We start from the raw sequence: 123,750 nt of genomic DNA, 5'->3' as shown, positions 1-123,750 counted from the left end.
CCCAACTAAACAAGAATTATCTACAAAATTGTCTACATGACAGATAAACAAGCAAAAATCATTTATTTATTTAATTGCCTAATGTAACTTTCTGACATTTAGTATACTGGCACCACATGCATTGGACTTCATGTAACTACTGTGATTCAGTTTATGAAGCTATACAACAGCAATGTCATGCCTAATGCAAGAAATAGATAACAAGAAATAGAAAACTAATTAATGCAAGAAATATATTTTAGACTTAAAGAATCAGATTCAACTAAACTAGTCCCTTTAAATGCAGTCATATCAGGAAAGCCATGCCGTTTGTTAAGGGCAGGAAAGCAAATTTTCCAAATATATGTACTGCAACCTTCCCATTTTGTGTATAAATATTAGATCACAGTGGGTTTAGTGTAAATTTTTGGTAAATGAATATTTTTCTGTGGAAATAATCGCAGGTTATTAAGATTAAACATTGAAATAACAATAGTATGTGAAATGGAAAATCAGTCTACATGGTGAAATTTGCAACAGCTTGCCCAATTTTGTACCTCAAAGATTAGAACCTGACAAAACAGTGAAGCAATGCAAAGTGACTGTCGACGGTGGGAATTGGGGAAGCATTTAGGGTCACTTTAGGACAATACCTCCAAGAAGGCTAACAAGCACAAAAAGAATCAACAGGAACATGCAGAGGGTTGGCTGAGATTGTCATCCAGTAGACTATTTGTAAAAAAATATCCCCTGTCAAGTCATTGTTTGTGAAAGAAATTTGCTTATATGAGCTCACTGAAGGTTCTAAAAGTGTCCACAAAACCATTAATGCAAACAGCATGTTACTTTTCTTAAAGTAATGCTGTTGTTTGGCCATTCTTTCCACCTGTACACAAGTTACACTTAATACCTATTTGAAAACCTTCATTAATGTTAATGCCATTTAACCTTCATGCTGTTTATGGTCTTTATGTCTTGGATCTTGGATAAACACAAAAAAACTTTGTTCTCTAATGTTGATTATTGGCAAAAGTGATCTATGAGATGATGAATTAAAAATCTGTTTTTAATTTAAGCATTCTGTTTGATGGCATGTTGTAATAACCTCATTATTTATTGATGTAGCTTAAACCATGACAGCTGGTTTATGTTATTTTGAATGTAGCAAAGCATTGTAATGGCACCTATGCACAGCTGTTTCACCTTACTGTTTTTCAGTCTATATGCCTGATGACAAAAAATATTTGTGTAATTTTAAAGATGTAGGTAAAAGGATTACTGTCATGTATAATCATTTGATTAAATCTTCTTTCTACAGGCTAGATCCCTTGTGTATATAAGCAGATTTTCATTTCTTGAACCAAATTATTGTGGTATATCAACTTACCATGTCTCATTCACATTTATTTCTGCCTTTATATAACTGTGTGAACCAATGTCGAACTGTTGGTAAAGTGATTTGTTTTACCTGATTTATTATGTTTACTATGATACTAATTACTAATAAGCAATACTGTAATACTGTATACTTTGTTCATATCATCAGGTTTTTGTGGCCACACAATGATTTATTTGGTGGTGAATTAGAGTCATTTTGTATGAGAAGCGCAATCCTCGTATTATGCTTGGGTAACTGAGTGGCTTTATCTTTTTAAATCAATAAAATGTCGTTCTTACCATGTGCATTTGGTGTTTATCGTTGTAATTATTAACTAGTTCTAACAGGCTTTAGATCACAAACGACTTAACGTAAATGCAAAAGATTTTCTCAGGGCAACTAACCTATACCATGTAAGTAGTAAACACAAGCAAAATACCGTTTCAATGTGATCAAAACTTGGAAAATGAGAGGCACACATCATCAGCGAATGCCAGGCATGACCGCTTAAAAGTGGTTTCATGTGCATTTCCTTAAAAATGATTTTATGTGGACACAAGCAGCTTATACAGGCTCCAGATCACAAACGGTTTAAGGCAGGGATGCATGGGCGTTCGCAGGAAAAAATACAGGGGAGGGCAAACTATCGTCACATCGCCGTTCGATAAACGGTATTTGTATTTCAGAACAAAAATACTCATTCTTACCAATCCCAATGTAGCAAAGTAGTGCAATAAAGACAATATCAACTATTACTGAAATATGTGGTAGGTTGGCAAACGATTTTTAACGGAAGTAGGATTTACATACACGAACCTTATCAGATGTAACAACAGATACAGTGAAGGTATCACATAATGGCTTTTTGACACATCCATCAATGACGTAATAATATGCTTGTTACCGGACTATTGTTAAGTAATAATGTTCGATTCATTTAGTTTGTTGTAAAACCTCATCCTATTCTGTTGCAGTTACAGGTGGTATTGGGTGTTAACGGGGTCTTCAGTTTACGTTCCAGGAATAGTTTTTGTATAACACTGTGTGAATGTTTATTGGGTTTTGTTTAAAGATGCGGATTTTGCGACCGTTTGCGTTTTTCTTTTTTCCAGGGGGGGGGGGGGGGGGGGGGGCACGCGCCCCCGCTGCGGACGCCCATGCAGGGATATGCAACATTTTTCGTTGGTGGGTCATATAACCAATTTCGAACATCAAGCGAGGGCCATACAATTTTTGTCATGTACACAATAAATTTAAAATTCTTCTAAAGCAGGGGTGTCCAACACGTGGCACGCAGAGCATTTGAAAATGGCACACAAGTTTTGCACATTTACATGGTAAACATAAGGATTTGTCACGCAATTAAATTTGTTTCTATTGATTTTTCATGGCCTTTATTCTAACTTCAGTAAAGATTATCAGTAGTAAAATTACACAACCCACTAATTTGTTCGTGAAATTGTTCGTTTTTTGACAAAACTTATGCCCCGTTGCAAACCATTTGTATTTTGTGTTGTATAAACAGAATAAAAGGTTTCTGGAGTACCATAAACAAGTTTACTCGCATTTGACGACATAATTTTTTTCTAATCATTTAATAGGGTTCTACATATTGGCCAAATATTCGGATTGAGCCCGTACCGTTAAGACGTTTAAGACATGGTTTGGAAAACGTACCAAACGTTGATACGCGAGTATATTTTAAAGCCAAAATTGGCACGGCGGTGTGTACGCGTTGGACACCCTTGTTCTAAAGCATCAATACATTTGTTTTCTCAAAAATACTGTTTCGCCGCCACACTGGCTTTCACAACAAAGTAATTGTTTACAAGACGAAGGGAATTGTTACGTCACAGTCGGAAGTACCTTCAAGCTGCTGTATGGCCCACCTGATAGTAAACGCTGGTTTAACTTATATTTGCTACGTATAGTATAGCAACTTAAAACATTTATTAAAAACAAGCGGAAAATTTTGCTGAATTCCTATATACAAGACTTGCATTATTTCTCTGAATCAGTGTGTTGGTGAGGGCCACACTAAATAGCTTCACGGGCCGGATTGTGGCCCACGGGCCGCCTGTTGCACACCCCTGGCTTAAGGCAAATGCAAAGGTTCAACGCATTAAGTTCGCTAATGATGTGCGCCTTACATTTTCTAAATTTTGATCACATTGAAACGATATTTTGTTGTGTTTACTACTTACATTTTATAGTAGACCTGTAAAAATAGTTTGCATTTACGTTAAGTCGTTCAATTGTGATTTAGTGCCTGTATAATTTAGCTGTGTCGACAGCACATAAAATCATTTCAAAGCGGTCATACCTGGCGTTGCCTATGTAACGGCAGGAAACGAATTTTTAAAATGGTAACAAATTTTCTTAACGGTGAAATACGAAGTTTGTGGGACGTGCAAATTTGTTCCAAACAACGAAATTTGTTATTGATTGTCCACGTGGATGTGCTACTGGTTTTATTAGTTCAAGATAGCAAACAATATGCACTTTGATTGCTGACGATAAATTGAGTTTTCATTGATTAAAGTTGTCTTTGAACGGGTACCACAACGTCGTCTCTAAAATATGAACAAACAGAGATAAAATTAAACGTTTTTCACAAATCAACTTGGAATTGCAATCAGAAACAGCTTGCAAAGTTCAGTTAAGCGAAACAGAAATGACAAGCGACCATCATACTTATTTTCGTGGGCACAACCGCTAACGAAGTAGGTCGCTTCAGTAGATGCATTGCGCCACAATCATAACAATTGACTGTTACGCCATAGGCGCGGTAACAAACAGCGGTTAGTGAACTAGAAATTGTTGTAGCCAATGGACCTCATAAACCCTGCCTTTTTAGTCCGTCAAGGATTATACGCACTATAAATTTTCGTGAACTTTTACAAAACGTATGCATTGATTCACAACAACCCAATTTTAAGAAGTAATAAAAAAGGTTGGTGCCACTACCTTATTGGCTTTAAAACACGAACGAACACAGATACAGTTAAACGTTTTCCACGATCCAACTTGGAATCTCAGTCAGACGTAGCTTGCAAAGTTTCAGTTTGTTTAGTTTTGCAAAACGGATATAAAAAGCGAAATTCATTCTTATTTTCGAGGGCACGAAGTAGCTCTGAATATACCTTATTGACTCCAAAACGCAAACGAACTGAAACGGTTTTCACGATCCAATTTGGAATTGGAGTCAGACATAGCTTGCAAAGTTCCAGTTTGTTCATGTTAGTGAAACCGAAATGACAAGCGAACATAATAGTTATTTTCGTGGGCACGACCGCTAACGCGATATAAGTAGGTCGCCCTTAGCATACCTTACTGGCTCTAAAACACGAACGAACTGGTTTAAAATTAAACGGTTTTCACGAACCAACTTGGATTTGCAAGCAGAAACATCTGGCAAAGTTCCAGTTTGTTCAGGTTAGCGAAACCGAAGTGACAAGCGAACATGATAGTTATTTTCGTTGGCACGCCCCAAACGCAATAGAATTAGGTCGCCCTTAGCATACCTTACTGGCTCTAAAACACGAACGAACATGTTTAAATTAAACGGTTTTCACGAGCCAACTTGGATTTGCAACCAGAAACAGCATGCAAAGTTTCAGTTTGTTCAGGTTAGCGAAACCGAAGTGACAAGCGAACATGATAGTTATTTTCGTTGGCACGCCCCAAACGCAATAGAATTAGGTCGCCCTTAGCATACCTTACTGGCTCTAAAACACGAACGAACATGTTTAAATTAAACGGTTTTCACGAGCCAACTTGGATTTGCAACCAGAAACAGCATGCAAAATTTCAGTTTGTTCAGGTTAGCGAAACCGAAATGACAAGCGAACATGATAGTTATTTTCGCGGGCACGACCCCTAATGCAATAGAAGTAGGTCGCCCTTAGCATATCTTAGAGAATCTAAAACACGAAGGAACTGGTTTGAAATTAAACGGTTTTCACGAGCCAACTTGGATTTGCAAGCAGAAACAGCATGCAAAGTTTCAGTTTGTTCAGGTTAGCGAAACCGAAATGACAAGCGAACATGATAGTTATTTTCGTTGGCACGCTCCAAACGCAATAGAATTAGGTCGCCCTTAGCATACCTTACTGGCTCTAAAACACGAACAAACTGGTTTAAAATTAAACGGTTTTCACGAGCCAACTTGGATTTGCAAGCAGAAACAGCTGGCCAAGTTTCAGTTTTTTCAGGTTAGCGAAACCGAAATGACAAGCGAACATGATAGTTATTTTCGTGGGCACGCCCCAAACGCAATAGAATTAGGTCGCCCTTAGCATACCTTACTGGCTCTAAAACACGAACGAACATGTTTAAATTAAACGGTTTTCACGAGCCAACTTGGATTTGCAACCAGAAACAGCATGCAAAGTTTCAGTTTGTTCAGGTTAGCGAAACCGAAGTGACAAGCGAACATGATAGTTATTTTCGTTGGCACGCTCCAAACGCAATAGAATTAGGTCGCCCTTAGCATACCTTACTGGCTCTAAAACACGAACAAACTGGTTTAAAATTAAACGGTTTTCACGAGCCAACTTGGATTTGCAAGCAGAAACAGCTGGCCAAGTTTCAGTTTGTTCAGGTTAGCGAAACCGAAGTGACAAGCGAACATGATAGTTATTTTCGTTGGCACGCCCCAAACGCAATAGAATTAGGTCGCCCTTAGCATACCTTACTGGCTCTAAAACACGAACGAACATGTTTAAATTAAACGGTTTTCACGAGCCAACTTGGATTTGCAAGCAGAAACAGCTGGCCAAGTTTCAGTTTTTTCAGGTTAGCGAAACCGAAATGACAAGCGAACATGATAGTTATTTTCGTGGGCACGACCGCTAACGCGATATAAGTAGGTCGCCCTTAGCATACCTTACTGGCTCTAAAACACGAACGAACTGGTTTAAAATTAAACGGTTTTCACGAGCCAACTTGGATTTGCAACCAGAAACAGCATGCAAAGTTTCAGTTTGTTCAGGTTAGCGAAACCGAAGTGACAAGCGAACATGATAGTTATTTTCGTGGGCACGACCGCTAACGCGATATAAGTAGGTCGCCCTTAGTATACTTTACTGGCTCTAAAACACGAAGGAACTGGTTTAAAATTAAACGGTTTTCACGAGCCAACTTGGATTTGCAAGCAGAAACATCTGGCAAAGTTTCAGTTTGTTCAGGTTAGCGAAACCGAAATGACAAGCGAACATGATAGTTATTTTCGTGGGCACGACCGCTAACGCGATATAAGTAGGTCGCCCTTAGCATACCTTACTGGCTCTAAAACACGAACGAACTGGTTTAAAATTAAACGGTTTTCACGAGCCAACTTGGATTTGCAAGCAGAAACAGCTAGCCAAGTTTCAGTTTGTTCAGGTTAGCGAAACCGAAGTGACAAGCGAACATGATAGTTATTTTCGTGGGCACGACCGCTAACGCGATATAAGTAGGTCGCCCTTAGCATACTTTACTGGCTCTAAAACACGAAGGAACTGGTTTAAAATTAAACGGTTTTCACGAGCCAACTTGGATTTGCAAGCAGAAACAGCATGCAAAGTTTCAGTTTGTTCAGGTTAGCGAAACCGAAATGACAAGCGAACATGATAGTTATTTTCGTTGGCACGCCCCTATGCAATAGAAGTAGGTCGCCCTTAGCATATCTTAGTGGCTCTAAAACACGAACGAACTGGTTTAAAATTAAACGGTTTTCACGAGCCAACTTGGATTTGCAAGCAGAAACAGCTGGCCAAGTTTCAGCTTTTTCAGGTTAGCGAAACCGAAGTGACAAGCGAACATGATAGTTATTTTCGTGGGCACGACCGCTAACGCCATAGAAGTAGGTCGCCCTTAGCATACTTTACTGGCTCTAAAACACGAACGAACTGGTTTAAAATAAAACGGTTTTCAAGAGCCAACTTGGATTTGCAACCAGAAACAGCTGAATTTGATTTGCAACACATTAATGTTTCTCTAATAATAGTTTTTTTGAACAAATTTGTTTCCTGTAACAATTTTTGAAACAAATTTGTTTCCTGCAACAATTTTTGAAACAAATTTGTTTCCTGTAACAATTTTTGGAACAAATTTGTTTCCTGTAATAAGTTTTGAAACAAATTTGTTTCCTGTAACAATTTTTGAAACAAATTTGTTTCCTGTTACAATTTTTGTTTTGCAATTATTTTAATAACCTGTCATGTTTTTCCCCTAAGAACTTATAAAATCGGATATTGAAACTAAGATACTGAACTTGACTCACTGCTTCTTTGGTATTTTTTTTTAAAACGGAAATTAATGTGACTTTAATATTAATTTTTTGAAGCAAATTTGTTTCCTGTAACAATTTTTAAAACAAATTTGTTTCCTGTAACAATTTTTGAAACAAATTTGTTTCCTGTAACAATTTTTGAAACAAATTTGTTTCCTGTTACAATTTTTGTTGTGCAATTATTTTAATAACCTGTCATGCTTTTCCCCTAAGAACTTATCAAATCTGATCTTGAAACTAAGATACTGAACTTGACTCACTGCTTGTTTGATATTTTTTTTTCAAACCGGAAATTAATGTGACTTTAATAACAATTTTTTGAAACAAATTTGTTTCCTGTAACAATTTTTGAAACAAATTTGTTTCCTGTAACAATTTTTGAAACAAATTTGTTTCCTGTAACAATTTTTGAAACAAATTTGTTTCCTGTAACAATTTTTGAAACAAATTTGTTTCCTGTAACAATTTTTGAAACAAATTTGTTTCCTGTAACAATTTTTGAAACAAATTTGTTTCCTGTAACAATTTTTGAAACAAATTTGTTTTCTGTTACAATTTTTGTTGTGCACTTATTTTAATAACCTGTCATGCTTTTCCCCTAAGAACTGATCAAATCTGATCTTGAAACTAAGATACTGAACTTGACTCACTGCTTGTTTGATATTTTTTTTCAAACCGGAAATTAATGTGACTTTAATAACAATTTTTTGAAACAAATTTGTTTCCTGTAATAATTTTTGAAACAAATTTGTTTCCTGTAACAATTTTTGAAACAAATTTGTTTCCTGTAACAATTTTTGAAACAAATTTGTTTCCTGTAACAATTTTTGAAACAAATTTGTTTCCTGTAACAATTTTTGAAACAAATTTGTTTCCTGTAACAATTTTTAAAACAAATTTGTTTCCTGTAACAATTTTTGAAACAAATTTGTTTCCTGTTACAATTTTTGTTGTGCAAATATTTTAATAACCTGTCATGCTTTTCCCCTAAGAACTTATCAAATCTGATCTTGAAACTAAGATACTGAACTTGACTCACTGCTTGTTTGGTATTTTTTTTTAAACCGGAAATCAATGTGACTTCAATAATAATTTTTTGAAACAAAATTGTTTCCTGTAACAATTTTTGAAACAAATTTGTTTCCTGTAACAATTTTTGAAACAAATTTGATTCCTGTAACAACTTTTGAAACAAATTTGTTTCCTGTAACAATTTTTGAAACAAATTTGTTTCCTGTAACAATTTTTGAAACAAAATTGTTTCCTGTAACAATTTTTGAAACAAATTTGTTTCTTGAAACATTTTTTTAAACAAATTTGTCTTTCAAGATCAAATTTGATAAGTTTACAGGGAATAGCATGACAGGTTTTTAAAATAGTTGCACAACAAAAATCGTTACAGGAAAAAAATTTGTTTCAAAAAATTATTACAGGAAACAAATTTGTTTCAAAAATTGTTACAGGAAACAAATTTGTTTCAAAAATTGTTACAGGAAACAAATTTGTTTCAAAAATTGTTACAGGAAACAAATTTGTTTCAAAAAATTATTATTGAAGTCATATTAATTTTTGGTTTGATAGAAACATACCAAACAAACAGTGAGTCCAGTTCAGTATTTTAGTTTCATGATCAGACTTGATAAGTTCTTAGGGAAAAGCATGACAGGTTTTTAAAATAGTTGCACAACAAAAATTGTTACAGGAAACAAATTTGCGTCAAAAATTGTTACAGGAAACAAATTTGCGTCAAAAATTGTTACAGGAAACAAATTTGTCTCAAAAATTGTTACAGGAAACAAATTTGTTTCAAAAATTGTTACAGGAAACAAATATGTTTCAAAAATTGTTACAGGAAACAAATTTTAACAAATTACATTTTTTAAAACAAATTTGTTTCCTGTAACATTTTTTGAAACAAATTTGATTCCTGTAACATTTTTTGAAACAAATTTGTTTCCTGTAACAATTTTTGAAACAGATTTGTTTCCTGTATCATTTTTTGAAACAAATTTGTTTCCTGTAACATTTTTTGAAACAAATTTGTTTCCTGTAACAATTTTTGAAACAAATTTGTTTCCTGTAACAATTTTTGAAACAAATTTGTTTCCTGTAACAATTTTTGAAACAAATTTGTTTCTTGAAACATTTTTTGAAACAAATTTGTTTCTTGAAACATTTTTTGAAACAAATTTGTTTCTTGAAACATTTTTTGAAACAAATTTGTTTCCTGTAATTTTTAAAAGGAAATGATTTTTTGAACAAAGCACTCTGTGTCGCCATTTTTATCGATTTTGAAAATAAATGGCTCTTTATCTCCATCTAGTGGACTAAAAAGTTCGAAACAAAATTGTTACAAAATGCAAACAATTTTCTGAAATATTGTTAAAGTTTTTTTTTTCAGTTCGAAACAAATTTTGCTCGGAAACAATTTTTTACGTTGGAAACAAAATTCGTTTTGCCGAAACGAATTTCGTTTTGTCGAAACGATTTCGAAACGTTTTTTGCGTTTCAAGCCAAATTTCCTATCTCCACCGTACCCACAGACGCCATGTATTGCTTGTAAATTTTTATCAGCTCTTCTAATGTTCGACCTGCACGTACAGAGTCTTAATGTATCTTTTTCCTTTTATTTTAGAGGAATAATTGATGCGCCTGATAATAGTTGGGCAAAATTTCATTCCTTGCATTTTTTATTTATTTCATGTTTGTTCGATGAAGTATTATTTGGACCAAATAAATTATTTCGTGACGAACTTTTAATCTTTTTTACCGACTAATTTAAATCAAATTTACTTTACTGTGCAAATTATATTTTCCATTACCAATTATGTATCCTGGCGATTATTTAAGTTTCAACACAGCATCAACATTTTCTAGGACTTCCTTTCAAAGCTCTTTACATTTAATTGTTTATTTTCACACATAGCCATTAGACGGATTCATGACTACATGGTGGTATTGCTTATAAAATGCACAGCGCACTCATCGCTACTATTTCTTAGCAAGTGTGCAGGATAAAACCTTATTGTAGACTATTTACCAAGACCCTGGCATGCCCGAACACAATGGCCGGCCGCTGCGGCAACAGTTGGAATAACTCACAACTTGAGGTTTCTGACCTAATTTTGTCCGTGCCAAACTTAATCATCCATTAAGTTCCTAATGATCCCATGTGATAATCTAAAACCATATTTTTTTCAGAAAACGGTGTACTTTTTCTTAGCAAGCATGCAGAATAAAACCTTATTGTAGGCTTGTTTTCAAAGACCCAGGCATACACAAACAAGAAACAAAATAAATAAAGTAATGCTCCAAGCAAGGTTTGTCCCACATATCCAAATGTTTTCAATACTTTAAATCAAAATGCATTAGTTTTTGTCCTTGTTCTGCAAATCTATCTTAACACTTGCGCTTTATATCGTTTAATATATTTTCAGATTAGTAGTGAAGAATGATAGATCGGTTGGTGTCTCGACCACCGTTTTGTGGAAAGTCATTCACATCAATCCGCTCATTTGGAATTTTACTAAATTAGGTGTAGATGTTGGTACTAATGTAGTTGTAGCGTATGTGTGGAAAAAAGTAGTTGACAATCCGTTGATTAACAAAAAGATTCTACTTTGAATTACAAGTCTCTTTAAGGGTAATAACATAAATATTGAACTAAAAATGATAACCTGCCCATGGAGCCACGTTCGTAGCACGCCAGACCTGCAAAATGCGTTGTACCGAATAAGCGGGTGTTTGAGGCATGCTCATGCGACAAGGCGTAGGTAAAGTTTACTACACATAGCATATCTGGTCGATTCCAAGCACAAAGATGGATATCGCTTATTTCACTGCGCTATGCTGCACAAGCGCCTTGTCGCTCTTAGAATGCCGGAAATACCAGCTTGCGTCGATATAACACTTGTAATAACTCTGACCTACTGTGCTTAATACAAAAGCATATTGAAGCCTGGACTGATCACATGGCAGTTGCCCTAATAACTTTCGTTGCCCAACTAGGGTTGGGGCCCCAGGAAACCACAAAGCCTGGATTATTTTGTTGAAATTTCGGGAATGGAGCCTGGCTATTACGGACATGGCAGTTTAAACAAAACCTTGCAAAACCCAGCAATGTTTCAAACAAAATACCTTGGTAAAATTACTGCATGTCTGCTACTCACGTTTTTTACTTGGCCTTGGATTTTTTTTGCGTATGTATAGTGTTGTATTATACGACAACGTTATAATACAATATTATTCATATATAATTCAACTTTAAGTAGCAGGATAAACTGAAGAGATAATCAAACAATGGTGCTTGCATTGGTGTTTAGTAACATTTGCATTAAATCGCTGGTTCGTTTGTGCACACACTCGAAAATAGAATTATTCGTTTGCGTAGGAAAATAACAGCTTGTTCAAATATGCTTTCACCTTACCAAAATATATAACTTATTTAGTGCAACGCACAGTTGAGGAAACGTCATTATTAAAAAGAAAACACCTATAAAAACTCGTTTGATATGATTCGATAGTAAAGTTACAATTTGCTTCTGCAAAACGATTAATTAACTTAAAAATATTCTGACTGTCCCGAAATTCGATATAGCAATTTAGGGTGGCGATCTATCCTTTAACAAATCAGCCACAATAGCGCCAATCTGATATAACCCTCGGGACTATCTCCTCAGTTCAGCAAACCTCCCATAACACTACATAACACTGCTGTTACGGCTTACCAAAAAAGGCCAAATTCACCTAACACTGGTGTCACCAAAACGGGATAGCGCGTTTTCTAAATTCTGTAATACATACGCAACGTTTTAACGACTTCAATACACCAGGTCTCTCCACATAAAAACATTACACGACACATAAAATCCAAGCAATGGAAAATCGGCCTTTTACAAGACGTCTCTCCGCAGAACACCGTGTCGTTTTACAACAAGTGCCAACCGACTTAGGCTCGCGGGCTGTTGATAAATCATGGGCCAACACAATTTCTAGAAGGCCCATTATATTTAGTATATTCATAACTGATGTGACAAAAGAGGAACGTGCAACTAAAACGAACAGTGAAACAAATCAAATGAAACAACATTAATTGAAAATTATCGTAAAATAACGAAAAGATGCTGGTGACGCAGAAAAGAAAACTTAAGAAAATCACCTTTGAAAGTAAACAGATTCATGAAATATCACTATACATAACACAAGTAAAGCATATGACATAATAAACATACCAAGATACATCAAATCTACTAGATAAAGAAAAACGTGCAGTGTACTGTGCAACTGAACTGTAGTGTAAATAATTTCGCCACAGTGCAAACATGTCATGTACAAAATCTTGTTTTTTTACGTTTAGTCAAAATTCAGGTTTTGCACTTGCAGCATTTGCATTTGCAAACACTTGCAGCATTCAGCATTTGCAAATAAACAGAAGGATACAAATATAAATAACATGTTATATTTATATTTTCAGGAAATCTGCTGACGAGCGAGGTATGGGAAATGTCAATTATTCCATTTGTCGCAAATCGCAAAAAAACGAAAATAAAGAAAAAATAATTTGAAAAGTATAAATATACTGTTAAATGACACAAATTGTCGGTTGAACCAGTTTAGTAAACAAGACAAGTCAGGCTATTTTAATACGTAACATTTAACACAGTTTAGGTTACATCAGTTTTTCGTTCTCTTTTTTTATACAAGTTCAACTAAAATATTAGGACTGTAAGTTAAAAGGTGAGTGACATACTGAACATTGGATCAGCATTATGTAGTCATGTTATGGAAATCGGTGATTTGAGTGACTAGTAAACAGATAACTTGTTCACAACACCTGCTTATGTTTTGTTTTTTTTAGAAATCGCTTCATGATGTTTGTTGTTGCAATACTGATATTGTTGATTGCACCCGCTGCGTGCAGTTATCAGCATCAATGTAAGTTTACATAAAATCAACTTAGTCTGCTGAACAATTTAACTTGATCCGTTCCATCAAATGTTTCATTGGTAACAAATTCATCCAAACATCGTGATAAAGTAAAACCGACGGATCGTAGAGCATTTTTATGGCCAAAGTGTGTTTAATTGCTTTGTTTGCCCTGAGTGTCCAGCCTTTCGCAGGTCTCTCAAAATGCGTATTTCAAAACTTGGCTTGTGTATGGATCAATGCGCATATACTAAGTAAACAATGTGGTAATATTTCATATATTACCATAGAAAACATTATGTATATTGCTCATGCTATTATAGATGCTATCATATAAGCGTTGTTTTTACAGTTACCGCAGTCTGCCAAACACATTCGCCACACCATAAACCACGTCAGCCGAAATCTTGCTAAATACCGATAGGTGGCGGAAAGAGTTGAATTATTACAACAGCCGTTAAATAGGTTTAGTGTCATAAACAAATTTAGTGGGTTTGTATTAAAAAATTAAAAAAATACATTTAATTTTAACTCTTCGATAAAAAAAAACTATCCCAAAGTAAACAGCCATAACCTTCAGTATATTAAATAAAATATCTTTTTAAATATGCTCAAGTGCTCTTTGTGCCACCTAGAATATTAAGGAAATTATCGGCTCACTTCAGGTATGGTGTCAGCGCATTATCCTTGTCACGCACACGATTTATTTACTGTACTGAGATTTTATATGAAAATTTTTTGAACAGTTACTTGGAATTTCAAACTAGTAAATCAAATGCTTACTTACTAGTAACATTTGCACATATTTTGCTAAAAATTAAAAAAATGGTAGCTGCTTTGAATTACGTGATATGATTATCACTGTGATGTAACACAACGTCAACAATCCGCGATATTGTTTGTGTTTGTTACAGGGTTCAACTGCGAAGATGGTCGAAGATCTTTTTCCGCCGAGTTGTTTTGTAATGGATATCTGGGATGCGATGACGGAAGTGATGAGAAACAAGTCACATTTTCCACCTACCCTGAAAACTTAACATCAACCTACATCAGGTAAACGTTACATTTTCTTGTTTTGTTTTAAAAATATTAAAGTGACGAAACAACAAAAGTTTTGTTTCATATTTATAATGTCAATCATGTTCAAATTTTTTGTTATCGTAAAATTTTAAGTTTTTGCTCAATACAATTCGCAAGTGCGACGATAACGTTCACATCATATGTTTTAAATCACTACTCTAAAAAGCTGCGATAACTCATGGAACACCAATCCTGCACAACAGTTATATTTCAAGTGAATAACAAGGATTATATTTGCATTCAATGTTAAAATAATTTTTATTAATGTTGTGGACTTCGTTAATCATCATATTCAATAATTGGATATTTGTTACATTAAATTCATAATATTTCACTTTACAGCTGCGACAACACGCTTAACGGTGTGAGTAAAGTGTGCGCACTACGAAGACAAGAATATTGCAAGGGTGACATTCCATGTCGGAATAAAATCCTTTGTGATGTCGAATGTCCCTCCCATTTCCGATGTCCGAATTCAACTTGTTGGAAGCGTTCGACTGTGTGTGATAGCGATTCCTGCAATGACTGCCCTGCGTTTCAACACTGGGATAACGGATACGGCTTCAAATGTTTCAAGGACAACCGAATGTGCTTAATTCCGCAAATGTTCTTGTGGGACGGAGTAAAAGATTGCGACAATGGCTCTGATTTATGTTTTACTCCCGAAAATGGAGATCCCAGGTAAGGTCAATTGTGTTCTATATTTGTTTTGTTTAGTATCGCTTTCGAATAACATACTGTCTATACGAGGAAGCGTCAAGCGATTAGATTTGTTAAAGTGATAACCATTTACACTTGAGTCAACAGCTCAGCGAATTAGTACAATATAAAGCGTCAAAAACGGAATATGAATGTTTAACTTTCTTTCACAGAAATTTCGTTACAAAATATATACAAGATGCTTATATCGTTTGATTGCAAATTTTACGGTTGGCTTAAACAGACAAATACGAATCGGAGTTCTACCATTGTTATAAGTTGGTGTAAATCCTATACACGCCACTATTCCCTAAGCGCATAGATTCTATAATAAGCAAATTGCGCAGCAAATCTTTTCACAATAATGAAATTTCCTTTTAAGTGAAGCAACTGCGACAATCCAAGGTCATTAAATCAGATGAGGACGCAAAACGAAAAATGCAAACGCGGTTGTAAAAACAAAGCGATTGCAGTCATCGAATTGCCGGAAGAACTATCGCCTGAATATTGATTGTGGCGCCATCAAATTTAGCCATTTATTTTCACAAAGATCCATCCAGTCTGGCGAGGTTTCTCCACAAAAGCCACATTGTAACACTGTGCAATACCTAACTTTTTGCAAAAAATATCGGAAATATTTACTGTGCTAATGCTGATCAAGGACCCCTACACTTATGTCAGACGTCCGCGAACAGCTCAATGTAAGCTCCATCGGTTCGAAAACTATTTTTTTGTTTGACTGGCATATTGCCCTTCACCTTTCAAACACGTGGCAACGTATATGCCGTAGTTTCGACACGTAAGTCGCTGACGTAGGTAAAAAATTCTTCGTTGCTTTCGTAAGTAAGTCACCGGAAAAACCATTCGTTTGGCTTTGCCGTGGTGACAAAAAGTAGCCCAAACAATTCTTTTTTCTTCCTAATCTGTATTTGGAAGTGTGGGGGCGAAAGGTTCCTTTCAAAAGTAAGCTACAGTTTATACGTCGAAGCCACGGTATCTATCTTGCCTCGTGTTTGGAACTAGCAATATGTCGCCCAAACAAAAAAAATGTTTTCGACACGATGAAACTTACATCGAGCTGTTTGGCTGATATAAGCGTAGGGGGTGACAGCACGGCCCTCCTTCTGCATTACCACAGTAAACAATTCCGACATTTTTTAAATAAAGGTATTGCACAGTGTTAGAATGTGGTTTTTATAGAGGAACTTCGCACAGAAAAGTTAGATGTTCTTGAAAATAAATGGCTAAATTTGACGACGTCATGATCAATATTCAAGCTATGGTCCTTCCGTCAGTTGAATCACTGCAATAGCTTTGTTTTTACTAAGGCGTTAGCTTTTTTTGGTTTTGCTTCCTTATCTTACTCGCTCCCTTTTTTCGTGGTTTTGTCAGCGCCATACCTGCCAGTCTGCATTTGCAGTCACGTAAGTCAGAAGAGACTTTTCTTGCGGTTGGCCTGTGCGCATGTGCATTTTTGTATTTCTTGCCTTTATTTAATGATTTTATCCCGTTTTCATATTGTTTTCAGACACTGATTATGCTGATAAAGCGAAATGCATACGTTTTTTCAAAACCAATAAAATACAGCAACCGATTTATTGGGTTTTAATCCGAAACTTCTTGAAACAAATTGCCTTTACATTTATCAGCAAACGTTTAGCAAATTTATAAGCAAACATCTCTCTAATATATATATTGGTCATTTGCTAAAACTATTACTGCGTTTGTAGAGACATTCGGCAATCTTCGTTGGCCACATTCAACAATCAATTGTGCTTTCAATGTAAAAATGACTCAATGATCATTGCAAGATCAAGTGTGTGTAATGGCATCCAAGATTGTCCTGATATGAGCGATGAGTGTAGTTGTGATGAAAAAGTCCCAGAAATATGTAAAAGCCTTAAACTTTTAACAAAGCATAAGAGGTATGTTTGTTGATTTGTTGTTAGAAAATTCCTTTAGCTAAATTACGATTTGTTTAGATGTGATTGTTTCGACAATGATGGAGTATGTCACAATATACTGGGTCCAACCAACACTTCCTGTGCATTGACAAAAAGTGACATATGTGATGCAAATGCAATATGTGATAGAAATTCCCCCTGTGAGCATCTCTGCCCCTCCCACTTTTGGTGTTCGCAATCGGTTTGCTGGAAGCGTTCATCAGTGTGTGATGGCGATCTATGTAACAACTGCCCTTCGTTGCCTCGATCAAACGGACACGGCTTCAAGTGTGTCCGAAACGGCAAAACGTGTACGTTGCCTCAGCAATTGTTGTTTGATGCCATCCAGGATTGCGACGATTCAGCTGATTTCTGCTACAAATCGGTTGATGAGAAACTAAAAGAAGATCCCAGGTATGTTTAAATAATAGCAAAACCAAGTGATTCAACCAGGATTTTTAACTGTTTCCTTTCTTTTGCAGAGATATTCGCGGTTTCCCGTCTGTCACCTTCAATTGCAGTTTGTGCTTCCAGTGCATAAACGACCCCACGATTATTTCAAGGTCAAGTGTGTGTGATGACGTCATCGACTGTCCTGATAAGAGCGATGAGTGTCTTTGCGAAGCGACCCAAGTGATGAAATGTGGAAAGTTGTCAACGTACGTGTGAAAACAGTTTGTTTCTTTGAATACGTTTATTTAATACAATGGTTTTCAACCCGTGGATCGCGAACCCCGTGGCGGTCGTTTGACATTTTACTGGAGCTCGCAAGACCTTTTTGATTGACATTAAAAATTAAATGTTTATCAGAAATAACAAGTTGAAAACATATAAAGCGATAAAGAAGTTAAACCACTTGATTTCAACTCATTTTTTTTTCTTTATGGCGACACAATACAAAACAATAGCTTTATTACGTCACTATATAGAAGATAATTTAACGCAAGTGCCGCCTGGTGGGCAAACGAATGTTAAAACATCCTAATGCTAATAGTCGATGTTGCGTGTCATTGTCTTGTAACAAGATATTTTATGTATAAAACCGAACAGTTTTTAGACCCTTTTTTTTCACAAAGTAAAAGTTGATTATGGTGATTAATAAATAAATATAGAAACATTTGAAAGGGGGTCACAAATTACATTTTTTGTTGCTTAAATCAGTGCTCTTCAACCTTTTTTCTCGTTGTATACCTTTTACAATTTTTAAGCAACTTTGTATACCCTACGCATAGCTATTTTTAATTGTGCACAGAAAGTAACAGTCTACCAATAGGTACTTGCCTGGTCGCGTGAATTATTGTTCTACAAGGCCAGGAGTAGACAACCTACGGCCGTGAACATGTAAACTGAAATATTTGGATTTGCAAAACTTGTTTGAGGGGCTGGAAAAAATATTAAGAGCCCAGAAGCCGCATGTTTAAGACTTTTCGTAAGCCTATTATGGATAAACAATGCGAAAACAGGCATCATTAGCGTCACAACTTAGATCAGTGGTTCTCAAAGTATGGGTCGCGACCATGGGTCGCGCAGGGTCACAAAATGGGTCGCGCTGTGGTGATTCAATTCTGCCCAAACGAACTTTTTCAATTCTCAAACATGACTGAATTATTGTATCATAGGCATTTTATGTTGCTTTATCTTAGTAACCTTGGAGTATTGCAGCATAAGTAAGTGGTTTTCTGAGAGTTTTGATAGCACCGTGGCCAAATACAGCCTCACTCGACAACGCTATACAGCAAAATGAACCAATCATTATAACATACAGACAATAGCCTTCCAATTTTCTATTAGGCACACGGCGATTGTAACACGTTAGCACGGGGAATGATAGGAGGTTAATCATACGAAACTGAACTTGGAAAGTAACAACTATTCATACAAAAATAAAAAATCCATTTTTGAGGCTTGGGTCGCAAGATGTTATAAAGCTCAGATTTGGGTCGCGGTCCAAAAAGTTTGAGAACCACTGATTTAGATGGTGACGCCATAAACAGTCAAGTCGGATCCCTAGACTGTGCAGCTCAATCTACGTAACAAGACAGAAATTAAATTGTCTATCAGGCACTATTAATAAGCATATTTACGATGCGGCCGTCACAGCGGAAAGGTTGTGCCTAATTTTGGTATACCCTAATTTTGGTGCGGTATACACTTGGGTATACAGTATACCCGGTTGAAGAGCACTGGCTTAAATAGATCGCGACATGATAAAGGTTGAAAACCACTGGTTTAATATGTGGACATAGTAAAAGGTTTTGTGGTAAATGATGTGAATATATTTAGTGGTAATGAGAGTGTGGAGGCCGATTGCTCAAAATCAACAACAACCGACACCACTCTTCAAAGCACATGGATTTGTTATGCTACCGTAAGCATATGAGTTGTATTACATGGTTTTATGCTCTGAATGTAGATGTTAATCCATCTACTTGAATTCAGCACATGATTGTTGTAGAATCAGTAGTTATATAGGAGCATGTGTGGATGTAAGTCAAAAACGAAATAAAGTTGTCTAAACATTTTTGCTACCTTTTTTGAGGACATAATTCTGGTATTGAATATTTATCAATGAAAAAAAAACAGTAACATGAACAAAATAGTTGACGACGGAAGAAAAAGTATTTTCGTTTTTGCACTTATTCTCGGCCTTGAATTCAAATCTATCCGCTTTAATGCGACAGACAAACATAATGTGTGGAGACAAGTTAGTTGGTACATGCCACGCAATGTAAATAATCACACTAATATAACATATAACTACCACGATTGATGCTTCAGAGTTTTAATAAATGTAAGAATTTCTCTGCGCCCTTGTAAGTTGTTTCTGGAACCTCATGTTACACGCTTCATTGCGCATTGCACAACAAGCGTTTGATTGTTGCGTCACTCCTGCGCATGCGCGAACTGTAGCGTGGTTGATATCATTTCCAAGTTTGTCTCTTTCTGTTCGTGTCGACTGGTTAGCGATTGAGATTTATGTATAATGCTGTCGTAGTTGTGTAATCTAACCTAGTCTATACATCATTGCAGCTGTGAAATATAGTGGCAAACTGTAAAGTATTATTGGATTGTATTAACTGAAATTCGATTGGCGATCTTGTGATTCTGTGCATTGCTGTCGTGGTAAGCTTTCTTGCATATGTTTCTAACTTAAAGTGTTCGAATTTCATCTAACTTTGAATGTAAATATTACAGTTGTGACATCCGATCGCCTGTAAACTGCACAGTCGCGTTGACTGCAAGTACATATTGCTGGTGAGTGAATCGTATGTGCTGCGACGTCATAATGCTTATTGAAAAAAAATTGTGTCCGCCTTCAAGGGGCTGCAAAATAGTTATTTGCGTGCCGAAAACCTAATGATTAAACCTGAAGGTGCGATTCCACTGAAGGAATTTCTACCTATGCTTGATTCGGATTTCAAAGTCGTCATGGACTTGTGCGACGAAATGTCAGATTCGGATACACTACCCGAAACAGTTTGTCGTAAAGCCGATTGCCGTTGGGAAAAGGAAGAATTTGACGAAAGAATGCAGCAATGGTTTGCAACTCTGGAACGGGGAAAATCTCCAACGCCAGAACCGAGTCACCATGTTCCCGAGGATAGATTGTCTGTACGCTCCAGTCGGAATTCAACTACGAGTTCGATTCGAAGTGAGATTCGCCGAAGTCGCGTGAAGGTAAAAATCGCACGACTCGCTCATGATCAGGAAGTAGCAAACCAGCGACGAGCTTCTGAAGAAGCTTTAAGGTTACGCCGTGAAGCAGAAGACAAGGCGCGTCGCATAAGGGAAGCTGCCCAGCGTGCTGCAGAGGAGGCGCAACGTGCTGCGGAGGAAGAGGTCGCGAAGATGAAAATGGAGGCTGATCGTATTGAAGAGAATGCTCGAAGCTCAAGATAGGCGCTGTCAACTTCAACTAGCTGAGGTTGAAGCTCAAGCTTGGGAGGAATAATCCACGTGTGAGTCTCTTCAAATTTCGCAGTTGCACCTGATGAATTCAGGCAGTACGCAGCGACCAATACCTGCAACAGAGGATAAGCAGTACACGGCGGCGTCGCCACACATATTTTCTAAATTACCACACGACAATAAGCAATCACTGGAACGCGATAAGCCATTTGTAGGCTTTCCCAAACCATCCCACGAGCAGCCCTCACAATTTGTCAGAGAGCTTGCGCTACCGAGGCCTGTTGATCACGATTACCCTGAAGTGGGTGAACGCTTTTTACCCAGACCTGTAATAAAGAAATTTGATGGAGACCCCATGAACTACTGGTCGTTCGTGCGCCAGTTTGACGTGTATATTGCAAAAAAGTCTCGAAGTGACGATATGCGTTTGTTGTTTCTGCAACAGCACTGCGAACCGCTTATCTGTGAAAAATTAGAACGTTTTAATGCCAAGGATCCCTCTGAAGGATATAAATTGGCATGGCAAACTTTACACGAAGAATACAGCCAACCGCATGTTATAGCACAACGATGCGAGCAACATCTAAAAGCGTCTCCGGTCGTTGAGACCCACGATCCAGATGGACTGATGAAACTATCTGTGCTACTAGATAAATGTTGCACTGCCGTACATGATATAAGATATGCGTCTAGTGTAGACTCGATGGAGATTATGCTTACCGTCGCAAGAAAACTTCCCGTGCCACTGCGTGATGAATGGATTGCGAGGGCCACCGATATAGAGAAGAAGACAGGAAAAAGAGCGAACTTTGCTGCGTTGACCGAGTTTATTGGTGAAAAGAGTCAACAAGCGAATTCAATTTTTGGGAAGGCTCTATTTCCCCCAAAGGAAACATCCAAGGCTGCGAATCGACATACAAAGGTTACAGCTCGCAATACCATCGCTTCGGAACCCTCGTCTTCTGTACTATGCGTATTGTGCGCCTATCCACATGAAGTGTACGACTGTCCTGCCTTTAAGGAGAAGACATACTTTGAGCGGCGAAGGTTTGTTCGTACAAAAGGACTGTGTTTTAGATGTCTTAAGGTCGATCACATTGCCATTGATTGCAACGCAACAAGTACCTGCAAAGTTGAGGGCTGTACTGGAACGTCCCATCACCATCTCTTACACGACCCGGCCTTTAGAGCTAAGCCGCATTTTATCGACAACGGAAATCCTGCTTGTACCGCGATTCAGACGCAGGAGTACAGTGCCAGTGTGAATGCTGCGAGCGTATACCTGAATGTGGTTCCAGTTGTGGTGCGACATGGAAACACAGCAATCGCGACATATGCCTTTCTGGACCAGGGGTCCACTACCACATTTTGTGAACGTAAATTAATGGATAAATTAGGAGCCTGTGGCAAACCTAAACAAATACTGTTGAATACTCCAACGACGCCACGTCATTTGAACACTGTTGCTATATCCGTTGCAGTTGAACCGCTGGGTGGCGGAGAAGCAATTGATCTTCCCGAGGTGGTTGTGGTCAACAAAATTCCTGTGGTGCCAAACGTTGTGCCCGACACATAGACGTTAAGGGCGCATCGTTCTTTACAAGACCTGACGTTATGCAACGTGCCAGGGGGATCGGTTGCGTTATTGATTGGAGCCAATATTCCTGTTGCACATCGAGTGAAGTCTGTCCGCCCAGGGGATGATTATTGCCCGGATGCAGTGAGGACGCCTTTGGGTTGGTCTTTGCTTGGACAAACCTTCGAATCAAAAAATCCCTCCGCCCGTGTCCATTTCGCATCTGCTGTTGAAAATGCTCACGCCATGTTCTTGAGCGATGAAGGAGATTTTTTGCCTACTGACGGAGAAGATGGGGACGTGTTGGGTACTCCATTTTCGACTGAAGTTAGAAGAACATATCGTATGATGAAGGTTTCTGTTAAATTTGTTGATGGACACTATGAATTGCCACTTCCCTGGAGACACGACCACCAAATCATGCCCGACAACCTCAAAATGGCGACAAAACGGCTGACGTGATGATGTCGAAATATGGAGAGCAAATGCAAACCACAATTGACAAGGGGTATGCTGAAGAAATTTCCTCAGAGGAATTAAGTGCTAATCAACGCGTTTGGTACATTCCCCATCACGGTGTTCTAAATCCCAACAAGCCAGGTAAACTCCGCGTTGTATTTGATTGCGCTGCTCAATATCGTGGCTTGTCACTCAATCAGGCTCTAATGCAAGGTCCCGACTTTGTAAATAGTTTAGTCGGTGTGCTGTTGCGATTTCGCAAGGAACCTATTGCTCTTGTGGCCGATATTGAAGCCATGTTTTATCAAGTTCGTGTGGCTCCGCGTGACCGCGATTGCCTACGTTTTTTATGGTGGCCAGGAGGCGATCTGTCAAGGGCCCCAACTCCGCACAGAATGAAGGTTCACCTGTTTGGCGCAGCTTCGTCCCCAAGCTGTGCTGCATTTTGTTTGCGACAAGCTGCCAGTGAATTTGAACCGCTTGTCGCGTCTACTGTGGAAAGAAACTTTTATGTGGACGATTGTCTCACGTCGGTTTCGGATGTTAACACTGGTCTGGAACTCGTTGCAGGACTGCGCTCCCTGCTTGCGAAAGGCGGGTTTCGATTGACCAAGTGGCTATCCCACAGCAAGGAAATTCTGGATAGTTTACCGGCTGAGGAACTGTCCAAGTCTCTGTTGACGCACCCTCTAGATGCAGATCTACAGGAGCGGGTACTTGATGTGCATTGGAGCGTTTAAGCCGATGAGTTTAATTTCACGGTTTCTTTGCCAGTCAAACCGCGCACTCGTCGGGGATTGCTGTCAACGATGAATTCGTTGTTCGACCCGCTGGGGTTTGTTGTTCCAGTGGTAGTGGAAGCACGTTTGATCTACCGAAGTTTATGTCAGCAAGAAATCGAGTGGGACGAGGAAATGCCTTCAAAGGACCTACGGAAATGGGAAAGGTGGTTATACAGGTTATCAAGGCTACGCGACATCAGTATCCCGCGTTCGTTTAACTTGCACGCCTACGACAATATACAAGAAAGCCGATTGCATGTATTTTCCGATGCATCGAAGGAGGCATATGACGCAGTGTGTTACCTGCGATCTACAAGAAAGGACTCTGTCACGTGTACTCTCGTCACGAGTAAATCTCGACTGGCCCCTCAAGGAGAAGTTTCCATTCCTCGGCTTGAACTAATGGCTGCTGTTACTGCTGTGAAGATGGAGCAGACAATCAAGGGGGAACTTGGGTTCGTCAATATTTTGGACGGATTCTTCTGTGGTGTTGCAAAGCATACACAACGATCGATGAAGATTTCCGCTTTTTGTATCCCGTCGGCTTGCTTTCATTGAGAAAAATACGTGCACTCGGAACTGGAAGCACGTGCCGACAAAACAGAATCCGGCTGACCTGGCGTCTCGGGGTGCACCAGCTGATACTCTTTGCAAAGTCGGATATGTGTTTTTTTGGTCCAATGTTTCTGAAAGATGAGCCTGCAAAGTGTCCGAATATGTTCGAGAAACAGGACGTCGAGGTCATTGCTAATGTGTTTGAGAAGAAACCTGCTGATGTATTTACGGTTGTGGAGTCTGCTTGCCCAATGGTCCGACTGTTAATGAGGTTTTCTTCTCTGTATAAATTAAAGTCTGCAGTCGCTTGGATGCTGCGCTTTAAATCTTATTTGTTGCAAAGAGTGCGAAGCCAACCTCATCCAGTTTCAAACACGCCTTTGACAGTTCAGGAGTTAAGGCTTGCTGAGAGGGAGTTGGTCAAGTATGTGCAAAGATGTCACTTTGCTCAATGGATGTTTGGCATGTCCGGAGAAGGGAGATTGAAAAAGATGACTAAGTCAAGTCATCACCAATATTTCGATTGGATCCATTTCTTGTTGAGGGAGTTTTATGCGTTGGTGGGCGACTGGAGAAAGCCCCAGTTTCGTACGAGGCACGCCATTCAGCGATTCTCCCTCACAACTCGTGTTTGACCGATCTGATCATTACTGATTTCCACGAGCGCGTTGGTCACTCTGGATTGAATCACACATTGACGACTCTGAATCAACGTTTCTGGATCGTGGGGGGAGCAGTTGCCGTGCGCCGCGCGTTAAGTCGTTGCCTGAAGTGCCGACACCGCGATGCCAAGCCCGCGAAGCAGCTGATGTCTGAACTCCCACCTGCTCGTCTACAAATGAACGTCCATCCATTCGCTTATACTGGTGTTGATTATTTTGGACCTCTTCTAGTAAAACGAGGGCGCAGCGAAGTGAAAAGATATGGATGTCTATTTACTTGCCTCACAACACGTGCAGTCCATTTGGAAGCTGCCTGTGACTTGAGTACCGACGCCTTCGTCAACGCGCTCCGCCGCTTTGTTGCGCGACGAGGTGTGGTTTTGCACATGTACTCGGATAACGGCACCAACCTGGTTGGTGCGGAACGTGTTCTAAAGGATGGAATTCAAAACTGGAACCAGCACCAGATCGAAGAACACTTGAAGCAGAAGGAAATGCACTGGACCTTTAACCCGCCCAGCGCTAGTCATATGGGAGGAGCCTGGGAGCGGATGATCCGTTCGGCAAGACGCATACTTTCAGCCTTGACAAACGAACGGACGCTCACTGATGATCAACTGCAAACTCTGCTGTCGGAAGTTGAATCAATTCTGAATTCTCGTCCTTTGACACCGGTCACCTTGGACGTTGATGATGAAACTCCACTTACCCCGAACCACTTGCTCAGGGTAAACCCTTTTGGTGGCCTTCCGCCGGCCGCTACGAATGACCGTGACTGTTATGCCCGCCAAGGTTGGCGCCACGTCCAATACCTTTCGGATCAGTTCTGGAAGCGCTGGTCGAGAGAATATTTGCGTTCTATTATCTCACGTCAAAAATGGCACGATGAGAAAAATAATCTTCAAGTTAACGACGTTGTCCTGTTGGTAGACAACGCATCCCCGAGATCATCGTGGTTGATAGGAAGAATCGTCGCCGTCCATCCTGATCAGCATGGAGTCGTACGAAACGTCATGGTTCGATCCAAGGGAAACTGTGTTCGAAGGCCTATACACAAGTTGTGTTTAATCGTTCCTGCTGATGAGAAAATTCATGCGCAAGCGCATGACGACCCAGTGGCTGTTGCTTCGCCTGTAAACGAATTGTAAATGACATTTTGCGGTTGTTGTGTCTATTCGACAGCGCGTCAAAATTTTTTTGTGTTGCAAAATTGAACGTGAATGTGAACCACTTGTCAAGTTTGGGGGGGAGTGTAAGAATTTCTCTGCGCTCTTGTAAGTTGTTTCTGGAACCTCATATTACACGCTTCATTGTGCATTACACAACAAGCGTTTGATTGTTGCGTCACTCCTGCGCATGCGCGAACTGTAGCGTGGTTGATATCATTTCCAAATTTGTCTCTTTCTGTTCGTGTCGACTGGTTAGCGATTGAGATTTATGTATAATGCTGTCGTAGTTGTGTAATCTAACCTAGTCTATACATCATTGCAGCTGTGAAATATAGTGGCAAACTGTAAAGTATTATTGGATTGTATTAACTGAAATTCGATTGGCGATCTTGTGATTCTGTGCATTGCTGTCGTGGTAAGCTTTCTTGCATATGTTTCTAACTTAAAGTGTTCGAATTTCATCTAACTTTGAATGTAAATATTACAGTTGTGACATCCGATCGCCTGTTAGCTGCACAGTCGTGTTGACTGCAAGTACATATTGCTGGTGAGTGAATCGTATGTGCTGTGACGTCATAATGCTTATTGACGTGTGATATGTTATTTCAGCTTTGCCACTCACTGAGTTACTTCTGTGGGCCATTTGTCACAGTTAAAAAACTGCATTGATACGTGAATGAGTTTTCTCGTACTCGCCGATTAAAGCATTTCATTTGAGAGTCTGCTGTCGGTGTTTTGGTTACGTACACGGGGAGTAGTTACGTACATGCGGTAATTACGGAGATTGCAGAGGTGACCTGTTACGCCGTCCGAAGAAGCTGGCCACTTTTCCGAAAGGACTGCGTTACAATAAAAGTTAACATTGCTACAAGATAATACATTTTCACGATGCTGATAGAAAAAAGGCAAATGCAAAATTGATTAGTTTGTCCCAATCTGATAAAGATTATTCTTAAAATTTTGTTTATGGTTTAATAATTGCTGAGGCGGACTGATTTCGTACTAAATATTTAAACCAAGCAAACTAGATTTTACACTGGCGACAATGGTTTCAAATTCCACACTGTTACGATGGTAAGAAACTAGCGCGTCAAGAAAATCTCCTTATCACTTAAATGTTGATTTGCGATTGGTTTGTATCTTTATGTTGGCCGATATGCACCACCATTTATACTTGACATGCACTGTATTGCTACAACTTCATTAAACATTTTGATTACTTATTAGATAATTTTTTTTAATATTTTTATTGATGGTTTTGTTGACGAAGTTTTAGTATCATCATTTGCGATTTAACTTAGCATGTCATATTTATATACATTTTATTATTGCACGTTTTATTTTTAATTTCGCGTCACGACAAAGTTGTAAGTCCAGCCGAGCTTTTTCCATTTTATTGAAACGGGTGTGTCAATAACTGGGTGATTTCCCCAACTTAATTCGAGCACGACATCACACTAGGCCACATAGCTGTAGTGATTTTACCTTCGCTGTTATAATTTTTGATACCGCTTCGAGCCTACTTTTAACGAATTTCCTGTTTGTGCAGAAGTTTTGAGACTCCCAACTCTTTTGGATCAAGAACCGACATTTTATAATTAATTCGTTTTTTTTATGTTTCCATTGCGTGGGGTAAATCAAAGTAAAATTGGGGGCAACTGTTTATACAAACTTGTTTGTCACGACATATGTAAGGTAACATGTCTATGCTGTTGTTATCGACAAAATTGTTTTGCATGTTTCGGTTGGAAGGGTTGGATTCCAAACACCAAACTGTGCGATGGGAAAAGAGATTGTCCAACTGAAATTTACAATCCCTACAAGGGCGGTCGACGCTATAATCACGAAGAGGATCCTCTTTTTTGCAAACATCGCAAACATTGTCTCACGACCGACGGGCTTCTTAACATTCCTCAATCTCAAGTTTGCGATGGCGTCATCCAATGTCAGGACGGAAGTGACGAAACTGCATCAGAAATTCCAAATAAACTTCATTCAAAAGTTTGCGATGGTTTAGTCCACTGCAAAGACAAGAGTGACGAACAACCTGAAAATTGTACAAAGCAGGATAGATTCTATTGCTCAGCGTTAAATGGAGCTAAGGTAGGTATTTTTACAAGGTAATAATTTTTGATTGCAACATAACTCTTTGTTTTCAGGTTTCCATTAGCAACGCAGAGGTGTGTGATTTCACTATAAACTGCGACGATGGAAGTGACGAAAAAAACTGCACGAATGACGGAAGGTTCTATTGCGAAAACAAACAACCACTCTTTGTTAAAAAGGAAAAAGTATTACCACAATAAAATACTGCTGGGTATTTTCAGTTACAAACGATTGTTTGAAACCAACAGAAATTTAATGGATTTGGAGATTGTTCTGACTGGAGCGACGAATGTCCATCAAAGTCGACTAGAACAGATGAGAACATTTTCTCCTCGCGATACGAGCTAATTGCTAATCCATTGTTACGAGCTGTTGAGTGGATCATGGGCTTTCTTGCAATTTTTGGAAATTTGGTATGTTTAGACTTGTTTTACTGATATGAAATACAGAATAGTAATAACACATAAAGTATGACGTTTTAATTTTGCAATTGCATCACAGGTCGTCATGGTTACGGAAGCAAAAACTTTAATGACAACAGAATCACCAACAGCTGCATTTCGCACCAACCATCTTCTTGTCCTCAATCTTTCTGTTTCTGACCTGCTCATGGGAGTTTATCTGCTCATGCTGGGCGCAGCTGGTGTTCACTACTCTGGAAAATACTGCGCCAATGACCTTGTTTGGAGGTCAAGTGGAAGTTGCACTACAATGGGAATATTGGTTTTGCTTTCCAGCGAAACATCAGTTTTTACAATGGTTCTATTGACATCATTTCGACTCTATGCTGTAAAATATGTGAGTTATTCAGTTCTGTTCATGCACATCTATGTATTTCAAACAATGAATAAATTTTGCAGCCTTTCAACGCATCTCTACACCCGAAGCTCAAAGTTGTCATCCTTACCATTCTATTGTCGTGGTCAATTTCTTTCACTCTGGCATTTATTCCTCTCACATCCCAATTCCAACATTTGTTTGAAACCAAAGCGTGGATGAAGGAAAACCCGTTTTTCCAAAGTGCTGCAGTGGACTTTTCAAGTAAGATTTTTTTGCGTTTTTTTATACCCATTCAAAACACAGTTACCATTTATTTATTTAATCGGTTGGAAACATCTTTCTATTTTGTGTAGGCATGGAGAATTTCATGGAGCAGTTTGTAGATTTTCAACATAATTTCACACTTAACGATTCCCAGCAGTATGAAACTGCAATTGGAAAGCTAGAAAATGCTTATTCCTGGACAGATTTTGTGGATGTTCTCGAAGATTATAACTACACTGAAATGTTTGACATTGCAGGGTATTTCGGGTATGTGGTTGCAAAATACTGATGGGTTGTAAAGTATTAAGTGCTTTAATACATTAATATGTTTTCATAGATACTACAGCACCAACAGCGTTTGTATCAGCAAACTTTATGTGAAACCAACAGATAAGGCTTGGGCATATTCACTTGGTATCATCATACTCAACTTCTTGGCTTTTCTGTTTGTTGCAGTGACGTACATTTGGATTTACAAAAAGTCAACGGCAAGTGGCAGGAAAGTAAATGAGAGGGCGAGAAACCCAAGAGCGGAAAAACAAAACCAAGGTAAACCCAATTAGATGAGTTTGTCAAACTTTACCACTCTAAGAGCCATTCGGATCCATATAATGTAGTAAAAAAAAACGCTGGGAGCCACAAAGTCGTTTTGCAATCTGAAATGACATGCCACTTTTTGTCGCAAACCTTTCGACTTTTTGTTGTTTGTTAGTTTCTTGCTTATTAGGCACATGCACTTCACCGGTTTCGTCAGCAGTAAAAGCACGTGACACTCCCCTGGTAGCATTGAATGTTTTGTTTTCTTTAGACGCTGATTTTTTTAACGCATATTGTATGCCAGATTAACAAACCGGTTGCAGGTATTGTTGCGCGCGCATACACTGCAAACCGAAACAAAAATCTCACATTTTGTATTAACCGGCGCGCCGCTAGTTTGCCTCTTTCAAAATTTACGTTTCATGATGTAGACGCGGTTAATTGTAGCTACTAGAAGGGGTTCGCTCATTTCATTGCACTAAAATTTTTTATTTTCGACTTTTGTGTTCGGCATAATCTTCACAGAATGTGCAATCAAAACATTTGGTAATTTCAAAAACTGAGCCGCATCAGAGGGATCAAAGAGCACGCGGCTCCGGAGCCGCGGGTTGGCGACTCCTGGTGTAAGGAAAACAGTAAAACTGTTTTGTTCTTCACAGAAATGCAGAAGAAAATAATCCGACTGATCTTCACTGATTTCTTCTGCTGGATTCCAATTTCGATAATGGCTTTCTTGAACTTCGGTGGAACAACTGTACCTCCAGTAATCTACGCAGTTTCGGCAATAATCCTGCTTCCCATCAACAGCTCCCTCAATCCTCTCATCTACTCCAACGCACCAAAAATGCTCTATGATTATATTCGTGAGCGTTTGCGTGAGTTTCGTCCACGTCAACAGCCAGAAGCCGACCGACGAGTGAACGTGATAGTTGTGGACGAAACCCCACTTTAAATGATACATGACGATGTTGTAGGATTGACAAATCGGACTTGTATACCGAAATGCCAATATCTTGTGATCCATGTACATATTTATCTTCGTGTGTTTACTGTTTCAGTTGCTGGAAAATGTTTTAATTCTTTAAAATGATTTTTCCACGTTTTTCGTGTTGATTGTTCTCTTGCATTTCTGTGCAAAATCAACCTGTGGTAAATTGTTTTAACCGTGGCCTTTAATAAAGTGTAAATACGTTTTTGAGTTAATGTGTGAATAATTCGTTTTGTTATTAGTATAAATGCAATGAAATCTCTTTTTCCTACAAGGACCTTGCGCAGGAATTAGACTTGGTTTAAATTACTGGCTAAATTTATTTGCCACAAGGGCACAAGCTCGTTTTATACATAAACAATGTGAATCCAAAGTGTTTTGCTAAACATACTGTAGCATTGATTTCGATGTATAGATACTTTAGACCAGGGGTCGGCCACCATTTAAGCCCTCCGTGCCAATTTACTTGTTATTTCAATGTGTTAATGGCTTCGCCTGCCAATTTTTGTGGGTAACAGTTGATTGTGCCAGATGACCTTGATAGTAGGAATAAAGAGGAGAGTTTTGTACCCGTAGGCTGGATTTTACGACAATGTAATTATGAAAACATTAAACAAGCAGTGTAACAGGTTAAATTAGTTCTTCAATATAAACACGAAAATTGGTTTGCGTGCCAAGAAAAATAACCTCGCATTGTCAGGGGTGTCAGGGGTTGCCGATCCCTGCTTTAGACCGTTATGTAAAAACACCAAGCCCTCAGTATTGTTGCAATTGTAAAAATAGTGACAACAAGAAAATCCTTAGGTCATTTAGGCTTGTCTTGGTATATTTGAAGGCATGTGCACGTTAAAACACATTGCAGTCAGTTCGGACATCGCCATCACACACAGTTGAGCACCGAAATTTGAAATGTCCTAACCATCACAAACTGATTGATCACATACATAAAACCTGTGACAGACACTTCTGTTGATTAAAAGCATAAAAGTTAACATTAGGTCTTCCGTTAATCATAAAGTATTTGAAATATCACAAATGCCTTGATGCTCGATCAAATATTTGTTTCATACTTTAACTTATATTTAGTTTTCATGACTCAGAAGTAATTTCTATATTTCAATTGATAATTTGGGAACACAGTGTTTGTTCCTCAAAAATAATCTCTGCAATATGTCGAATGGCATTATTTTAAAATCGCATATCACGCTATGTGAGAAGGGACGGAATTGATTTTCCAAATACATTTATAATTTGACGACTCCTATAACAGTTAATAAATAGAAAAACAAACATGAAAAATACCACAATTATTATTACAGTCTGCTGCTTGCTCACATTTGTTACTGTCCATGCTGACAAATTCTTTTCACCGATGATAAGTCACTTATGACCAGAAAAAACATTATACAGAGCTAAACTGGTATTCACAGCATCTTAAATCGGCATGTTGCATGTACAGCATAGCGCAGTGGAATAAACGACCGTCATCTTTGTGCTTGGAATTTGTGTGACGTGCTTTGTATAGTACACATTGCTTACGTTGATTCGGCAGAGTTGTAAGTCGGGCCGGGCTTTTCGGGCCGGGTTTGGGTCGGGTTCGGACTTAGTTTTTTTTCGGAAAACCGATTCGGGCCTGACTTTACACTATGTGTCAGTATTTAAAAAAAATTAGCCTATCTAGCTAAATAGTTGCCGGACATGACCTAATATCAAACAGCCCTAAAACGCCAATCTTTATTGTGTTTGTTATATTGGCCTTTTCTGAGGCTTTAATATATTAACCTGTTAATCAAACTTTCGGGCCTAAACAGGCTTCGTAATATTGATTCGGGTTCGGGCCGGGTTTCAGGTATGTCACGCATTTTGCGGCCTAACGTGCCGCGAGTTTGGACCCATTTGAACGCTACTATTTTTATTGCAACCTGCATGCACCCTATTTTAATTTGTGTACACCTATTTTAATTTTGCTACATATGCAATCTATTCCGCAAAATGCATTGAGAAAATTTTAGTAACATGAACAAGGACAAAAATAAATCATTTGATTTGAAGTATTTCAGACATTTGGATATGTTCGACAAACATTGCTAGGAGCATTACGTTGTTGATTTTTTTGTGTGTGTTCTTATTTGTGCATGCCAGGGTCTTGGTAAATAGTCTACCTTAAGGTTTTAGCCTGCACGCTTGCGAAGACAACACGATTGGCAGGTTCTTGCCACAAAAAAGTTTGTTCAAAATGGGCTGGTTTTAAACGGTCAATGGCACCGTATCTTGTAGCCCGTTATTTTCAGGTCAAAAGTACTTAAAGCTTAAAATGGACAGTCATAGGGGCATTGCTAAGTGTTCGGTGTGCGTCATTGCAAACAATAACAAAACTGCAGTCGCGTAATATACTAAGAACCCTGTCATGCGAACGTCGATGTCAGGTTGTCGAAGTCGGTCGCAAATCCCGCATTGCTTCTAGTTCATTTCACAAAAAACGGCGTTGGATTATGTAGTTCGGTTGAGGACGTGCAAAACTCCCCGGGTAACTGAAGTGTAGCATCATACACCAACTCTGCGGTCGAACACGCTGTTACTATATCCCATTGGCTCCAAAACACGAACGAGCACAAACATATTTAAACGGCTTTCGCGAGCGAACTTTGATTTGCAGTCAGAAATCGCTCGCAAAGCTTCAGTTTGTTCAGGTCAGCAAAACGAAAATGAAAAACGACCGTCATACTGATTTTCATGGGCACAATCCTAAACGTGATAAAAGGAAGTCGCATTAGGTATACCTTATTGGCTTTAAAACACGAAAAACCCAAGATAAAAGTAAACGGTTTTCATGAGTCAACTAGAAATAGCAGTCAGATACTGCTCGCAAAGTTTCAGTTTGTTCAGGTTAACAAAACAGAAATAACATCATATTTATGTCCGCAGACACGACCGTCAACTCGATAGAAGCACGTCGCTGTTGCCATACCTTATTATCTCTAAAATACGAACGAACTGAGAATCGGTTTGCTGCAAGAACCTGCCAAATCTTCAAAAACAGCTCGGAAAGTTTTGGTTTGTTGAGGTTAGCAAAACGGAACTAACAAGCGACCACTATACCGTTTTTCGTGGACATGACAATAGTAAATGTCGGTTTCAATATACCTAATAAGTTCTAAACCACGAACGAACTGAGATATAATTAAACGGTTTTCACGAGCCAAGTTGGAATTGCAGCAAAAAACACCTTGAAATTTTCTGCGATTCCTATTAATTTTTGATTGACGCTTCCCAATCCTTGTTCCGCTTCAAATAATTCAAACCTGACGTTTCAGAGTTTAGTAAATAAAAAGGCACATCAACTCATACCACGTAAAGTAAAACGTTAATTTCCACAAATGAAAAACATATGATGGAATAAAAAGCAAGTTTCTTTAAAACAAAAACAACCCACACTTAACCGCATATAGCACTTTTGCATACACTAATTTAAACGCGTTTTTCCAAGCGAGCTTCATGCAATCAGCCATAGCACTTCGTCGTATTGCATTGTATGCCGAAATACGAAAGCGTTGACCAAACAATCGTCGTACAGGCAACCGTTGCTCTCTGGAACAAACAAGGAATTTCGTGCAGTCTGCAAAAGTACTTATTTATATTGCCCTGACTTAATAGTTTTGTCATTAGTTGAGATTGTTACATCCACGACTATGCATGTTCCATGCACACACATTTTTTAAACAATTTTTTGCAATCTAATGACATTATGATGTTGCAATCTCCAAACCATATCTTTAGGGTATGAAAACGTAGTCCATTTCACCAGTTGATGTACCTTTAAATATTTTTGTGCGTTAGAAAACGAGTTACATTGCCAACAAATGTCAGCACAACTGCTTACTATATTTAAATCAAAGTGAGACACTTTTTGTGTCAGCTGAAAAGAAAAAGTAAACAAAAACCAATATTAAACCCAGAAAGATGTTACTGCCGACGGCCACAAGTTATCCATTCTGAAAACGTATGTATTTCTGTGCAAATAGGAATGAGGAAAATTAGCATTTTTTTGCCAGAAACAAATTACATGACTAGACTTGTGATCTTGTTTTGCGAAAATTTTCTTTGCAAAAAAACAATACATCTTTATACGGCAAATACTCGGAAATTGCAGTGGCATTCGAATATTTAAGCATAATACGCAGAAATTTTAAACTGTTAATTTAACCATGAAGGGCTCATTAACGGACGAAATTTACTATCTTGGATCCCCGTTCTTGAGTAACAAGTACTGTACAACTTATATACACAACACAGTATGAGATCCTATTCTATAAGCAACGATCATATGTAATGCATGGCAATGTCGTTTTGAAAGCAATATGGGTTTGCTTTATGCTTTTCCACTAGGTGTCTAAACAGAGCTACTCAAATCAAATTTTGAATGGAAATTGTGTATTGATTCCGTCTTTATTCTATATGACGCTGAAGTTAACACAAGGGTCATATAGTTACCATAGAACATTTATATGCACAAATTTGGACGTATGTTATCCAGGCGAGCATTGTGCATTCAGACAAATCTCTATGTGGCATTGGGTTGTATGCTATATACATAAGCGTTTTGACCGGTCGTATCGCTTAGTCAATAGTTGTACTTGCTACATGCATGACTATAAAGTTTTATTGCTCATTTAAAAAAAATTTGACGATTTTATCGTTTCTAAACAAGTTTATTGTAACAGAATGTTTTCTTAACAAGTGAGTAAATTCAACAACAACTGTTCAATGCATACAACAACTTAAACGTGTTACCAGGTGGGATCAAAGTAAAACACACAAATCATAGCTGAAAGAAATAAAAACGTCCACGCAAAACCGCATACATTGTCAAACAGTGTATTTCTTTGAGGAAGCGAATAATGAAACCATCAAACTCTCATCATACGCAAAATTGCATATTTTATGGGAGTGGGGGTAGGTTGTGATCTTATTTTAGGGAAACTTGCTTTTTATTGCAAATAATATGTTTTCTGTTGTGAAGAATTAACGTCTTGCATTACATGGTGTGATATCTTGTTCTATAATTAAACCCTGAAACGTCAGGCTGGCAATATTTGAAGGCGAACAACGTTTAGGAAGCGTCAAACAAAAAATAATGGGAATCGCGGAAAATTGTGTAGTTCTTGTGCCTAACAGTTCGGCAAAATTTTCATTACTCGTCATCATAAATGAATTTGTTCTAAAACCAAACCGTTATCAATAAATTTGTTCAGAAATCAAACCCTGTAAGATTTGGAATGTTTTATACAGATAAACCATCAGGAAATTTCAATCATACATTTACCATCGAAAAGTTACAGAAACGTTAATCTGTTACAAAGAAAAGAAGTGAAGTGCATTTTTGCATTTAACAGTTTATATTCTGTGACAAACTGTGTAACAGTTTTTGAGAACTGAATAACTTTAAATATCCGTTTTATAATTAATTGTTTACATCTCTACATAACCAACAGATATATACATACCTACGTGGGAGTGTTTCTTGTCAAACGCGCCACTTCGTTTTAAATGTGGAAAAATCGTTGCAACCCAGTTTGATTAAGTTTTAAGTGACTTTAGGATTTTAATAACAAAATGTTTCTAATATACCAACACAGGAATGCTTGAACTATGCTACCAACTACAAGGAAATCGCATTTGCATTCGATATTTGATCATCATTCACAGGTTTTATAAACGAAATATAACGTATTGGATCCCCGTTCTTGAATGACAAGTACAAAATTATGAGACACAGTTATGAGATCACATTTTGTAATGAATGATTATGGCAATAATGCATAGCAATGTCATTTTTGAGGCAATATGAATTTGCGATATGCCTTGTCGCTTGGTGTCTAAACAGAACTACTCAAATCAAATTGTAAATGCAAATTTCTGCTTTGATTCCGTATTCATACATTTTGAAGCCGAACATAACACAAAGGTCATACAGGTTACCACAGCACTTAACTGCAACAAATTTAGACGCTCGTTTTCCAAGCTAGCTTTTGCAATCAGCCATGGCCCTTCATTACATTGTATTGCAATTTCTGCCTAAATACGAAAGCGTTATGCAGTTAACCATTGCTCTACATTACAAGCATAAATGTACACGGCTACAGCGGGTTTCCAATAATCGTGTACTTCAGCATGGTACATATTGACGTTTTAATAATTGTGAAAACCCGATGCAACCAAGTTTTTACAATGACTATTTTTCGTGATTACACGATTCAAACACTATAATGTTTGTGAAAAACAACACAAGAATGCAATAATTATGTTATAAATCCAATCATTTTTGTCCGAAAAACAAGTTGAGCATTAGAAACTTTATAATTTTAAAATTCTATGTTTCTGTGCGAGTAATAATGAAAATCAGCATATTTTCACCTGAAACAGACTGCAGGAATATTAAGTGATGACTAGTTCTTGTTTTGTAGAAAATATTGTCGTACAAAACAATATGTTGTTATGTGGCATATTAAATTCCTGTGTGACATGATATGAGATTCTGTTCCAAAAATAAACTCTGAGCAGTTCGGTTTGAATTTTTGATGCAAACCAACAGACATGAAAAACCGAAATTTCCAGAATCGCAAATATTAATTTCCAAAATATACCAATGTAAGCGGATTTCTATTGCTGCAGACAATTCACATACCTTTGCAACTCAGCATCAACATTTCCGAGTAATGGTCCATTTCAAACATCTGTTCATTTAATTTTTTTCACTTTCTATTTCCGGTTAACTGATCGCCACAAAATTAAAATTGAAACTGAAAACAGATAAAGTTTTATCTATTTTGCAAGTTGTTGCAGACAACAATTATAACTTGACTTGTGAAAATCGTTCATTTCTATTTCTTTTCGCTGATTCAATAAAATCATAAATTTGCAAGCACTTTGGACTATATTTCTAGCTTGTGAAAAACGTTAAATTTTATCTCAGCACCCTAGTGTTCTGAGGGAGTCAGTTATTTATACCAAAGCGACTTAAGCAAACGTTTGCTCCCAACTTTCGTTTAACTGTTGGCAACATCTTGAAATTTTGCCAGCAATTTGTTTCTGTAATTTTAGGTTGACTTGAGAAAACGCTTAACTTTATCTCAATCCGTTCGTGTTTGAAAGATATTTAGTTATGCCAATAGCGAGTTTCTTTTATTGCAGGAGTGGTCTTGCTGCGCGAAAAATGAGAACGTTTGTTTCTGACATTTGTTTCATCCGATGAGTGAAATAAATACCACTTTGCAAGCAATTTGTGACTGCAATTCCTACATGGCTTACACAAAAAGTTTAATCTTATCTTAGTTCGTTCGTGTGTTGGAATCATGAAGGTATATTTAGAGCGACCTGCTTCTATGGCAATGAAAGTCGTGCCTGCAGCGATAAATACCATGTTATTTCTGTTTAGGTAACCTGAACAATCTGAAACTTTGCTAGCAGTTTCTGACTGCTATTCTAAGTTGACTCGTGAAAATCATTTAATTTTATCTCTGTTTGTACGTGTTTCACAGCAACTAAGGTATACAGAAAGCGAACTATTTTATCGCTTTAACGGCCTTACCTACAAAGATAGGATTAATGTTCGCTTGTCATTTCCGTTTCGCTAACCTAAACAATCTGAAATTTTGAGAGGATTTGCGGACTGCAATTCCAAGTTGCCTCGTGAAAATCGGATAATTTTATCTCAATTGCTTCGTGCTTTGGAACCAATAAGGTATGGTAACAGCCAGGTGCTTCTATCGCGTTAACGGTCGTGCCTGCAAAATTAAATATGATGTTATTATTGTTTTGCTTACCTGACCGAACTGAAATTTTGCGCGTAGTGTCTGACTGCAATTTCACGTTAGCGCGTGAAAATTATTTAGTTAAATATCATTTCGCTCGTGTTTTACAGTTAACGCGGTATAGTGAAAGCGAACTAATCTATCGCGTCAATGGTCGTGGCTACGAAAATAAATATGATTTCCGCTTTTTCCACTCCTTTCGCTAACATGAACATTCTTAAACTTTGCTAGCTGTTTCTGACTGCAAATCCAAGTTGGCTCGTTAAAACTGTTTGATTTTTTGTGTGTTCGTTTTATAGCCGATGAGGTATATTAAAAGCGACATATTTTATCGCGTTAACGTTCGTGTACACAAAAATAAATATGATCTTCGCTTGTCATTTGCGTTTCGCTCAACTGAACTGAAACGTTGTGAGCTGTTTATGACCGCAATTCCAAGCAGACTAGTTTGATCGCAGTTCGTTCGTGTGTGTTTCCGTTTCGCTAACGTAAAATGATACTGGAAAATTGGAAACATTGCGAGCTGTTTGTGACTGCAATGTCAAGTTGCCTTATCAAAACCATTTAATTTTATCTAACTTGATTCGTGTTTCGAGCAAATAAGATATGATCACTGCGACGTGCTTTCATGGCGTTAACGGTTGAGACTGCAAAGATAAATATAATGTCATTTCTATTTTGCTAACCTGGGCATTTTGAAACTTTGCAACTTTATTAAGACTGCAATTCCAAATTAGTTTTTAAAATCCGTTGATTTTTTTCTGATATCGTTTGTGTTTTAGAGGCAATAAGGTATATTGAAAGTGACCTGTTTCGATATCGTCAACTGTCGTGCCAACAAAAATGAGAATGATGTCTACTTACCATTTCGGTTTCGCTGACCTGAACCAACAAAAACGCAGTAAGCTGTTTTTGACTACAATTCGAAGTAGACTCGTGATAACCATTTGATTATATCTCAGTTCGTACGTATTAGTTTTTGAGCCAATAAAGTATGGTAACAGCGACCTGCATCTATTGCGTAAACAGTGGTGCCCACAAAAATGAGCATAATGTTCGCTTGCCTGTTCTGTTTTGCTAACCCAAACAGACTGAAACTTAGCAAGTTGTTTCAGAATACAATTTAAAGGTGACTCGAGCAAACCGTTTAATATTATCTCATTTCGTTTGTGTTTTAGATAAACTATCAGGCAAATTACGGTCAGGCAATTAGAAGTCAACGGTCAGGCAATTAGAAGATGTTATTCCTATTTCGCTAACCTGAACAATCGACCGTTTGCGAGCTGTTTTAGACTACAACTCCAAGATGGTTCGTGAATACCTTTTAATTTTGTCTCAGTTCATTCGTGTTTTAGAGCCAATAAGGTATACAGAGGGCGAACTGTTTCCATTACGTCAACGGTCGTGCCTAAGAAAATAAGTATGATGTTTGTTAGTCGTTTCACTTTCGCTAACCTGAACAAACTGAAACTTTGCAAGCAGTTTGTGACTGTAGTTGTATGTTGGCTCCATCAAGCCGTTTTATTTTATCTCCTTCCGTTCGTGTTTTGAGCCAATGAGGTGAAGTTACCTGCTTCAATCGCGTTAACGGACACCTAATCCACAAAATATGTTTATATTTGCTTGTCAGTTGTCATTTCTGTTTTACCAAACCGAACAAACTTAAACTCCGCAAGCTGTTTTAGACTGCAATTCAAAGTTGGTTTGTGAAAACGATTTAATTTTGTCTTAGTTCGTTCCTCTGTAAAGCCAACAAAATATGCCAAAGCGACAGTTTTTTGTCTTGGTAATGATAGTGCCCCAAAACATAATTATGATGTTCGCTTGTCATTTTTGCTAAACTGAACATTCTGAAACTTTCCGAGCTGTTTCTGTTTCTAATTCCAAGTTGGCTTGTGAATTATTTATAGCGGTTATTTATATCAAGAGAGAATTCTATTTCTAACACCAGCGGTCATGCTCGGCGAAAAATGAAATTGTTTATTTCTCATTTTCGTTTGCATTTCGGAAGAAACGAAAAATTTGCAAGCACCTAATGACTACAATTTGATTTTGCCTGTGATAAATGTTTTATTTAATGTCAATCCGTTCGTGTTTTAAAACTTGTTACGTATGACAAGAACGATTTGTTAAACGGTTTTTCTGCGCAAACAATGAAGATGATAGCTTCTCATTTGCGTTTAACACTAGAACGGCCGAAAAAAATGTATACCTCCAACAGCCGATGGTGTCGAAAACGACACCATTATTAAATTTCAATATTTTTTATTAATTAACTTCAACGGAATATGTATAAACTGAACATAGGGCATGTTACGCATGTACTTGCAACGCTACAGTAAATTTACACTTCATGACGTTGCTCAGACAGTTTATTCCCAGTAACTAAAAAGCAAAAATATTGTATAATAGGTCAGTTTCCAAAGTACAACATTTTGTTGGCTAGCAAATGCAAAATAAACTCGTATATGTCCTTTTCAGTGTAAACAGGTTTACAGCAGTCAATATTTTTAATTTTCCGAAGTGCAATTTTTGCATAGTGTAAGCTTCCAAACGTCTTCTCCACACACTCCGCAAGTTGGCCTGCCACAGTGGGTGCAAGTCGTAACTGTGTTGTTTCTGCAACCCTGTCCTGAACATTTCCTTCGCTTTCCGGATGGTGTTCGCAGCATTGGATCCACTTTTCGCACCACTTGCTGCCGCTTTACCACATAAGCTTCCTTCAAACTCTCTATAAGTTGAAGTATGAAGCTTCGTCGGCTAATGTTGCTGCCAGAACATTTTTTGTACAGAATCCAGGAGTTTAGTGCTGCTATATCAAGTAGGTTTGTCCAAATAGCCAGAGGCCATCGTCTACTTGCTGCATGTGTTGTGTATTTTCTCGCCATTTGGTCGAAAACATCCACGCCCACCTTGTTTTTGTTGTAGAATTGTATAACAGTCGGCTTTTTCTTTTCCGTTGCATCGGTGCTTGGGCTATCGTGCATTGTTGACAAAAGATTAACATTTTTCTTTTGTTTGCACTCTTAATTCACAAACATACAGTTTTTCGGTAGGTTGTAGTAGAACTTGCTAGAAAACTTTTCTTTTTGGCCGGTGGTGATCTCTTTTGGAAGTCCTTTGCTGTTGGCACGTACCGTTCCTACAATAGTCATATTTCGTTCACTTAGCAAATCAGCAAGATGCACACTAGTGAAAAAGTTATCTGTTGTAATGTTGTATGCACCATTTCGATCCAAATTTCTGGTGAGTCTCATCACAACGTCTTCGCCAAGCGGTCTGCCATTCCCCTGATCCTTTTCTATAGCGCCGAGGTATGGTAAAATATTACAAACGTATTTGGAGTTTACTTCCGCTAGTACCCAAAATTTCACACCAAATTTGTCCGGTTTGTTTGGCATAAAAACAATAAAAGGACATCGGTTTTTCATTGGAAAAAGCTGCTCATCTACTGTCAAACTCCCAATCAGGTCTGTAGTTCCTTATGCAATTGGAAACTAATGCTTCCATTGGCTCACGAATGTGTATAAATTTGTCGGTAATTAACCGCTCACTTCGACAATCTTTGTTGTCAAATCGAATAAACTTTTTCACTTCTACAAAGTCAGCTCTTGGCATAGTCTCCCTGAAGATGGGAGGGCCGTATTTTTCACTCCATAAAAAGTCAACAGAATGGCTTTTGCCGTAAATACCTCTTGCATACTGCAAGGCGATAAAGGCTTCCAGTTTGTCCATTGAAAACTCGAAGTTTGGTGCAATTTTTGCAGCTTCTCGCACTGTATGTGCTTTTATGTTTACCAACATAGGATTGTCGACGAACAATCTCCAGCAATCATAAGGGCTACTACCAGCCTTGTAGCGAACACTGGGATTGACACCTGACCTCACTCGCACTAACTTCGAAGAGCTTGAACGTACTGTCCTGGCAGATAGTAAAGGGGTCCATGTCTCTCCGTTTCTTGCCGTGTATTGGGATGTAACTAAACATTCACTATCATTTTCATCCTCTGATGAAGAACTGTCTTCACTGCACAACTCCTCATCACTCGAAGGCTCAATCTCACATGCTAGAGAATCTTCCGTTTCATCAGTGTTGGAATCTTCATGAAGGATTGTCAAAACTTCTGCTGCCGTGTATCTACAACTAAATTTATGCAAAGACATCTTATCTACGTTTTAGCTGCACTCTATCTGCAAATAGTCTTTGAGCAGCAAAGTATAACAAGGATTTATAGTATATTCTACTTGGATAAAGTGGGTATATGACGTCATAAACTATGGGTAAATGCTATATGAGTATGTAAATGAGATGGACCAACACGTTTTTATGAAAACATGGTTTCTCCCCAGTTCTATGCTAACAACGAAGGTTAACAACGAAGAGTACAAAACTGTTTTCCGCCTAAAATGTTATGGTGTCGATTTTGACACCACGGCCGTTAGAGGTAAAACAGGTTGTAAAAAAAAATTGGGAAACACAGTGTTTTCAATAAAAGTTACACATACTCTTTCATCAAAGTTAGGAAGCTACTGAAAGTTTCATATTGAAGCAACTGTATCTACTAGCAAAAAATACACATCGAAATTCAAAAGGTGTCGATTTCGACACCACGGCCGTTCTAGTGTTAACAGATCATATCAAACCAAAAGGCAAGCTGTTTCCGACTACAATATCATGGAAAAATGTGCAAACCGTTCAAATTTATCTGATCCATTAGTGTTTTTTTACATAGTTAGAATAAATCGTATAAAAATCATCGGATGAAACTAAATCATTGTATTTTTCTGCCAGTTTAAGGTGGCTGTACACAGACTGCGTATTCCGTCAACGTGCGTAAACGCATGCGAAAAACGGTCCGTAATCTGACGTGCGTAAACGGACCGAATTTACGTTCCGAAAGTGACTGCGTCTGGTGGTATACACAGAATCCGAACGATGCGATGTTTCGCTTGAATGAGTCCTACTCCAAATCAGTTGTTTAGTTGTTCAAAGATGGAACAACGCTAATTTCTTGCATTTGGGTTATCACTGTGGTGGTGGGATTTTAATATTGCTGAACTCGAACACACCGACCAAAAATGCATTTTGAAATGTTTACAATCGGCATCATCCAACCCTTCACATTTGCTGGTGACAAACTTTGCTCAAATAAGATAGCAGTACAATAACATCGTTAGTGGAAAACAAATGTCACAAAATATTTTTTTTTTTTTTCAAAATAACACTTTTGAAGCAGACAAAATAAAAAAGTACAAACACACAGTGCACATGAGCAACATGTTAAAATGGTAAAACCAGTGATGAAAACACTAAAAGATTTTTTTTTGTTTATTTACAGAATGCTTCATACTTCTAAAGAATTTCATTTTCTTTTAAAAACCCTCCTGTACCCTCTTTTGATTGCCTCAAGCATTTTCTTCTTTTGGAAAGATAAAAGGCAATCCTAGCATCAGTAGGTGGCTTCTTATGATTTGGCAATGTGCTGCTTGTTGCCTGCAGGTCTCCTACAAATAACAAAAACATAAATGCAAAAGTATGTACGAGTTAGTTTAGAAATACTTTTGTTTATTCCATAAGTGCAATCTTTCATTTTATTTTACTTCTGGTTTGTTTCCATCTCTCACATTAAACACAAACCTTGGTTACAAATTACAATAAAGATGTGAAAAATACACTATTTTTGATCAAAATTCTTTCCCTGCAGTACTCTGATAGAATATTGTTTGAGTCCATGCCTTACAAACATATCACATATAGTAGGTTTATTACAAATATGGAGCATAAATCATTTAATTTACATACCTGTGGTGTTGTGTATAAATCTTAAACCATTGGATTTTCTGTCTTCTTTTCATGTAGATGTCGCATATGTCACTTTTCTGTCACATTTTTTCTTGAGAAAAAAGTAACAGGCGGGAGTCACGTATACCTCACAAAATGTACATTTGACAAGCAGAATAAACCCTTCCCAATGTACAATAAAAAGTTGTCAAAACAATTCATGGTAAAAGCCACAAAATTTCTATCACCATTAAAAATGTATCCACATTGTTACGAAAATTAGTTAAAAATTACCTGTTAAACCAGGGGCGGGCAACATACGGCCCGCGGGCCGGATCCGGCCCGCGACGGGATTTTGAGCGGCCCGCAGACAGTTTCTGGTCTTACATGATAAAGTGACCAGCGGCCACAGTCGGCCGCAATCCCCCACTACTTGCTTACTACGTCAAGTTATATTTGTACGGACAGTAACGTTACCCAATAGCAAACAAATTTCCCGCCGTTGTTACCATTGAACCATATATCTTCCATTGTTACGACATAACTGCCAACCTTATATGTGACCTGCTTTCACGGTTTCCTTTGTTTCCACACGTGTAGCCTAGTTAGTGTTTCAGCAGTATCTAAGTCTGTGGTGAATAATTTTATGTTATATCAGTTAGAATTGTTTGGACTGTATTGTAATTGTGACGTTCTTGATTGTATTTGGTTTAGGTCAGTGGTTCTCACACTCGGTTTTCGGGGCCGCATGCGGCTCCCAACTACTTATTTTGCGGCTCGCACCAGACCTCAGAAAACCACCAAAGATTGCTATTTTAGCTTTTAAAGTCATAATCTTTAGTGATTTTCTCAAGGTTTCGTTTTTTTTGCGGCTCCCTGCACACTTAAAAAAATACCATTTGACCCTGACAACAAAAAAGTTTGAGAACCACTGGTTTAGGTGGTCAAAAATCCGTTTTAAATCACTGGATGAATACGCTATTAATGTATCGATTCGGGAATCCGGCCCGCCAAGTACTTCATTTTACCATATCAGGCCCGCCGACTGGAGAAGTTGCCCGCCCCTGTGTTAAACCAAACTCTGCTGAAGTTGAAATACAGGCATTCATAAGGTAGATTTCTCTCCAAAGCAGGTTTCTCTCCAACTAGTTTTTCTTGTTCAACTTGATTTCTTTAGTTGATATTGGATCAAAGGACTCTACAAATGAACTTAAAATGTATAATTCATAGATTGTTGCAGAAACATCAACCAGTACTTAAGTGTATGTGAACAACAACTATGGATGATTTCATAAGCAACATCCTAAATATTAATACAAGATCCCCTGATGGCATATATGCAGTTTCCTTTTTCTGAAATTTGCGACCAATGACATTAACTGCCAGAACTGAGTTATGAACTGACTCTTTCCTGACCCCTTTGTTTCCCGGAAAGCTATTGTTACTTACATTATTAGCTTTTGTATCCCGCTATTGTTCTGCGCTCCAGTCGAGTTCGAAGCCTGTCTTTTTGCCGATTTACAAATAAAACCTTGCATATTACTTCACTTTTATTTATTATTACAAACAAGAGGGCTTCAAGTCTTGCGATTTGATCAAAATAATTGATGCTAATCAACCTATCTAGAAATATCTCTCAGTTTTGCACTATCACTAGACATAAAATCGCATGCGTACGTCCGAAAAAAAATAGAACATGTTCTATTTGTTCGGATGGCCATGCTTTAACGTCAGTTTCGTCCGTTTTCGGACAAAACGCATGGTTCGCATTCTGTGTATACACGTCGACGGAAGGCGATGGACCGAAATTTACGCGCGTATACGCATGACGGACGAAAAGGGACCGAAACGGATCCTGTGTACAGCCACCTTAAGTCAATCTCTAAGCGAGTTTTTTCTACAAAGGGATTGGTCGTGCATTTCATGTATCCCCTATATATTGCTTGTATTCAATGACACAGTCAATTGATAAACGCTATTTTAATGTCCGACCATGCACGTACAAAGTTTTACTAAGTTATATGTTTTTACTTTTTTCAGTAGATTTCAATTATTCTTAACATGTCATTAATCATTAATTTTATTAAACAATATATTACCTGTAAGTTTTATGCGATGGATTGTGACGACAAAAATACGATAGATAGTGATTTTGTATTTTTGATTTGGTAAAATACTTTTTAATAAAATCGATAATCAATGACAGTACAAAAATCTCATTTTTTATTCTGCTTCCTTAGTTTTATTTTTTCTGCACTTTGTTTTCTCAACGAGATGTTTAGAAGATTTTTTCGTGAAATAGTGTAGGGTCAAGTACTATAATTTAACCATAAGTAGTGTGGTTTGGAACATTTAATCTCCTTTTTTCATTTGTTAGCCGTTACAGAAGTCCTCAAATTATAATTATATTTGGAAAATAGTCTGTCATAGTGTGATATACAATTTTGTAATAATGCCATTCGACATATTACAGAGACTATTTACACGGGAACAAATGTTGTGATTACCTTGATGAACGCAACATTGTAAGAACGGAAATCCTAATTATCAATTGAAAAATAGAAATTACTTCAGAATCATGGAAGATAAAAATAAGCCAAAGTTTCAAACAAATATTTTGTCGAGCATCCAGGCATTCGTGTTATTCCCAATACAGTATTGGTATTTCCAATACATCAAGAAACTTTATGATTAATTCAATACTTAATGTTAAATTTTATGCTCATATTTAACAGAAGTGTCTGCCATAGGTGTCTTCTATGTGAAAAATCTCTTTGTATTGGAAAGGACATTTCCAATTTCGGTGCTCAACTGTGTGTGATGGCGATGTCCAAATGACTGTTTGTGTTTAAATATATATATAAATATGCTTTTAAATATACCAAGACATAAACGACTGTAGGATTTTCCTGTTGTCAGGATTTTTGCTACTGCAACCATACTGAGTGGTTTTACATAACGCATCAAAGTATCTATATACCGAAAATAATGCTAAAGTATGTTTAGCAAAACAGTTTGGATTTGTATTGTTTATGTCCACAACGAGCTGGTATCATTATGGCAAACAAGTTTTAGCCAGTATATTAAACCAAGTCGAAATCCTGCGCAAGGTCTTTGTAGGAAGAAAAGATTTCAATGCATTAATACTAATAACAAAAGCAAAACAACCCAACAGCCCGAAACCGAAACCTGCAAACTGACACACCTATTCACACTTAAACGCGAAAACGTATTTACACTTTATTAAAGACCACGGTTCAAACAATTTACCACAGGTTGATTTTGCACATAAATGCAAAAGAACAATCAACGTGAAAAACGTGGAAAAATCATCTTAAAGAATTAAAACATTTTCCAGGAAGTGAAACAGTAAACACATGAAGATAAATATGTACATTGCTCTCAAGAGATTGTCAGTTCGGTATACGAGTCCGATTTGTCAATCCTACCACATGGTCATGTATCATTTAAAGTGGCGTTTCGTCCACTACTATCACGTTCTCTCGTCTGTCGGCTTCTGGCTGTTGACGTGGACGAAACTCACGCAAACGCTCACGAATATGATCATACAGCATTTTCGGTGCGTTAGAGTAGATGAGAGGATTAAGGGAGCTGTTGATGGGAAGCAGGATTATTGCCGAAACTGCGTAGATCACTGGAGGAACAGTTGTTCCACCGAAGTTCAAGAAAGCCATAATCGAAATTGGAATCCAGCAGAAGAAATCAGTGGAGATCAGTCGTATGATTTTCTTTTGCATTTCTGTAAAATACGAAACAGTTTCACTGTGTTGCTTTTATACACAAACACATCTTATTAGGTTTACCTTGGTTTTGTTTTTCCGCTATTGGGTTTCTCACCCTCTCATTCACTATACTGCCACTGGACGTTGACATTTTGTAAATCCAAATGTGCGTCACTGCCACAAATAAAAAAGCCAAGAAGTTGAGTATGATGATACCAAGTGAATATGCCCAAGCCTTGTCTGTTGGTTTCACGTAAAGTTTGCTGATGCAAACGCTGTTGGTGCTGTAGTATCTATGAATAATATATAAAGGTGTTAAAACAGTCAATACTTTACAACCAATCAGTATTGCAACTACATACCCGAAATATCCTGCAATGTCAAACATTTCAGTGTAGTTATAATCTTTGAGAACATCCACAAAATCCGTCCAGGAATAAGCATTTTCTAGCTTTGCAACTGAAGTTTTATACTGCTGGGAATCGTTGAGAGTGAAATTATGTTGAAAATCTACAAACTGCTCCATGAAATTCTCCATGCCTACACAAAATACAACATTTTAAACCGAATCAATAAATATCTATGATTTGAATAAATGTACAAAATCTTACTTGAAAAGTCCACTGCAGCACTTTGGAAAAACGGGTTTTCCTTCATCCACGCTTTGGTTTCAAACAAATGTTGGAATTGTGATGTGAGAGGAATAAATGCCAGAGTGAATGAAATTGACCACGACAATAGAATGGTAAGGATGAGGATGACAATTTTAAGCTTTGGGTGTCGAGATGCGTTGAAAGGCTGCAAAAAATGTTTATTGTTTGACAAAGCAAGGATCTGCATGTACACCACTAAATTACTCACGTATTTTACAGCATAGAGTCGAAATGATGTCAATAGAACCATTGTAAAAACTGATGTTTCGCTGGAAAGCAAAACCAATATTCCCATTGTAGTGCAACTTCCACTTGACCTCCAAACAAGGTCATTGGCGCAGTATTTTCCAGAGTAGTGAACACCAGCTGCGCCCAGCATGAGCAGATAAACTCCCATGAGCAGGTCAGAAACAGAAAGATTGAGGACAAGAAGATGGTAGGTGTGAAATACTGCTCTTTGTAATTTTGTTGTTATCAAAGTTTTTGCTTCCGTAATCATGACGACCTGTTATATAATTGCAAATTTGAACGTAATACTTCTTGTGTTATTATTATTTTTCATTTCATGGGATGTAAGTAGAACAAGTCTAAACATACCAAATTTCCAAGGATTGCAAGAAAGCCCATGATCCACACAACAGCTCGTAACAGTGGATTAGCAATCAGCTCGTATCGCGAGGAGAAAATGTTCTCATCTGTTCTAGTCGACTTTGATGGACATTCGTCGCTCCAGTCAGAACAATCGCCAAATCCGTTGAATTTCTGTTGGTTTGCAACATTTTATGTTTAAAACTGGAAAGACCTAGTATTCATTTAATGTAGTAATACTTTTTCCTTTTTAACAAAGAGTGGTTGTTTGTTTTCGCAATAAAACCTTCCGTCATTCGTGCAGTTTATTTCGTCACTTCCATCATCGCAATTTATAGTGAAATCACAAACCTCTGCGTTGCTAATGGAAACCTGAAAAAAAAAGAATTATGTTGCAACAAAAATCATTATCTGATAAAACAGCATACCTTATCTCCATTTAATGCTGAGCAATAGAATCTATCCTGCTTTGTACAATTTTCAAGTTGTTCGTCACTCTTGTCTTTGCAATGGACAAAACCGTCGCAAACTTTTGAACGAAATTCAGTTGGAATTTCCGATGCAGTTTCGTCACTTCCGTCTTGACAATGCATGACGCCATCGCAAACTTGAGATTGAGGAATGTTAAGAAGCCCGCCGGTCGTGAGACAATGTTTGCGATGTTTGCAAAGACGAGGATCCTCATCGTGAGTGAAGGATCGATAGCCGTATTCAGCACTATTTGAACAATCTATTTTGCCGTCGCACAACAGTTCGGGGTTTGTATACCATCTCTTCCAACCGAAACATGCAAAACAATTTTGTCGATAACAACTGCACAGACTTGTTACCTTACATGTGTTGTGACAAACAATCTTGTATAAAAAGTGGCTATGAGTATTACTTGAATTTGACGCGCACAATGGAAACATAAAGTACATATTTATCATAAAGTGTCGGTTCTTGATCCAGAGGAGTAAGGAGTCTTTCCTTAATCTGCGACCCGAACAGGAAATTTCGTAAAAGTAAACTCGAATCAGTACCAAAAATTATAACAACGAATTTTAAATTACTACAGCTATGCGCATAGGCGCCGATATTTACAAAACTGCAATGTGGCGGACGTAAATTATGACGTGACTTTTCGTGACGTCAATAATGCGTGCAGCCACACGAGCTCCAACTCAAAGCACAATAAACTTTCAATAGAATGCAACGTTTGTCAAATTCTAAAAAAAACTAAACTAATGTTCATTTGAAACACTTTGCTTTAACGTTATTATTAGTTTAGCAAAGTTTAGAAAATGTTTCGTCAAGTTGTTGCTCTTGTGTCACTTAAAATAACCTGTTATTACAGTACAATGGCGTTGTACACATTAATGGCCATACATTACACTGCCAACAATTGTGTGTTTGATGCCATAAACAAAGCACTAACCAAAACAGGATGCAGTTTCGACACGTTTTGTTGCTTTTATGCTAGCATCCTCGTTTAAAAGCAAAATTATTCCCAAATTTCTTTGAATTTTACGATGGTTCGTACTATACCGCTACAAACAAAACAAAATATCCACGGTGGCCTCCACCGTGCTTTGCAAACCCAAGGTGGAGGCGCTACCCCGCCACCGTACACTCGGCGCCTATGGCTATGCGGCTTAGTCTGGTGTCGTGCTCGAATTAAGTTGGGGAAACACCCAGTTGTCCGCACACCCGTTTCAATAAATTTGTTAAAACTCGACTCGACTTACAACACAGTGGTAATACGAAATTACAAAAAACGCAAAAAAATCAAAAAAATCCAGGGCATACTTAGTTGAAATGCAAATGATGAAATAGAAAAGTTCATAAAGACAACATAACGAAAAAGTCCAAATACGTAAAATCAATTTAACAAATAAAGTAAATGTTTATTGAAGTTGTAGCAATACAAAGTATGTCAAGTATCAATGGTGGTGCTTATCGACCAACATAAAGGTGGAAACAATTCGCAAATCAACATTTATGTAATAAGGAGATTATTATTTTCTGAGAGTTTCTTAAAATCGCAACAGTGTAGAATTTGAAACCCTTGTCACCAGTGTAAAATCTAGTGTCCTAGGTTTAAATATTTGGTACAAACTCAGTGCGTATAAGCAATTTTTTAAACCATAAACAAAATTTTAAGATTAATCTTTATCAGATTGGGACAAATTGTTCAATTTTACATTTGCAAATTTTCTGTCAGCATCGTGAATTTTATTATTGTGTGGCAATGTTAACTTAAATTTTCGACGAGATTATAACACCGAAGCGTCAATCGTGGTTTTTGTGTGTTATTATTGTACCATTTTTCAAATTTCGTGGCGAGTACCAACTAACTTGTCTCCACACATTATATTTCTCTGTCGCATTTCAGCAGAAAAATTTAAATCCACAGGTCAGTGGGATAACGAAAAAAAGTTTTTTTCTTCTGTCGTTAACTATTATGATTATATTATTGTTTTTTTTTAGTTTTGTTCAATTTCTAAACACCCACTACCAGAATTTTGTCCACTAAAATGCAAAAATGTTACGACAACTTTATTTCGTTTCATAACTTTCACGCATGCTCCTACAACTACTGATCCAACTACAATTATGTACCGCATTAAAATCGTGAGATGACATACAAAATCACAGGATGAAACAACTTAACACAATTTATATACTTACGTCGTATTCACAATACCAAATGCCTTTAAGAATGGTGTCGGTTGTTGTTGAGTTTGAGCAATCGGCCTTCACACTCTCACTACCACTAAATATATTCACATTATTTACCACAAAATCATTCACTTTTTCCATGTTACAAACAAACGAATTTAAAAATTGACCATAATATGCGACGTAAAAAACTGTTTTCACACGTACATTGAAAACTTTCCACAATTCTTCACTTGGGTCCTTTCACAAAGACACTCATCGCTCTTATCAGGACAATCGATGACATCATTACACACACTTGACCTTGAAATAATCATGGGGTCGTTTATGCACTGGAAGCACAAACTGTGATTGAAGGTGACAGACGGAAAACCGCGAATATCTCTGCAAAAGAAAGGAAACAGTTTCAAAACTTGGTTGAATCGCTTGGTGTTACTATCATTTAAACATACCTGGGATCTTCTGTTAGTTTTTCGCCAACAGATGTAAAGCAGAAATCAGCTGAATCGTCGCAATCCTGGATCGTATCAAACAACAACTGCTGAGGTAATGTACACGTTTTGCCGTTTCTGACACACTTGAAGCCGTGTCCGTTTGCCTGGTGTAACGAAGGGCAGTTGTTACATTGCTCGCCATCACACACAGATGAACGCTTCCAGCAAACTGATTGCGAACACCAAAAGTGGGAGGGACAGAGATGCTCACAGGGGGAATTTCCATCACATGGTGCATGTGCATCACATACGTCAATTTTTGTCAATGCACAGGAATTGTTGGTTGGATCCAGTATATTGTGACAAACTCCATCAATGTCGAAACAATAACATCTATTTCTTGAACTAAACAAATCATAGCGTTGCTACAGGAGTTTTCAAACAATAAACAATCAAACGTACCTCTTACGCTTTGATGGGAGTTTGAGGTTTTTACACTTTTCCGGAACCTTTTCATCACAACTACATTCATCACTCATATCCGGACAGTCTTGGACGCCATTACACACACTTGATCTTGCAATGATCATTGCGTCATTTTTACATTGAAAGCACAATTGATTGTTGAATGAGGAAAACGAGAATTGCCGAAAGTCTCTACGAACGCAGTAATATTTATCAGATTAACAAATGACCAATATATATTACAGATGTGTTTGCCTGTGAACTTACAGAACGGTTGCAGATAATTGTGAAATGTGCTTATGTAATAGTGGCGTTTATAGGATATAAACGAAACTATAATAATGGTAGAATTCTGATTCGTATCTGTCTGGTTATGTCCACCGCAAAATTTGCAATCAAACGCTGTAAGCGTCTCGTATATATATTTGATCGAAATTTGTGTGGAAATTGATGTGGTTACGCTTCGTGTACTTCCCTTAAGGTACTGAATCGCGTACCCTCATTCTGCAGTCATGTAATTCATTACATGTACCCCATTCTTTGCTGTTTTGCCCTTTGTGATAATCGGCAATTATCCAAGCTATAAATGCTTGTTTCGTTTAATCGTTATTCATTCTACTTTACCTATTGAGCCAACGGTAAAAAAGAAACAGAACAGAAATGGAGATTAGACATACCTTTTCCGAGTTTGACGTTTACTATTAAGCTAATTTGTGAACTGATGACTTCTTTTTACTTTTTTTTACAATTTTAATCGCTGTACGGTTTCTTTATTCCAAAGTTACACTAAACCTGGGCTTCTCAAACTGTGGGTCGCAACCCCAATTGGGGTCGCAAAGTATAATTTTGGGGTCGCGAAACATTATGCGTTATTATGTCAGTCACCATAAATGACATACCTGCGTACATTTATTATTTAAATATGATTCCCGTCTATAGGTTATACCAGGGGTGCACAAACGTGTGCGGCCATGAACATGTTTATTTAGATATATGTACTGGCGGCCGTGACGTAAATGAAAATTCCTTTGCCAAATATTTTGATTTTCAAACTGCTCAAATCACATTTTTGGAACTTAATAGATTATTACCAGCCTAGTAGCCATATGCGCCAGAGTTTTTATACCTATTGTGTGCAAACAATGCGAAAAAGCAGATACCACAAGCGTCCCAATATAGATTATGACGTCATAAAGCAAAGACTGTCATCAAGTTTTAGGCATTTTAGTCGCCATTAGATGGTATATATATATATATATATATAAACATATATATATATAATATATAAGCATTTCTTTACATCAGTAATTTTAAAACACAAGCAAGCAGGCAATCGACGATCGTTGGTGAAATAAAGATCTGTGATGCGGCCGTCATAGCGAAAAGGTTGTGCACCCCTGGGCTTTACCCATCAAGGGGTCGCGTAGAAATTTCTGTTTTAAAATGGTGTCGCAGAGCAAGAAAGTTTGAGTAGCGCTGCACTAAACAATCAAACACGAATCAAAATATTGTTAAAGAGAATTTGGTGTTTACCTGGAATCTCCATTTTCGGGAGTGAAACATAAATCAGAGCCATTGTCGCAATCTTTCACTCCGTCCCACAAGAATATTTGCGGAAGTAAGCACATTCGGTTGTTCTTGACACATTTAAAGCCGTATCCGTTATTCCAGTGTTGAAACGCAGGACAATCATTGCAGGGATCGCCATCACACACAGTCGAACGCTTCCAACAAGTTGAATTCGGACATCGGAAGAGTGAGGGACATAGTATGCCATCACAAAGTGTTTTATTCCGACATGGAATGTTACCCTGGCAATATTCTAGTCTTCGTAGGGCGCACACTTTACTTAAACTGTTAAGCGTGTTGTAGCAGCTGTAAAAAGCAATTATTATGAATTGAATGTTACAAGTATCCAATTATTGAACATGATAATTAACGAAGTCCGTAACATTTATATATTGTAGTTTTAACATGGCATACAAATAAAATCCTCATTATTCACTTCAAATATAACTGTGCAGGATTGATTTTCCCAGAATTATCGCAGCTTCTTAAGGTAATTATTTACAACATATGATGTGAAGTTAATGATCACATTTGTTTATGATTAACAAACATGGTTCAGTTTATTGATATCATTTCAATCTGCACTTGTTGGTTTACTCGACATGTACTTGTCGCACTTGTAAATTGTTTTTAGGAGGAACTCAAAATATAAAGACAACAAATAGATTCGAACATGATTGACATTACAAATATGAAATACAGCTTTTGTTGTCATGTCGCTCTTATTTTGGTAACAAAACAAGAAAACGTAACGTTTACCTGATGTAGGTTGATGTTAAGTTTCCAGGGTAGGTGGAAAATGTGACTTGTTTCTCATCACTTCCGTCATGGCAGGCCAGATTTCCATCACAAAACCCCCTGGTATACAAAACTCTTCGACCATCTTCGCAGTGGAACCCTGTAACAAACACAAACATTATCGCGGATTGTTGACGTTCTGTTACATCACAGTGACAATCAGTAAACGTTCTAATAACCAGTTTTCTAATTTTTACAAAAGTTAGAGAAAGTTGCTAATGTTACTAGCAATTAAGCATTCGATTGACTAGTTTGAAATACCATGTAAACTGTTAAAATTGTTTGCATATAAAATGACAGCACGTTGCGAAGAAATGGTTATATTTAGGGCTGTTATCAAATAAAGGTTTTTAATTTTTCAAATAATCAAATAATTTTTTTCCTTTCAAATCAAATAATTCAAATAATTTACAATACCGGATATATAAGTCCCAGCAGAGTCATTATTAAATAAGGATAGTCATTAAATCTAGGCTACATCTTTTTTTCTGTTTAAAATAATAAATTAGTGCAGATAGAGAAAAGCTTCAATTATCCTCCGTAATTTGACAAAACCCTATGTACATATTCCGTGGGTATTTTTACGCTATTACAACATCTTTTTCTTGGATACTGGCTGAACTGAATAGTGATCTGTACCATTTTAATCACTTGTCTGAAAAACTTCAATTATTCCTGGGTGTACCTAATACCGGAATGAACAAAAAATTATCATGCTTTTTTGTCCAACATTTTTGGGGGAATGGGTAATGAACATTAATATAAGGCTGAAAACATATGTTTAAGTGCTTCTGTGTAACCGAAATTTCATAAAAAGTCCCCAATGTGTTCAAATAAATTGATTTTGTACATATATCGAGGTGTAGTGCATAGGAAAAAAATGTTTGATTATTTAAAACAGCGTGGTCCAACTGCAGGCCCGCGGGCCAATTGTGGCCCGCGAGATAATTTTGTTAGCCCGCGAATTATAAGTCCCAACATTTTAATGACAACTATAAGTTTTGTTTTCAATAATTCAATGTTTTTAAAATGTGAGGATTAACACACACTAAATACTGTAAAATCTCGTATTGTGACGCATGACAAGGCATTGTTATGTAATAAAGGGTTTTGCTTCCATAAACCGTTCAGGGGCATTTTTGCGTTAGAGTGGAAACTCAATGTTTTTGACAGCTTCTACTTAGTAAATAACTATAAAATATGAAATAAAACTTATCTACATATAAAAAAGGTACATAGTTACTCTAGAGTTTGACCCAGAAAAGGTTTTTTCTGCAAATATTTAAACCTTGGCCCGCGTAGTAAGTTAACGATTTTGAATGGCCCGCAACAAAATAAAGTTGGACCACACTGATTTAAAATGAGTAAAAAATTATTTGATAAATTTTCAAATAATTAAAAATTTCAAATAATCAAATAATTATTTGTTTGATAACAGCCCTAGTTATATTGTTGTAAAGTAAATAAATCGAGTGCGTGAGAAGGAAAATACACTGACACCATACCTCACGTGAGCCGATAATTTGCTTAACACTATAGGTCTCTATAGGTGGCACAAAGAGCACTTGCGTCTATTTAATAATATATTTCTGATAAAATACTGAAGGTTAGTACTGTTTGTTTTATTTGAAAAGGATTTTTTTTTAACAATTACAATATTTATTATTTTTATTAAGTTTAAAACCTACTGATTTAGTTTTCAACACGAAACCTGTTCAACAACTATTTTAATAATTCAGCACCTTGCGCTACTTATCGGTAGTTAGCAACTCTTCGGCTAACATTGGTTATGCTGTGGCGAATGTGTTCGGCAGACTGCGGTAACTGTATAAACAACGCTTATCGGATATAGCATCTATAAAAGCATGAGGAATATATTAATATACTATTTTTCACGGTATTATAAGAAATATTATCACAGTATTTACTTAGTATATGCGCATTGACACGAGACAAGTTTTGAAATACGCATTTTAAGAGACTTTAAAAAGGCTGTACACTAAGGTCAAGCAAAGCAATTAAGCACACTTGGGCACAAAAGTGCTCCACGATTTGTTTAGTTTACTTTATCATGATGTTGGGATAAAATTGTAACCAATGAAATATTTGATTGAACGGATCAATTTAAAGTTGTTCAGCAGATTAAGTTGACTTTATGTAAACTTACATTGACCCTGGGAAACGCTGCACGTAGCGGGTGCAATAAACAATATCAGAATTGCAGCAACAAACATCATGAAGAGATTTCTAAAGAAAAAAACAAATATTAGCAGATGTTGTGAACAAGTTATCTGTTTACTAGTCACTCAAATCTTAATAACAGATTTTAATAACATGACTGCATCATGCTGTTTTTATGTTCGATAAGTCAATCACTTTTTTGCTGACAGTGGTGTTATTCATGTTTACATGCTAATCACCACATAAAAGCTATTGTTATCTAAACGGCGAAAATTTACACATAAACACGCAGAAAATAGTTCAAGGGGTTAAATTGCCTTTTTTTGGTTACGGATTTTTTTGCATTTGTTGTCATTTCTGCTATTTAAGACTTCAACAAATGTTTTTCTGTGTTTGCAGTAACAAACAATTGCGAAGTTCAGACTTCGTAGGGGCTTCCAATCTTAAACAAATCACTTCGTAAGTGGGCTGTTACAACTATGTGGGTTGACTTATATTAGTTTAATTGTTTCGAAAACCGTTTACATTCCTAAGACAATTTTTGCAACTGCTTACGCAGAGAATGTGTGAGACTGTGGTTGTTGCAGCGGAGATGTCATTGCAACAAAGTTTGGGTGGTTAGGTTTCTTTGGAAATAAGAAAGACATTTTTCAATGTGACAAAGCCATATGCGAGGGTTAGGCTCGTAGGTCAGGTTTTTTTGGAATCTTCACAAGATGCCAAAACGCAGTGGATAATTTGTTTTGAAATTGACATAAAGTACTAGTGAATCGTCAAAAATCGCAGGGAGGAAAATCACTTAGATACTTAACTACACTAGGTTCGTGAACGCGAAGCCTAAAACTTGTTGGTAAAGCCGTCAGATTATTTGCAAAATCCAGTTAATCACATAGTAATGTTTAAATATGGGTTATGCCAGGGGTCACCAAACTTTTTTCACTGCGGGTCGGATAAGTTTAATAATGATTCGCGCGGGCCGCATGGTTTGCACGCCCCAGCGCCGTCTTTCCAAACTTAGCCCTCGAGGCGATTTTTATAGGGGAACAAGAGATGGTCTTTCTACAATCCTATTTAAAATCTGGCAATGCGACTGTTAAATTGTACAGTTGGTCTCATTTTACGAGCAATGCTTGTACGTCACAAGTAACAAAATAAGGTAATTATTTGCGCACATTTAACACTTGTAGTCTTGTTTGTGACGTAACAAACCGGTTTGGATCAATCTTGGGCGTTGTAATTCTATGAAACTATAAGTAATATCAATTCTACATATCGCGACAGGAAAACGTTCGTAAGGAGTAGACAATTTTTTGAATGCTACAAAGTTATCAATACGATTTGGCAAACCAAAAATGTGTTCGCGGGCCGGATGAAATGACCTCGCGGGCCGGATCAGGCCCGCGGGCCGTAATTTGGTGACCCCTGAGTTATGCGATAAACTGGATTCGTCTGTGTTTTCATACTGTCAGCTTTTTATTTTCGATTGCTCCGTGACATGTTTACTGATAACCTAGTAAACTTCAAGCCCTGTGGACGTCGTCAAAGCCTCATTTTCGCCTTTTCTGCTTGTTCTAATTACTAAACCTAATGTCATTTACTATAAATAGATTTGATTTTTACATTTCGACAAGACAATACAAAAATACAGCTAGTCTAAAGGGTGTTTAATAAACTTCTTACAGACATTTTTGAAACAAACAAACAAACATATAAACATCGACCTTGGTAATCAGTTTAAATAAGATGTTTAAATAGCTGACAAATCGTCGACCAACTGCACTTTCATATTTCACTACGCTTTCGATCCTAATTCTTTCATCAAAAACGAACAATGATTGACGCCAAATGACTCATATAGCCAGGATGCAAAAAAGGCAATCGAAGTTAGCCATACGACAGCATATGATACTGCAGCTAAAAAAGGCCAGTGAAAAGCAGAACAAACTTTTTAATATTGCAGCAAACCGCTACTCAATTCATCGAATAAACTGTGTGGCTTAATACGATATTTTGAATTTCTATCAACTAGTTTAATTTATGTGCTACATAAAATACATAAAACATCAACATACAAAAAAATGTATCTATGTGGTCGAAATTGTTTGTTTCCCTTAAAAATATTTAACTTAAAGGGTCTATAGAGATAAACACACTACTACAAAACTCAATACATTACTTTCATTCGTCTATTAGTTTTTCAGATTTCATAGAGTAATGAATTTGTGTTCACGTAGCGTCTCATAATGGAGATTTGGTTGTATTTTTCGCAGCTGAAACGGCTCCTGGCGCACTAGACAAAGTAGAATGAAAACCTAATTGATGCAAGTAGCAGCGGTTCATAAACTTTCAGTTTCTACTCCGAAGCGCAAAGATGACCGACTAATTTGTTGGCGCGGAACCCTTCATTGTAAATGACATTACCTCGTCATGTTCACGCTAGAGGCTTTTACAGTATATTGTTTTGTGCAATTTTCCGATTTTAGTTAATTGAAAACAAAAATCACGGTTGTCTAAAACAGGGGTCGGCATCCTTTTTTGTACCGCGGACCGTTTTTGAAACTGGAATTCTATCGCAGACCGGCCTTGAAAAAAATACAAATATTCAGCAATAAAAACGAATAAATTAGTTTATCATTCCGGGATACATGGGCCGTGGTCCCGCGGTTGCCCACCACTGGTCGAAAAGACGTCCGCTATTTCGTACAACAAAAACTGTTTCGCGGGCCATCCGTTGTACCACGCTGAGTCAACAGAATTTACATTTAAACTCGTATCCCCTATGCCAGGTGTTACCAAACTACGGCCCTCGACCACATTTTTTGGTTTGCCAAAACGTATTGATAACTTTGTAACATTAAAAAACTAATCTACTCCTTGCGAAAGTGCTAAGTAGATTTGATATTACGTAGTTTCATAGGATTACAACGCCCAGAATTGATCCAAAGCCAGCTTGTTGTGTCACAAACAAGACTACAAGTGTTAACAATTGCCTTCTTTGATTACTTGTGACATAATATACAAGTATTGTTGGTAAGATTAGCCTAACTATGCAGTTTAACAGTCGCATCACCAGATCAAAATGCTGACAAATCGTCGACCAACTGCAGTTTTATATTGCCCTATGCTTTTGATCCTAACTCTTTCATGAACAACGAATAATGATTAACGGCAAATGACTCAATAAATCCAGGAAGCAACCCCTGAAAGACAATCGAAGTTAACTATAGGATACTATGTGTCATATCAGCCATAAATGGGCTTATTGGAAAGCAAGACAGAGTATTTTAATATTGCAGCGAATCGCAACTCGATTAGACTCGATGAGAAGTCTCACAATTTCTGTTACCATAAGCAATTTGTATGCTACATAAAGTAATAAGTTATACCTGTTCGGCGAAATTTTTGTTGCGGGTGCCAAAAAGGTTTAACCTATTTCGCGGCCGTTGTCTAATGAATACTGATTCTAGGCAGTAGAGAAAAAAACACACTAATACAAAACTCGTTACTTGGTATTGTTTAGCTTGGAACATAGGCTTAGAAAAGTTTTTTTTTTGATAATAAGTTAATACTGATTCTAGGCAGTAGAGAAAAAAAAAACACTAATACAAAACTCATTACTTGGTATTGTTTAGCTTGGAACATAGGCTTAGAAAAGTTTTTTTTTTGATAATAAGGACTTCGCCAATAAAGCAACATTTATGGCCAAAGTGCTTCTTTTCTTAATGGGTTCGTATAACCGGAAATGTTTGTTGTTGTGTAAGCATTGTTTTCAAGTGGGCTTTGACCTTTTGTATATAGATCAATCATAGGAAATAATTAAATTCTTGATGCGTCTCATAATGGCGATTTTGTTGTATTCTTTTGTAGCTGGAACGGATTCTGGCCCACTAGACACAGTAGCTTGAACAACAAATAGTTTAAGTTTACTAGTTTGCAAGGAAAACAACCAGTTAAAAAATAACAACAATGCGCTAAAAAAAAAGTTTCTTCCATTAACGCAACACGCATGAGTAAATCACTTTTGTAAAGTGTGTTGAATGACGAAATGTACTGCGTCAAAAGTAAGTCCAAGTTTACAGTACATTTTTTCGGTAACTGCTCTGACTTACTAAATATTGATATTACACGCCTTCTCACCTGAATATTTTCCGAATTTTCACAATTTCATAACGCCTAAAACGCACCGTATTAAAAAGCGTGTAATGGCATTTCAGCTAAACAGGTGGGGCACAGGGACGGAGCTTTAAATCCGGGACTCTCTAGGCTAAACCGGGGCGTAGGGCAAACCTATTCATGATGCGTCTCACAATGGCGACTTTGTTGCATTCTTTTGCAGCTGAAACGGTTTCTGGCACACTAGACCCAGTTACTTGAACACCTAATTTACACAAGTAGCAGCCGTTCCCGATAGGGCTGTTATCAAATAAAGGTTTTTAATTTTTCAAATAATCAATTTTTTTTCCTTTCAAATCATATAATCAAATAATTCAAATAATTTACAATACCGGATGTAAATAATAAATTAGTGCAGATAGAGAAAAGCTTCAATTATCCTCCGTAATTTGACAAAACCATATGTACATATTCCGTGTGTATTTTTACGCTATTACAACATCTTTTTCTTGGATACTGGCTGAACTGAATAGTGGTCTGTACCATTTTAATGACTTGTCTGAAAAACTTCAATTATTCCTGGGTGTAACTAATACCGGAATGAACAAAAAATTATCATGCTTTTTTGTCCAACATTTTTGGGGGAATGGGTAATGAACACTAATATAAGGCTGAAAACATATGTTTAAGTGCTTCTGTGTAACCGAAATTTCATAAAAAGTCCCCAATGTGTTCAAATAAATTGATTTTGTACATATATCGAGGTGTAGTGCATAGGGAAAAAATATTTGATTATTTAAAATGAGTAAAAAATTATTTGATAAATTTTCAAATAATTAAAACTTTCAAATAATCAAATAATTATTTGTTTGATAACAGCCCTAGTTCCCGATCTTTCAGTTTCTACGCCATGGCGCAAAAATAACCGACTAGTTTGTTGACGCAGTAATCCTTTGGATCATGGTAAGTTATATGAGGGAACTTTGCGTTCATGTGAATTCGTGTCACTTATACACATCTAAATCGACATAGACACATGTTTGTGCTTTCTAGTTCTGTTACGGAACAACAAATCAGCAAGCTTTAACCGATTGTGTGAATTTTTGAGCCCATTACGATCCAATAAGGAAGATAGATGAATAACGCAGTGTTTTTGTACCTGTACATTACCTTTAAGTACATAAAACATTGTATACAAAACAATAACATAAAAAAATTATATCTATGTGGTCGACATTGTTTGTTGCCCTTAAAAATATTTAACTTAAAGATTCAAGAAAGAAAAAACACACTAATACAAAAATCAATACATCAGCGTCTCATCATGGAGATTTTGTTGTATGCTTTGCAGCCGAAACGGATCCTGGCCCACTAGACACAGTAGCTTGAACAACAAATAGATGCAAGTAGCAGCTGTTCACTAACTTTCAGTTTCTTCTCCATGGCGCAAAAATGACCGGCTAGTTTGTGGGCGCAGAAACTCTTTATTACATATAACAATTCCTCGGCTACTCACACTAGACGATTTTAGAGTACTTTGTGTTGTTTAATTTTCCTATTTTAATCAATTCAAAAATGATTATCACGGTTGTCAACAAAACGTCCGATTTTCGCCGTACATCCAAACTGTTTCGCTGGCCATTTGTGGTACCGCGCTTAGTTTTACAACTGAATTTTGGGTACATGTAAGTTCGTGTAACCTACACACATCTAAAGCGACATACGTTTGTGCTTGCTTTTTCTGTTAAGGAACAAAAAATCAGCCAACATTAGCCAATTGACTGCTACTTAAGCACATAAAGATACAGGAATAAGAAAGAAAGATGGATGACGCATGGCTCTATGAAAACAGGAAGTGACATCCATAGAGCAAATATAGAACCTTTAAAATCACCGAAACTACTAAAATAGACGTATAAAATACGGTGAAAAAACAGTTTGAATTATCAGCAAATCGTTCAACAATAATGTGTGGTAGAATTTGTTTTGCAAACCACTTATTCCCCTACTTTTGCCTAACTTGTATATGCAAGCTTAGTGCTCCTAAATCAAAACACTAGGTTGTGCATTGGCGTGGTAATGACTTTTGCAAAGATGTATATAACGTGCAGGACAGGAACTTGGCCGAATGGTCCGTAGCGCCTGACCCACATTCAGTCATAAAAAATTCTGATCGGGATTCGTCCCCGGGAGTGTCCTGGGTTCGAATGTCGTGAAAAAAATGTAAAAATATAACGTGAAGTTTGATTTCACTGATATGCTCATTTAGCCGCTTGTCTCTTCTACACATCGTCCACTTAAATGAAAAGCTGTTCAAGTCTCCCGGAGACACAATGAAGGCGCGCGACTCTTTGAAACCAGGAAGCGCCTTCGATGAAAACTAAATATAGAACGCCTCAAGAAATGACTCTTAAAAGTGTTTTATGTTACCTAGGACACCATCAATCACTGAATCCAGGAAAACACACGCTTGGCTTCAAGCGAAACAAACAATTTTTATCGCAACCATCTAGGTTACCAAAATTATATATGGATAAAACTTGCGTTAATTGTTGCTTTGTAGCACGGTTATGAAATTACATATTTTATCTTTGAGATACGTATGAGATTCGATTACAAGATTTAAGCCACGTTTTGTGGTTAGATACTTTTAGTCTTTCTTCTTGGAATAGTGCAATACTGTCTCTCATTATATACCTTGAAAGACACGTTTAAAAACATATTATACACACAATATTAAGTGCATAAGACCACATCATTTCATTCAAAATGTTGAGTAATGACTCCTTCTTGCAACTACCTATTCCCTTACTTCTGCCTAACTACTGTATGCTAGATGCATGTTTTAAAATCTTAACACTAGGGTATGGTCAGGTTGACCATTACATACATTTTTGCATTTGAAACGAATTTTCGTTTCCGGTTTCGTTTCGAAATGGCCAAATTCGTTTCGAAATCACGAATTTTGTTTCGGAAACAATTTTTTTGGCCAAATTTGTTTCGAAATTCGTTTTCGAAGCAAATTTTCGAAACAAATTTGCCAAAAAAATCTGCCAAACAAAAATTTGTTTCCGTAAACTCGAAACGAATTTTTGGTCAGAAAATTTTGTTTTCGCTCGATGTCGATAAAGAGCTCAAAAATGGGAAATTTCGTCCAAATAATTTTTGAAACAAATTTGTTTCCACTTCGTAGAAAATTTGTTACCTACCAAGTTTGTAGAGCTCTTCTGGCAAACTGCTCTACAAACTTGATATTATGCCTGGCAATAACTTACATTTGTTACTTACATTTAAGTACTTTCTACACGACGTTTACAATAGCAAATAGCCTTGTATTGTGTTTTATAAAAAAATGTTTTTGCTGCTGGTCACCTTTTACCAAAATAAACTCATCTAATCTCAACACAAGTGTCTTGGCAATTTAAAATCAGGTCTGTGTCATTTGCATTTTTTGTAATATTTATTAACGAATATAAAAACAAAAGAACAATACCACACAGTACTATACTGCTGTATAGTAACTAAAACAGACTTTTTCTTGATTTCTTTTTCTTTACTTCTGAATCAGATTCATATGCTTTGGTTGGTGAATCTAAAAATAAAGTTATGCTACAGTTTGACAAGTGGTTTAAATACATTTAATCAAACCAGTTGTATTTGGCCGGGCTACTATATATTTTATGTTTCTATGTAAATGCATAGTTCCACAGACAAGTAATAAAACATGCAAGCTTTGATGCAAATCTCTTTTTGTATGTGTGTGTTTGATGTAATGAGTACCGAAGTCAGTTAAAATGGTAACAGGCAGGAAAAAAGTGTTGATAGCAGCCCATAGTATAATGACCAATCCTTGAAATACCTTAACAGACCATAACATGTTGCATCAGCAAAGTTTCACCCAAACAAATGAGTTATTATAGTTTAATTACCCTTTACCATAAACGATGGCCTACTTCAACACACCTTGACCCTAAAAATGCATGTACAGTATTGTAAATATTTGGCTGGTATACAAACCATATTCTTAGCATTGATTTAATAAAATACAAGTGTAAACATTACATTTTTGGATTCGAACTGCTGGATAAAACAATCCATCAGCCCATCTGGCTTTTATTTCATCGCCCAGCACAATTTGATGCAAATTCTTCAGTCTCTTTTTGTGCTTTGAACGAATGTCCTTTATGTTGTTAATATCCACAATCTCCTGGTCATCAAGGAATTTGACACGAATTGAATCTGCAAATATTTTTAATTCGTGTTTAAATGTTTTATAATGTTGGCTTTTTTCTTAATTTGATGTTCTTACCTGTAGCCTTTGCATGTTCAGCATGAGTCGCCCCCCTGCTCATCATTTTTTCAGCATCAGAAGGTCCTCCAGCCTTCATAGTGTCAGCATCAGTAGGTCCTCCAGCCTTCATAGTGTCAGCATCAGCAGGTCCTCCAGCCTTCATAGTGTCAGCATCAGCAAGTCCTCCAGCCTTCATAGCGTCAGCATCAGCAGGTCCTCCAGCCTTCATAGTGTCAGCACCAGCAGGTCCTCCAGCCTTCATAGTATCAACATCAGCAGGTCCTCCAGCCTTCATAGTATCAGCATCAGCAGAACCTCCAGAGCTTACATCTGACCAAAATGACATCATAAAAATACCCCTTTACTTGTAGTTACTAATTACCAAAATTACAACTGTTAAAAGGGCACAATATCGCTTCACAAAAGAAGTTTTTTTGCCAAATAAAACAGTTATTAGTATGTTTTGTTATAAAACGTGTTTATCAACAAACTTTTTACACCCCTACAAATAATTGTACAATTTAGTTGTCAGCTTGGTATAAAACATATGCTTTAATAGAAAAGTTGAATCCTTACTACTTACTTTCTGACAACAATTTTAATGCTTGTCTCGCATCTTCCACTAGCTCTCCCGGGTCAGTGATGTTGTAAAACCTTTCTGCCACTTCAACTGAATGTCCTTCAGCTCTTGCCACAGCTGCTTGAACTGTTTTGGGGGCTTTACTGACCTTTTTTGTAATTAATTTCCTAGTGTCAGTAACTGTTACTTCTTTGTTAAAACAAAACAAACTTATTTGTTTGTAAAGCTTATTAAATTCCGAAGCTTGCATTTTAATTGCCTGATTTTGCACTTTTAATGATGGAAATACTTTATCCTCGGCTGAAGGTGTTAGGCCTAGATATTTCCACAAATGAACAGAGGTGCATTTTAACTCTTGCAGTTCACTGTGAGATAGTACAATGCATCCCTGCCGTTTCTTTTCCTTTTGATCTGAAACCATGATTGAAAAGTTTTTGTTCTCTGTTTCTCCAGCATCGCGAAGTTCTGAGTGAGTCATGCCTGTTAGCACACATGATCTGCATCCTTGCTTGCAAATTATTTTCAGAAATAAATCAGATACTATTAATGATGTATCTTCTTTTGTCAAACTACCAGGCTCAGATTTCCTTAGTAAATTTGCCTTTTGTGCAGTTTCTTGTTTCTCATATTCAACAACTGCACTACCTGGAAACTGGCAATCTTTTAAATTTTTGGTTGCATTCGCCTTTACTATGCATTCTCGTTTTTCTTTTTTGCTTCTTTGCCTTGCCATCCATTGACTCACAAGAATAATCAACTTTCTGACATCCTTTTTATAAATCTTGCTGTAGTATATCTGGATATATTGCAAAAAATTTTGAAAAGTAGCAAGGTAAGTGTATCTTGTGCTGTCCCTTCCATTGCAGTTTGCCTTGATTGTTAAATTTTTGTAAATTTTATCTGGAAATCTTAAGTTCTCCAAACTGTTGTCCAACAAGGCTCTGATCTGTCTGCAATACGTAATGGCTGATTCTTTGCAGCATTCATTTCTTTTACCAAATCCTACATGGACAATTTCCTCTTTGTAGCATTCTAATATGTCGTTAAGTTCTAATATTTTCGGTATTGAACGTTGCTCTGCAACACTTAGTGGAAGTGTGACCCCAGGGTGGATTTTGGCCATATGACTTTTCAAGCCATATATTCCTCTACCACACAAGTAGCAAATGAATCCGTTAAAATTTCTGTAACTTCCAGTTTTACTTTTTTTTGAAAAGCTGTCATAAAAAAATAGTTCTTGATTTACTTCGGGATGTTTTTTTCGATGGTGTGTAACATTTACATACTGCTTGAAGCAAAATGGACAATGCCTTTTTCTCCTGAAATCAGTTTATTGCAGGTGATATCATAATGTACAAAATTAATGGGAAAAAAATCCACATACCTTTTATAGCCTATTGGTGAGCAGGACCTGCATGATAAAAAATATTTGTTTCCAGTTAGATACAAAGACAAGTCAAGCAAATATTTAATTGCATAAATTAAAATAATGAATTTGCGTGTTTTGCTAACAATCACTTATGCATGCCTAAAGTCAACCTACAAAGCAGTGATTCTTAAACTGTGTCCCCCGGCACTCTTGTGCCCCGCAAGAGATTTCCAATTAAGAACAAATTGCAAGCAGGCATGACAACATTAAAAATCTATTTTTTGTTGCAGTTGCAAACTAGCGTTTTGGACAACTTTTATCATCTGATTATAGAAAATACTAATAACTTTTATCATGTTATCCAGCAACATGTGCTGTAGAATGATAAAGTAGTTTGTAAATCAGACACATGCTTAAAAGTTTAGGGATCACTCTGGAAAGATCTATTTTACCCCACCAGTGATAAGTTGTACTATACCTAGTGTCACTTACAAAAAATAAGGAAGAAAAAGATTAATCTTTCATAAAAAGTATGCCTCTTAGTAAAGTTCTTTTTAACATTAGGGGTTTTTGTGTTGTATACACTTGTATTAATTTGGCCGTCACTTACAATCCACTTGAAGAACTCGAGGATGCACTTGGTGAGAAGGAATGTTTTCTGCAACACATAACACCCATTAGTTAAACAATCACATAAATTGATACACGATTCATTTAGCTAGGCAAATAATTCTGATATTTACATTATTCGCACAAAATTCTATTCCTATATGACTACTTACTGTAGACGAAGTTTTCTTTGTTGTGCAACAGTTTCCAGCAAACTACTTTTCCTAAATGCACATTAAGTTTAGGTGGAGAAGCAAATTTACTATGTCATCAACATACCCTTTACTATCAGATTCTTCACTACTCTCTTCAGTGAAACTACAAGAACTTGAACCAGCAATAATAAACAAATATTTCAATATGTTTACACATCAATACTTTGTGCATTTGTACATTGCTTACATACCTCTCACTCTCAGAAATGCTACTGTCACTGGAGATTTTTAGCCTTTTCCTACCAAGCAAAAAACATAGTTTACAACAATGTCTTATGTCAACAGTACTGTATACCATAGTATGAACACAAAGCAGTAAAAGCACAAGTCACCTTCCTCTTATTGCACTCAAATCGGAGTCCGATGTCAACGTGGAATCAGAACTAAATTAGATATGTGTTACAGAAAAGTGAACAAAAAATATAATAGAATGAAACATTTACCTGCCTTCTTCGACTCTAGCTCTTTTATATTTATCCATAATGTTATACACGAATGATTATGTACTCAACGTTTGTTCTCAGATAACAACCTCACCTCGTCAATGAAGCAACGTTTAACACATAGGCTTTCACTCGTACTGATAATTCAGGTAATCCAAAATCTTACAAAACCGCATTTAAATTCGACAATAACATATTCTAATATTAACCCATTGCATCCACAAATTTTAAAATATCTCAAAAAAGTTTATGTCTCACAAAGGAATGATTAGAGATGGAGTCAGATAGAAAAAATACATCAATCGTTGTTGTTTTTTCGTTTACGTTCCGCACGTGTAGATGCAGAATCCAAAAGGACCACCAGCTACCACTATCACAGGTGACTAAAAAAACCCAAAACTGACTGATATCACGACTACGACTACCTATCAGTCAAAATTTATTTCAGTTGACTTGTTTCTCAATCTCTCTATTTGTTTCCTGTGTCTGACCGCGTCAAACGACAGGCCGAACCAGAAACAGAAACCACATTACATTTATCTCCAGCACAAAGCAAAATTTTAAAAATACTTTGCAAAATATATCACCGTAAAAAAGAGAAAAACCATATTATACCGAGTTCAGAAATAACAAGCGCACATCGTAAGTATTTTCGAGTCATGACCGCTAGCGCAATAGAATTCGGTCGCTTATTTTATACCTTATTGTCTCCCAAACACAAACGATTAAAGATAAAATTAAACGGTTTTCACGAGCCCACTTGGTACTGCAGTCAGATTGAACTTGCAAAGTTTCAGTTTGTTCTGATCAGTAAAACAGAAATAACAGGCGCACATCGTAAGTATTTGCGAGTCATGACCGCTAGCGCAATAGAATTCGGTCGCTTATTTTATACCTTATTGTCTCCCAAAAACAAACGATTAAAGATAAAATTAAACGGTTTTCACGAGCCCACTTGGTACTGCAGTCAGATTGAACTTGCAAAGTTTCAGTTTGTTCTGATCAGTAAAACCGAAATAACTAGCGCACATCGTAAGTATTTGCGAGTCATGACCGCCAGCGCAATAGAATTCGGTCGCTTATTTTATACCGTATTGTCTCCCAAACACAAACGATTAAAGATAAAATTAAACGGTTTTCACAAGCCCACTTGGTACTGCAGTCAGACACATCTTGCCAAATTTCAGCTTGTTATGATCAGTAAAACAGAAATAACAGGCGGACATCGTAAGTATTTGCGAGGTTTGACCGCCGGCGCAATAGAATTCGGTCGCTTATTTTATACCTTATTGTCTCCCAAACACAAACAATTAAAGATAAAATTAAACGGTTTTCACGAGCCCACTTGGTACTGCAGTCAGACACATCTTGCCAAATTTCAGCTTGTTATGATCAGTAAAACAGAAATAACAGGCGCACATCGTAAGTATTTGCGAGGTTTGACCGCTAGCGCAATAGAATTCGGTCGCTTATTTTATACCTTATTGTCTCCCAAAAACAAACGATTAAAGATAAAATTAAACGGTTTTCACGAGCCCACTTGGTACTGCAGTCAGATTGAACTTGCAAAGTTTCAGTTTGTTCTGATCAGTAAAACCGAAATAACAAGCGCACATCGTAAGTATTTGCGAGTCATGACCGCTAGCGCAATAGAATTCGGTCGCTTATTTTATACCTTATTGTCTCCCAAAAACAAACGACTGAAGATAAAATTAAACGGTTTTCACGAGCCCACTTGGTACTGCAGTCAGATTGAACTTGCAAAGTTTCAGTTTGTTCTGATCAGTAAAACAGAAATAACAAGCGCACATCGTAAGTATTTGCGAGTCATGACCGCTAGCGCAATAGAATTCGGTCGCTTATTTTATACCGTATTGTCTCCCAAACACAAACGATTAAAGATAAAATTAAACGGTTTTCACGATCCCACTTGGTACTGCAGTCAGACACATCTTGCCAAATTTCAGCTTGTTATGATCAGTAAAACAGAAATAACAAGCGCACATAGTAAGTATTTGCGAGTCATGACCGCTAGCGCAATAGAATTCGGTCGCTTATTTTATACCTTATTGTCTCCCAAACACAAACGATTAAAGATAAAATTAAACGGTTTTCACGAGCCCACTTGGTACTGCAGTCAGACACATCTTGCCAAATTTCAGCTTGTTCTGATCAGTAAAACAGAAATAACAAGCGCACATCGTAAGTATTTGCGAGTCATGACCGCTAGCGCAATAGAATTCGGTCGCTTATTTTATACCGTATTGTCTCCCAAAAACAAACGATTAAAGATAAAATTAAACGGTTTTCACGATCCCACTTGGTACTGCAGTCAGACACATCTTGCCAAATTTCAGCTTGTTCTGATCAGTAAAACAGAAATAACAAGCGCACATCGTAAGTATTTGCGAGTCATGACCGCTAGCGCAATAGAATTCGGTCGCTTATTTTATACCGTATTGTCTCCCAAACACAAACGATTAAAGATAAAATTAAACGGTTTTCACGAGCCCACTTGGTACTGCAGTCAGACACATCTTGCCAAATTTCAGCTTGTTATGATCAGTAAAACAGAAATAACAGGCGGACATCGTAAGTATTTGCGAGGTTTGACCGCTAGCGCAATAGAATTCGGTCACTTATTTTATACCTTATTGTCTCCCAAACACAAACGATTAAAGATAAAATTAAACGGTTTTCACGAGCCCACTTGGTACTGCAGTCAGATTGAACTTGCAAAGTTTCAGTTTGTTCTGATCAGTAAAACAGAAATAACAAGCGCACATAGTAAGTATTTTCGAGTCATGACCGCTAGCGCAATAGAATTCGGTCGCTTATTTTATACCTTATTGTCTCCCAAAAACAAACGATTGAAGATAAAATTAAACGGTTTTCGCGAGCCCACTTGGTACTGCAGTCAGACACATCTTGCAAAGTTTCAGTTTGTTCTGATCAGTAAAACAGAAATAACAAGCGCACATAGTAAGTATTTTCGAGTCATGACCGCTAGCGCAATAGAATTCGGTCGCTTATTTTATACCTTATTGTCTCCCAAACACAAACGATTAAAGATAAAATTAAACGGTTTTCACGATCCCACTTGGTACTGCAGTCAGACACATCTTGCCAAATTTCAGCTTGTTATGATCAGTAAAACAGAAATAACAGGCGGACATCGTAAGTATTTGCGAGGTTTGACCGCTAGCGCAATAGAATTCGGTCGCTTATTTTATACCGTATTGTCTCCCAAACACAAACAATTAAAAATAAAATTAAACAGTTTTCACGACCCCACTTGGTACTGCAGTCAGATTGAACTTGCAAAGTTTCAGTTTGTTCTGATCAGTAAAACCGAAATAACAAGCGCACATCGTAAGTATTTGCGAGTCATGACCGCTAGCGCAATAGAATTCGGTCGCTTATTTTATACCTTATTGTCTCCCAAAAACAAACGATTGAAGATAAAATTAAACGGTTTTCGCGAGCCCACTTGGTACTGCAGTCAGACACATCTTGCAAAGTTTCAGTTTGTTCTGATCAGTAAAACCGAAATAACAAGCGCACATCGTAAGTATTTGCGAGTCATGACCGCTAGCGCAATAGAATTCGGTCGCTTATTTTATACCTTATTGTCTCCCAAAAACAAACGATTGAAGATAAAATTAAACGGTTTTCGCGAGCCCACTTGGTACTGCAGTCAGATTGAACTTGCAAAGTTTCAGTTTGTTCTGATCAGTAAAACAGAAATAACAAGCGCACATCGTAAGTATTTGCGAGTCATGACCGCTAGCGCAATAGAATTCGGTCGCTTATTTTATACCGTATTGTCTCCCAAAAACAAACGATTGAAGATAAAATTAAACGGTTTTCGCGAGCCCACTTGGTACTGCAGTCAGATTGAACTTGCAAAGTTTCAGTTTGTTCTGATCCGTAAAACCGAAATAACAAGCGCACATCGTAAGTATTTGCGAGTCATGACCGCTAGCGCAATAGAATTCGGTCGCTTATTTTATACCGTATTGTCTCCCAAACACAAACGATTAAAGATAAAATTAAACGGTTTTCACGAGCCCACTTGGTACTGCAGTCAGACACATCTTGCCAAATTTCAGCTTGTTATGATCAGTAAAACAGAAATAACAGGCGGACATCGTAAGTATTTGCGAGGTTTGACCGCTAGCGCAATAGAATTCGGTCACTTATTTTATACCTTATTGTCTCGCAAACACAAACGATTAAAGATAAAATTAAACGGTTTTCACGAGCCCACTTGGTACTGCAGTCAGATTGAACTTGCAAAGTTTCAGTTTGTTCTGATCAGTAAAACAGAAATAACAAGCGCACATCGTAAGTATTTGCGAGTCATGACCGCTAGCGCAATAGAATTCGGTCGCTTATTTTATACCGTATTGTCTCCCAAACACAAACGATTAAAGATAAAATTAAACGGTTTTCACGAGCCCACTTGGTACTGCAGTCAGACACATCTTGCCAAATTTCAGTTTGTTATGATCAGTAAAACAGAAATAACAGGCGGACATCGTAAGTATTTGCGAGGTTTGACCGCTAGCGCAATAGAATTCGGTCACTTATTTTATACCTTATTGTCTCCCAAACACAAACGATTAAAGATAAAATTAAACAGTTTTCACGAGCCCACTTGGTACTGCAGTCAGATTGAACTTGCAAAGTTTCAGTTTGTTCTGATCAGTAAAACAGAAATAACAAGCGCACATAGTAAGTATTTTCGAGTCATGACCGCTAGCGCAATAGAATTCGGTCGCTTATTTTACACCTTATTGTCTCCCAAACACAAATGATTAAAGATAAAATTAAACGGTTTTCACGAGCCCACTTGGTACTGCAGTCAGATACGTTTTTTTATTTAAGTTTGCCACTTTGAATGATGATTTTGCTTTAAAATTGTAAAACTAAGTTGGAACTGATTGCACTAGTATTACAATTTACTGTTCCATTCCTTGTCGTTGTTAATTTGATATCTAACACAAAGAGCTTTGGTCGCAGCATTGCGTGATATAAATAAAATTCAAAATGGTTATTGTTTTATAATTGATGCAACAAGGTATGGACGTCACAAAGCCGTTTATGTCGCACAGGTGTTAGAAATTTGGCGGATTTTATATTCTTTTGTACCGATAAGGCCAGGGTCAGTTATCAAATACCAAAACTGCTAGCTATTGGATCAAATCATGTTCATATCTCAACGATCGGCATTCAACTTTTGCAGCACTTTATTTGTGTTGAATTCTGTCTTTCCTCAGACTATGCAACTAGTGCAAATTGTCTTAACATTCCAATGAGCCTATTTTAAACGCACCGTTAACACAACATGAACGTAACAGTTTAAATCCGTTGAAAATTAACTTTGCACCTTGTGGATTACTGCAGCGTACAATAATGGAAACAGTTTTGTTGCTTGACACGAAATTGTCACTGGAAACGAATTTGTTACAAGAAGTTAAGCCTTCACTCAGGCGTTGAAAACTAGAAATATTGTTGCACCTTGTGGACTAATACTGCAGCATACAAAAACTGGAAACAAATTTGTTACATGAAACGAATTTGTTACTGGAAACGAAATTGTTACTTGAAACGAATTTGTTACAACAGTTATGTCTTCACTCGCGCGTTGAAAACTTGATATATCGTTGCACTATGTGGATTATTACCGCAGCGTACAAAAACTGGAAACAAATTTGTTACTTGAAACGAATTTGTTACCGGAAACAAATTTGTTACTTGAAACGAATTTGTTACAAGATAGTTATGCGTTCACTCGGGCGTTGAAAACTTGAAATATTGCTGCACCTTGTGGACTATTACTGCAGCATACAAAAACCGGAAACAAATTTGTTACTTCAAACAAATTTGTTACTGGAAACGAATTTGTTACAACAGTTATGTCTTCACTCGCGCGTTGAAAACCTGAAATATTGTTGCACCTTGTGGATTATTACTGCAGCGTACAAAAACTCGAAACAAATTTGTTACTTGAAACGAATTTGTTACTGGAAACGAATTTGTTACTTGAAACGAATTTGTTACAAGCAGTTATGCCTTCACTCGCGCGTTGAAAACTGGAAATATTGTTGCACCTTGTGGACTATTACTGCAGCATACAAAAACTGGAAACAAATTTGTTACTTGAAACGAATTTGTTACTGGAAACGAATTTGTTACTTGAAACGAATTTGTTACAACAGTTATGTCTTCACTCGCGCGTTGAAAACCTGAAATATTGTTGCACCTTGTGGATTATTACTGCAGCGTACAAAAACTCGAAACAAATTTGTTACTTGAAACGAATTTGTTACCGGAAACAAATTTGTTACTGGAAACGAATTTGTTACAAGCAGTTATGCCTTCACTCGCGCGTTGAAAACTTGAAATATTGTTGCACCTTGTGGATTGTTACTGCAGCGTACAAAAACTCGAAACAAATTTGTTACTTGAAACGAATTTGTTACTGGAAACGAATTTGTTACTTGAAACGAATTTGTTACAACAGTTATGTCTTCACTCGCGCGTTGAAAACTTGAGATATTGTTGCACCTTGTGGATTGTTACTGCAGCGTACAAAAACTCGAAACAAATTTGTTACTTGAAACGAATTTGTTACTGGAAACGAATTTGTTACTTGAAACGAATTTGTTACAACAGTTATGTCTTCACTCGCGCGTTGAAAACTTGAGATATTGTTGCACCTTGTGGATTATTACTGCAGCATACAAAAACTGGAAACAAATTTGTTACTTGAAACGAATTTGTTGCTGGAAACGAATTTGTTACTTGAAACGAATTTGTTACTGGAAACGAATTTGTTACTTGAAACGAATTTGTTACAACAGTTATGTCTTCACTCGCGCGTTGAAAACTTGAAATATTGTTGCACTTTGTGGACTATTACTGCATCATACAAAAACTGCAAACAAATTTGTTACTTGAAACGAATTTGTTACCGGAAACAAATTTGTTACTTGAAACGAATTTGTTACAAGCAGTTATGCCTTCACTCGCGCGTTGAAAACTTGAAATATTGTTGCACTTTGTGAACTAACTGCAGCATACTAAAACTGGAAACAAATTTGTTACTTGTAACGAATTTGTTACAAGATAGTTATGCCTTCACTTGGGCGTTGAAAACTTGAAATATTACTGCACCTTGTCGACTAACTGCAGCATACAAAAACTGGAAACAAATTTGTTACTTGAAACGAATTTGTTACCGGAAACAAATTTGTTACTTGAAACGAATTTGTTACCGGAAACGAATTTGTTACTTGAAACCAATTTGTTACAACAGTTATGTCTTCACTCGGGAGTTGAAAACTTGAAATATTGTTGCACCTTGTGGATTATTACTGCAGCGTACAAAAACTGGAAACAAATTTGTTACTTGAAACGAATTTGTTACAAGTAGTTATGCCTTCACTCAGGCGTTGAAAACTTGCAATATTGTTGCACCTTGTGGATTATTACTGCAGCGTACAAAAACTCGAAACAAATTTGTTACTTGAAACGAACTTGTTACTGGAAACGAATTTGTTACTTGAAACGAATTTGTTACAAGCAGTTATGCCTTCACTCGCGCGTTGAAAACTTGAAATATTGTTGCACTTTGTGGACTAACTGCAGCATACTAAAACTGGAAACAAATTTGTTACTTGAAACGAATTTGTTACAAGATAGTTATGCCTTCACTCGGGCGTTGAAAACTTGAAATATTGCTGCACTTTGTGGACTATTACTGCAGCATACAAAAACTGGAAACAAATTTGTTACTTGAAACGAATTTGTTACAAGATAGTTATGCCTTCACTCGGGCGTTGAAAACTTGAAATATTGCTGCATCTTGTGGACTATTACTGCAGCATACAAAAACTGGAAACAAATTTGTTACTTGAAACGAATTTGTTACCGGAAACGAATTTGTTACTTGAAACCTATTTGTTACAACAGTTATGTCTTCACTCGGGAGTTGAAAACTTGAGATATTGTTGCACCTTGTGGACTATTACTGCAGCGTACAAAAACTGGAAACAAATTTGTTACTTGAAAGGAATTTGTTACTTGAAACGAATTTGTTACAAGTAGTTACGCCTTCACTCGGGCGTTGAAAACTGGAAATATTGTTGCACCTTGTGGATTATTACTGCAGCATACAAAAACTCGAAACAAATTTGTTACTTGAAAGGAATTTGTTACTTGAAACAAATTTGTTACAAGTAGTTACGCCTTCACTCGGGCGTTGAAAACTGGAAATATTGTTGCACCTTGTGGATTATTACTGCAGCATACAAAAACTGGAAACAAATTTGTTACTTGAAAGGAATTTGTTACTTGAAACGAATTTGTTACAAGTAGTTACGCCTTCACTCGGGCGTTGAAAACTTGAGATATTGTTGCACCTTGTGGACTATTACTGCAGCGTACAAAAACTGGAAACAAATTTGTTACTTGAAAGGAATTTGTTACTTGAAACGAATTTGTTACAAGTAGTTACGCCTTCACTCGGGCGTTGAAAACTGGAAATATTGTTGCACCTTGTGGATTATTACTGCAGCATACAAAAACTCGAAACAAATTTGTTACTTGAAACGAATTTGTTACTGGAAACGAATTTGTTACTTGAAACGAATTTGTTACTGGAAACGAATTTGTTACTTGAAACGAATTTGTTACAAGATAGTTATGCCTTCACTCGGGCGTTGAAAACTTGAAATATTGCTGCATCTTGTGGACTATTACTGCAGCATACAAAAACTGGAAACAAATTTGTTACTTGAAACGAATTTGTTACCGGAAACGAATTTGTTACTTGAAACCTATTTGTTACAACAGTTATGTCTTCACTCGGGAGTTGAAAACTTGAGATATTGTTGCACCTTGTGGACTATTACTGCAGCGTACAAAAACTGGAAACAAATTTGTTACTTGAAAGGAATTTGTTACTTGAAACGAATTTGTTACAAGTAGTTACGCCTTCACTCGGGCGTTGAAAACTGGAAATATTGTTGCACCTTGTGGATTATTACTGCAGCATACAAAAACTCGAAACAAATTTGTTACTTGAAAGGAATTTGTTACTTGAAACGAATTTGTTACAAGTAGTTACGCCTTCACTCGGGCGTTGAAAACTGGAAATATTGTTGCACCTTGTGGATTATTACTGCAGCATACAAAAACTGGAAACAAATTTGTTACTTGAAAGGAATTTGTTACTTGAAACGAATTTGTTACAAGTAGTTACGCCTTCACTCGGGCGTTGAAAACTGGAAATATTGTTGCACCTTGTGGATTATTACTGCAGCATACAAAAACTCGAAACAAATTTGTTACTTGAAACGAATTTGTTACTGGAAACGAATTTGTTACTTGAAACGAATTTGTTACTGGAAACGAATTTGTTACTTGAAACGAATTTGTTACAAGCAGTTATGCCTTCACTCGCACGTTGAAAACTTGAAATATTGTTGCACTTTGTGGACTAACTGCAGCATACAAAAACTGGAAACAAATTTGTTACTTGAAACGAATTTGTTACAAGTAGTTATGCCTTCACTCAGGCGTTGAAAACTTGCAATATTGTTGCACCTTGTGGATTATTACTGCAGCGTACAAAAACTCGAAAAAAATTTGTTACTTGAAACGAACTTGTTACTGGAAACGAATTTGTTACTTGAAACGAATTTGTTACAAGCAGTTATGCCTTCACTCGCGCGTTGAAAACTTGAAATATTGTTGCACTTTGTGGACTAACTGCAGCATACTAAAACTGGAAACAAATTTGTTACCGGAAACAAATTTGTTACTTGAAACGAATTTGTTACAAGATAGTTATGCCTTCACTCGGGCGTTGAAAACTTGAAATATTGCTGCACTTTGTGGATTATTACTGCAGCGTACAAAAACTGGAAACAAATTTGTTACTTGAAAGGAAGTTGTTACCGGAAACGAATTTGTTACTTGAAACCTATTTGTTACAACAGTTATGTCTTCACTCGGGAGTTGAAAACTTGAGATATTGTTGCACCTTGTGGATTATTACTGCAGCGTACAAAAACTGGAAACAAATTTGTTACTTGAAAGGAATTTGTTACTTGAAACGAATTTGTTACAAGTAGTTACGCCTTCACTCGGGCGTTGAAAACTGGAAATATTGTTGCACCTTGTGGATTATTACTGCAGCGTACAAAAACTCGAAACAAATTTGTTACTTGAAACAAATTTGTTACTGGAAACGAATTTGTTACTTGAAACGAATTTGTTACTGGAAACGAATTTGTTACTTGAAACGAATTTGTTACAAGCAGTTATGCCTTCACTCGCACGTTGAAAACTTGAAATATTGTTGCACTTTGTGGACTAACTGCAGCATACTAAAACTGGAAACAAATTTGTTACTTGAAACGAATTTGTTACAAGATAGTTATGCCTTCACTCGGGCGTTGAAAACTTGAAATATTGCTGCACCTTGTCGACTAATACTGCAGCATACAAAAACTGGAAACAAATTTGTTACTTGAAACGAATTTGTTACCGGAAACGAATTTGTTACTTGAAACCAATTTGTTACAACAGTTATGTCTTCACTCGGGAGTTGAAAACTTGAAATATTGTTGCACCTTGTGGATTATTACTGCAGCATACAGAAACTTAAAACAAATTTGTTACTTGAAACACATTTGTTACTGGAAACAAATTTGTTACTGGAAATTGATTGGTGAAACTACGCTTAACATAGTGGGAATTTGGCTATGTATTTATTCACATAAACTTGATGCAGTGTGAATTTGTACTTAGAACACCCAAGTTTATAATTTACGACATTTGAAATTTCGAAACAAATTTTGAAACATTTTTTATTTGCAATCCTCTACTGACATCTAGTAGTCAAAAGATATGTCCAAAATTTGTTTCCAAATTCGTAACGAGGTTATGGTCAAGAATATAAAAATTCGTTTCCGACCATATATAAGGTTGTGCATTGTCATCTTAGTGATTTTTGATACACATAGACACAACGTGCAGTTTCAGTTCACTGATTTGTGCGCAATTCTACACTCCGTCCTCAAGCACGTTATTAAAAACCTTTCGAAAGTCTTTCGAAAAATCTGATAATCGCTGAGAAACAATGAAGGCGCGCGACTCTTCGAAACCAGGAAGCGCCTTCGATAAAAACGTAATTATAGAACCTTATTAATCTCTGTAGACTCAACAAGAGGAGAGTTATGATGGGAAGGAAAACAACCAGTTAAAAATGACAACAAAGCGCTAAAAATTCAAGTTGCTTTCATTAAAGCAACACGGATAAGTAAATAATTTTTTGAAAGTGTGTTTTTAACACCGGAATGCACTGCATGAATTAATCGTATCAATTATAAACTGTAAGACCAAGTTTAGAGTAATTTTGTTCGGTAACTTCTCTGACGCACTAACTATTGATATTACACGCTTGCTCATCTGACTATTTTCCGAATTTGCACAATTTCGGAAGGGCGCGTATAGCAAATCTATTCATGATGCGTCTCATAATGGCGATTTTGTTGTATTCTTTAGTAGCTGAAACGGGTTTTGTGGCGTACTAGACGCAGTAGCTTGAACAAAAAATTGATGCAAGTAGCAGCCGTTTATATATTTTCAGTTTCTACTCCAAGGCCCGAAAATGACCGACTAGTTTGTTGGCGCAGAAACTCCTTACTACAAATGACAATACCACGTAATCCTCACACTAGAGGATTTTACAGTATTTTGTGTTGTTCCATTATTTCATTTTAATAAATTAAAAACAAAAAATATCTTTGTGTTCGAAGCGTTCGGTTTTCGACGTACAACAAAACTCTTTCACGGTCCATCTGTTGGACCAATCCTAAGTTATGTTTATGCGTACATATGAATATTCGCATTACCTATACTGTTCTGTTAAGGAGCAACAATTCAGCAAACTTTAGTCAATTGCCTAATACTTTGAACCCATAACGACACAGGAATAAGGAATAAATATTGATGGCGCGTGACTCTATGAAGACAGGAAGTGACATCCAAAAAGCCAATATAGAAGCTTTATAATCACCGAAACTATGAGAATATACGTATACTTTACAGCGAAAAGCTGTTTAAAATGTCAGTAAATCTAATATAGGGTAGTAAATACTATTACATGGAAGAAAATAGCACAGCACTTGGAATGAACAAACGTAAAATTCAAAAACAACAGTATTATTTTGTAATACATTTTCGACTACAGCAAATCAATTACAATCACACTAACTTCTGTTTGATAAATTTCTTAATCAACCTCCTGCATATCGATTTTTCATCGGTTTCTGCTTGAATATATGCAACAATATTAAACAATGGTGAAAGATTAATGACCCTTTGAAAACAGGAAATTACTCAAGCAGGCATGCGAAGGCGATTATGGAACCTAATTCATCACTATTGTCTCAAGAATAAACGTTTGCTATAATAAAAAATGCTTTGTATTGGCACAAAGCATGCTTATGGCGTTTATATTGTAGCGACCTCACTATCGTGTTCGCTTATGCGCATCGAAGCGTGCTATTTGCCTTTTTCTTTTATTTGCCATTGTCTCTTTATAAACGCCGATTTCGCGTTGCTCTACCTCTTAACACGTTTCTAACATGACTCGGACATGGCGCCGCTGCTCAATAAAGCTTCGACCGCTTCAATATTGCTCATTCTTATACACTTATTTCAGTGATGTTAGTGACTCACAAGCAGGAACAACAGTCTAGCAAAACGTGTACATTTCTTTTCCTTTACATACTTCTCATAAATGTAATTTTGGCGGTGAGATGACACCAACTAAATTCTTTAAAAATCTTGCAATATTTTAACGATTGCAAAAAAGGACAATAGCTAAGTCACATCGCCTATCCAACTAGTCGACACTTTTGTTCTAAAAAGATACATCAAAAAAGTTTATAGTTTTGCCGTATGTTTTCCACTAGGAATATAGTTTTGCCGCATGTTTTTCCACTAGGTGTCTAAACTGAGCTACTCAAATCAATTTTTAAACAAAAATTTCTGTATTGATTTTGTCTTTATTGTATATGACGCCGAATGTGACACAACGGTAATACAGATTGTGCACAGATTTTCACTTATGCACAGATTTCACTGAACCGGCATTAAAGAGTTCGTGCCGAAACCGTGCCGAAATAATGAAAATCAGCATATTTTCACCTGAAACAGACTGCAGGAATATTAAGGGGTGACTTGTTCTTGTTTTGTAGAAAATAATGTCGTACAAAACAATACGTTGTTATGTGGCACAATAAGTTCTTCTGTGACATGATTTGAGATTCTGTTCCAAAAATAAACTCTGAGCCGTTCGGTTTGAATTTTTGATGCGGAACAACATACCTTGAAATGTCAATCATATATTTCGAACCAAAATTTCCAGAATCGTAAATATTTATTTCCAAAATATATCAATGTAAGCGCATTTTTATTGCTGCAAACAATTTAGATACCGTTACAATGCAGCATCAACATTTCCCAGTAATGGTTCATTTCAAACATCTGTTCATTTAATTTTGTTCACTTTTTATTTCCGGTTAACTGATCGTCACAAAATTAAAATTGAAACTGAACACAGACAAAGTTTTGTCGGTTTACCTACAATTTTGCAAGTTGTTGCAGACTACAATTATAACTTGGCTTGTGAAAACCGTGAGTTTCTAAATTTCTTTTCGCTCATCCGATAAGATTTTATCTCAGCACCCTCGTGTTTTATAGCCAGTTAGTAATATCAAGAGCGACTTTCCTATGTAAAGCAAACAGCCCAATTGCGCACATATTAAGAACGTATGTTCTTCGTTTTCGTTTAACTTTTGGCAACAACTTGAAACTTGGCCAGCAGTTTGTTGACTTCAGAAAACCATTTAATTTTACCTAAATCCGACCGTGTTTGAGAGATAGTTAGTTATGCCATGCGATGATTGAAACGAACAGCATTTTGCAAGCGATTTTCGACCGTAATTCCCACTTGGCTTAAAAAACAAATTGTCATTTCCGTATCGCTAACCTGAAGATGCTGAAAGTTTGCAAGCTGTTTTCTGACTGCAATTCCAAGTTGATTAGTTAAAACCGTTCAAATTTAGCTTAGTTTGTTTGTGTTTTGGTGCTAACAAGGTATCCAGAAAGCGAACTATTTTATCGCTTTAACGGCAGAGTATTTGTAATGTACTTCAAAAAGACCTTCGTCGAACGCCTGATTTAGCGTTGCCGAACTCCTGAGGTTCGATCGTACCCCGATTAAGAAGCACTGGGATACAGTAAACGAAGTGTTCTATTCCATTAACTGTCGTGCCCATTAAAATAAACATGATGTTTGCTTGTCACTTCCGGTTCCCTAACCTCAACATTCTGAAACTTTGCGAGCATTTTCTGACTGCAATTCCTAGTTGGCCAGAGAAAACCGTACAATTTAATCTGTGTTTGTTCGTGTTTAAGAGCTGAGGTATACAGAAAGCGAACTATTCTGTCGCTTTGACGGCAGTACCTTCGAAAATAAGATTGATGTACGCTTGTGATTTCCGTTTCGCTAACCTCAACAATCTGAAACTTCACTAGCATTTTCTAGCTGCAATTCGAAGTTGGCTCGTGAAAACCGTTTAATTTTATGTTTGTTCGTTCGTGTTTAGAACCAAAAAGTTATGGTAAGAGCGAGGTGCTTCTGTTGCGTTAACGGTCGTCTTTGGAGAAATAAATATGATGTTATTTCGGTTTTGCTAACCTGAACAAGGTGAAACTTTCCGAACATTTTTTAACTGCAATTCCAAGTTGGCTTGAAAAAAACGTTTAACTTTGTGTCAATGCGTTCGTGTTTTGTAGCCAATAAAGTGTGCTAAAAGCGACCTCCTTTTATCGCTTTAACAATTGCGCCCATGAAAATAAGTATGACTTTCGCTCGTCATTTCCGTTTCGTTAACTTGAACAATCTGTAAGTTTGCGCGCATTTTCTCACTGCAATTCCAAGTTGGCTTGTAAAAAATTTTCAATTTTATCTCTGTTTTTTCGTGTTTTAGTGCTAACAAGGTATACAGAAATCGAACTATTCTGTAGCTTTGACGGCAGTACCTTCAAAAATACGAATGATGTAAGCTTGTGATTTCTGTTTCGCTAACCTAAACAATCTGAAACTTTGCGAGCATTTTCTCAATGCAATTCCAAATTGGCTCGTGAAAACCGTTTAATTTTATCTTTGTTCGTTCTTGTTTTGGAACCAATAAGGCGCGCAAAAAGCGACCTACTTTTATCGCCTTAACCATTGTGCCCATGAAAATAAGTATGACCTTCACTTGTCATTTCCGTTTCGCTAACTTGAACAATCTCAAACTTTGCGAGCAGTTTTTGACTGCAATTCCAAGTTGGCTCGTGCAAACCGTTTAATTTTATTTGTGTTTGTTCGTGTTTTAAAGCTTACAAGGTATACAGAATGCGAACTATTCTATCTTTTTAACGGTCGTTTCTACGAAAATAAGAATGATGTCGGATTGTGATTTCCGTTTCGCAAACCTGAACAATGTTACACTTTTCGAGCATTATCTAACTGCAATTTTAAGTTGGCTTGTCAAATCCGTTTAATTTTATCTCTGCTTGTTCGTGTTTTAGAGCTAATAAGGTATTCAGAAAGCGAACTATTCTATCGTTTTAAAGGTCGTTCCTCCCAAAATAAGAATGATGTACGCTTGTAACTTCCGTTTCGCTAACCTGAACAATGTTAAATTTTTGAGCATTTTCTCACTGCAATTTTCAGTTGGCTTGTAAAATCCGTCGAATTTTATCTCAGTTTGTTGTTGTTTTGAAACCAATAATGTATACTAAATGCGAACTCCTTCTATCGCGTTACCCATTGTGCCCATGAAAATAAGAATGACGTTCGTTTGTCATTTCCGTTTCGCAAACCTTGAGATACTGAAAGTTTGCAAGCATTTTCTATCTGCAATTCCAAGTTGGCTCGTGAAAACCATGCAACTTTATCTTTCTTCGTTCGTGTTTTGGAGCCAATAAAGTATAGTTTTATCGAAGCGCTAATATCGCGTTAACGTTCGTGCCTACGAAAATAAATGTGATTTTCGCTTGTCATTTTCGTTTCGTTAACCTGAACGATCTGAAACTTTGGAAGCAGTTTCTGACTGCAATTCTAAATAGGATCGTGAAAACCGAGTTTTATCTCAGTTCGTTACTGATTTAAGGGCAATAAGGTATCCTAAGTACGAACTACTTGTATGGCGTTAACAGTCATGTCCGCGAAAATAAGTGTTGTGTCAACTCCCAGTTGGTTTGTGAAAACCGTTCAGTTTTATCTCAGTTCGTTCGTGTTTTAGATATACGGAAATAGAATGAGAATGTCCGTTACTCTTTTTGTCCGCTGATCGGATAAAACTAAAACTTTGCAAGCAGGTTCTGACTGCCATTTTAGTTGGTTTGTGAATAGTGTTTAGTTGAATCTAATCCGTATTTACAGCCAGTTTACGATGGCTCGAGCGACTATTTACTATGCGCGAATAAAGAAATGTTCGTTTTCCCATTATTGCTGATATGGACTTGTCCATTGTCATTTCTGTTTTGCCAAACCCAATAAACTGAAACTTTGCAAGCTGTTTCAGACTGAAACTTTAAGTTGGTTTGTCTAAGCCATTTAATTTTGTCGCAGTTAATTTATTGTTTACAGCCAATAAAGTATGCAAAAAGCGACAGGCTTCTGTCTTCTTAATGTTGGTACCCCAATACATAATCATGACGTCCGCTTCGCATTTTTGCTAAACTGAACAATCTGAAACGTTGCGAGCTGTTTGTGTTTGTAATTAGCTTGAGAAAATCGTTTAAATTTTTCGTTGTTTTTTCTTGTTTTACAAGCGGTTAGTTATATCAGGTACGATTTACTTTTTCTAAGGCTAGCAGCCATAAAGTTTTAACGGGCCTAAAATTGAAGCCCGAACCCAGCCCAGACCCGAAAGTACAAGCCCGAAATCCCGCCCGAGCCCATTTGGGTCCGAAAGATTGATGGACGGGCCCATACATCTTCAGAAAAGACAAAGACCGCGACTACTTTGCGACTACAATTTTAACTTTGTTTGTGATAAACGTTTTATTTCATATCAATCCGTTCGTGATTTGGAACTAGTTAGCTATGACAAGAACCATTTCTAATTAACCGGCTTTGCTGCACAAACAATGCAGGTGATAGCTTCTCAATTGCGTATAACAGATCACATAAAACCAAAATGTGCAAGCTGTTTCTGACTACAATACCAAGTTAATTTGTGAAAACCGCTCCAATTTTTTTCCTTCCGTTCGTGCTTTAGAGATAGTTAGAATAATGAGAATGTCCGTTTATGTTTTTTATCCGTCGATCGGACGAAACTAAAATTTGCAAGCTGGTTCTTACTACCATTTCTATTTGGTTCGTCAAAAGCGCTTAGTTGAATCTAGTCCGTTTTTAAAGCCAGTTAATGATGGCAAGAGCGACTATTTACAAGCAGGCGATCGCCCATCCTGCGCGAATAATGAAATATTTGTTTCCCATTATTGCTGCACTCATCGGATCAAACCAGTTTCTGGCTACAATAACAGATTTATATGTTCAAACCTTTAATTGTATCAAAATTTATTCGTGTTCCTATTCCGTTTAACTATTTGCTATAAACTTAATCTTTGCAACCCTTTTTGAAAAAGTTTAAATTGGCTTGTAAAAACCTTTGGATTTTATCCTACCTCATTTCAATTAGAGAACTGGTTAATTTTCACAAAGCGACTTTCTGCGATGGTGCAAACGGTCTTACTGCTAGTTCGATGAAAATCTTTATTCAATTTTTTACTACTAATCGGATGAAACTAAATCTTTGTAATCTTTGTATATTTTTTCTGCCAGTTAAGTCAATCTCCAAGCGATTTTTTTCTATAAAGCGAGTGGTCGTCCATTTCGTAGGGCGTTACCCATAGACGCCATATATTGCTTGTAAATTTTTATCAGCTCTTCTAATGTCCGACCGTGCAGGTACAAAGTCTTAATGTATCTTTTTCCTTTTATTTTAGAGCAGTGGTTCTCAACTGGTGGTCCATGAGGACTTTTTTGGTGGTCCACAGGACATCCGCAATATTTGTTAATAAACGGGAAATAGTTGGATGTAACTGATCAAACATTTAATAAAAAATGTGTTTGTAAAAACAATTGGCCATCCGTTACAATCGCAACTTATACCTTATCGGTTTTGCCTTAACCGTTAAGCCTACTGAGTTGACTTGGTGATTATGTATTGCAAATACAGTATTATTACGTAATACAAGGCTTTCATCAACACTTTTGTCGGAACAATTGGGTCTTTAAAAATTGAAAGTCCACTCCTGCTGTAGTTACTAGTTTTAAAACTGATTAGCAAGCAATGGCGGGAAGGAATGTTAGGCGTAAATATTCAGAGGACAACATTAAATTTGGGTTCACTTGTCAAAATAAAGGTGATGTAGAGTTACTACAGTGTGTTATTTGTTACACCGTCTTGACAAATGATTCCATGTAGCCAGCCAAGCTGAAGCTCCATCTTGAAAAGTGTCACCCCAACTTGTTGCAAAAGGATAAAAATTACTTTGAGCGGCAATTATCAGGTCTCAAACGCCAGCGCCTTGACTCGCCAAGTAAGTTCCACGAAACGACCACCAATGCAGTACATGCTTCTTACATTGTTGCGTATAAAGTCGCACAAGCCAAAAAGCCTCACACGATTGTCGAGCAGCTTGTGCTTCCCTGTGCAAAAGAAATGGTAAGGCTGGTTGTCGGCGAGGAAGCAGCAAGAAAGCCAAATGATATATCTGTATCTAATGACACAGTATCAAGGCGAATCAACGAAATATCAGAAAACATCCGTGAACAAGTTGTTGATGAAATAAAGAAGTCCCCAATGTTTGCAATACAGTTGGATGAATCAACTGATGTATCCCTGTCCTCTCAGCTAATGGTGTTCGCGCGATACATAGTACCGATGGCCTTTTAGGAAGAATTTCTCTTTTGTAAGAAACTTGAAACCATTACAACCGCTAAGGATGTGTTAGAAATTGTCAACAATTTCTTCGAAACAAATGGTCTCAATTGGAAAAATTTGGTAGGCGTTACTACCGATGGTGCACCTGCGATGCTGGGTTCCAGATCAGGCTTCCAAGCATTAGTGAAGCAGTGTGCTCCATTGGTAACCGGTGTCCACTGCTTTATTCACAGGGAAGCATTGGCAACTAAAACACTACCTGATCACCTTAACATCATTTTCAAAGGATTGATAAAAGTGGTTAATTATATCAAATCATCAGCAATGAACACTGGGCTGTTCAAAAAACTGTGTCAGGACATGGGTTCCGACTTTGAGTTATTGCTGTTTTACACTTCTGTAAGGTGGTTGTCAGCAGGAATCATGCTGAAAAGAATATTTGATCTCAGAGAAGAATTAACTGTATTTCTCCAGGATCGAGGAAAAGACGATTTACGAAGTGTGCTGACACAGTCAGAATTAGAACTTGCATACCTCGTTGATATTTTTGGAATCTTAAACAAACTGAATATTCAGTTGCAGGGTAAAGGTGCAAATCTGTTTTCTCACCAAGGCATTATAATGGCTTTTGTTGAAAAATTGGAGCTATGGATCATGCGAGTTCAAGTTAACAACCTAGTTCAATTTCCAGCAGTGGATTCGATACGAGGAGAAAAGAAACACATTCAAATGCAAATTGTAATTCATCTGCGAAAGCTACAGGACGAATTTCAGCGATACTTTCCGGAGATAGACATGACAAGGGATGATTTATCTTTTATCAGAATTCCATTTACAGCAAATGTTAAGAGTGTCCCAGAAGGTCTGCAGGAGGAGTTCTTGGAGCTCAAGAATGATTTGGCGGCACAAGACGTGTACCAGCGGTCTACTATGGAAAAGTTTTGGGCCAGTATGATCGGCAGTTATCCAAACTTGGATTCACAAGTAGCCAAGTGTCTTTTGCCTTTTGCATCAACATACATGTGTGAGAGTGGATTTTCATGTTTATTGCACATCAAGTGGAAACAGAGGAATCGGCTAGCAGTGGAAAGTGACATTTGTTGTGAATTATCAAGCACCGCTCCTAACATTGAGAAACTTGTTGATGAGAAGAGAATCCAAAAGTCTGTTTTCAAGTCAAAAACCGAATTCTTCAAATTAATGATAAATGCTTACTTTTACATAATTTTAAAGTTTTCATTTAAAAAACAACGAAACGTAAGTCGTTAATTTTTTGTATCGTATACTCAAAATTCTGTTCTTGTGTGTTTCAGTTGTTTAAAAAATACATTTAAAGCCAAAATGCTTGTGTGTGTATATATTGTATATTCTTTCTCAAAAATAAAGTGGTCCATGAGTTTATTTTAATTGGGCAAGTGGTCCATGGCCTAAAACGAGTTGAGAACCACTGTTTTAGAGGAATAATTGATGCGCCTGACAATAGTTGGGCGAAATTTCATTTCTTGCATAATTGTTCGATAAAGTATTATTTCGACCAAATAAATTATTTCGTGACGAACTTTTAATCTTTTTTTTTTTGAAGTAATTTTAAGTTAAATTTACTTTACTGTGTACATTTTATTTTCCATTACCAACCATGTATCCTGGCGGTTATCTAAGTTTCAACACAGCATCAGCATTTTCTAGGACTTCCTTTCAAAGCTCTTTATATTCAATTGTTTGTTTTCACACAGGATATAACCTTATTGTAGACTATTTTCCAAGACCCTGGCATGCCCGAACACAATGGCCTGTCGCTGCGGCAACAGTCCGGAATAACTTCTTACAACGTATGGTTTCTGACCTAATTTTGTCCGTGCCAAACTTAATCACTCACTAAGTTCCTAATGCTCCCATGTGATGATCCAAAAACATATTTATTTCAGAAAAGGTTTACTTTCTCTTAGCAAGCATGCAGAATAAAACTTTATTGTAGACTTGTTTACCAAGACCCTGGCATGCACAAAGGAGAAACAAAACATACAAAGAAATGCTTTAAGCAAGGTCTGTCCAACATATCCAAATGTTCTCAATACTTTAAATCAAAATGTATCCGTGTTTGTCCTTGTTCTGCAAATCTATCTTAACACTTGCGCTAATTTATCTCGTTAAATATATTTTCAGATTAGCAGTAGACAATGATAGATCGGTTTGTGTCTCGACCCGCTTATTGTGCAAAGTCATTTACATCAATCCGCTCAATTTGAATTTCACGAAGTTTTGTGTGGATGTTGATAATGAAGTATTTGTAAGGTATATCTGGTAAAAAATTAGTTGACAACCAATTATTAACAACAAAGATCAATTTTTTGAATTACGAGGTCTCTTTTTGGGTAGTAACATAAATATTGAATTAAAAATGATAACGTTCCGATGAAGTCAGGTTCGTAGCACGTCAGGTCTGCAAATGCGTTGTACCGAGTCAAGCGGGTGTTAGAACATGTTCGTGCGCAATGTGCACTACATACTGCACGTCAGGCCGATTCCATGTACAAAGGTGGCGGTCGTTAATGCCACTACGCTATGCTGCACATGCGCCTTGTCACTCTTAGATGCTGGAAACACCAGCTTGCGTCGATATAACACTTATAATAAGTCTGACCAACTGTGTTAATACAATAGCATTTGAAAGCCTGGACTGACCACAGTAACAAATGTGACACCGCATTTATAGCAAACTTTTATTTTTCTTAAAATAATTTTCCTGTTTGTTATGTTTATCATTTACCGTTTTGGACAGTTTTTGATCAAGTGTACAGTTTATGTACACTTTTAGGCTTTAATTTAATTTAAATTTGTTCGACATACAGAGAAAAGAGCATTGCATAGGTAAATTTTCCTAGTGATGGCAGATGCCCCAACCGCTTTCGTTATCAACTAGCGTTGGGGCCCCAGTGAATCCCGATGCCTGAATTATGTTTGTTAAAACTGGTCATGGTTTTTCTTATGACCAAGCACATTATCTTTACACTGCTGTTGAGCATGTTCACTTAAAACCATTGTACTTTGGGGTGATATGTTGTGTATGCACCTAATAAAATAAAGTCCATGTGTTGTATAAAAAACAACCGCTGCTGCTCGGAGTTTTTCTTTTTTCAGTTGCAACATTGCCAGTTCACACCCGTTCAAATATACAAAGTGTCATGAAACGGAAATAGCTGAGCTGATGGTGCCCTCCTACTCCTCCACCCCACAAACCCATGGACGCATTTATCTGTGTATTTTTTATTTAATTGCTTTTTCTTTGCCGTTTTTTTATTTTTATTTTTTTATTTTTTTTATGTTGTACAGCTATCGTCACTATGTTTGTGTTGCACCTATTCTTCTGGCGCCGAAAACTATCCAACAGGGTTTCTTTTGGTGGTTTATTTTCCTGTTGAACCCCACCCTCTTTCCCTAACACGGGTGGTTAGCTTTTAGGTCCCAACCTGACTGGTTCCACCAACCTTCGCGCTTTATAACGTCCCAACGCTGCGCAGCTATTTCCGGCTTGGTGAATATTTTGGCGCAATTGTGCTACTACGATTTGTATCACCGCGGCGAAATAAACTCAACTCAACTCAAAAAATGCCGAAAATGGAGCCGGGCTATTACACTTATGGGGTTTTTAAGAAAACACTTTTTACTAGGTTTTGGATATTTTGTGCGCATGCATAGTATTGTATAGGGACAACGTTAATGTTTCGTGTTTACATTAACAGCTGCGGTATATAGTTTAACTTAAACCCGCAAAATAAACTGAAGAGATAATAAAATAACGATGCTTGCATTGGTGTTTAGTAACATTGCATTAAAGTTCGTTTGTGCACCCACATAAAAATATAGTTATTCGTTTACGTAAGGAAACAACCGTTATATCTTCGTTAAATATGCGTTTAATGCAACGCACAGTCCACGAAGTGCTGTTATATAAAAAAACAGTTATAATTTAAAATAAAAAACAGTTATAAATCACGTTTTATATCAATTCATATAAAAGTTACAATTCGTTGCTGCAAAACGGTTATTATAGTTTTTCTAACGCTTATTATGAGTAATTAGTAATTGATCGGTATTCGGTGCTATAGCCGCAAATAATTTTTTCATCGTTTACTTTGGTATTGGTTTCACTGCGTTGTATTGTTCAGAGGGTGTCGAAAAAACGCATTGTGTGCAAACTAAACTTGAAACCCAACATATGTATTGTACTGTTGGCGAAATATTCTGACTGACACAAAATTCAATCTAGCAATTTATGGTGGCGATGTATCCTTTACAAATCAGCCACAAAAGCCCTGTCAATCTGGTATGAGCCTCTAGACCAGGGGTTCCCAACCTTTTTTGTTGCTCGTACCCCTTTGTCACGTCAGAGTATTCTTCGTACCCCCCCAAAAAATGTGATGGAATTTTTCAGATATATATTGCTAAATTGAATTGCTTTCGCAATATAGCTTAATTAAACATTAATCCGGTATTTCACACAAAAATCACAAAAATAAATTAACCGTTAGTAGTAGATTTGCAGAAAGGCTACATTGAATGCGTCCTTTATCTGTGCAGTTTCTTCCTAACTTTGTTGTTTATTTCTGGCAGCAAGTAAAAGGCATTGTTATGAGACAATGAGGCTTCTTATTAACAAACAATTATTTGTAGATAATCGTTATTTTAAAGCAAAGACCGTAATCGCACAATATCATTTACAATACCAAAATAAAACTGTACTGTGAAATCTGTTTAATAAGATGCCGTGTGGCCCAACGATCTTCGTACCCCTTGATGTTCAATCTCGTACCCCCAAGGGGTACGAGTACCCCCGGTTGGGAACCCCTGCTCTAGACTGTTTCACCAATTTAGTAAACTTCCGATATTACTGCTATTACGGCTTACCAAAAAAGGGCGAATCGACCTAACACTGGTTTTACTAAAAGGGCATCCCGCGATTAGTATATTCTGTAATACATAGGCAACGTTACAACGACTTCAATACACCAGGTCTCTCCGCATAAAAACTAACAAGGCACATCAAATCAAAGCAATCGGAAATTGACCTTTTACAACAAGTGCCAAACGATTTCGTCTTGTGGCCTGTTGATTAATCATAGCCCCACACAATTTCTTGAAGGCTACCCGGTACATTTGTAATTGATGTGCCAAAAACAAACAGTGAAACAATTCAAATGAAACAACTTTAATTGAAAATTAGCGTAAACATAACGAAACGATGTAGGTGACGCTGAAAACAAAACATAAGAGAAACAGGTTTAACATTACAATGAAACATTATTATATAGAACACAAGTGAAGCATATGACATAAATAACATAACAAGGTACAGTTTGGTAAACAAAGAAATCAACCGGATAAAGAAAATTGTGCAGTGTACTTTGCAACCGATATGTAGCGCAAATAATTTCGCCACAGTACAAACACGTTATGTTAGAAAATCTTGTTTTGTTCACATTTTGTTAAAATTGGAGTTTTGCATGTCAGCATTTGCAATAAACACAAGGATACAAATATGAATGACATGTTAATTTTCTCTTTTCAGGAAATCTGCTGGCGAGTGGGGTAGGGGAAATGTCAATTATTCCATTTGTCGTAAATCGCAAAAAAAAAACGAATATGAAGAAAAAATCAATGGAAAAGTATAAATAGACTGTGAAATGACACAAATTGTCAGTTGAACCAGTTCAGTAAACAAGACAGGTCAGGCTAGTTTAATACTTAACATTTAACACAGTTTAGGTAACATCAGTTTTTCGTTCTCTTTTTTTATACAAGTTCAACTAAAATATTGGCATTTTAAGTTAAAAGGTGAGTGATTTGTTAAACATTTAAACAGCATTATGTAGTCATGTTGTGAAAATCGACAGATAACTTGTTCATAACATCTGCTAATACTTTTTTGTTTCTTTAGAAACCTCTGCGTGATGTTTGTTGCTGCAATATTGGTATGGTTCGTCGTACCCGCTACATGCTTAAATTTGAATCTAAGTAAGTTTACCTATAATCAACTAAATTTGTAGAGCAACTTTTAATTAATCAGTTCAATCAAATGTTTCATTGTAAACAATACTTTCCCAACATCATGATGAGGTAAATAAACGAATCGTGGAGCATTTTCTTTCGCCAAGTGTGTTTAATTGCTTTGTTTGACTTTAGTGTCCATCTTTTTGCAAGTCTTTTGAAATACGTTGTTCAAAACTTGGCTTGTGTATGGATCAATGCGCACATACTAAGTTAATATTGTGGTGATATTTCACATAATATTGTAGCTTATTTTCTGCCACAAACACACTGCTTCACTCACAACACCCTTGTCTTGAATGACCCCAAGCGCTTCGGCTAACAGCAACGCAATAAAATACGCCCACTTCGCGCCACATCAGTACAACGGTTCATGCACACAAAGATTATACGCTACATAACCCCCCACTTCCAAACAAAATTTCGTCCCCAAAATAACAGTAAAGAGAAAAAATAGACTACATAATGTAGTCCAATAAATTAGCCGGCAACCTACGTTGACGACCAAACATAAAAGTTCCACGATCGTTAACGACCGGGGACGGTAAAGAAAATGAATTATTGTTTACTTGTGAAGGAACATCATTACTTAAAGGTACATCACTGTCACGATTTTCAACAAGCCAATTAAACGGTAAATGTTCAGCAAAATATTTGCGTAAATGCTGTTGAGCGTTGAGCGACGGTGACCGTTGTTGATGATACAAAAGTGGGGACAGTTTATTAACAATCAAAAATGGGCCCACCCAAACTTGACCGAGCTTTTTTTACCGATTGGTGGGTAGTAATACCACACCCAATCCCCAACGTTAAAGTTAAAGGGCAACACAGTACGGTCGTAATCTCGCTTTTGACTTTTGGCAGATTGCTTTAAATGCAGCCTAGCCATTTTAAAGGAATTCCGCATACAATTATCGATGTGTTGCACATACTGCGTATAACATGCAGACTGCGAAACATGGGAATCAAAATTCGACATAATGTCTAGTGGCACGTGCACATTACGGCCCAACATAAGGTGATTCGGAGTAAATTTGATCGATTCATGTTGTGACGACCGGTATGCCATCATTAAATAGGGTACATGGATGTCCCAGTCATTGTGATGGTCGTTAACGAAGGCCGACAACATTTGCAATAGCGTTCGGTTAAACCGTTCCACCAATCCTGATGATTGCGGGTGGTATGGTGTGTTTCGGGTTTTCTTTATCTCTAGAAGAGAACACATTTCGCGAAAGAGTCTGTTCTCAAAGTCACGCCCCTGGTCTGAGTGAATATACTTCGGAGTCCCAAACCGACAGAAGAACTCGGTAACCAATGTATGAGCAGTTGTTTCCGCTTGCTGATCAGGTAGAGCAAACGACTCCGTCCACTTGGTAAAGTAATCACTGACTACTAATATGTACATGTTACCTCGCTCAGTACATGGTAATGGTCCAAGGAAATCAATGCCAATTCGCTCTAACGGAAAATGTGCTGGTTGTTGTTGCAGTTTGCCACGATGACGTCCATGAGTGGGTTTTCGCTTTGCACAGTTTCGACACCAACGACACCAAAGGCGAATGTCATTACGAAAACCAGGCCAATAAAAGCGTCGGCGAATTTGCTCTATAGTACGTGTTGTTCCCAAATGCCCTGCTGTTCTGGACACATGAAGATGGTCAAAAATCGTCCTTTGTAAAGATCTTGGCGCAACCAACAGACGAATTACTTCACCACCATCTTCGTCAGGTAACCATTCCCGATAAAGTACACCGTTTCTCACTAGTAACCAATCCCACTGAGCAAAGTAAGCTAAATTTCCTGTACGATCCACAAACTCTTCTCTACAGGGCCTATGTTGACTGATGGCCTTCAAACGCAGAATGGCTGACAGTTCTGGATCCTCATTTTACCATTTTCGAATATCTGCAATTGTCCATTCATCAAGCCAATTGCTGTTACCCATTGTAGAATCTCGTAACACTGGGGCTATTGGAACTGATTTAGGTTGTTCAGGTTGTTCAAACATGGAGCAGTCGACACACTCGCTTTGGTGACACCTTTGTCGCGACAAACCGTCTGCGTTCCCATGTTGTTTCCCAGGGCGATGCTCAACATCAAACGTGTTGGTTTCAATTACTGATAGCCAACGTGCTAACATTCCCTCTGGTTCTTTAAAGGTAAGCAACCATTTTAGAGAAGCATGATCTGTCCGCACTGTAAATTTATGCCCCCAGAGGTAGTGCCTAAAGTAGTGCAAAAAGTGCACCACCGCCAACAGCTCGCGGTACGTGGCACAATAACAACGTTCTGAGCGCCTCATGGCTCTACTGCCGTAAGCAACAACACACTCTGCATTGTTGTTTCCTAGTTGGGAAAGAACGCCTCAAAGGCCAGTGGAACTTGCATCAGTATCTAGAATAAACTCAACATCATGAACTGGAAATGAAAGTACAGGATTAGTCAACAAAGCTTGTTTTATAGAATCAAATGCTGCATCACATTCAGTTTCCACTGAAAATTCTTATTCTTCCTCGTTACGTCCGTCAATGGACTTGCAATGGTTGCATAATGTTTTATGAATCTTCGATAATAAGATGCAAAGCCAAGAAAACAGCGAACTTCTTTAACAGTAGCTGGTTTGGGCCAAGCACTTACTGCTTTTAGCTTGTTTGGATCACATTGAAGCCCTTTTTTTGCGAAACATTATGCCCAAGAAAACTAGATTCTCGAGATAACAAGCGACATTTCTTCGGCTTCAATTTAAGCCCCGCTCGCCTCAATCGCTCTTTCGAAATTGTTCGCAAACGATACTACATCGTCGACATATACCAAACACGAATCCCACAGTAAACCTTGCAAAACTCTTTCCATTAACCTTTGAAAAGTCCCCAGGGCATTTGTCAAACCAAACGGCATAACTTTAAATTGATATAACCCCTTACCGGGAATTGAAAATGCTGTCTTGGGCTTGTCCGACTCTTCCATTTCAACTTGCCAACTTGTATTTGTATGTACAAACGGTTTTACGTCACGATTTTCGTCATAGCATCTCTCTAAAATATCAACTCTTCTCTTAAGATATACATTCTCTTCTTTGAGTAAAAGTACAGCGCTCTCCAACACATCAATTCGTGTTTCTGACATGGTCCTGGCGTGCTCGCCAATGCAGCTTATTTTCTGCCACAAACACACTGCTTCACTTACAACACCCTTGTATTGAATGACCCCTAAGCGCCTCGGCTAACAGCAACGCAATAAAATACGCCCACTTCACACCACATCAGTACAACGGTTCATGCACCCAAAGATAATACGCTACAATAGCAAATACTTGGTACCAGCAGAAACATTAAAGCATGGGAAGATAGTTATTCTATTAGTGAATAATATGTCATTTACAGCAAACACTTGGTGACATTAGAAACATAAAAGCATATGAAGACATTTTTTCTACTAGTGAAGTAAGTCATTTACAACAGACACTTGGTTCCAGCAAAAATTTTAAAGCATATGAAGACAGTTTTTTCTTTAGTCAATTATGTGATTTACAGCAAACACTTGGTGCAAGCAGAAATATTAAAACATGTGAAGACACTTTTTTCATTAGTGATCTATATCATTTACAGGAAGCACTTGGTTGCAGCAGAAATATTAGAGGTAAAGACAGTTTTTCTATTAGTAAAATAAGCCATTTATAGCAAATAGATGGTACCAGCAGAAATATTAAAGCAGGTAAAGACAGTTTTTCTATTAGTGAACTAAATAATTTATAGCAAAAAGATGGTACCTGCAGAAATATTAGATCTGGAAAAAACAGTTTTTGTATCGGTGAAGTAAGTCATTTACAACCGACACTTGATTACAGCAGAAATATTAAAGCAGGTAAAGACAGTTTTTCTATTAGTGAAGTAAGTCATTTACTGCAAAAAGATGGTACCTGCAGAAATATTAAAGCATTTGAAGACAGTTTTTCTAGTAGTGAATTGTGTCATTTACAGTAAACGCTTGGTTCCAGCAGATATATAAAAGCATATGAAGACAGTTTTTCTATTAGTGAAGTAAATCATTTATTGCAAAAAGATGGTACCTGCAGAAATATTCGAGCAGGTTAAGACAGTTTATCCATTAGTGAATTTTGTCATTTATATTTAATATTTGGTAGCAGTAGAAATATTAAAGCATGTGAAGACAGTTTTTCTATTACTGAACTAAGTCATTTATACCAAATAGATGGTACCAGCAGAAATATCAAAGCATATGAAGACAGTTTTTCCATTAGTGAATTATGTCATTTCTATGAAATATTTGGTAGCAGCAGAAATATTAAAGCATGTGAAGACAGTTTTTCTATTGGTCAATTATCTCATTTACAGCAAGCACTTGGTACCATCAGAAAAATTAAAGCATGTGAAAACAGTTTTTCTATAAGTGAATAAAGTCATTAAAAACAAACCCTTGGTACCAGCAGAAATATTAAAGCATATGAAGACAGTTTTTCCATTAGTGAATTATGTGAAATGCAACAAACACTTGCTGCCAGCAGAAATGTTAAAGCATGTGCAGACAGTCATTCCATTAGTGAATTATGTCATTAAAGCAAATACTTGGTACCACCAGAAATATTAAAGAATGCGAAGACAGATTTTTTATCAGTGAAGTAAGTCATTTATAGCAAACACTTGGTACCAGCAGAAATATTAAAGTATAAGAAGACAGTTTTTCCATTAGTGAATTATGTCATTTTCAGCAAACACTTGGTGCCATTAGAAACATTAAAGCATGTGAAGACAGATTTCTATTATTGAAGTAAGTCATTTACAACAAACACTTGGTAGCAGCAGAAATATTAAAGCATATGAAGACAGTTTTTCTATCAGTGAAGCAAGCCATTTACAACAAATTGATGATACCAGCAGAAACATTAAAGCATATGAAGTCAGATTTCTATTATTGAAGTAAGTCATTTACAACAAACACTTGGTACCAGCAGAAATATTAAAGCATATGAAGACAGTTTTTCTATTAGTGAAGTAAGTCATTTATAGCTAATAGATGGCACCAGCAGAAATATCAAAGCATTTGAATACAGTTTTTCTATTAGTGAATTGTGTCATTTACAGTAAACACTTGGTTCCAGCAGAAACATTAAAGCAGGTAAAGAGCAGAAATATTAAAGCACGTGAAAACACTTTTCTGTTAGTGAAGTAAGTTATTTATTGCAAAAAAATGGTACCTGCAGAAATATTGGAGCAGGTAAAGACAGTTTTTCAATACGTAAAGTAAGTCATTTACAGCAAACCCTTGGTACCAGCAGAAATATTACAGCATATGAAGACAGTTTTTTTCTTTAGTCAATTATGTTATTTACAGCAAACACCTGGAAAGAGCAGAAATATTAATAGATGTGAAGACAGTTTCTCATTAGTGTATAATATCATTTACACAAACACTTGGTTCCAGCAGAAATATTAAAGCATATGAAGACAGTTTTTCTATTAGTGAAGTAAGTCATTTATAGCAAATAGATGGCACCAGCAGAAATATCAAAGCATTTGAATACAGTTTTTCTATTAGTGAATTGTGTCATTTACAGTAAACACTTGGTTCCAGTAGAAACATTAAAGCAGGTAAAGAGCAGAAATATTAAAGCACGTGAAAACACTTTTCTATTAGTGAAGTAAGTTATTTATTGCAAAAAGATGGTACCTGCAGAAATATTAGAGCAGGTAAAGACAGTTTTTCTTTTAGTGAAGTAAGCCATTTATAGCAAATAGATGGTAACAGCAGAAATATCAAAGCAGGTAAAGGCAGTTTTTTTATTACTGAACTAAGTGATTTGTACCAAATAGATGGTGCAAGCAGAAATATTAAAGCATATGAAGACAGTTTTTCTATCAGTGAAGTAAGTCATTTGCAACAAATAGTTGATACCAGCAGAAATATTTAAGCATATGAAGACAGTTTTTCTGTTACTGAACTAAGTCATTTGTACCAAACATATGGTATCAGCAGAAATATTAAAGCATGTGAAGACAGTTTTTCCATTAGTGAATTAGGTCATTTATATCAAATATTTGGTAGAAGCAGAAATATTAAAGCATGTGAAGACAGTTTTTCTATTGGTCAATTGTCTCATTTACAGCAAACACTTGGTACCATCAGAAACACTAAAGCATATGAAGACAGTTTTTCTATCAGTGAAGTAAGTCATTTATAGCAAACACTTGGTACCAGCAGAAATATTAAAGTATAAGAAGACAGTTTTTCCATTAGTGAATTATGTCATTTTCAGCAAACACTTGGTGCCATTAGAAACATTAAAGCATAAGAAGACAGATTTCTATTATTGAAGTAAGTCATTTACAACAAACACTTGGTACCAGCAGAAATATTAATGCATATGAAGACAGTTTTTCTATCAGTGAAGCAAGCCATTTACAACAAATAGATGATACCAGCAGAAACATTAAAGCATATGAAGACAGTTTTTCCATTAGTGAATTATGTGAAATGCAACAAACACTTGCTGCCAGCAGAAATGTTAAAGCATGTGCAGACAGTCATTCCATTAGTGAATTATGTCATTAAAGCAAATACTTGGTACCACCAGAAATATTAAAGAATGCGAAGACAGATTTTTTATCAGTGAAGTAAGTCATTTATAGCAAACACTTGGTACCAGCAGAAATATTAAAGTATAAGAAGACAGTTTTTCCATTAGTGAATTATGTCATTTTCAGCAAACACTTGGTGCCATTAGAAACATTAAAGCATGTGAAGACAGATTTCTATTATTAAAGTAAGTCATTTACAACAAACACTTGGTAGCAGCAGAAATATTAAAGCATATGAAGACAGTTTTTCTATCAGTGAAGCAAGCCATTTACAACAAATTGATGATACCAGCAGAAACATTAAAGCATATGAAGTCAGATTTCTATTATTGAAGTAAGTCATTTACAACAAACACTTGGTACCAGCAGAAATATTAAAGCATATGAAGACAGTTTTTCTATTAGTGAAGTAAGTCATTTATAGCTAATAGATGGCACCAGCAGAAATATCAAAGCATTTGAATACAGTTTTTCTATTAGTGAATTGTGTCATTTACAGTAAACACTTGGTTCCAGCAGAAACATTAAAGCAGGTAAAGAGCAGAAATATTAAAGCACGTGAAAACACTTTTCTGTTAGTGAAGTAAGTTATTTATTGCAAAAAAATGGTACCTGCAGAAATATTGGAGCAGGTAAAGACAGTTTTTCAATACGTAAAGTAAGTCATTTACAGCAAACCCTTGGTACCAGCAGAAATATTACAGCATATGAAGACAGTTTTTTTCTTTAGTCAATTATGTTATTTACAGCAAACACCTGGAAAGAGCAGAAATATTAATAGATGTGAAGACAGTTTCTCATTAGTGTATAATATCATTTACACAAACACTTGGTTCCAGCAGAAATATTAAAGCATATGAAGACAGTTTTTCTATTAGTGAAGTAAGTCATTTATAGCAAATAGATGGCACCAGCAGAAATATCAAAGCATTTGAATACAGTTTTTCTATTAGTGAATTGTGTCATTTACAGTAAACACTTGGTTCCAGTAGAAACATTAAAGCAGGTAAAGAGCAGAAATATTAAAGCACGTGAAAACACTTTTCCATTAGTGAAGTAAGTTATTTATTGCAAAAAGATGGTACCTGCAGAAATATTAGAGCAGGTAAAGACAGTTTTTCTTTTAGTGAAGTAAGCCATTTATAGCAAATAGATGGTAACAGCAGAAATATCAAAGCAGGTAAAGGCAGTTTTTTTATTACTGAACTAAGTGATTTGTACCAAATAGATGGTGCAAGCAGAAATATTAAAGCATATGAAGACAGTTTTTCTATCAGTGAAGTAAGTCATTTGCAACAAATAGTTGATACCAGCAGAAATATTTAAGCATATGAAGACAGTTTTTCTGTTACTGAACTAAGTCATTTGTACCAAACATATGGTATCAGCAGAAATATTAAAGCATGTGAAGACAGTTTTTCCATTAGTGAATTAGGTCATTTATATCAAATATTTGGTAGAAGCAGAAATATTAAAGCATGTGAAGACAGTTTTTCTATTGGTCAATTGTCTCATTTACAGCAAACACTTGGTACCATCAGAAACACTAAAGCATATGAAGACAGTTTTTCTATCAGTGAAGTAAGTCATTTATAGCAAACACTTGGTACCAGCAGAAATATTAAAGTATAAGAAGACAGTTTTTCCATTAGTGAATTATGTCATTTTCAGCAAACACTTGGTGCCAATAGAAACATTAAAGCATATGAAGACAGATTTCTATTATTGAAGTAAGTCATTTACAACAAACACTTGGTACCAGCAGAAATATTAATGCATATGAAGAAAGTTTTTCTATCAGTGAAGCAAGCCATTTACAACAAATAGATGATACCAGCAGAAACATTAAAGCATATGAAGACAGATTTCTATTATTGAAGTAAGTCATTTACAACAAACACTTGGTACCAGCAGAAATATTAAAGCATATGAAGACAGTTTTTCTATCAGTGATGCAAGCCATTTACAACAAATAGATGATACCAGCAGAAATATTTAAGCATATGAAGACAGTTTTTCTATTAGTGAAGTAAGTCATTTATTGCAAAAAGATGGTACCTGCAGAAATATTAAAGCATTTGAAGACAGTTTTTCTATTAGTGAATTGTGTCATTTACAGTAAACACTTGGTTCCAGCAGATATATAAAAGCATATGAAGACAGTTTTTCTTTTAGTGAAGTAAGTCATTTGTTGCAAAAAGATGGTACCTCCAGAAATATTGGAGCAGGTTAAGACAGTTTTTCCATTAGTGAATTATGTCATTTATATTAAATATTTGGAAGCAGCAGAAATATTAAAGCATGTGAAGACAGTTTTTCTATTACTGAACTAAGTCATTTATACCAAACAGATGGTAGCAGCAGAAATATTAAAGCATGTGAAGACAGTTTTTCAATTGGTCAATTATCTCATTTACAGCAAGCACTTGGTACCATCAGAAAAATTAAAGCATGTGAAAACAGTTTTTCTATAAGTGTATAAAGTCATTAAAAACAAACCCTTGGTACCAGCAGAAATATTAAAGCATATGAAGACAGTTTTTCCATTAGTGAATTATGTGAAATGCAACAAACACTTGCTGCCAGCAGAAATGTTAAAGCATGTGAAGACAGTCATTCCATTAGTGAATTATGTCATTAAAGCAAATACTTGGTACCACCAGAAATATTAAAGAATGCGAAGACAGATTTTTTATCAGTGAAGTAAGTCATTTATAGCAAACACTTGGTACCAGCAGAAATATTAAAGTATAAGAAGACAGTTTTTCCATTAGTGAATTATGTCATTTTCAGCAAACACTTGGTGCCATTAGAAACATTAAAGCATATGAAGACAGATTTCTATTATTGAAGTAAGTCATTTACAACAAACACTTGGTAGCAGCAGAAATATTAAAGCATATGAAGACAGTTTTTCTATCAGTGAAGCAAGCCATTTACAACAAATTGATGATACCAGCAGAAACATTGAAGCATATGAAGTCAGATTTCTATTATTGAAGTAAGTCATTTACAACAAACACTTGGTACCAGCAGAAATATTAAAGCATATGAAGACAGTTTTTCTATCAATGAAGTAAGTCATTTATAGCTAATAGATGGCACCAGCAGAAATATTTGAGCATATGAAGACAGTTTTTCTATTAGTGAAGTTAGTCATTCATAGCAAATGCATGGTACCAGCAGAAATATTAAATTATGTGAAGACAGTTTTTCAATTAGTGGAATCAGTCATTTACTGACAACACTTGGTTCAAGCAGAAATATTAAAGCATATGAAGACAGTTTTTTCTTTAGTGAATTGTGTGATTTACAGCAAACGCCTGGTACCAGAAGAAATATCAAAACATGTGAAGACAGTTTTTTCATTAGTGTATTATATCATTTACACAAATACTTGGTTCCAGCAGAAATATTAAAGCATTTGAAGACAGTTTTTCTATTTGTGAAGTAAGTCATTTATAGCTAATAGATGGCACCAGCAGAAATATCAAAGCATTTGAATACAGTTTTTCTATTAGTGAATTGTGTCATTTACAGTAAACACTTGGTTCCAGCAGAAACATTAAAGCAGGTAAAGAGCAGAAATATTAAAGCACATGAAAACACTTTTCTGTTAGTGAAGTAAGTTATTTATTGCAAAAAGATGATACCTGCAGAAATATTGGAGCAGGTAAAGACAGTTTTTCAATCAGTAAAGTAAGTCATTTACAGCAAACCCTTGGTACCAGCAGAAATATTACAGCATATGAAGACAGTTTTTTTCTTTAGTCAATTATGTTATTTACAGAAAACGCCTGGAAAGAGCAGAAATATTAATAGATGTGAAGACAGTTTCTCATTAGTGTATTATATCATTAACACAAACACTTGGTTCCAGCAGAAATATTAAAGCATATGAAGACAGTTTTTCTATTAGTGAAGTAAGTCATTTATAGCAAATAGATGGCACCAGCAGTAATATCAAAGCATTTGAATACAGTTTTTCTATTAGTGAACTGTGTCATTTACAGTAAACACTTGGTTCCAGCAGAAACATTAAAGCAGGTAAAGAGCAGAAATATTAAAGTACGTGAAAACACTTTTCTATTAGTGAAGTAAGTTATTTATTGCAAAAAGATGGTACCTGCAGAAATATTAGAGCAGGTAAAGACAGTTTTTCTTTTAGTGAAGTAAGCCATTTATAGCAAATAGATGGTAACAGCAGAAATATCAAAGCAGGTAAAGGCAGTTTTTTTATTACTGAACTAAGTGATTTGTACCAAATAGATGGTGCAAGCAGCAATATTAAAGCATATGAAGACAGTTTTTCTATCAGTGAAGTAAGTCATTTGCAACAAATAGTTGATACCAGCAGAAATATTTAAGCATATGAAGACAGTTTTTCTGTTACTGAACTAAGTCATTTGTACCAAATATATGGTATCAGCAGAAATATTAAAGCATGTGAAGACAGTTTTTCCATTAGTGAATTATGTCATTGATATCAAATATTTGGTAGAAGCAGAAATATTAAAGCATGTGAAGACAGTTTTTCTATTGGTCAATTGTCTCAATTACAGCAAACACTTGGTACCATCAGAAACACTAAAGCATATGAATACAGTTTTTCTATCAGTGAAGTAAGTCATTTACAGCAAACACTTGGTACCAGCAAAAACATTAAAGCATATGAAGACAGTTATTCCATTAGTGAAATATGTCATTTCCAGCAAACACTTGGTACCATCAGAAACATCAAAGGATATGAAGACATTTTTTCCATTACTGAATTTTGTCATTTACAGCAAACACTTGGTACCATCAGAAACACTAAAGCATATGAAGACAGTTTTTCTATCAGTGAAGTAAGTCATTTATAGCAAACACTTGGTACCAGCAGAAATATTAAAGTATAAGAAGACAGTTTTTCTATTACTGAACTAAGTCATTTATACCAAACAGATGGTACCAGCAGAAATATCAAAGCATATGAAGACAGTTTTTCCATTAGTGAATTATGTCATTTCTATGAAATATTTGGTAGCAGCAGAAATATTAAAGCATGTGAAAACAGTTTTTCTATTACTGAACTAAGTCATTTATACCAAACAGATGGTACCAGCAGAAATATCAAAGCATATGAAGACAGTTTTTCCATTAGTGAATTATGTCATTTCTATGAAATATTTGGTAGCAGCAGAAATATTAAAGCATGTGAAAACAGTTTTTCTATTAGTGAAGAAAGTCATTAAAAACAAACCCTTGGTACCAGCAGAAATATTAAAGCATATGAAAAAGAGTTTTTCCATTAGTGAATTATGTGAAATGCAACAAACACTTGCTGCCAGCAGAAATGTTAAAGCATGTGAAGACAGTTATTCCATTAGTGAAATATGTCATTAAAGCAAATACTTGGTACCACCAGAAATATTAAAGAATGCGAAGACAAATTTTTATCAGTGAAGTAAGTCATTGATAGCAAACACTTGGTACCAGCAGAAATATTAAAGTATAAGAAGACAGTTTTTCCATTAGTGAATTATGTCATTTTCAGCAAACACTTGGTGCCATTAGAAACATTAAAGCATATGAAGACAGATTTCTATTATTGAAGTAAGTCAATTACAACAAACACTTGGTAGCAGCAGAAATATTAAAGCATATGAAGACAGTTTTTCTATCAGTGAAGCAAGCCATTTACAACAAATTGATGATACCAGCAGAAACATTAAAGCATATGAAGTCAGATTTCTATTATTGAAGTAAGTCATTTACAACAAACACTTGGTACCAGCAGAAATATTAAAGCATATGAAGACAGTTTTTCTATCAGTGAAGCAAGCCATTTACAACAAATAGATGATACCAGCAGAAATATTTGAGCATATGAATACAGTTTTTCTATTAGTGAAGTTAGTCATTCATAGCAAATGCATGGTACCAGCAGAAATATTAAATTATGTGAAGACAGTTTTTCAATTAGTGGAATCAGTCATTTACTGACAACACTTGGTTCAAGCAGAAATATTAAAGCATATGAAGACAGTTTTTTCTTTAGTGAATTGTGTTATTTACAGCAAACACCTGGTACCAGAAGAAATATCAAAACATGTGAAGACAGTTTTTTCATTAGTGTATTATATCATTTACACAAACACTTGGTTCCAGCAGAAATATTAAAGCATATGAAGACAGTTTTTCTATTAGTGAAGTAAGTCATTTATAGATAATAGATGGCACCAGCAGAAATATCAAAGCATTTGAATACAGTTTTTCTATTAGTGAATTGTGTCATTTACAGTAAACACTTGGTTACAGCAGAAACATTAAAGCAGGTAAAGAGCAGAAATATTAAAGCACGTGAAAACACTTTTCTGTTAGTGAAGTAAGTTATTTATTGCAAGAAGATGATACCTGCAGAAATATTGGAGCAGGTAAAGACAGTTTTTCAATCAGTAAAGTAAGTCATTTACAGCAAACCCTTGGTACCAGCAGAAATATTACAGCATATGAAGACAGTTTTTTTCTTTAGTCAATTATGTTATTTACAGCAAACACCTGGAAAGAGCAGAAATATTAATCGATGTGAAGACAGTTTCTCATTAGTGTATTATATCATTTACACAAACACTTGGTTCCAGCAGAAATATTAAAGCATATGAAGACAGTTTTTCTATTAGTGAAGTAAGTCATTTATAGCAAATAGATGGCACCAGCAGAAATATCAAAGCATTTGAATACAGTTTTTCTATTAGTGAACTGTGTCATTTACAGTAACACTTGGTTCCAGCAGAAACATTAAAGCAGGTAAAGAGCAGAAATATTAAAGTACGTGAAAACACTTTTCCATTAGTGAAGTAAGTTATTTATTGCAAAAAGATGGTACCTGCAGAAATATTAGAGCAGGTAAAGACAGTTTTTCTTTTAGTGAAGTAAGCCATTTATAGCAAATAGATGGTAACAGCAGAAATATCAAAGCAGGTAAAGGCAGTTTTTTTATTACTGAACTAAGTGATTTGTACCAAATAGATGGTGCAAGCAGCAATATTAAAGCATATGAAGACAGTTTTTCTATCAGTGAAGTAAGTCATTTGTACCAAATATATGGTATCAGCAGAAATATTAAAGCATGTGAAGACAGTTTTTCCATAGTGAATTATGTCATTTATATCAAATATTTGGTAGAAGCAGAAATATTAAAGCATGTGAAGACAGTTTTTCTATTGGTCAATTGTCTCATTTACAGCAAACACTTGGTACCATCAGAAACACTAAAGCATATGAAGACAGTTTTTCTATCAGTGAAGTAAGTCATTTACAGCAAACACTTGGTACCAGCAAAAACATTAAAGCATATAAAGACAGTTATTCCATTAGTGAAATATGTCATTTACAGCAAACACTTGGTACCATCAGAAACATCAAAGCATATGAAGACATTTTTTCCATTACTGAATTTCGTCATTTACAGCAAACACTTGGTACCATCAGAAACATTAAAGCATATGAAGACAGTTTTTCTATTACTGAAGTAAGTCATTTACAGCAAACACTTGGTACCAGCAAAAACATTAAAGCATATGAAAACAGTTATTCCATTAGTGAATTATGTCATTAACAGCAAACACTTGGTACCATCAGAAACATCAAAGCATATGAAGACAGTTTTTCCATTACTGAATTACGTCATTTACAGCAAACACTTGGTACCAGCAGAAACATTAAAGGATATGAAGACAGTTTTTAATTAGTGAATTAAATCATTTATAGCAAAACTTCGTACCAGCAGAAATGTTAAACCATGTAAAGACAGTTTTTCTAATAGTGAATTATGTCATTTATAGCAAAAACTTGGTACCAGCAAAAATATTAAAAGCATGTGAAGAGAGTTTTTCTATTAGTGAAGTAAGTCACTTGCAGCAAACACTTGGTACCCGCAGAAATAATAAAGCATATGAAGACAATTTTTCGATTAGTGAATTATGCAATTAAAGCAAATACTTGGTACCACCTGAAATAATAAAGCATGCGAAGACAATTTTCTATCAGTGAAGTAAGTCATTTATGGCAAACACTTGGTACCAGCAGAAATATTAAAGTATATGAAGACAGTTTTTCCATTAGTGAATTATGTCATTAATAGCAAATACTTGGTTCCATCAGAAAAATTAAAGCATGTGAAAACAGTTTTTCTATTAGTGAAGAAAGTCATTTAAAACAAACCCTTGGTACCAGCAGAAATATTAAAGCATATGAAGACAGTTTTTTCATTAGTGAATTATGTGAAATGCAACAAACACTTGCTACCAGCAGAAATGCTAAGGCATGTTAAGACAGTTATTCTATTAGTTAATTATGTCATTAAAGCAAATACTTGGTACCAGCAGAAATATTACAGCATGGGAAGACAGTTATTCTATTAGTGAAGTATATGTCATTTACAGCAAACGCTTGGTACCATTAGTAACATTAAAGCATATGAAGACAGTTTTTCTATTAGTGAAGTAAGTCATTTACAGCAAACACCTGGACCAGCAGAAATATTAAAGCATATGAAGACAGTATTTCCATTATTGAATTATGTCATTTACACCAAGCACTTGGTACCCGCAAAAACATTAAAGCATATAAAGACAGTTTTTCGATTAGTGAATTGTGTCATTTATAGCAAACACTTGGTACCAGCAGAAATGTTAAACCATGTAAAGGCATTTTTTCTATTAGTGAAGTAATCATGTGTTATGCATAGATGGTACCAGCAGAAATATTAAAGCTGATGAACACAGTGTTTCTATTAGTGAATTTTGTCATTTATATCAAGTATTTGCTACCAGCAGAAATATTAAAGCATGTGAAGACAGTCTTTCTATTGTTCACTTATCTCATTTACAGCAAACACTTGATACCAGCAGAAACACTAAAGCATATGAAGACAGTTTTTCTATCAGTGAAGTAAGTCATTTATAGCAAACACTTGGTACCAGCAGAAATATTAAAGTATAAGAAGACAGTTTTTCCATTAGAGAATTATGTCATTTTCAGCAAACACTTGGTGCCATTAGAAACATTAAAGCATATGAAGACAGATTTCTATTATTGAAGTAAGTCATTTACAACAAACACTTGGTACCAGCAGAAATATTAATGCATATGAAGACAGTTTTTCTATCAGTGAAGCAAGCCATTTACAACAAATAGATGATACCAGCAGAAACATTAAAGCATATGAAGACAGATTTCTATTATTGAAGTAAGTCATTTACAACAAACACTTGGTACCAGCAGAAATATTAAAGCATGTGTAGACAGTTTTTCTATCAGTGATGCAAGCCATTTACAACAAATAGATGATACCAGCAGAAATATTTAAGCATATGAAGACAGTTTTTCTATTAGTGAAGTAAGTCATTTGTTGCAAAAAGATGGTACCTGCAGAAATATTAAAGCATTTGAAGGCAGTTTTTCTATTAGTGAATTGTGTCATTTACAGTAAACACTTGGTTCCAGCAGATATATAAAAGCATATGAAGACAGTTTTTCTTTTAGTGAAGTAACTCATTTATTGCAAAAAGATGGTACCTCCAGAAATATTGGAGCAGGTTAAGACAGTTTTTCCATTAGTGAATTATGTCATTTATATTAAATATTTGGTAGCAGCAGAAATATTAAAGCATGTGAAGACAGTTTTTCTATTACTGAACTAAGTCATTTATACCAAACAGATGGTACCAGCAGAAATATCAAAGCATATGAAGACAGTTTTTCCATTAGTGAATTATGTCATTTCTATGAAATATTTGGTAGCAGCAGAAATATTAAAGCATGTGAAAACAGTTTTTCTATTAGTGAATAAAGTCATTAAAAACAAACCCTTGGTACCAGCAGAAATATTAAAGCATATGAAAAAGAGTTTTTCCATTAGTGAATTATGTGAAATGCAACAAACACTTGCTGCCAGCAGAAATGTTAAAGCATGTGAAGACAGTTATTCCATTAGTGAAATATGTCATTAAAGCAAATACTTGGTACCACCAGAAATATTAAAGAATGCGAAGACAAATTTTTATCAGTGAAGTAAGTCATTGATAGCAAACACTTGGTACCAGCAGAAATATTAAAGTATAAGAAGACAGTTTTTCCATTAGTGAATTATGTCATTTTCAGCAAACACTTGGTGCCATTAGAAACATTAAAGCATATGAAGACAGATTTCTATTATTGAAGTAAGTCAATTACAACAAACACTTGGTAGCAGCAGAAATATTAAAGCATATGAAGACAGTTTTTCTATCAGTGAAGCAAGCCATTTACAACAAATTGATGATACCAGCAGAAACATTAAAGCATATGAAGTCAGATTTCTATTATTGAAGTAAGTCATTTACAACAAACACTTGGTACCAGCAGAAATATTAAAGCATATGAAGACAGTTTTTCTATCAGTGAAGCAAGCCATTTACAACAAATAGATGATACCAGCAGAAATATTTGAGCATATGAATACAGTTTTTCTATTAGTGAAGTTAGTCATTCATAGCAAATGCATGGTACCAGCAGAAATATTAAATTATGTGAAGACAGTTTTTCAATTAGTGGAATCAGTCATTTACTGACAACACTTGGTTCAAGCAGAAATATTAAAGCATATGAAGACAGTTTTTTCTTTAGTGAATTGTGTTATTTACAGCAAACACCTGGTACCAGAAGAAATATCAAAACATGTGAAGACAGTTTTTTCATTAGTGTATTATATCATTTACACAAACACTTGGTTCCAGCAGAAATATTAAAGCATATGAAGACAGTTTTTCTATTAGTGAAGTAAGTCATTTATAGATAATAGATGGCACCAGCAGAAATATCAAAGCATTTGAATACAGTTTTTCTATTAGTGAATTGTGTCATTTACAGTAAACACTTGGTTACAGCAGAAACATTAAAGCAGGTAAAGAGCAGAAATATTAAAGCACGTGAAAACACTTTTCTGTTAGTGAAGTAAGTTATTTATTGCAAGAAGATGATACCTGCAGAAATATTGGAGCAGATAAAGACAGTTTTTCAATCAGTAAAGTAAGTCATTTACAGCAAACCCTTGGTACCAGCAGAAATATTACAGCATATGAAGACAGTTTTTTTCTTTAGTCAATTATGTTATTTACAGCAAACACCTGGAAAGAGCAGAAATATTAATCGATGTGAAGACAGTTTCTCATTAGTGTATTATATCATTTACACAAACACTTGGTTCCAGCAGAAATATTAAAGCATATGAAGACAGTTTTTCTATTAGTGAAGTAAGTCATTTATAGCAAATAGATGGCACCAGCAGAAATATCAAAGCATTTGAATACAGTTTTTCTATTAGTGAACTGTGTCATTTACAGTAACACTTGGTTCCAGCAGAAACATTAAAGCAGGTAAAGAGCAGAAATATTAAAGTACGTGAAAACACTTTTCCATTAGTGAAGTAAGTTATTTATTGCAAAAAGATGGTACCTGCAGAAATATTAGAGCAGGTAAAGACAGTTTTTCTTTTAGTGAAGTAAGCCATTTATAGCAAATAGATGGTAACAGCAGAAATATCAAAGCAGGTAAAGGCAGTTTTTTTATTACTGAACTAAGTGATTTGTACCAAATAGATGGTGCAAGCAGCAATATTAAAGCATATGAAGACAGTTTTTCTATCAGTGAAGTAAGTCATTTGTACCAAATATATGGTATCAGCAGAAATATTAAAGCATGTGAAGACAGTTTTTCCATAGTGAATTATGTCATTTATATCAAATATTTGGTAGAAGCAGAAATATTAAAGCATGTGAAGACAGTTTTTCTATTGGTCAATTGTCTCATTTACAGCAAACACTTGGTACCATCAGAAACACTAAAGCATATGAAGACAGTTTTTCTATCAGTGAAGTAAGTCATTTACAGCAAACACTTGGTACCAGCAAAAACATTAAAGCATATAAAGACAGTTATTCCATTAGTGAAATATGTCATTTACAGCAAACACTTGGTACCATCAGAAACATCAAAGCATATGAAGACATTTTTTCCATTACTGAATTTCGTCATTTACAGCAAACACTTGGTACCATCAGAAACATTAAAGCATATGAAGACAGTTTTTCTATTACTGAAGTAAGTCATTTACAGCAAACACTTGGTACCAGCAAAAACATTAAAGCATATGAAAACAGTTATTCCATTAGTGAATTATGTCATTAACAGCAAACACTTGGTACCATCAGAAACATCGAAGCATATGAAGACAGTTTTTCCATTACTGAATTACGTCATTTACAGCAAACACTTGGTACCAGCAGAAACATTAAAGGATATGAAGACAGTTTTTAATTAGTGAATTAAATCATTTATAGCAAAACTTCGTACCAGCAGAAATGTTAAACCATGTAAAGACAGTTTTTCTAATAGTGAATTATGTCATTTATAGCAAAAACTTGGTACCAGCAAAAATATTAAAAGCATGTGAAGAGAGTTTTTCTATTAGTGAAGTAAGTCACTTGCAGCAAACACTTGGTACCCGCAGAAATAATAAAGCATATGAAGACAATTTTTCGATTAGTGAATTATGCAATTAAAGCAAATACTTGGTACCACCTGAAATAATAAAGCATGCGAAGACAATTTTCTATCAGTGAAGTAAGTCATTTATGGCAAACACTTGGTACCAGCAGAAATATTAAAGTATATGAAGACAGTTTTTCCATTAGTGAATTATGTCATTAATAGCAAATACTTGGTTCCATCAGAAAAATTAAAGCATGTGAAAACAGTTTTTCTATTAGTGAAGAAAGTCATTTAAAACAAACCCTTGGTACCAGCAGAAATATTAAAGCATATGAAGACAGTTTTTTCATTAGTGAATTATGTGAAATGCAACAAACACTTGCTACCAGCAGAAATGCTAAGGCATGTTAAGACAGTTATTCTATTAGTTAATTATGTCATTAAAGCAAATACTTGGTACCAGCAGAAATATTACAGCATGGGAAGACAGTTATTCTATTAGTGAAGTATATGTCATTTACAGCAAACGCTTGGTACCATTAGTAACATTAAAGCATATGAAGACAGTTTTTCTATTAGTGAAGTAAGTCATTTACAGCAAACACCTGGACCAGCAGAAATATTAAAGCATATGAAGACAGTATTTCCATTATTGAATTATGTCATTTACACCAAGCACTTGGTACCCGCAAAAACATTAAAGCATATAAAGACAGTTTTTCGATTAGTGAATTGTGTCATTTATAGCAAACACTTGGTACCAGCAGAAATGTTAAACCATGTAAAGGCATTTTTTCTATTAGTGAAGTAATCATGTGTTATGCATAGATGGTACCAGCAGAAATATTAAAGCTGATGAACACAGTGTTTCTATTAGTGAATTTTGTCATTTATATCAAGTATTTGCTACCAGCAGAAATATTAAAGCATGTGAAGACAGTCTTTCTATTGTTCACTTATCTCATTTACAGCAAACACTTGATACCAGCAGAAACACTAAAGCATATGAAGACAGTTTTTCTATCAGTGAAGTAAGTCATTTATAGCAAACACTTGGTACCAGCAGAAATATTAAAGTATAAGAAGACAGTTTTTCCATTAGAGAATTATGTCATTTTCAGCAAACACTTGGTGCCATTAGAAACATTAAAGCATATGAAGACAGATTTCTATTATTGAAGTAAGTCATTTACAACAAACACTTGGTACCAGCAGAAATATTAATGCATATGAAGACAGTTTTTCTATCAGTGAAGCAAGCCATTTACAACAAATAGATGATACCAGCAGAAATATTTAAGCATATGAAGACAGTTTTTCTATTAGTGAAGTAAGTCATTTGTTGCAAAAAGATGGTACCTGCAGAAATATTAAAGCATTTGAAGGCAGTTTTTCTATTAGTGAATTGTGTCATTTACAGTAAACACTTGGTTCCAGCAGATATATAAAAGCATATGAAGACAGTTTTTCTTTTAGTGAAGTAACTCATTTATTGCAAAAAGATGGTACCTCCAGAAATATTGGAGCAGGTTAAGACAGTTTTTCCATTAGTGAATTATGTCATTTATATTAAATATTTGGTAGCAGCAGAAATATTAAAGCATGTGAAGACAGTTTTTCTATTACTGAACTAAGTCATTTATACCAAACAGATGGTACCAGCAGAAATATCAAAGCATATGAAGACAGTTTTTCCATTAGTGAATTATGTCATTTCTATGAAATATTTGGTAGCAGCAGAAATATTAAAGCATGTGAAAACAGTTTTTCTATTGGTCAATTATCTCATTTACAGCAAGCACTTGGTACCATCAGAAAAATTAAAGCATGTGAAAACAGTTTTTCTATAAGTGAATAAAGTCATTAAAAACAAACCCTTGGTACCAGCAGAAATATTAAAGCATATGAAGACAGTTTTTCCATTAGTGAATTATGTGAAATGCAACAAACACTTGCTGCCAGCAGAAATGTTAAAGCATGTGAAGACAGTCATTCCATTAGTGAACAATGTCATTAAAGCAAATACTTGGTACCACCAGAAATATTAAAGAATGCAAAGACAGACTTTTTATCAGTGAAGTAAGTCATTTATAGCAAACACTTGGTACCAGCAGAAATATTAAAGTATAAGAAGACAGTTTTTCCATTAGTGAATTATGTCATTTTCAGCAAACACTTGGTGCCATTAGAAACATTAAAGCATATGAAGACAGATTTCTATTATTGAAGTAAGTCATTTACAACAAACACTTGGTAGCAGCAGAAATATTAAAGCATATGAAGACAGTTTTTCTATCAGTGAAGCAAGCCATTTACAACAAATTGATGATACCAGCAGAAACATTGAAGCATATGAAGTCAGATTTCTATTATTGAAGTAAGTCATTTACAACAAACACTTGGTACCAGCAGAAATATTAAAGCATATGAAGACAGTTTTTCTATCAATGAAGTAAGTCATTTATAGCTAATAGATGGCACAAGCAGAAATATTTGAGCATATGAAGACAGTTTTTCTATTAGTGAAGTTAGTCATTCATAGCAAATGCATGGTACCAGCAGAAATATTAAATTATGTGAAGACAGTTTTTCAATTAGTGGAATCAGTCATTTACTGACAACACTTGGTTCAAGCAGAAATATTAAAGCATATGAAGACAGTTTTTTCTTTAGTGAATTGTGTGATTTACAGCAAACGCCTGGTACCAGAAGAAATATCAAAACATGTGAAGACAGTTTTTTCATTAGTGTATTATATCATTTACACAAATACTTGGTTCCAGCAGAAATATTAAAGCATTTGAAGACAGTTTTTCTATTTGTGAAGTAAGTCATTTATAGCTAATAGATGGCACCAGCAGAAATATCAAAGCATTTGAATACAGTTTTTCTATTAGTGAATTGTGTCATTTACAGTAAACACTTGGTTCCAGCAGAAACATTAAAGCAGGTAAAGAGCAGAAATATTAAAGCACGTGAAAACACTTTTCTGTTAGTGAAGTAAGTTATTTATTGCAAAAAGATGATACCTGCAGAAATATTGGAGCAGGTAAAGACAGTTTTTCAATCAGTAAAGTAAGTCATTTACAGCAAACCCTTGGTACCAGCAGAAATATTACAGCATATGAAGACAGTTTTTTTCTTTAGTCAATTATGTTATTTACAGAAAACACCTGGAAAGAGCAGAAATATTAATAGATGTGAAGACAGTTTCTCATTAGTGTATTATATCATTTGCACAAACACTTGGTTCCAGCAGAAATATTAAAGCATATGAAGACAGTTTTTCTATTAGTGAAGTAAGTCATTTATAGCAAATAGATGGCACCAGCAGAAATATCAAAGCATTTGAATACAGTTTTTCTATTAGTGAACTGTGTCATTTACAGTAAACACTTGGTTCCAGCAGAAACATTAAAGCAGGTAAAGAGCAGAAATATTAAAGTACGTGAAAACACTTTTCTATTAGTGAAGTAAGTTATTTATTGCAAAAAGATGGTACCTGCAGAAATATTAGAGCAGGTAAAGACAGTTTTTCTTTTAGTGAAGTAAGCCATTTATAGCAAATAGATGGTAACAGCAGAAATATCAAAGCAGGTAAAGGCAGTTTTTTTATTACTGAACTAAGTGATTTGTACCAAATAGATGGTGCAAGCAGCAATATTAAAGCATATGAAGACAGTTTTTCTATCAGTGAAGTAAGTCATTTGCAACAAATAGTTGATACCAGCAGAAATATTTAAGCATATGAAGACAGTTTTTCTGTTACTGAACTAAGTCATTTGTACCAAATATATGGTATCAGCAGAAATATTAAAGCATGTGAAGACAGTTTTTCCATTAGTGAATTATGTCATTGATATCAAATATTTGGTAGAAGCAGAAATATTAAAGCATGTGAAGACAGTTTTTCTATTGGTCAATTGTCTCATTTACAGCAAACACTTGGTACCATCAGAAACACTAAAGCATATGAAGACAGTTTTTCTATCAGTGAAGTAATTCATTTACAGCAAACACTTGGTACCAGCAAAAACATTAAAGCATATGAAGACAGTTATTCCATTAGTGAAATATGTCATTTACAGCAAACACTTGGTACCATCAGAAACATCAAAGCATATGAAGACATTTTTTCCATTACTGAATTTCGTCATTTACAGCAAACACTTGGTACCATCAGAAACATTAAAGCATATGAAGACAGTTTTTCTATTACTGAAGTAAGTCATTTACAGCAAACACTTGGTACCAGCAAAAACATTAAAGCATATGAAAACAGTTATTCCATTAGTGAATTATGTCATTAACAGCAAACACTTGGTACCATCAGAAACATCGAAGCATATGAAGACAGTTTTTCCATTACTGAATTACGTCATTTACAGCAAACACTTGGTACCAGCAGAAACATTAAAGGATATGAAGACAGTTTTTAATTAGTGAATTAAATCATTTATAGCAAAACTTGGTACCAGCAGAAATGTTAAACCATGTAAAGACAGTTTTTCTAATAGTGAATTATGTCATTTATAGCAAAAACTTGGTACAAGCAAAAATATTAAAAGCATGTGAAGAGAGTTTTTCTATTAGTGAAGTAAGTCACTTGCAGCAAACACTTGGTACCCGCAGAAATAATAAAGCATATGAAGACAATTTTTCGATTAGTGAATTATGCAATTAAAGCAAATACTTGGTACCACCTGAAATAATAAAGCATGCGAAGACAATTTTCTATCAGTGAAGTAAGTCATTTATGGCAAACACTTGGTGCCAGCAGAAATATTAAAGTATATCAAGACAGTTTTTCCATTAGTGAATTATGTCATTAATAGCAAATACTTGGTTCCATCAGAAAAATTAAAGCATGTGAAAACAGTTTTTCTATTAGTGAAGAAAGTCATTTAAAACAAACCCTTGGTACCAGCAGAAATATTAAAGCATATGAAGACAGTTTTTTCATTAGTGAATTATGTGAAATGCAACAAACACTTGCTACCAGCAGAAATGCTAAGGCATGTTAAGACAGTTATTCTATTAGTGAATTATGTCATTAAAGCAAATACTTGGTACCAGCAGAAATATTAAAGCATATGAAGACAGTTTTTTCATTAGTGAATTATGTGAAATGCAACAAACACTTGCTACCAGCAGAAATGCTAAGGCATGTTAAGACAGTTATTCTATTAGTGAAGTATATGTCATTTACAGCAAACACTTGGTACCATTAGTAACATTAAAGCATATGAAGACAGTTTTTCTATTAGTGAAGCAAGTCATTTACAGCAAACACCTGGACCAGCAGAAATATTAAAGCATATGAAGACAGTATTTCCATTATTGAATTATGTCATTTACACCAAGCACTTGGTACCCGCAAAAACATTAAAGCATATAAAGACAGTTTTTCCATTAGTGAATTGTGTCATTTATAGCAAACACTTGGTACCAGCAGAAATGTTAAACCATGTAAAGGCAGTTTTTCTATTAGTGAAGTAATCATGTGTTATGCATAGATGGTACCAGCAGAAATATTAAAGCTGATGAACACAGTGTTTCTATTAGTGAATTTGTCATTTGTATCAAGTATTTGCTACCAGCAGAAATATTAAAGCATGTGAAGACAGTCTTTCTATTGGTCACTTATCTCATTTACAGCAAACACTTGATACCAGCAGAAATAATGAAGCATGTGAAGACAGTTTTTCTATGAGTGAAGTAAGTCTTTTACAACAAACCCTTGGTACCAGCAGAAATATTATAGCACCTAAAGACAGTTTTTCCATTAGCGAGTTATCTCATTTTTAGCTAACACTTGGTACCAGCAGAAATATCAAAGCATTTGCAGACAGTTCTTCTGTTAGTCAACTAAGTCATTTATAGCTAATAGACGGTATCAGCAGAAATATAAAAGCATGTGAAGCCAGTTTTTCTATTAGTGGAATAAGTCATTTACAACAGACACTTGGTACTAGCAGAAATATTAAAGCATATGAAGACAGTTTGTCTATTACTGAACTGAGTGATTTATACCAATTAGACGGTACCAGCAGAAATACATATGAAAACAGATTTTCTACCAGTGAAGCAAGTCATTTACAACAAATAGTTGGTACCAGCAGAAATAGTAAAGCATTTTAAGACAGTTTTTCTATTAGTAAAGTAAGTCATTCATGGCAAATGCATGGTACCAGCAGAAATATTAAATCATGTGAAGACAGTTTTTCTATTAGTGGAGTAAGTCATTTACAGACAACACTTGGTTCCCGCAGAAATATCAAAGTATATGAAAACAGTTTTTCTATTAGTCAACTGAGTCATTTATAGCTAAAAGATGGTATCAGCAGAAATATTAAAGCAGGTAAAGACAGTTTTTCTATTACTGAACTAAGTGATTTATACCAAATATAGCAAACACTTGGTACCAGCAGATATATTAACCATGTGAAGACAGTTTTTCTATTAGTGATATACATCATTTACAGCAAACACTTTGAACCAGATGAATACAAAATCATATCCAGCCAGTTTTCTCATTAGTAAATTATGTCATTTAAAGGAAATATCTGTTTCCAACAGAAATATTAAAGCATATGAAGACAGTTTTTCATTAGATATATGTGTCATTTATAGCAAAAACTTGGTACCAGCAGAAATATTAAAACATGTGAAGAAGGTATTTCCATTATTGAATTATGTCATTTGTAGCAAATACTTGGTATCAGCAGAAATACTAAAGCATGTGAAGACAGTTTTTCATTTAGTGGAATAAGTCATTTACAGACAACACTTGGTCCAGCAGAAATATTAATGCATATGAAGACAGTTTTTCTATTAGTGAACTAAATCATTTATAGCAAAAAGGTGGTACCTGCAGAAATATTAGGTCAGGCAAAAACAGTTTTTCTGTTGGTGAAGCAAGTCATTTACAACAAATAGATGATACCAGCAGAAATATTCGGTCTTGCAAAAACAGTTTTTCTATTGGTGAAGTACGTCATTTACAACCGACACTTGATTACAGCAGAAATAATAAAGCATACGAAGACAGTTTTTTTTTTTAGTGAATTGTGTTATTTACAGCAAACACTTGGTACTAGCAGAAATTTTAAAACATGTGATGACAGTTTTTTTTTTCATTAGTGTATTTTATCATTTACAGCAAACACTTGGTATCAGCAGAAATATTAAAACATGTGAAGAAAGTATTTCCATTAGTGAATTATGTCATTTGTAGCAAATACTTGGTATGAGCAGAAATACTAAAGCATGTGAAGGCAGTTTTTCAATTAGTGGAATAAGTCATTTACAGACAACACTTGGTTCCAGCAGAAATATTAATGCATATGAAGACAGTTTTTCTATTAGTGAACTAAATCATTTATAGCAAAAAGATGGTACCTGCAGAAATATTAGGTCAGGCAAAAACGGTTTTTCTGTTGGTGAAGTAAGTCATTTACAACCGACACTTGGTTCCAGCAGAAATATTAAGGCATATGAAGACAGTTTTTCTATTAGTGATCTAAGTCATTAATAGCAAATAGATGGTATCAGCAAAAATATTATAACATGTGAACACAGTTTTTCTGTTTGTGAAAAAAGTCATTTACAGCAAACACTTGTTACCAGCAGAAATATTAAAGCATGTGAAGACAGTTTGTCTATTAATGAAGCAAGTCATTAAATGCAAACACTTGGTACGAGCAGAAATATTAAAGCATGCTAAAACAGTTTTTCTATTAGTCAAGTAAGTCATGCCAGCAGAAATATTAACACTTCGTGCCAGCAGAAATATTAAAGCATATGAAGAGAGTTTATCATTGGTGAACTATGTCATTTGTAGCAAACACTTTGAACCAGCAGAAATATTAAAGCATATGAAGACATTTTCCATTAGTGGATTATGTCATTTTTAGCAAACATCTGGTTCCAGCAGAAATATTCAAGCTGATGAAGATGGTTTTTCGATTAGCGAATTACGTCGTTTACAGCAAACACTTTGAACCAGATGAATACAAAATCATATCCAGCCAGTTTTCTCATTAGTAAATTATGTCATTTATAGCAAACACCTGTTTCTAACAGAAATATTAAAGCATATGAAGACTGTTTTTCATTAGATATATGTGTCATTTATAGCAAACACTTGGTACCAGCAGAAATATTAAAGTATAAGAAGACAGTTTTTCCATTAGAGAATTATGTCATTTTCAGCAAACACTTGGTGCCATTAGAAACATTAAAGCATATGAAGACAGATTTCTATTATTGAAGTAAGTCATTTACAACAAACACTTGGTACCAGCAGAAATATTAATGCATATGAAGACAGTTTTTCTATCAGTGAAGCAAGCCATTTACAACAAATAGATGATACCAGCAGAAACATTAAAGCATATGAAGACAGATTTCTATTATTGAAGTAAGTCATTTACAACAAACACTTGGTACCAGCAGAAATATTAAAGCATGTGTAGACAGTTTTTCTATCAGTGATGCAAGCCATTTACAACAAATAGATGATACCAGCAGAAATATTTAAGCATATGAAGACAGTTTTTCTATTAGTGAAGTCAGTCATTTGTTGCAAAAAGATGGTACCTGCAGAAATATTAAAGCATTTGAAGGCAGTTTTTCTATTAGTGAATTGTGTCATTTACAGTAAACACTTGGTTCCAGCAGATATATAAAAGCATATGAAGACAGTTTTTCTTTTAGTGAAGTAACTCATTTATTGCAAAAAGATGGTACCTCCAGAAATATTGGAGCAGGTTAAGACAGTTTTTCCATTAGTGAATTATGTCATTTATATTAAATATTTGGTAGCAGCAGAAATATTAAAGCATGTGAAGACAGTTTTTCTATTACTGAACTAAGTCATTTATACCAAACAGATGGTACCAGCAGAAATATCAAAGCATATGAAGACAGTTTTTCCATTAGTGAATTATGTCATTTCTATGAAATATTTGGTAGCAGCAGAAATATTAAAGCATGTGAAAACAGTTTTTCTATTGGTCAATTATCTCATTTACAGCAAGCACTTGGTACCATCAGAAAAATTAAAGCATGTGAAAACAGTTTTTCTATAAGTGAATAAAGTCATTAAAAACAAACCCTTGGTACCAGCAGAAATATTAAAGCATATGAAGACAGTTTTTCCATTAGTGAATTATGTGAAATGCAACAAACACTTGCTGCCAGCAGAAATGTTAAAGCATGTGAAGACAGTCATTCCATTAGTGAACAATGTCATTAAAGCAAATACTTGGTACCACCAGAAATATTAAAGAATGCAAAGACAGACTTTTTATCAGTGAAGTAAGTCATTTATAGCAAACACTTGGTACCAGCAGAAATATTAAAGTATAAGAAGACAGTTTTTCATTACTGAATTATGTCATTTTCAGCAAACACTTGGTGCCATTAGAAACATTAAAGCATATGAAGACAGATTTCTATTATTGAAGTAAGTCAATTACAACAAACACTTGGTAGCAGCAGAAATATTAAAGCATATGAAGACAGTTTTTCTATCAGTGAAGCAAGCCATTTACAACAAATTGATGATACCAGCAGAAACATTAAAGCATATGAAGTCAGATTTCTATTATTGAAGTAAGTCATTTACAACAAACACTTGGTACCAGCAGAAATATTAAAGCATATGAAGACAGTTTTTCTATCAGTGAAGCAAGCAATTTACAACAAATAGATGATACCAGCACAAATATTTGAGCATATGAAGACAGTTTTTCTATTAGTGAAGTTAGTCATTCATAGCAAATGCATGGTACCAGCAGAAATATTAAATTATGTGAAGATAGTTTTTCAATTAGTGGAATCAGTCATTTACTGACAACACTTGGTTCAAGCAGAAATATTAAAGCATATGAAGACAGTTTTTTCTTTAGTGAATTGTGTTATTTGCAGCAAACACCTGGTACCAGAAGAAATATCAAAACATGTGAAGACAGTTTTTTCATTAGTGTATTATATCATTTGCACAAATACTTGGTTCCAGCAGAAATATTAAAGCATATGAAGACAGTTTTTCTATTAGTGAAGTAAGTCATTTATAGATAATAGATGGCACCAGCAGAAATATCAAAGCATTTGAATACAGTTTTTCTATTAGTGAATTGTGTCATTTACAGTAAACACTTGGTTCCAGCAGAAACATTAAAGCAGG

At 36.0% G+C, this 123,750-nt stretch overlaps 9 protein-coding genes and 2 long non-coding RNA genes across 12 annotated transcripts; 7 read left to right on the top strand and 4 right to left on the bottom strand.

The window, feature by feature from the left end:
• Positions 1-21,269: 21,269 nt before the first annotated feature.
• Positions 21,270-22,763, top strand: LOC145219464 (uncharacterized). The gene has a single exon (XM_080086829.1). It carries the CDS (start codon positions 21,270-21,272, stop codon positions 22,761-22,763), a length of 1,494 nt encoding a protein of 497 aa, XP_079942955.1.
• Positions 22,764-23,227: 464 nt separating this feature from the next.
• Positions 23,228-23,962, top strand: LOC145219463 (uncharacterized). Its single transcript, XM_080086828.1, has one exon. It carries the CDS (start codon positions 23,228-23,230, stop codon positions 23,960-23,962), a length of 735 nt encoding a protein of 244 aa, XP_079942954.1.
• A 69-nt stretch (positions 23,963-24,031) lies between these two features.
• On the top strand, positions 24,032-24,562 carry LOC145219462 (uncharacterized). The gene has a single exon (XM_080086827.1). It carries the CDS (start codon positions 24,032-24,034, stop codon positions 24,560-24,562), a length of 531 nt encoding a protein of 176 aa, XP_079942953.1.
• An 805-nt stretch (positions 24,563-25,367) lies between these two features.
• LOC145219461 (uncharacterized) lies at positions 25,368-26,369 on the top strand. The gene has a single exon (XM_080086826.1). It carries the CDS (start codon positions 25,368-25,370, stop codon positions 26,367-26,369), a length of 1,002 nt encoding a protein of 333 aa, XP_079942952.1.
• Positions 26,370-26,890: 521 nt separating this feature from the next.
• On the top strand, positions 26,891-27,107 carry LOC145218150 (uncharacterized). Its single transcript, XR_013857548.1, has 2 exons — positions 26,891-26,937; positions 27,000-27,107. It is a non-coding gene; the product is annotated as an uncharacterized LOC145218150 (long non-coding RNA).
• Positions 27,108-28,839: 1,732 nt separating this feature from the next.
• LOC145218148 (G-protein coupled receptor GRL101-like) lies at positions 28,840-31,376 on the top strand. Its single transcript, XM_080085545.1, has 6 exons — positions 28,840-28,909; positions 28,998-29,294; positions 29,357-29,537; positions 29,630-29,807; positions 29,878-30,089; positions 30,737-31,376. Exons 1-6 carry the CDS (start codon positions 28,880-28,882, stop codon positions 31,027-31,029), a joined length of 1,191 nt encoding a protein of 396 aa, XP_079941671.1. The 5' UTR covers positions 28,840-28,879; the 3' UTR covers positions 31,030-31,376.
• Positions 31,377-34,412: 3,036 nt separating this feature from the next.
• LOC145218149 (uncharacterized) lies at positions 34,413-40,017 on the bottom strand. The gene is made up of 2 exons (XR_013857547.1): positions 39,741-40,017; positions 34,413-38,849 (listed from the first exon to the last, which is right to left on the bottom strand). It is a non-coding gene; the product is annotated as an uncharacterized LOC145218149 (long non-coding RNA).
• A 7,752-nt stretch (positions 40,018-47,769) lies between these two features.
• Positions 47,770-50,373, bottom strand: LOC145220466 (G-protein coupled receptor GRL101-like). The gene is made up of 8 exons (XM_080087672.1): positions 50,071-50,373; positions 49,883-50,014; positions 49,652-49,816; positions 49,263-49,559; positions 49,013-49,199; positions 48,764-48,941; positions 48,483-48,694; positions 47,770-48,418 (listed from the first exon to the last, which is right to left on the bottom strand). The coding sequence occupies exons 1-8, from the start codon at positions 50,233-50,235 to the stop codon at positions 48,126-48,128; spliced, it is 1,629 nt and encodes a 542-aa protein (XP_079943798.1). The 5' UTR covers positions 50,236-50,373; the 3' UTR covers positions 47,770-48,125.
• Positions 50,374-52,227: 1,854 nt separating this feature from the next.
• On the bottom strand, positions 52,228-55,688 carry LOC145219460 (uncharacterized). Its single transcript, XM_080086825.1, has 6 exons — positions 55,531-55,688; positions 54,736-55,077; positions 53,200-53,394; positions 52,756-53,142; positions 52,511-52,687; positions 52,228-52,397 (listed from the first exon to the last, which is right to left on the bottom strand). Exons 1-6 carry the CDS (start codon positions 55,686-55,688, stop codon positions 52,301-52,303), a joined length of 1,356 nt encoding a protein of 451 aa, XP_079942951.1. The 3' UTR covers positions 52,228-52,300.
• Positions 55,689-65,316: 9,628 nt separating this feature from the next.
• On the bottom strand, positions 65,317-69,774 carry LOC145220149 (uncharacterized). Of its 2 annotated transcripts, XM_080087431.1 has the most exons (11): positions 69,371-69,774; positions 69,260-69,310; positions 69,119-69,166; positions 68,992-69,039; positions 68,886-68,936; positions 68,714-68,761; positions 68,119-68,145; positions 66,738-68,053; positions 66,173-66,484; positions 65,926-66,102; positions 65,317-65,455 (listed from the first exon to the last, which is right to left on the bottom strand). In XM_080087431.1, the coding sequence occupies exons 1-11, from the start codon at positions 69,406-69,408 to the stop codon at positions 65,385-65,387; spliced, it is 2,187 nt and encodes a 728-aa protein (XP_079943557.1). In that variant the 5' UTR covers positions 69,409-69,774; the 3' UTR covers positions 65,317-65,384. The 2 variants fall into 2 exon arrangements, with proteins under 2 accessions (XP_079943557.1, XP_079943558.1); XM_080087432.1 differs by lacking the exon at positions 68,992-69,039 and having other exon boundaries at positions 69,371-69,773.
• A 17,326-nt stretch (positions 69,775-87,100) lies between these two features.
• Positions 87,101-89,899, top strand: LOC145219130 (zinc finger BED domain-containing protein 5-like). Its single transcript, XM_080086516.1, has one exon. It carries the CDS (start codon positions 88,552-88,554, stop codon positions 89,668-89,670), a length of 1,119 nt encoding a protein of 372 aa, XP_079942642.1. The 5' UTR covers positions 87,101-88,551; the 3' UTR covers positions 89,671-89,899.
• The last annotated feature ends 33,851 nt before the right edge of the window (positions 89,900-123,750 follow it).

This window comes from Phallusia mammillata, chromosome 3 (genome assembly GCF_965637545.1).
Source record: "Phallusia mammillata chromosome 3, kaPhaMamm4.hap1.1, whole genome shotgun sequence".
NCBI lineage: Eukaryota > Metazoa > Chordata > Ascidiacea > Phlebobranchia > Ascidiidae > Phallusia > Phallusia mammillata.
This window is presented reverse-complemented; position numbering and strand designations above follow the sequence as displayed.

Bases quoted from the DNA above. Each gene is read 5' to 3' on its own strand.
- LOC145219464 (XM_080086829.1), top strand. From the start codon at position 21,270: ATGAATTCAGGCAGTACGCAGCGACCAATACCTGCAACAGAGGATAAG.
- LOC145219463 (XM_080086828.1), top strand. From the start codon at position 23,228: ATGTCGAAATATGGAGAGCAAATGCAAACCACAATTGACAAGGGGTAT.
- LOC145219462 (XM_080086827.1), top strand. From the start codon at position 24,032: ATGAATTCGTTGTTCGACCCGCTGGGGTTTGTTGTTCCAGTGGTAGTG.
- LOC145219461 (XM_080086826.1), top strand. From the start codon at position 25,368: ATGTCTGAACTCCCACCTGCTCGTCTACAAATGAACGTCCATCCATTC.
- LOC145218148 (XM_080085545.1), top strand. From the start codon at position 28,880: ATGGGCTTTCTTGCAATTTTTGGAAATTTG. The intron at 28,910-28,997 runs GTATGTTTAGAC...ATTGCATCACAG, and splicing joins TTGCAATTTTTGGAAATTTG to GTCGTCATGGTTACGGAAGC. The intron at 30,090-30,736 runs GTAAACCCAATT...TGTTCTTCACAG, and splicing joins AGCGGAAAAACAAAACCAAG to AAATGCAGAAGAAAATAATC.
- LOC145220466 (XM_080087672.1), bottom strand. From the start codon at position 50,235: ATGCATTGTCAAGACGGAAGTGACGAAACTGCATCGGAAATTCCAACT. The intron at 49,200-49,262 runs GTGAGTAATTTA...CATTTTTTGCAG, and splicing joins GACTCTATGCTGTAAAATAC to CCTTTCAACGCATCTCGACA. The intron at 48,695-48,763 runs GTATGTAGTTGC...TATTATTCATAG, and splicing joins GACATTGCAGGATATTTCGG to ATACTACAGCACCAACAGCG.
- LOC145219460 (XM_080086825.1), bottom strand. From the start codon at position 55,688: ATGTTTGTGTTTGTTACAGGGTTCCACTGCGAAGATGGTCGAAGAGTT. The intron at 55,078-55,530 runs GTAAACGTTACG...TGCTTTTTACAG, and splicing joins TTAACATCAACCTACATCAG to CTGCTACAACACGCTTAACA. The intron at 52,688-52,755 runs GTATGTTTAAAT...TTTCTTTTGCAG, and splicing joins AAACTAACAGAAGATCCCAG to AGATATTCGCGGTTTTCCGT.
- LOC145220149 (XM_080087431.1), bottom strand. From the start codon at position 69,408: ATGGATAAATATAAAAGAGCTAGAGTCGAAGAAGGCAG. The intron at 69,167-69,259 runs GTGACTTGTGCT...TTTGCTTGGTAG, and splicing joins TTGAGTGCAATAAGAGGAAG to GAAAAGGCTAAAAATCTCCA. The intron at 68,762-68,885 runs GTAAGTAGTCAT...TATGTGTTGCAG, and splicing joins CAAAGAAAACTTCGTCTACA to AAAACATTCCTTCTCACCAA.
- LOC145219130 (XM_080086516.1), top strand. From the start codon at position 88,552: ATGCTGGGTTCCAGATCAGGCTTCCAAGCATTAGTGAAGCAGTGTGCT.